General features: G+C 47.8%; 5 protein-coding genes, 1 long non-coding RNA gene and 1 other non-coding gene across 11 annotated transcripts; 4 read left to right on the forward strand and 3 right to left on the reverse strand.

Moving 5' to 3' along the window:
* The first annotated feature begins 712 nt into the window (after window positions 1-712).
* Window positions 713-5,127, forward strand: LOC125714363 (beta-1,4-galactosyltransferase galt-1-like). 3 transcript variants are annotated; one of them, XM_048984918.1, is made up of 4 exons: window positions 713-876; window positions 978-1,121; window positions 3,148-3,230; window positions 3,747-5,127. In XM_048984918.1, exon 4 carries the CDS (start codon window positions 3,774-3,776, stop codon window positions 5,106-5,108), a length of 1,335 nt encoding a protein of 444 aa, XP_048840875.1. In that variant the 5' UTR covers window positions 713-876; window positions 978-1,121; window positions 3,148-3,230; window positions 3,747-3,773; the 3' UTR covers window positions 5,109-5,127. The 3 variants fall into 3 exon arrangements, with proteins under 3 accessions (XP_048840875.1, XP_048840859.1, XP_048840867.1); XM_048984902.1 differs by lacking the exon at window positions 978-1,121; XM_048984910.1 differs by lacking the exons at window positions 978-1,121; window positions 3,148-3,230.
* A 3,015-nt stretch (window positions 5,128-8,142) lies between these two features.
* Window positions 8,143-15,315, forward strand: LOC125714170 (beta-1,4-galactosyltransferase galt-1-like). The gene is made up of 3 exons (XM_048984804.1): window positions 8,143-8,762; window positions 11,785-12,588; window positions 14,636-15,315. Exons 1-3 carry the CDS (start codon window positions 8,747-8,749, stop codon window positions 15,268-15,270), a joined length of 1,455 nt encoding a protein of 484 aa, XP_048840761.1. The 5' UTR covers window positions 8,143-8,746; the 3' UTR covers window positions 15,271-15,315.
* A 2,687-nt stretch (window positions 15,316-18,002) lies between these two features.
* Window positions 18,003-29,014, reverse strand: fbxw2 (F-box and WD repeat domain containing 2). Of its 3 annotated transcripts, none has more exons than XM_048984855.1 (7): window positions 28,940-29,014; window positions 26,378-26,887; window positions 25,051-25,245; window positions 22,646-22,779; window positions 22,257-22,343; window positions 21,913-22,082; window positions 18,003-20,391 (listed from the first exon to the last, which is right to left on the reverse strand). In XM_048984855.1, the coding sequence occupies exons 2-7, from the start codon at window positions 26,865-26,867 to the stop codon at window positions 20,103-20,105; spliced, it is 1,365 nt and encodes a 454-aa protein (XP_048840812.1). In that variant the 5' UTR covers window positions 26,868-26,887; window positions 28,940-29,014; the 3' UTR covers window positions 18,003-20,102. The 3 variants fall into 3 exon arrangements, with proteins under 3 accessions (XP_048840812.1, XP_048840802.1, XP_048840795.1); XM_048984845.1 differs by lacking the exon at window positions 28,940-29,014 and adding an exon at window positions 27,858-28,642; XM_048984838.1 differs by lacking the exon at window positions 28,940-29,014 and adding an exon at window positions 27,300-28,642.
* A 553-nt stretch (window positions 29,015-29,567) lies between these two features.
* trnae-cuc (transfer RNA glutamic acid (anticodon CUC)) lies at window positions 29,568-29,639 on the forward strand. The gene has a single exon. It is a non-coding gene; the product is annotated as a tRNA-Glu (tRNA).
* Window positions 29,640-29,957: 318 nt separating this feature from the next.
* On the reverse strand, window positions 29,958-89,904 carry hmcn2 (hemicentin 2). The gene is made up of 81 exons (XM_048985189.1): window positions 88,538-89,904; window positions 85,752-85,822; window positions 85,002-85,160; window positions 84,230-84,352; window positions 80,228-80,399; window positions 79,975-80,081; window positions 79,707-79,827; window positions 79,244-79,507; window positions 78,990-79,134; window positions 78,608-78,729; window positions 77,735-78,010; window positions 76,470-76,611; window positions 75,739-75,866; window positions 72,991-73,104; window positions 72,747-72,905; window positions 72,124-72,318; window positions 71,046-71,141; window positions 70,755-70,882; window positions 70,522-70,666; window positions 70,133-70,245; window positions 69,117-69,276; window positions 68,862-69,021; window positions 67,814-67,941; window positions 67,349-67,594; window positions 67,164-67,247; window positions 65,288-65,485; window positions 64,780-64,910; window positions 64,288-64,435; window positions 63,269-63,395; window positions 61,677-61,834; window positions 61,287-61,565; window positions 60,427-60,554; window positions 60,004-60,154; window positions 59,467-59,694; window positions 58,950-59,063; window positions 58,104-58,291; window positions 57,927-58,023; window positions 57,426-57,587; window positions 56,841-56,954; window positions 56,373-56,569; window positions 55,920-56,001; window positions 55,642-55,773; window positions 52,806-52,949; window positions 52,516-52,675; window positions 52,314-52,438; window positions 52,024-52,207; window positions 51,831-51,928; window positions 51,110-51,388; window positions 50,387-50,574; window positions 50,128-50,209; window positions 49,920-50,056; window positions 49,368-49,509; window positions 48,510-48,654; window positions 48,072-48,199; window positions 47,813-47,969; window positions 47,572-47,693; window positions 46,917-47,081; window positions 46,717-46,824; window positions 45,859-45,993; window positions 44,886-45,020; window positions 44,398-44,667; window positions 43,892-44,082; window positions 43,262-43,475; window positions 42,093-42,227; window positions 41,499-41,689; window positions 41,237-41,318; window positions 39,481-39,651; window positions 39,077-39,229; window positions 38,868-39,005; window positions 38,233-38,354; window positions 37,686-37,926; window positions 37,537-37,596; window positions 35,870-35,989; window positions 35,286-35,420; window positions 34,840-34,959; window positions 33,819-33,944; window positions 33,085-33,213; window positions 32,657-32,968; window positions 31,555-31,674; window positions 31,333-31,459; window positions 29,958-31,079 (listed from the first exon to the last, which is right to left on the reverse strand). The coding sequence occupies exons 1-81, from the start codon at window positions 88,794-88,796 to the stop codon at window positions 30,680-30,682; spliced, it is 12,642 nt and encodes a 4,213-aa protein (XP_048841146.1). The 5' UTR covers window positions 88,797-89,904; the 3' UTR covers window positions 29,958-30,679.
* Window positions 31,667-32,844, forward strand: LOC125714515 (uncharacterized). The gene is made up of 3 exons (XR_007383767.1): window positions 31,667-32,065; window positions 32,270-32,333; window positions 32,735-32,844. It is a non-coding gene; the product is annotated as an uncharacterized LOC125714515 (long non-coding RNA).
* A 5,611-nt stretch (window positions 89,905-95,515) lies between the features above and the next one.
* ncs1a (neuronal calcium sensor 1a) lies at window positions 95,516-125,576 on the reverse strand. The gene is made up of 8 exons (XM_049002947.1): window positions 125,381-125,576; window positions 120,866-121,631; window positions 107,024-107,048; window positions 101,514-101,652; window positions 100,099-100,177; window positions 98,559-98,725; window positions 97,090-97,208; window positions 95,516-95,804 (listed from the first exon to the last, which is right to left on the reverse strand). The coding sequence occupies exons 2-7, from the start codon at window positions 120,927-120,929 to the stop codon at window positions 97,110-97,112; spliced, it is 573 nt and encodes a 190-aa protein (XP_048858904.1). The 5' UTR covers window positions 120,930-121,631; window positions 125,381-125,576; the 3' UTR covers window positions 95,516-95,804; window positions 97,090-97,109.
* Between the last annotated feature and the right edge of the window lie 17,299 nt (window positions 125,577-142,875).

Raw genomic sequence — 142,875 nt, forward strand, 5'->3', positions numbered from 1 at the left:
GGACTGGGGAGCACAGGACTGGGAAGCACTTATAACAAGGACTAACAAGGGAGCACAACGAAGGAAACAGAAGGATAGGCTAGACAGGGTATGACCGTCCTCCTTTAGATTAAAGGGTCAGGTAAACGAGTGAAATGTAAATAAATTCTGTGTAAATGACAATAAAGTTTGACTTAACCTGACTTTTGAACCCTATAGTTTGAACAAATAATTGTATTTCTCAAAAACATTCCGTTTGATAAAAATTGTCCAAAAAAAGTATATAACTTCTCCAAACAATGAAACCTGTTACCTCCACTCTCCAGGCGCGCGAGCAGCGAGCGAGGGAAACAGATCACGGAACCACATAAGTCCAGCAAACGGGGTTTATTGTAGGCACAGGTACAAGGACACGGTGGACAACGTCGTAAACATTAATGACCGATCTGGGGAACTGCCTCAGACGCAGACCGATATACACAAGACAAAGCCGAAATCAACAGGAAACAGCTGGGCACAATCTGGGAAGTACACGTGGATGATCAGGGGGGCGTCGCACACACGAGGACTGGACGCGCAGGTCATAACAAAATCATTTTGTGCATTGTTTATTTTATAAAAATGAGCTAATATGACTATAAAGTGAGCCAATAATTCTTGAGCTGACTGTAACTGTGTGGAGTGGGTAGGGCTTTAGGACCAGGCAGGTAGCGGGTTTTTCCCGTGAAGTATAACTGCCCATATTAAGGGCAAGTCTTACCTGTAAGGCAGACTCACTGGTGATTCAGCGGTGTTTGTAAGGAAGGGAATTATTGCATATGACCGTGCCGATGTAACTGCTGATCTAAGAACGTTGTAGGGAATAATTCAGTTATTTGGATTCATCCCAGAGCTCAAGTAAGTTGCTTCATGTTTTATTTTAGAGAAACTCAAAGACCAAATAAACGCTTCATGGCTTGATGCTAATACTGATACCACTGGGCTTTGTCTTACGGCAGCTCTGATAGTAACAAGGCTTCCTGCCTCATCTGGAAAACCTTATAAATAAAGGGAGCTGCGCGGGAATGGGGAAAGTTGGACAATCCATGCAAATGGGGAAAAAATGAAAATATTACCGCAGTGGGAATGGAGATGAATAAAATGTATGGTAACACCGTGGTAACAGTAATTGCTGGTATACGCATATTCTTATATGTACTATATTACTTTGTCCTTTTGTTCTGTTAAATTATTTGTTCTTACCCCAACACCACCTGGTAGCAATGTGGTCTGGGCTGTGCAGCGGTACATTAATATTTGATAATAATAATAGACGAGAATACAGATTCGCGCTACAATGCGCACCGCTGTCAAACACGTAAAAAATGAAAATTAAATATTTATTTCACTGCCACCGCATAACACTTATTCAAAATAAGACATTTTATTTAGTTAACGTCAATGGACAATTGATACCCCTAAATGTACGAAGTGCTGGGAGAGTAATTTAATTTCACATTGCACTGTTGTTGTGCGGGTGAATGCAGGGACAGGGTGGGGACGCTTTTCGCGTACCTTTGCAGGGGTAGATGGGGATAGGTATCATCCCCGTGCCGCTCTCTAACACCTAAACTTACTGAGCATATGTGCTACGCAGTGGCATTCCGCCTGTGTCGGCTTGCAAAGAGGGTGTTATTTTATTTTTTAAGCTGTAATGACAAAGGAAGAGATTGTGTTGATTGCATTTAAGCCAAGGCATCGAGTTATACAAAATGTGCCTCGGTTGAGTCATAAACTATTGTTTTCCCTTCTTTTTTAATTTGTAGGAGTGTTTGGTTTATTTACAGACGTGGACATAACTCCATTACTTGAGTCAAAGTATAGATACTCCTGGTCAAGTATTAATGCAATACAAGTGCACTTGTCTGTCTAGTCTAATTTTTACTTGTGTACTGGAGTATTGTATTTTTTAAATACTTAAATATTTAAAAGTACGTTTTCCTTTCAATGCCAATGCATTGTTGTTTTGTTACCGTAATGCATTTTACAGACCCCAATGACTCTGAAACAGCCCACTGAAGGGACTGACTTGTTTATGCTACAATGCCTATAGAAACACAATTGAACTGACTAAAGGACAGCCACTGTTGTTTTTATTTGTTTAATTTTACACCACCCACCCCACCTCCACCCAGTAGCATGAGTGTTCTGACAGCTCAGCCAGTGTGTGTGTGTTGCCAGGTCCGCGGTTTTCCCGCCCATTTAAGCTGTTTTTGAAACGCAGTTACGGGTAAAGTTGCGGGTTTTTGGGCTGCTTTCATAATGTGCAGCGGCAGCGGACTGTAATGGGAAAAGTAAATAAATTGTTATGAATGCCTAGCAGAGGTGGAGATGTCATAAGAGTCACAAGTCTCAGAGTACTCAACTGGTTGGTGGAAACAAAATCCTGGACTGGATTTATACTTTCTGGACCAGAAATCTCCTCCTCTGATCGATAGGCACCGAAAGTCAGAGAGACGCGCACGGAAAGCAGGGTTGCCAGATCTCACGCATCAGGCGTGACACTCCCACTTTTAGACTCTCACGCAAATAATCTTATGGCTTATAAACTGTTTTATTCCATTATAAACCTAACATTAGCTACATCAGAAGCCTTGGGGTAGTTTGAAAACCACACATACTATTTACAAGGTAATAAAACTGTTACATAGATGTGAATGCGTGTGCAGACTTGTCACGAATTGAAAATCTCACTCCAGCAAACTGACTAAAGTTAGCAACCGTAGGAAAAGAGAGTGGGTCCGTCTGTGTGACGTCACTGTGTTTAACTGGTTTTAAAATTTGAATTGAACATTTGAACGTGACCAGCATGCAAAATGCTGTTTTATTCCTTTGAGATACAGTATACTGGGATCTCAAATATTGGGCTAGTTTCAGCTTCCGTTGGACGGATTTTAAACAGACTTTGGGCTGCAGATTCTTGCTGTATCCGTCAACTGGTCTGTGTGTGTGTGTGTGTGTGAGCGCATGCGCGCGTTCATGCACATGCATGCATCAGTAAAAAAAATGATTACTAGCTGCATTATTATCACCAACGTATGACGTCATTATCACCAGCTCGCTGTTGCTGATATGTCAATCACTTCCCACCCGCTCCCGCATTCAAAAATGAAAATTTGTCTTCTGCAGAAGTCTACTGGTCAAAAATAGGGATGGGATGATGTAAGTAGACGAAAAAAGTTGTGAAAAGAACAGAGGATGCAAAATGAAAGGTGAACATGGACTAAAGTATTAAGTCTTCAGTAAGAGGGAGACGGACTCAGCATCTCTCGCATGAACTAGCAGACTGTTCCATAATATAGGGGCACCATCACTAAATGCTTTACGACAAAGTTTTATTTCAATCGTTACATCATAGCAACGATTCTAGCTGCTCTATTGTGAATATGTCATAAGGTGTTTAATGTCTGATGTGTGCTCCCTTAAAATGGAGCATTACGGTAGTCTAACCTGCTGTATAAAATTCAGTTTAGTTTTATACAGCACATTTCACAACACCTTTGCCCCAGGACACAAAAGGGTGCGGCAAGATCACGTTCACAGGGTAAATGGGACCACTGGTATTATTAACATTATGAAGAATGATGATCTCAGTGTATTTCGCTCAGCATATTAATAGATGTTACTTCTGTGCTCTTGAAACTTCCAGACATGTTAAATTAGCCTATAATGGGTATGAGCAGTTAAGATATTATGCATTTATAATTTTATGTGTTTTCCTTCTCCAGATATACTGAACAGCCAATTTCATCTTCATGGAGAAAACGTGTTTTACAAAATATTTTTTTTTGTCATTAATACTTTTTGCAGTGATGTGGATAATCCATAACATAGCCTTAGGGCGAAATCTGACTATATATCCACATTTATGGGGAAATATTTTACATCCAACAGCTGATCTGAGTAATCAGTCTGCAAAGAACTTGACTGAACAAAATATAACGCCGATTAAGGAGACAAAACATTTCCTGGTCTCTGCCTACAAAGATCATAGGATTAATGGAACCATTCGTATCATTAGCATATTTAGGAGGGATGATGTCAGAAGACTGTATTGTATCATTGGTTGTGCTCAACATGGATATTTTGTTACAGCAGCAGAGGTCGACATACACAGTGATCATTTTGGGTTCCCTTACCAGACCACAGACCTGCTGTGTAAAACTGACCCAAAGTGTGATGCTACAAATGTCACCATCAGTAATTCTCCATACACCTCAGACATTCCAGACATGATCTTCCTTCCCATACGAAACAGAGAGAGAAATGAACACAACTTCAAACACAATTTCACTGTCTGCATCTCCAACCTCTTTGGAACTTATAACAATGTACTGCAGTTTGTGCAGACCATAGAAGTGTACAAGCTCCTGGGCATACAGAAGGTGGTCATCTATAACACCAGCTGTGGCCCAGACCTCGATAAGGTTCTGCAGTACTACAGGGAGGAGGGTACACTTGAAATCCACCAATGGCCAATAGATCAGTTCCTCAATCCCTCCAAAGGCTGGAACTTTGAAGAGCATAAAGGTGACCTACATTACTATGGGCAGTTAACTACTCTGAACGACTGTATCTACAGAAACATGTACAGATCCAAGTATCTTCTGCTGAACGACATTGATGAAATAATTGTGCCTTATCAGCACGCTACACTGGAGCTTCTCCTGGAGGACCTGCAAAGGCAAAACCCCACAGTAGGAGTCTTTATAATCCAGAATCGTTTCTTCCCTAAAACCGTTTTTGATGATGAGGGCAGGTTCAGTTTCCCACGATGGAAAATAGTTCCAGGAGTAAACATTTTGGAACACATCTACCGGGAACCTTACAGGAAACATGTTTACAACCCCACCAAGATGATCATAAACCCCAGGCAAGTGGTGCAGACATCAGTGCATTCAGTGCTGAAGAATTACGGAGACACATTGAGAGTTCCGCCTGGTGTGAGCAGAATTGTACATGTCAGAGTTGCTCTACAGGGGAATCTCACCAAAGAGCAACTGATTGTGGACACAAAGCTGTGGGAATATCAGAAGGACCTTCTGCCAAAGGTTGATAGTGTGCTGAATAAATCTGGGATCTATGATTAAAGCATTTTTATTTCCACAACCTTTTTGTTTTCACTTGTCTTTTTTCACAGATGTTTCTCCTGCTCTATCTGTGTCCTCATAATGTTTGTGTTTGTTACAGAACTTAGTTATTTCGCCTTATGTCGCATACTGATTTACAGACAAGGAAGCTGGGAGTACACAGCCCCCCCTGGAGTGACAGTACTGCAGGTCCTGCAGCGTCATTTGGGACCTGCTCTTACTTCCTCGGGGGATGTCAGTAAAGAGCAGCGCATACTGGAAGTCATTCAGCAATCAGTCAATGCAGTCATTTATTATATACTAAGCAACTGTCATGGAGATTTTTAAATTTGATTTATATCACAGAGGGATCATGTGTATTAACACAAGAATGTGGCTGATAGTCGGAGCTGGCAAGCAGGTTATGATGAGGTGATGTTCAGATAAACCTACCATAAGGTGAAAATGCATTTTAATGCAGTATACCTAAACTAACACACATCATAGCGTAGCCTAGTCTACCTTACACATGTTTAGAAAACTTACATTAGCCTACAGTTGGGCAAAATTATTAACACAAAGACAATTTTATAATAAACTTTTGAATATCGTATGTAATTTTTTGAATAATGTACTGAAAGTGAAAATATAACACAGACCATCGTAACCCGGGAAGCGTTACCTTTTTCAGCCAAATGACGGATTTTGAGTGGCTTACTGTTTAGACATAGTATGTGGTACAAGCGTTCTAGGTTTCTTTGCCCCATCTTGCTCTCCATACAGATGAGAGCAAACTTGGGGGTCACAGCGAAGGGGAGCCCCCCCTTAGGAGTTACGGATCTCACTTCTGGGCCCACGGATATGTGGCTATTTACCAAGGTCAGGCTGAAACTATCAACCTTCCGATGACAAGCACAGAGGTTTCGCCTGAGGAGCCATACGCAAACACGATTACCGCAGAACCAAACAAACCCCTCTTATCATATTGCTTTGTGTTCCCTTGATACTAAAAGAAGTTGATAAAATATCACTGCTATGTTTGAAACTGCTAAAAGTACCATAAAGTATTCTTGGCTAAACATGAAGAATATTTGTGCTTTGTTCGTTATATTATTTTAGTGTTGCACAAGAATTCCCCAGCTTTGTATTTTTTTGTATTTGCTTATTTAGCCATGTGACAACCTGGAACTGGAGTAATTACTGTTTAGTCCTTGGTTAAATAGTTTATTGTTCATGACAACAAAATCCCTTAATACTAAGCTTTCAAGAAGAATTCTAGAGCAAAGAGAGGATTATGGTAGCTGTAGTTTCGGTGTAAGATTCATCTGTAGTTGATTGTATTAAAGTATTGGCAATGTAACGAACTGACAAAAGTTACTGTGATTTATTGTAAAATATATACAGGCTGGAACTGTAGCCTGACATGGACTGTATACCAGCTGCAGAAATGATGCTGTTTATTGTAGACGAATAGAATCATACTGTGTGACTATAATAGTTACTGTGTTTTTAATACTGTAAACTTTGATTAAAATGTCACAGCTAAGAGCTGTTTATTTACAACACTCCACTGGCAGTAAACTGTAAATTTTGAAGTAAATTATTGACAGCACAGGTAGCACGGGACATACGACGGTGTACACCTTGGATGAGATGTTAGTCCATTACAGGACGTGCACGCTACCGGCAACTGAGAAGCCCGACTTAGCGTAAGTACATGTGTGAGAACTAATGGAGGATAATCCCTCACGTGACTGCCTTTGTTTTGTTTCCCGATTCTTAAATTGTTGTATGTGCCTTTGCCTTTCAGCTGTACAGATCCAGAGCAAGGTTTTGTTTCAGCCAACCAGCTGAGTGCTCTGTGACTGTGACTCTTTATACTCGACTGGTTGGTTGAACCAAAACCTTGGTCTGGATTTGTACTTTCTGGACCTGAACTTTCCAGCTCCGCGTTTCACTCATTTTTGTTGTATTGTGTATGTAGAACGTTTTACCTTTGTATGTGTCCTTCTCTTAGCAAAGCGAAGAACCCAGGGTCTATAAGTGAAAACTAGCCTTTGGCTAACTGGCACATTCACAGTTATTGATATGCATTGCCCCTGTCAAATAAACCAGTAAACAAACAAAACACATGACTTGACATAAAAACAATCCCGAAATAGAATACACTGAAAATAAATCTGAATATAAAATGTGATGACATTCGGTATATAAACATTCTGACTGGCTTTATTTAAAGGAATAGTTTTGATCAGACTCAAATCTGATAGAAATATCACTGCAATCACCAGTCTTGCAAAATGCAGTACCAATCAGACCAGCTTCTAGTCAGTTTTACCTGCAAAGCAATCTGAACTTCTCAATAATTTTAGAATGAAAACCTAAAGTTATTAGATTAACTGCTTGATGGTTTAGTGTGTGAATCTATACTTAAAAAGGCATTCAAATACAGCACTCTAGCGGAGAGACACATTAATAATGCTCCACATTTTTTTTTGGTATCATCCAAGCTCTACAATGAGGGGACCGAAGCAATCAATTCTGACAGAATAGAATGGAACAGTGTGAACAGACCACTGTAGTTATGGCTGGTTTGACCATTTCCGACATGTTACTGTTGTCATAATGTGTCATGCCCCTGCAGAACCTAAAAGCGGAACAAATGTCAGCGAGCACATGCCCTGCCTCCAGTGGCATTGTAATGCCCATGTCATCGTGGGGTTTCCTCCGGGTACTCCGGTTTTCCCCCACAGTCCAAAAACATGCTGAGGCTGATTGGACTTGCTAAATTGCCCGTAGGTGTGCTTGTGTGAGTGAATGGTGGGTAAGTGTGCTCTGCGATGGGCTGGCCCCCCATCCTGGGTTGTTCCCTGCCTCGTGCCCATTACTTCCGGGATAGGCTCCGGACCCCCTGTGACCCAGTAGGATAAGCGGTTTGGAAAATGGATGGATGGATGGATGTATATAGGTTGTCTGATGCTACATTAATTTCATATGTACATGAATAAAGGACATACATGTCCAATGACATATTAAATTAATATGCATTGTATATTTATTTTGAGTGTCATGAAGAGCTTGTATGACTTGGGGAAAATGCATAACAGTCATGTTACTTTTAAGAAACTTTTCCAATTGGCGTTATTCTGGCAGGCCTGCCTGTGACGAACCAACTGGCCTTCAGTTGCCTATACATTCCTTCACAATCTTGATGATGGCGCCCACATCGGAGCCACTTTGTGACCGTGAAACCTGTCCACAGCAGATCGTCTCTCTCTTATCACTTTGTTTGCACAACAAGGTATGGGGTGTAACTTGAAGCTCTCCTGTGTCTTTAGCTCATGTCAAATTAGAATACCAGTGTTTATGCTCATTGGCTACTGAAGAAGTGGCAGTTTATGCTCATTGGTCCCTGGAGATGTGTTTCCATGCCTTAAAATGAGCCAATGGGCAACGCTTTTCGATTTGTCACACCAGATGCTCACCCACGTGCACAAGTCTGTGTGAATAAAGTCAATGAACTGTTGAGTAAAGACCGTAGTCTGACAGCGAGCTACTGAGGACGTATGATTTCATTGACAGTTTGGTGTCTCAAACGGGTTCCCAGGATCTGGAACAACGGGAGAGACTCAACAACCCAAGACAGCAGGTTGCACTGAATGTGTCCTGGACAAGGTAAGCGGGGCCCAACCGGGGAACATGCTGTGTGAATGTTCCACTGCTGAGATGGATACCTGCTTGTATGTAAATGATGCCCAGTACTCTGGAAAACATGGGCTATCACACTACAGGCTTTTTATTGGGTCACAGTACAACCTTAGAGATTTGTAACCCTGTTAGAGAAGAGGGGAGCTTGGCACTCACTTACACCTGGGTGCCCACTCTGGTACTGGACAGCGGGGGGGGGGTGGATTCAGCTTACCATACACTGGCTGAGACTCAGATTATTGAGGTTGGCATTTGGAATATTGTGATAATAAAATGTATTTATTTTACTACTAGTGTAAGTTAATACAAAAAGATTGACATTTTGAAAGTAATTTACTGTAAGTTTGCTTTAATTTTTCAAGGATATGAAATGTCTCCATTACTGTAAAGTAACTCTTTCAACACACGGTTAAATGTACAATGTGATAGAGATGTACAACGTGATAGAGTACAATGTAAGTATATAAGGCAGGGGTGGGGACCCTGTTCCATGGAGGGCCGGTGTTGGGGCAGGTTTTTGGGATGACATCAGCCAGTAATAAACCAGAGGTTCCCAACTCCAATCCTGGGGACCCACTGTTATTGGCTGACTGAGAGGCCATCCCAAAAACCCGCAGCGGCCCTCCATAGAACAGGTTCCCCACCCCTGATATAAAGAGCAGACACTGGGGAAGCTGTGCTTGTAAGGCAGCTTTGGATCATTTAAAATGTAGCGAATTTGCATACATCATTGTAACCTAAGTTGGATACCTGTTTTTACTATGGCAGTATGAATAGGTGTGGAAGGGAATGTGGTCCAGGGGTTACGGTTTACGGAAGCTCGGGTTGTCTCTCTGTGACAGTGAAAGAATCTCAAAAGAACATTTTAGCACTGATATAATGATCCTATATAGTTCAGGGGGGAAACTTTGTTTTTTTATTTAAACAGAAAACATAAAATACTTGGGTAAAATACATAAAATCTGTATGTAGGGTAAGTAAATAAACGCAGTTCCCATACATACTGTACATACTTATAATATCAGTAGAAAGCCTTGGAAAAACAGAAACAGCTTTGAAATGGCAAAAATGCATTTCAAACAAAACCCAATCAAATTATCATTAATTAAGTATCAAATTACCTGCATGCATAAGTCCAGGAAGGGGTGGGGTACACTCAAGGTCGGGTACGGGGGTCAGAGGTGTGATGTAACGTTGAATTAGGATGATTCTGGACTTTCTGCCATCACTGTTCATGTCCTGAGTGATTCTGAGTTTCTGCTAACTGAGTGACATACTTTACGGCGTTTTCCAAATAAATACCAGGTGTGGCTTGTTTTTGACGGCTTCTTATACAGCAAACACAGTGCAATGAGAATCGTGACTGACGCAATACCTACGTCTGTGTTATCAGCGTTGTTTGCGCTGTTATTAACCTAGCTAGTTGCAATTCGCATAATCAAATATAAAGATAATCTTTACAATAATTTCATAGACCCCTGTGGTTATACAAGGTCTGCAGTGAGTTAGGGTCACTTAGAGAGGCAGATCGAGACTAAACCCTTTTAACGGAGGGTATAGTTTCTCCAGGTGAAAATTGTCAGAAAAAAAACAAAAATTGTGTGATGATAGATATTAATCGTACGTCTTTTTTTTTTTTTTTTTGTTAACCGAGCATTATATTATACATGATATTATTAAGGGGGACGTTCCTCCCCATCTCAACATCTTCTTCTATTAGGGGGGCAGATGCATCTAACTGCAGTATCCTCCAAGCATTAAGGAGCAAAAGACAATTTTGCAATTTATTTGTTATTAATGCTATGCTTTGCAGTCACATTTAACAGTTTTACATATATGTTACTCACTTGTTTGGACTGTCTTCCTTCCACAATCTTGTTCATTTTTCTGTGGTTTACTTCGCTTTTCACCAACTAAAGCGACTCGACGACCATGTTAAAAGTCTATCAAGAAAATGTGCTTATGTTTGTGTCTCATCTGGTCCCAGGCCACAAACTGTTAGCCCACACAAATGTATAATAATAATAATAATAATAATAATAATAATTTAGGGAGGCCACGGGAGAGGCATGCATGTTGTCATTTGGGCACTGCCCCCCTGCCCAAGAACTGCCCCTGGGGATTTGAAACCGCTTTTTGTTCCTTGTTGTTTGAGTTCTGATTGTTATATTCTGTTTCCCAAAAGGAAGGGCATGGAAATTGCAATAGCTGCATGTTTCCAGGTTCTGGAGGTTTTGGAGGTGTAGAACTCCTGGAGAGTGATCAGGCCACAGCCAATGAGAGAGGCTCTGCGGAGCAGATAATGTAGAACGGCTGGTGAGGATGTATCGTGGAGATGGGAAGGTTAGCTGTTCTTCAGCTCGACAATGAAGCTCCTTTATGTCGTCGGTCAGTGGGAGGTTTGCCTCGTTTTGTGATTAGTTGCTCTTTCAGCCTTTCAAAGTATCTCAGTGACGCTGCTGTGATTTCCTGCTCCAGTCCGTGCTCGGCCCTTTCAAACATTTTGTATTTCACTCTTCATTATAAAAGCAGGTTTTTATGTCAACTATGGCTTCGCTGACTAATCACAGCAAAATTGACCCATTAAAATTTTTTCCTACCTGTTGATGAAGTGCACCATTATGAGGCTGGAATTCTCTATACCAGGGCGGCCAATCTGTGTGTGCAGGTTTTTGGGGTAACCTGTAGGTCAACTGTTCAAACACAGGTGTGAAAACTACTCAACCAATCAGTCCTCAAATTAGTATTCAATTAAGGAGTTGTAGTGAAAACCCACATAAGCAGTGGACCTTTCTAGTGACTTGACTGATTGAGCGGTTTGCGGTATCACAAGGATCGAGCATCATCCTTCCTCTGGTGACACACATGATTTGTTGCCCATATTTTGGGAGTTTTTCTGGGACAGGTTCACTTTGTTTCACTTATGACATCCATAAGGAGAATAAATTATAAACTGTGCATTTACAATATTTCTGTGTGTCTTTTCTAGGTTGCTCGTCCATCAGTTGCATCCTCATGGAGAAAACCTCTTTAAAGAAATGTATTTTTCTATCATTAATATTTTTTGTAGTGACAGGGATAAACTTTACAAACTATCCTACTACGAAATGGCATTTTTGGAGAAGTAAGTTGCATCCATCCACCCTTCATCCCACAGCTGATCTGAGTCATCACTCTGCAGCAAACTTGACTGAGCAAAATATAACGCCGATTAAGGACACAAAGCATTTCCTGGTCTCTGCCTACAAAGATCACAGGATTGATGGAACCATTCGTATCATTACCATATTTAGGAGGGATGATGTCAGAAGACTTTATTGCATCATTGGTTGTGCTCAACAAGGATATTTAGTTACAGCAGCAGAGATCGACATACACAGTGATCATTTTGGGTTCCCTTACCAGACCACAGACCTGCTGTGTAAAACTGAACCAAAGTGTGATCCTACAAATGTCACTATCAGTAATTTTCTGTACAGCTTAGACATTCCAGATATGATCTTCCTTCCCATACAAAACAGAGAAAGGAAAGAGCACAACTTCAAACACAATTTCACTGTCTGCATCTCCAACCTCTTTGGAACTTATAACAATGTACTGCAGTTTGTGCAGACCATAGAAGTGTACAAGCTCCTGGGCATAGAGAAAGTGGTCATCTATAACACCAGCTGTGGTCCAGACCTCGATAAGGTTCTGCAGTACTACAGGGAGGAGGGTACACTTGAAATCCACCAATGGCCAATAGATCAGTTCCTCAATCCCTCCAAAGGCTGGAAATTCCAAAGGGACAAAGGTGACCTACATTACTATGGGCAGTTAACTACTCTGAATGACTGTATCTATAGAAACATGTACAGATCCAAGTATCTTCTGCTGAATGACATTGATGAAATAATTATGCCTTATCAGCACGCTACACTGGAGCTTCTCCTGGAGGACCTGCAAAGGCAAAACCCCACAGTAGGAGTCTTTATAATCCAGAATCATTTCTTCCCTAAAACCGTTTTTGATGATGAGGGCAAGTTCAGTTTCCCACGATGGACAATAGTTCCAGGAATAAATATCTTGGAACACATTTATAGGGAACCTGTCATAGAAAATGTTCACAACCCCACCAAGATGATCATAAACCCCAGGCAAGTGGTGCAGACATCAGTGCATTCAGTGCTGAAGAATTACGGAGATACATTGAGAGTTCCACCTGATGTGAGCAGCGTTGTGCATGTCAGGGTTCCCCATCAACGGCATCTCACTAAAGAACAACTGATTGTGGATAAAAAACTATGGGAGTATCAGAAGGACCTTGTGCCAAATGTTGACCGTGTGTTGAATAAATTAGGGATCTACGACTGAATTACTAAGTATGTATATCAAAAGGATTGTTTTCCAACTTATGTGATAAATCACTCAAAAAAAACATGTTATAAAAATGAACAAAAATACATAATAATGTGATCAGACCACAGCCAATGAGAGAGGCTCTGCAGAATAGATAATGTAAAATGGCTGGTGAGGATGTATCGTGGAGATGGGAAGGTTAGCTGTTCTTCAGCTTGACAATGAAGCTCCTTTATGTCGTCGGTCAGAGTGGGAGGTTTGCCTCGTTTTGTGATTAGTTGCTCTTTCAGCCTTTCAAAGTATCTCAGTGACCCTACTGTGATTTCCTGCTCCAGTCCGTGCTCGGCCCTTTCAAATATTTTGCATTTCACTCTTCAGAATAAAAGCAGGTTTTTATGTCAACTACGGCTTCGCCAACTAATCACAGCAAAATTGACCCATTAAAATTTTTTCCTACCTGTTGGGATGAAGTGCACCATTATGAGGCTGGAATGTCCTAGAATGACTGAACAATTGAGTGGCTTGCATGTTTGACTCACAGAGATCGGGCATCATCCTTCCTCTGGTGACACACATGATTTGTTGCCCATGTTTTGGGAGTTTTTCTGGGACAGGTTCACTTTGTTTCACTTATGACATCCATAAGGAGAATAAATTATAAACTGTGCATTTACAATATTTCTGTGTGTCTTTTCTAGGTTGCTCGTCCATCAGTTGCATCCTCATGGAGAAAACCTCTTTAAAGAAATGTATTTTTCTATCATTAATATTTTTTGTAGTGACAGGGATCAACTTTATAAACTATCCTACTACAAAATGGCATTTTTGGAGAAGTAAGTTGCATCCATCCACCCTTCATCCAACAGCTGATCTGAGTCATCACTCTGCAGCAAACTTGACTGAGCAAAATATAACGTCGATTAAGGACACAAAGCATTTCCTGGTTTCTGCCTACAAAGATCACAGGATTAATGGAACCATTCGTATCATTAGCATATTTAGGAGGGATGATGTCAGAACACTTTATTGCATCATTGGTTGTGCTCAACATGGATATTTTGTTACAGCAGCAGAGGTCGACATACACCGTGATCATTTTGGATTCCCTTACCAGACCACAGACCTGCTGTGTAAAACTGACCCAAAGTGTGATGCTACAAATGTCACCATCAGTAATTCTCCATACACCTCAGACATTCCAGATATGATCTTCCTTCCCATACGAAACAGAGAGAGGAAAGAGCACAACTTCACATACAACTTCACTGTCTGCATCTCCACCCTTTATGGAGGTTATAACAATGTACTGCAGTTTGTGCAGACCATAGAAGTATACAAGCTCCTGGGCATACAGAAGGTGGTCATCTATAACACCAGCTGTGGTCCAGACCTCCATAAGGTTCTGCAGTACTACAGGGAGGAGGGTACACTTGAAATCCACCAATGGCCAATAGATCAGTTCCTTAATCCCTCCAAAGGCTGGAAATTCCAAAGGGACAAAGGTGACCTCCATTACTATGGGCAGTTAACTACTCTGAACGACTGTATCTACAGAAACATGTACAGATCCAAGTATCTTCTGCTGAACGACATTGATGAAATAATTATGCCTTATCAGCACGCTACACTGGAGCATCTCCTGGAGGACCTGCAAAGGCAAAACCCCACAGTAGGAGTCTTTATAATCCAGAATCGTTTCTTCCCTAAAACCGTTTTTGGTGATGAGGGCAGGTTCAGTTTCCCACGATGGAAAATAGTTCCAGGAGTAAACATTTTGGAACACATCTACCGGGAACCTGTCAAGAAAGATGTTTACAACCCCAGCAAGATAATCATGAACCCAAGGCAAGTAGTGCAGACATCAGTGCATTCAGTGCTGAAGAATTACGGAGACACATTGAGAGTTCCACCTGATGTGTGCAGCGTTGTGCATGTCAAAGATCGGCTGCAAAGGCGTCTCAGCAAAGAACAACTGATTGTGGATAAAAAGCTATGGGAGTATCAGAAGGACCTTGTGCCAAATGTTGACCATGTGTTAAATACATTAGGGATCTATGAGAGAATCATTAAGTATGCATACCAAAAGGATACGCCCCTGCAAGAAACCAGCCAGCTGATCAAAGTTGGCAAGCCTTAGCTCTACATATGTTTTTAATAAGTTAATTGTATTTATGTTTGAATATTAAATGTTTTGAGTGTGTTTTGCTGTCCACCTTGTCATACTGGGTTACTGCCCTATTAACAAATTAACCTTTGACATCAGTCAAACCCTCACCTTCATGCTGTCCTTCCCTCACTGGAGTGATCACATTTCCTACATGTTAACCGCGCGTTTCTGTGGCTCAGAGGGCTAAGTGTCCGTGCCACTGATCGGAAGATTGCCGGTTTGAGCCCAGCCTAGAGAGAAGGGTCAGATGTTCATGGACCATCCAGCAAAGCCCTTAACCTCCAGCTCCAGGGGCGTTTCATGCTGGATGGCTGACACTGTGCTGCCCCCCCGGCCCCAGTTTGCTGTCACCTGCATATATGTCTCTTGGAGAACAATATAAGGCAAAGAGAGCTTTTCCAAAAAAATAATAAAGTATTGCTATTCTATTAATTTTCACCACATTGTGTCTGTAGTTGACTGTGATTAAACTCAATATGTCCACCCTGCAATAATGAAATGTCCAATTAATTAATTTAATTTTAGAATATTATATTTTTAAAATATAACAATGCCACCTTGAACAATTGCTAATCTTTCTAACTGTGTTCTAATGTGTTCTAACTAAGTCAGTCATATTTATATCTAATGCTGACTTTAGCTAAACCAGAGGTCGGCAACCTTTTTAAAGCAAGGAGAGATTTTCTCCTGTAGTAAATGTCTGACCCAAGATTTACAAAGAACCACAATGGGTAAAGAAGGGGGACTGAAAATGAATATCGTTATACATCATGAAAATCATAATTCAAAAAGGTTTTGGATAAAAAAAACAATTATTGTTCAGAAAGTGACATGATATGCTTGTTAAAATTGCATTTCTGTTAACACAATGCAGTGGAAATATGAATCTTTTTTTGTTTTTGTCCATTCCAGGGTAGATATAACTTGTGGATGAAACTACAAAGTGGTGTGTGTGTGTGTGTCTATATCTATATATATATATAACCCTAACAATAACCCTATATATATATGGATCTATAGCACCCAGCATAAATATGTACAAAAGAATTCTTGGAAAATATTCTGTCCATCTTTTGAATTAATGCTTTCTATGCTATCCTATGTCATAAAGTACTCCAGCAAATCAAGCTTATTGCCTGTAAATGAGATTTTTCCCTACAAAAAACAAAACTGGGATTTCTTACCAAAATGATTTAAGACCATGGTGCAAAAATGAGCATATGCCAGTGAAGGTCTTAGGAATGAAACTCAATGAAATGCTAATTAAGATGGAAGAGACATGTCACAAGACTCGAGAACAAAAGTAATTTCTTTACACAAAAAAAGGGTTAAGGCTATAAGAAAATTAGTAAAGGACTGCGAATCTGTGATGCCCGGCCCGTCCGCTCCTCGTGTGTGCCACGCCCCCTGACTACCCACGTGTTCTTTCCCGATCGTTGCCACCTGTGTCTGATTACTTTGACTAGTCTTGTCCTGTTTTAAGTCCTGGTCTTGCCCGTTACCCTTGTCGGTCATTGATGTTACCTAGTGTACGTCTACGAGCGATGTTTCCTGTGTCCAGTCCGTCCAATAAATCCCCGTTTACCCTTCTTTTGCCTGCTCACCTGTTACCTGCTCGCTTGCCTGCCAGCACAAAATCCCTATGCAAGTTTGTAACAGTCAGCTAAAGCCATACAAAGCCAAACTGGGGTGATTGCTTCCCGCGACGTAATACGACATACACTGTAAAGGAGTGATGTGCAAGGGTGCTCAAGCCAATGCACACAAAAGCCGGTTTAGCTTTTCTCAGGGCCCTGGTCATGAAGGTAAAGACTATTGGCACTCTACAATTGGAGTCATGAGACAAAGGTAAATGTCTTCAGAACGGAACGCATCCAAATTCTATGATGTTACAAGGTTGAGGAGTATGATGAAAAATGCATGGTACTCACAGTAAAGCATGGTGATGGTTCTTCGGTGGGGGGTATATGAGTGTATGAGTGCTGCAGATGTCGGGGAATTGCACTTCACTGATGGCATCGTGAATTCACAGATATGCTGGTACCATCTCTCCGTGCCCTGGGTCGCCAGGCACTCATCCAACATGACAGTGACCCAAAATATACATCCAAGGCCACTGGTGCATCTGAGAGTGATTCAGTGGTCAGGCATATCAGCTGACCTTAACCCAACGGGCACCTGTGGGGAGTTCTGGAAGGACAGGCTGAGCATCATTCTTCACCCAGCATCCAGGTTCTGGAAGGACAGGCTGAGCATCATTCTCCATCCAGCATCCTGGTTCTGGAAGGACAGGCTGAGCATCATTCTTCACCCAGCATCCAGGTTCTGGAAGGACAGGCTGAGCATCATTTTCCATCCAGCATCCAGGTTCTGGAAGGACATGCTGAGCATCATTCTCCATCCAGCATCCAGGTTCTGGAAGGACAGGCTGAGCATCATTCTTCACCCAGCATCCAGGTTCTGGAAGGACATGCTGAGCATCATTCTCCATCCAGCATCCAGGTTCTGGAAGGACAGGCTGAGCATCATTCTCCATCCAGCATCCAGGTTCTGGCAGGACATGCTGAGCATCATTCTTCACCCAGCATCCAGGTTCTGGAAGAGCTCATTCTCCAATATTGGAGAAAGATGTGGCAGCATGTCACCAACATTCCATGTCTAGAAGAGTTGGTGCTTACAAATAATGGAGGCCATACAAAATATTAGATTTGGTAGAATTTCTTGCAGGGTGTATTTGTTTTTTCAATGCTTCCTTTGAATATAGTTTATTTTCTTATCCTAATGATGCTGGTGATCGTTTTTATGTTGTTAATGAAACAAGTTGAATAAAACTCAGTTTTGTTAATCTGCTAATTGTTCTGGTGTTCACAGAAATGGATAAAAAATTGTATTTTCAAAAGGGGTGTACTCATTTATGCTGGGCACTTTAATATATATAGAGTGTGTTGTGTGTGTATATATATATATATATATATACACACACACACACACACACACACACACACACACACACACACACACACACACACACACACTGAACTTCAATGGGCCTATCCATCCATCCATCCATTTTCCAAACCGCTTATCCTACTGGGTCGTGGGGGGTCCAGAGCCTATCCCGGAAGCAATGGGCACGAGGCAGGGAACAACCCAGGATGGGGGGCCAGCCCATCGCAGGGCACACTCACACACCAGTCACTCACACATGCACACCTACGGGCAATTTAGCAAGTCCAATTAGCCTCAGCATGTTTTTGAACTGTGGGGGGAAACCGGAGTACCTGGAGGAAACCCCACGACGACATGGGGAGAACATGCAAACTCCACACATGTGACCCAGGCGGAGACTCGAACCCGGGTCCCAGAGGTGTGAGGCAACAGTGCTAACCACTGCACCACCATGCCACTCCGCTAATAAAAATATTCTTCAAAATGAAAGCAGTTACACTGTTACATGCAGTGCCATGCATTATTATTTTTAAGGCGCATTAGTATTAACTGTATTATTACAAATAATCACAAATAAATTTCATCTAGTGGGTTGAGATTACCCAGCAGTGTTCGTCCATCATATCACCCTACGTGACTGCTGAAGAGTAAAAAAGAAATGAAATTTCTGTTCATTAGTATTATCCATTACCGTGAGCAATGCCACTGTTATTGGATATGCAGCCCACATACAGTATGTCATCGACAGATTACAATGACCATTCGTAACCAGTCAAGTACGCAGGCAGTAGATGGTCACATTACATTAAGCCTGCCACTCCTGCATTTGTAGACACACATCAATTAACAACCATTTATAGACAGACACTAAATCTGGCAACGTTTTGGATATGTCGTAGATGTAAAGCCGTGGATTCACTGGCGGTTGGAACTTTACAGGCACCACCCTGCTCAAATTCAGGCTGCGTGGGTTGGGGAGTGTAACTACGCAACACTGCGCACACCCTAAATTTGCTTCTGCCAGTGATGGACAGCGATACCCAACATACCTTCCTGCTTCTTTCTGGTTAATAACTGCATTCAGTATGAAATTAACTAAAATTCTATATGCTGCATAGATTAAAAAAATTGTTTATACTGAATTGTAAAAATCAAAAGAAAGCAAGCCAACCTTTAAAAAGCAAATCTCATTTGTACAGGAAGCAGCACTTTCTTTCCATTCGAACATCTGCAAAAAACAAAACCACATCCCTTCCGGTCGACTTTTTTCCACAAAATATTCTTTCTTCTTTCAACGGTAACTTAAACACAAAGGTTTGGTGTCTCCCGGGAAAACAATGTGCAGAAATAATTAAAATTACAGTAAGACGTAGTGAATTATTATAATTCGGTCAATATTACATTTTTGTGATATCTCTAGTTTCCCGAGCACCGTGGCAGAAGAAACTGAAGAACATGCGACTATTACCAATATTTATAAACATACTGTACATTTTTTTTTAAACTTCTCACAAGAAAACCATTTGCCCATATTTGTTTAAATACACATGGCACTCTGTGAGTAAATTAACGGACTATTAAAAACAAACAAACGAACAAACAAACAGTCCGGTCACAACAGCAAAATGCAGTACTATAGTGTGTCCTGGAAAGATGCTTTCATCCTGCTGCACAGACATAGCTGGGTGTCTGCCATGTTGGATATGCTTCCTGTAAAAGGGAACAACGTCTGGTGCATGTGTGTGATTGCCAGTGTTGTTCCGTTCCATGCACCTCCACGTTTCTCATGAGTCGCACCGACTGGATGGTCGCGTCACGCATGTCCCCCACACCGCAATCTCTGGCGTGCCTGTCTATCCATTTTCCTTCCACAGTACCAAATGAATGCTATGATCAGGCATGCTTGTAGCAAACACCAGGCCCGAATCGTTCTTCCCATCGAGACCATTCAGCCAGGAGGTAACGCCAGGAAGGAAGCTGGAGCCGCGCTTTGACTTCCTGTATGCAGGAAGAGGCCAGCGACCCATGATGCCCTCTGTCCTCAGGTCCATGACGTACAAGTAGTGGTTGTCAAACAGAAGGGCGAAAACTTCCCCTAAGCTGAGCAAAGACAAGTTTGCACAGTCCTGTGTTTTGATGACCCTGGAAGAGAAACAGTGGTTTGTTTAGGTGCCTGTGGGGATACAAGGGTACACTGACCACAGCTGAACACAGCGCACATGTAATCCAAATTTAAATTTTTGCATAAACCATATTCTGAGTTTGTTGTCTCAGTCCCTGGGGACCCCCAGACAGTCCACGTTTTTGCTTCCTCCCAGCTGTGCCCAATAACACAGTTGGAAGCAATAGACAGCATGATGGAAAGGAAATTACACTTTTCCTTGTTCAAGTTGAAACGGCACCAATGTAGCAACAACAAGGAGGGGGATTTCAATTCTGGACCAGTGACTCTTTGCTTTGAAAGGTGATTGCGTATACACAGTGCTGCAGTCAATCACAAAACACAGTCACGGGCACAAGGGCAGGGCAGGGCAGGGCAAATAACAAGTAAGGGGTCGGGATATTTGAGCCAGCATATCCTAGCACAGACAAATATGCCATAAGGATGTGTAACATCCAAAGTGCACACCTACACACTGCAGTCATCTGGGGAGATTAGCAAGGGCGGCAGAATTCTTACCATTCTGTAACATGCAACCACTCCCATTTGTAAATACTCTCTTGTGCAATTCCTATCACAGGTTTGTTTAGTACATAATATGCATTGTGTATAATGTCCTCAAAACAGACAAAACATATTACAGCTATTATTAACAGTCACTGACATATTATTTTATTTGTTTTGGAAGCAATATACCAACGTTTATGTAATTGTAGTTTCATTTTAATATTATTATTTCAGTTCCTGGAAATGATTTCTTATAGTTTAATTAAATTTTTGTTAATGATAATAAGGCTGCCCTGTGCAATCAGTACACGAGCTGCCGCTCACTGCATCCTCTAAAACACAGAGTCCTGCTGTAAAGGTCCCAATATTTCACACTTGTCTGGGTTGTTCAGAACCACAGAGCATTAAAGCTGGTCCAGCTACTAAAGCTGCAGCCCAAGTTAATGGCTCGTTTCGTTTAAAACTCAGTGCTGCGGTTCTTCCTACTGGATTCGCGCTGATGACTTTAGATAACAGGGCAGCGACACACGATCGATTCGAGGTTATGTCCCTGTGCAATGTACGTGTTAGCTTTCATGGGGATGTACACATTTGTTTCCATAGTTCATAAATAAATGTCTCATTACAGATCAGTAGAGAGATGCATTCCAGAATATTGTTTTATCAACCAATTACTTGTAATACTACTTATGTGGAACACAGCACTGTAAATTTCAGTCCCTTAATTACAGACTTACAACGAAACTGGCATTAGAGGCACCTTAATGGAGACCCTTCATACTGCATGCATGTACACCCCTTGTGCAAATTAAATGTTGTCACACAGACATGCATGCAATGGCCAGGGACCTGCTGGTTTGCACAGCCTCCAGGGCAGAGTGTACGATGTGTGGATGGACAGAGGATGCTTTTAGAGAAATCCTTCCTGGAAGCCAAACCCATGAGACAGATCGTGTGGGTCTTTTTGTGTGTTGAGGTATCAGGTGAGTATGTACCTGAGAATTTCATAGCTGGCAAAGTCCCACTGGTACAGGCCCAGGTCGGAGCTGCACACGATGTGTTTACCATCGAATTGGAGCCGAGGCTGCAAGCACACGCTCCGGTCCTCTGAGACAGACAAGGTCTTCAAGCACTTGCAGTTGATCTCTCGGCCTATAGGCCAGACCTTCAGAAGAGCACAAATATTGCTTAACCACTACTCTGTCCCAAAGTATAGATGATTCAAGACTGACCTCTGTTGGAACTTCTGAAACATTACAACAGGCAAGTATTCAAATGTGAATTAGTCGCATAAAGAACTGAGAATGAAGCAGAATCTAGAAATAACATGAAACTTTACCTTAATTTCGTATTTATCTGCACTTAGTAAAATATAGTCACCAGGACTATGCATGAGTGACTCCACCTGGCTTTTTTGCAAGACAACCTAAAAGGTAAGAGAGAGACGTGAAACAGCATGGACTGGAAATTGACTGGAAGGACTAGTGAACACTGAGCACAGGAAAAAGAGGTGCTGAAACATTTTGAAAGGTGATGGCCAAGAGAACAACTTGAAAGCTCACTGATATGAAAATCAAGTCATGAAAATCAAAGATAGACTTTTTTTTAAAGGCTTGTAGAACTCACTACTAAGACTAAAGCCGTACCAAAGGATCAGAGTCCAAAGTCAGCATGAAGTACCAGGTGACTAATGATCATTTGCAGTCAGCACTCAGCAGAAGAGCCTACCTTGGTCACCCACTCAGTGTGGCCAGTAAGGGTGTTGAGACACATCCCTGCTGATAAGGACCAGACCTTCACGGTGAAGTCTGCGGAGCCGCTGACCAGGGTATCCAGATCGTCGTTGTAGTCTATACTGAACACTGTGTGAACATCAGAAAGGAAGCCACAAGATAAAATTCACCACCCAAGGTTCATCAAGGCTATTCAGGAGCTTAATAGGTAAAAAAACAAACAACTTCTAGCGTAACTTATGCTGTTGTTCTTGCTGTGCCCATATGAGGGATCCACTATGTTACTGATGGCATTAACTATAGGGCTGCCGTGATTAGTCAGCATAGTCGACGATGTCGATGCTGAAAATTGGTCGACATTGATATTTTAAATCGATGCATCTTTTTTAATATTATTTTAATATAAATTACCTTTATGATTTCTAAAACGCTTCAGTTTACTATAACAAATGTTTGCCTTTAATATCACTATGTAATTTTGGTAGTAGTTCAAAATTACCACAAAACAAAAAGGTGGTTTTTACACTGTGCAAAGTTTCGATGGTATAGCACAGCAGCAGCTCTACGCACGAGCACCTGATTGGGAAAGGCACAGGCATTATTCTGGACAATGGACCCCGAGAAAAGGCAAAAGGTATTTAAATAGCTTTTGTCCGTCTAGCTGGAAAGTACATTCAATATTAAAGCCATTTAGTTGTCCACCTGCTACCTTAGAATTTCCATTGAATAAATGTTTGTGGAAATGGCTGAGCCTATTCAACTTTGAATGACGGTGCCAGTGTGCGTGCATTCGTGCCTGGTGGGCTTGTTGGGACTAGCGTTATTAATGTTGTCCTAAGCTAAAATTGAAACAAACGGACACTAAATAAAAGAAAATTTGTGATGTAAAATAAAAATGAACACAATATTTACAAAGAAAAAAAAATGTGACTTTAATCTGCAAAAAGTGCAGTCGTTAGTGGCAGCCCTAATTAACTGCAGAATATTTTTCACAGTAACCTGGTTATTGGCCGTGCTGCTGTGTACTTAAACGCATGCACGTGCATGCGATTCAGGAAGTCGTAGTGCGCATTGGAAAATAGGGCTCCTCCGAAAGCCATTGTGTAAATCAAACCCTGATTGTGCTACTGACACGCCTCTCTCTCAGACTAAAGCAATGGGACAGACATAAATCACATAGACCAAACTATTCAAAATTCCAGACTTAAATTAACCTGGGCACAATACAATGACTGACTCAACCAGAATTAGAGACTAAGGATAACAGTTGGGGTGGCATTCAAAACTCACAAGATAACAAAAAACGTTTGGTAGATTACACTGTCATCATGAAAACATTAAAGTGAAAATACCCTTCTTACACAACAAATGGTATTTTAGATTAACCCTAATAACTACTTTATTGTTAACAGTGACTCAAGCAGACAGTCAAATACTTAATAATTATAATATGGCTAATGGTGTCATTGCATAAAGCAAAGCACATAGCTCAGCCGAGTCAAAAAACATTTAAGATCATTTCAGATTAACAGGCATTCTCCCTTCACCATACTTATACGTTTTTACATGGACAAGTTTGCTGAGTAATTAACACCGAACTAGTGCCAAGGATCACTTCGACACCAATTCATCCTTTGACTTTGTACAATATGGACACAATAACATGTACAGTAAGACTTTCCTATAGAAGAAAGGCAGCGCTTTAAACAACATAGGTTTCACGTTAACGAAGGGCTTGTTATCTTCTGTCCACAAACTCCATTGCCAAAATCTGGTATGCGGAACATTCCTGTCTCCACATTGTGCTCTATCTTGTTAAAAGTGTGAAAAGTCATTTATAATTTACTGTGGGGTTTTCTTTCACTATTCTCAACACACTGTTGAGATAAAAAGTATCAGCGTTCTTTGAGTTATCATGCAAAGTTCATTACTTTTTGCTCAACAAGTTTCATGAATTCTTCACCGTAAAAAATGTTTATTAATATGGGGCTGTTTTCAACCATAAGGCAGATGTATAAAAATATATGTATTTGACGATGTATTTTGTGCCTTACAATAGACCAGTGTTTCCCAATCCAGTCCTCAGGGACCCACAGACAGTCCAGGTTTTTGCTCCCTCCCAGCTCCCTGCCAGACAGTCCGGGCTTTTGCTCCCTCCCAGACAGTCCACATTTTTGCTCCTTCCCAGGTCCCTGCCTGATGGTCCATGGTTTTGCTACCTCCTAGCTCCCTGAGCAAAAATGTGGACTGTCTAGCAGAGAGCTAGGAGGGAGCAAAAACGTGGACCGTCTGTAGATCCTCGAGGACCGGGTTGGGAAACACAGCAATAGAATACTGACATTTCACCAAAATATAAGCTGGGTGAATGTTTGGGGGAAAACAGTGAAATATCACACTTACCAGCACCAGTATGGCCACGGAAATGCTGGATCTTGGCCCCTGAGCTCCACTCCCAGCAGGCAATGGTGTTGTCAAAGGACCCTGTCACCAGCTTCTGCTCGTCGAACTTCACCACTGCACACGTGTGTGTCTGGATGCCATAGATGCACTGTCCGGTGCAAACATCCCAAAGCTTTGCAGAGAGGTCGTCAGAGCCTGCTCCACAACAAAAATGGTGTTACAGTTTAACTATACACTCACAACAAATTTTGCAGCCTTTTCAGACAGAACTGGAAGAATCTATAAAATCCTGTTCTATGTTATCTTCAGCAGGTGTTCCACTTGCCAAACCATATAACAAAGATATAGCCAAATATTTTTGGAAGAACACAAAAAAAAAAAAAAAAAAACTATTTCCAAAAAGAAGTCCCATGCAGGTAATTTAAGTGCCAAGGACAATACTTGTGCAGTAACCTCCTATCACCAAGCATCCACTGTACCCAATTGTTTGATTTGTATTCCTGTTTTTTGATATTAAGTTGCACTGGTAGAAATACATCCATAAGACTCATTTCGTGGTGATGGGTCACATATGTCCATCCTGTTTAAGAATACTGAGAGCAACAAAAACAACCAAATTCCTTGTATAAACATACTTGGCCAATAAAGCTGATTCAGATTTTTTCAGTTTTTATTACTATTTAGTAACTGGTCAATAATCAGACCAATCAAAAATGAACCGGACTAAACGTACAAAGTATCCTTGAACACAGAATTTACAATATTGCTGTTGACTTAGATTAAAAAAATATTGTTCCTGTATTGTGTGATATTTTAATTGTTACTTTTTTTGGTTCATGATCCAAAAAGCCGGTCTGACATGTAAATGTAACAGTATGATAAATGTCGCAGATTAAGTGCTACATATTATGTGAACCAAAACAAACTAAACTATACTAATTTATTTTACTTTAATGTATTTACAAATTACAGAGCCTTAGGCTGAAACTGAGCTGGGCTAACCTGTCATGAGAGCAGTACACAGAGTGTGGCCCTTCCCTATGTTTTACTGTGCCACATTAATAGTCATTTACTGAGGGCGACTAACTCAGTGTTAATTGCAGTATTTGTCCTTGAAGTTAGCAGATCAGTGTGACCAAAGGAAGGTGGCAGAGCAAAAGGAATCTGAAAAGGGAGGAGGGCATGTTCTCGACATGCTTCTGACTAAGCAGAATTCTGCTGAAAAACTGGACGCAAAACACAGTTAACATAAAACTAGTGGGGAGGGAGTTAAAAGGGGCACTGATTTTAGACAGTTCCTCTTCGATGGTAGACTGATAGACCTGACCTGTGCAAAGGAGGCCATCCTTGTAGTACAGGGCATAGACCCGTGCACTGTGACCAATCAGGGATGATGTCTCGAATGCCTCCTGGTCTCGCAGCTGCTTCATCCTCAGCTTGGCCTTCATGTAGACCCTCTTCCAGTAGGTGGCATCCTGGATGGAGTCGTCGATCTGCCAGCCCAGCTCGCGGCATGCGCCCTGCCACACCTCAGTGCAGGCACTGATCACCTTGTTCCACTGCTTGCACACCAGGCAGCAGGTGAGCAGGGTCTTGGGGTCCAGCCAGCGTAACAGGTAGAAGGTAAGCTCCAGCGGCAGCAGCCGGAGGAAGTCACGCTTCAGGAGAGTCTCCAGGCTGTTGGACAGGTGCCGTAGCTGCGCTGCCCCACTCAGGCTGATCAAGTGGTCCAATGATTGGTTCTTCTGCTGGTCCGTCAGCGTGAGAAAGGAGGCGGAGACGGTCTCCAGCCACCCCTCAAAGGCCTTCTTCTCCATGAGCTCATGGGAATGTTTAGCTAAAGAAAACAAGAATATATCACCAAGATGAGCACAACCTCATACTGTGTAATGTACAAATCAGTTCCTTTTACTGCTGCTATATACAATAAGGGAACCATTTTTGAATGCTGTAACATATTTTTGGTACAAAGTACGAATCACCTTCATATATATGCAAGACTAACAGCAGTTCGAACATGAAATTACAATAGAATGTGCAATTCCTTAGGATCCCATTTTCTTAACGGATTCATCAGAGAGAACAGAGGCAAAACTCGAAACAGAAATCAATCTCCTACTATCACATTATGGAAAATCTATTATTTGATTGCTGGGTTTGTCTATTACGGGGGACGAGATGAAAGAGAGCATACAGGCGCCTCCATAAGCAGACCTCCTCAGAGATGGAGACGTCTGAGGTGGACTCACCACGGTCAATGGGATATTAACTGCCCGCTCGTGGAAATGGGACTTGAACGCGGAAGCATACATTTAACGGCGAGGCGAAGAAGCAACTTGAAATTTTCCAGCAGGGGAGGTGGAGGCGTGGGGTTAGGGCTGCTCTGTCCAGGCGGCGAGTGCATACTGACAGCCGGCGTGCTAACTATCTGGTTAGTCATCCGGCTGCCGTGTCATCTTAGTGACCTGGCTTCACTCAGCGTACCTACCCAAAACCGTAATCGATGGATACAATGTATATATAATATATATAACACTTAACCGAGGCGCTATGCAAATAAAATAGTTTAAACAGCGCAAAGACCGTGAGACCGGCTGCAAAGTGATCGTGACAGGTTAGGGTGTCAGAGGGAAGTTAGCGAACTAGCTGAGTCTAGTTCATGACAGGTAAACCGCTAGCTAGCAGAGACTAGTATTAAGCCGGGTAGCGCTGCCTCCTCCCGGGTTACGCAAATATAACCACAGTCGTGCTGGTTTACACCTGTCTGGCGACGGGATAAGTAACCAACCAGTTAAAAACCGTCTTACCATTTCCCGTGGAACCCGTGTCGACGACAGTGGACAACTTGCAGACATAGATCTGAACCGCGGGAAGGTTACAAGAGCAAGACGGCTAACCAGACTCAAACCCCCCCCTTAAATACGAGCCGCGACAGTATCATGGCTGGGCGTTTCTGGGTAAAATACACACATAATGAGATAATTTGCTCAGCAAGCGTAATATCTCCAAAAATAGCCAACCTATTCTAGCTGTCAGGTAAGCGGTCCTGCTAACACTTGTGAAAATGCATAACGGTTAATCGCACGGGGAAAAAAACGCACTGGGCGACAACACAAACCGGAATGCACAGCTAGCTTTCTGCCGGCGGGTCCCAAAATTCCACACCTTGTATTATCCTTATTAATATTAATATAATTACTATTGAAAACCACCTGTCAGCCTGGCTAGCAAGTCGGACGGCTGTCCGAGTGACCCGAAGACAGAAGAGTCGCGCGCGGCTAACAGAAGCGGGACTCGCGAGGACTAGTGGGCGACGCTTAAGTATGCTAGGCTAAGCTAATCTAGGCCGCTTTTGTTTGTTAGCACTAAGGTTAACCCGCCTTTCCGCAAAAATGTACAGCCACCTAGGCGAACAAATAATATTAAGTCTACTTAAAGTCGGCGCGTACGACCGGCTTCGTCGCTTGTGTTTTGCTCTTTTACTTCGCTTGTGTTTAAAGCTACGGAACTGCCCTGCTGCCCGGCGAGCCAACTTCAGGCCTGTCTAATGCCTGCGGAGACAGGAAGTCATCCGGAGGAAGAGGCTGGAGTTGAACGGCGGCAGGGAGGAGCAGGGAATCAGTGTGTCCGCCATCGCGGCGAGATGGTCCAGTCTTGTTGGCCCGCCGTAACGACTAGGTAGGATCCTGTTCCGGTTAAAAGCCTCGGGCCTGGAACTGGATGGATTCGGCGAGTCGTCGCCTAAAACGTCCGACCGGTTCCGGCGGCTGACAGCTGTGAAGTGTCTGGAGTGTCTACCGCCGCGGATGCCGACGGGGGCGGCTTCGACTTCTTGGCATGAGGATGAAAAATGAGAATAATCTGTCGGTCATAAGTAGGCTATACAAACCTCTTAGTGAGGGAAGCTTGCAATCAAATGACAGTGGGAGTTTGACGGGTCGTGCGAGGGAGACAGGCACCGTCCACAGGGGTTTTTCAGAGTCGGGGGGGAGGGGGGGCGATCACTGATTTCGAAATTGAGTTGCTTCTGAAATCGCTACATTTCTGATTAATTTCTTTCATTAATCATATTTGTTAAAATCGGTGGTACCACGTTGTGTACACAAGAACACGTCTACCAAAACACTTGTTTAATAGGATAATGTGTATTTCCAGCAACGGGAAATATGATTACACTTCAAAATGTAGTAGATTGTACCCCACCCAGCAGATGTCGTCACACGAAAATACACAGTTTAACAGTTGCCTCTATTCAAAGAGTCTTCTCCTCAAGCAATGGTGTTGGATTACTTTGGTCGATGATCCAAGTCCTCCTTGGAATTGAACATTAAATGACCAGCTTTTGAATGTGTTTTTCTGCTTTGTTAATTGCCTTCTGTAGAACTACATAATCTCAGTAAATAAGGGTTAAAACTTGGCATTGGAGCGGCAGTAAGTCAATTACGTAAAACCCTATTTATTGACCGGGAATCTTCCACTATTCCACTCTACTGCTTTCAGGGATAATATCAATTATATCCCTGGTGGTCTAGTGGTTAGGATTCGGCGCTCTCACCGCCGCGGCCCGGGTTCGATTCCCGGTCAGGGAATGATCATTTTGCCGTTGTACATTTGAAATATGTTGGCGTTTTATTTTGAAAGGTGTAAGTACTCTGTTTCATCTGTGATGGCGTGAAATTCTAACACTAATTCAAACAGTAAGAAAGTGAATTCAAACTGTAACATCTTATTGTTAGTTTTGTAGTGGTTTACTGGTTAGGATTCAGTCCTCTTGCCAACGTGCCCTTAGTTTGATTCATGCTCAGGGATTTCTGAATTACAAAAAATGGAGCAAACGTGTATTGCATCATTTACACTCATCCAGTACACTCTGTAATGTGGATTTTATGTTAAAATAAATTCCCAAATTGTCAAACATAAAACGTTTTAATGATGCAAAACACATCTGAACATTTTACGTGGTTAACTCCAAGTCGAAGAGGTAGTACCACAGTAATACAACCAAAACACAATTGCAGTTGATTATCCCTTTACATGTCAATCAAGCTCGAATGCTTTAACACAATACAAAGACAAATTCATTAAAAAATACACAATTTGCTTACTGTAATATAAAAAGTAATGCTTTTTAACCCTTAAATATAGTTCCATTTTACTTGTGACAAAATAGCATAATTCAGTGACAATATTAGTCAGCCTGCTCTTTTGAATAAACATAAAACAATTATAATTTCACTGTAGTGTGACACTGCAATACTGATCCCCAAAGAACAAAACAAAGAACTGTAAAAAGGTTTCTCAACTAACGTAAAACATTTTCACATCTTAGTTTGACATCTAGAAATTCCATGGCATTCCCACAAAACGAAAACAATAATATTATGTACTAAGTGAGATGCTCAACTCTACTTAAATAAAATTAGAAAAAAATTCTTCCCACTATTAATTTTTGCTTCGCAATGCCTTGAGATCAGTCCAGTAGAGAATTATTCACCGTTTAGATTCTGCTTGATAGTATCACGCTGCATTTGTTTTTCTGGTTCTGGTTGAAGAAGTGAGCTCTCAGTATCTGGTCTGGTAGCTAGACTCTCAGATGTGTTAGATGTGAAGTCCAACAGTGGGACCAGTCTCAATATGGGTAGCGGGAGATGGAGATGTAGATGATGAACACACTCTGGTAGGTGACGTGGCCCTGCGCAGAAAATGTGGTGGCCTGCACACGCAGGCGGACCAGCCCGGGCAAGTCCAGCGGCCGCGCAGTGAATATGATGCCCCGCCCGGCCTCGTCTCTGATCCCAAACTGCGGCCCCCCCACGGGAATGGCCTCGTCCGCACCTTCGTCACCCCCTCCCTGCTCCAGGATGGTGAACGTCGTGCGCTCCTGTAGCCTCCCGCCCTCTGAGAAGGCGGAGAGGCGTATCACATTGTGATTGGCTGGGATCCCCAGGGGGAGGGTCAGCAGCTTGTACTGCAGCAGGAGTGGGGCGCCCCCCGGGGAGCAGTCCAGTGAACAGGCTCTGTAACAAGTCCTGTCCAAGAAGGAAGGAGGCAGTCAGGTGATTGTGACACCCCCGTAACTGCAGGCTCACAGCAGCAGCATAACAGACAACATGTACTCTGGGAAATAGTATATAATAATCAGTACATATGTAGTGAATTCTGGAAATTTTGGGCATAGTTAGTTTCATTAATCCTCATTGTTCACAGTCTAAGTTATGAACCATGTCATGGTGTGGTTAGAACAGTATTCACAGCACCGAAGAAACGTCTTGCACTACCTACCCTGGGGCCCCTCTTGTTTGGTACGAGGCGGGGCAGGGGGTGTCCAAACACTGGTATGCCCCTCGAGTGTTGAAGCACATCTGACTAGGGCCACACTGAATGCCCTGTACGGTGCATTCGTCGATGTCTGTTAGGGACAAAGAGGGAGAGCTTCAGATGGGCTCAGGGAGCACACCCTTGTCTCCATGCTGCCTCCACCAATAGACAATGCAAGACCTGCACCTTTGCAGCTCCTCCCATTGGGCAGCAGCTGGTAGCCTGGGGGGCACAGGCACTGGAAACTGCCCAGGGTGTTCCGACACTCATGCTGACAAGGCTTCCACAGCTGACATTCGTCTACGTCTGCATAGGGGAAGGGGACACAAGAACGAGGACCAATGAGGACTCAGAGCAAGGTGGCTCACGGGCCAATGAGTGCCCAGGGCAGGGTTGTTTACGGACCAATGAGAATAGGGAGGAGGGAGCTTCATGGACCGATGAGAACAGAGGGCAGAGAGGAGACTTAATTAATTAAGGCTTGATTAAATGCATTTTTCAGTCCAGAATGAAATGCCCTTTTGCCATGTATAAAGCTGTTACAGGACTAGAGGCTGAACTAAATGCATCCCATGACACACATTTCAAAGGCAGGCAACTTGCCAACAGCACACTCAATACAGCAAGCTTGACAAGGATTGATGAATATGTCTGAAGGTGGTGGACTGTCCCCAGGAGACCATGAATAAATGTGAAGGTAAGAGCATTCATTTGAATTTAAAATATGACAGCTCATTATACATTTCTAGTTTTTAGCCTTGAGATTCCATGAGGCTGCACATTGTGCTCTGCTGTGTTTGATAGAGAGACACCTTGTTGAATTACTGGGATAAAACATAAATGTGCAATTTTTATGGAAGATAATAAATAGACAAATTCTTCCTCTTCCTTTTTTCCTCAGACAACTCTCTGCTTATCCTTCTCTTGTCCATGTTCAGCGTGATGCACACAATCACACAAAACAGGTGACTGAGTACTTCTCCCCATTCAAATAGCTGAGTGACCGAATAAATGACTGAAAACATCTGATATACTAACTAAAGAAAATAGTTTGCCTGGGCTATCATTACTTTCCGATAATTTGTTTTAACTTTGATGGGGTGCTTATCATCCTTGTCATTTTCAATCGTTTTATCATAAATCAAATGCACAGTATCTGCTCTGTGGAATATGAAGTACAGAATGATGGACAATTACTTTTGTCAGTTTCAACTAATTTCATAGAAACTTGTGATTCTGTCAAAAAACGAGCAAGGGCAGTGATACATTTGAAGATATGTGTACCCACCCACGCACACCCCCTCCTTGCTGTGGTAGCCCAGCGGGCAGCCACGCCCAGTGACCAAGGTGCCTCCCTGCTGCTCAGGCAGGATGGACAGACGTGTGAGGACGGGATGACCCAGGCCAGACACCAGTTGGGGGCGCAGCCGTGCCAGGACCCGAGTGCCATTACTGGGGACACGCCCCCTTTCCAAGGTAGCGCAGGAACGCCCATCCGCCAGTAGGGCGGCGCCTGGCGGACAGAGGCACCGGAAACTGCCTGGAAGGTTGCGGCACTGGTGGGCGCAAGGGCTGGGAACCTGAAGGCATTCGTTGATGTCTGAGGTGTGAAAACACAAGTTAATAGACAAGTAAAATCGGCAAAATCACCGATGACTGGTTTCCACAAAGGTGGCATGCCTAGGTATGATCAATCGGCTGTGAACGATCTCTCACCCAGACACGGCTGGCCAAGCCCCTGGGACCGGTATCCTCGGGGACACAAGCAGCTGTACCCCCCCACTGTGTTCTGGCAAACCTGGCTGTAGCGACACATGTGGCTGCCATCCTGGCACTCGTCAACATCTGCAGCACAAAGACGGGATGAGGGATCACTAATGATGCTGACGTAGCACACTGCTGGGGGATCCGCTGGCAGTGGCATGCTGGGAAATGTGTGGCTCCGGAGGCCCGAGGAGCCAGGCCTACATCTCCATGACGATATCGAGAATATCCCAAGGAGACTCCATACCGTGTGATGGCACTAAATGTCAGCTTGACTTTGTGTTTTCTACTAGTTTGTTTTGACCATAGGCATCTTAGGATCTTGAGTCAGTCTTGCACAGTGAGGTTTATTGTATAGAGATACTCTTGCTGTAATTCTCAGACTTCTCAACTTCAAATGATCTTCAATGTCTTTTTATTTTGAATGATTTCTTAATTCTCTGGATTCTCTCATTACTTTAACAAATACTTCAAAACAGATATTCTATATTGTAAAACGGTTCGGTGTAGATGTCTTTTATCATGTTAATTTTAGTATACATGATGATTTAACTGTGGAGAACAAGTGTCACTTTTATCAATGTCTTTGTTCAATAAAACCGGTGCTTCCAGTTTGCTTTCTTGATGGTTCCCACCTGAAGAGGTTACAAAACGAGGTTATAAATGGCAGGGTGACGGCCTCTCACCCACACATGCCCCGTCCTCGACTTGTACCATGCCAGTGGGGCAGCCGTCGATGCACTGGTAGCTGCCGTCGGTGTTGCGGCACTGCTGGGGGGCTGGACACACATTGCGGGTGCACTCGTTGATGTCTGACCAGGTGACGGCACATGGGAAGATGCACGATAAAAATGTCAGACATATAAACCCACTAAAAATAATTTGCAGGATATGCAGAAATTAAACGGGAATAAATAATGTCTCACAATGAATGACCAAGATTCAAGTTAAAGATAAAAAAAAAAACAGATCTTAGTTCAGAACTGAAATCCCTCCATTGATGAGAATGGACCACCTGTAGGTACCAGAGGACTGGGTTTGGAATCATGGCTCTAGATGGTTAAAGATCAGAAACATAGGTGCTTCTAGACCCCTATTTTTGGCGTAAGCCACCATGAAAAAAATGTGTAAAACTTTATTGCAATTGGTCCTATATATTCACCCCCGGCAAATTAATGAGGGGCTTCCCATGTTTCTTCAAGGGGATGAGCCCCCGTAAGAGTCAAATCCTGGGTTGGAACACCGGATCTGGGCATGTTTGCTTTGTGTGACTCATTGGGCCTTTAATCAGCTCACTAGAGGATTGAAAGGTATCACTAATAGTACCACAACAAGCTAGTCTGTGGGGAAGAGTGAGCCCAGGACCCATTGCTGTTGTTGAGCTAAATGATTGCTAGCTGCCGGCTTCTTGTGCATTAATCAAGTGCCAACTGGCTGAAATCGTCATCTTCAACTTCTATTCGGCAGTGTAATTAGTGTAATTTTCCTGCTTCTAAACTTCATTTATGTCCTGCCACCCCTTCCTAAAACAGGTAGTAATACTGAGTATATATTATGTTTTCTTTTGTCTCCCAGTTCTCCCAGCAATGCCATTGGAATACTAGCATAGCTACCTTAGGCCAATGCGAATCAAAATATGTTATCTTAATTCCAACCCTGTGACACTAGGCTAATGCTAGCACAATGCGCTAACCCAGTGATGCTAACCTAAGCAGCGCGAACCGGAGACTTGGTAGCCCACGTGGCAGGCACATCGGAAGGAGCCCAAGGTGTTCAGGCACTTATGCTGGCAGGGGGAGATGGAAGACTCCTGGCATTCGTCCACATCTGTAACACGCAGGTCAGAGGTTAGCAACGCTGATTAAGTGCCTAAGTAATTTTCATTTGATTTAACTTTAATGAAAAAAATTAACCAACATCTTCTGTGTATGTATGTGTTTTCAGTTTGCACAGCCATCTTCACCTTTCACAAAGATTTAAATATTTTTTTTTTTTTTATCTCAAACATTCAAGCACCAGAATTTTATAATTTTTAATATGTCAAATGTGATCCACACAGCTGGCCTTACGGTCCACCGGCCCTGAAGGCCCGACAGACCCATAGATCTGACTGAGGAGTAGCTCGCCAGCGTGGCTGCTAGTTGGGCCCTTGCCTTCACAGCTGGTTCCGGCGACACTGGGCTTGAACCCGGGGCCGCACTGGGCTTGGCAGCGATAGCCCCCTTCGGTGTTCACACACTGCTGGTTGTATTGACACATGTGGGAGCCCTGGTCACACTCATCGATGTCTGGGGGGGTTACACCACACAGAATGGTGTCACACACAGGGCAAGGCGAGTGGACACACATAACCGCTTATGTCACACACACGATAACCACTTTCCCTTCAGGAAACTTGTAGACGGTCGCTGGACAAACTGGATAACTTAAGTTTAGTACAAGCTGTCTTCATGTCAACATTAGAATTGAACACAAAGTGTTAATCACACAGCATTTAATGCGCTCTGGCCCATATGACACTTCAGACCCCACTTTCATGACCTGTTACTCTTTCTGATGCATTTCTCTTTTGGTCCAGTTCATTAGTTATTAGTTTTCCGAATGCAATCACAATAAAAAGCAGCATTACTGAAATAAGCGTCTTCTGTATAGTAATGGACCTAACTCAGTCACCCAGGAGCAGCACAGCAGCACAAACGAGGTGTTGCGTGCTGTAGCTCGACGTTCTGCGCCTCACCTTGGCAGGTGTGGGACACGGGGGAGATGGTGAAGCCTGAGGGACAGGCACATGAGAAGCCACCTATGAGATTCTGGCAGGAGTGCTCACAGGGGGCCTGAGAGACACACTCATCCTCATCTGGAAGCAAGACGAGCAGCTCGGTGACGTCATAGTACATCTGGACATTTTACTTATTCAGCAAACACATTTATTGCAAACTGACATACTTTTTATTGCCGCCCCTGGCATTTGGACCAGTGACTTTCCACTCACAGGCACAGCCTCCATATCCAGTTAGCCGCACTCTACTGCCACGGCAAAATGCTATTGGCTTGAGCTGATAGCATCGTAGAGTCACCTGTCCTGCCTTAAGCATGAGCGCTAATGGATGACTATCTCTGTCACGACCTCAGCAAAGCCCAGAGGCTTGTAGAAAGTAGGGCATCGGTGGAGCAGAAATTGCAGCTAAAAAGATGTTTGCCTGCAACAGGGCCGCAGTAAGGGGGCCCTGGCAGACTCAGGAGGCTCCGTATATGACGAGGACCCTTGAATACTGTATGTAAACTGTGCTGGTGCTCAAGGTGACATTTTGCCAGGGGGGGGGGGGCAGACTTTCAAGCTATGCTCCTGCTCTGCACATTGAAAAACGTTTTATTAGTATATTGAAATAAACACCGGTTACAGAAGATGGATGATGGATGGATGGATGGATGGATGAATGGATGGATGGAGGAATGAAATAACATATATTCATAAAACAAAGATATAATTTTTAAAATAACAGGCTTTGGGTTTGAATGTCTTCCTACTGCAGAGTATAGTCATTAGTCAAAATGCATTCATTGAAAATAACACTTTATTGATCCCTGTAGGGAAACTCTCTTTTCACCTACCCCTGTCCCTTCTCCATTACACACATTTAGGGAGAGCAAGCTTTGGCAGTGAAGGGCACCCACCTGTAGCGGCACCCATGGAGCTGAGATAAGGGCCTCGCTCAAGGGCTCGTGGTCAAATAACCATTCTGCCAAAGCCAGGCTTGAACCAGCGACCTTCTGCTCAAACACACAGAGCCACATGCTGCCCCCAAATCGTCCTGCTCAGGCAACCCAACTGCTCATAATCACCTGATGTTGATATTGCCGTTAGTTAGAAGCAGCCACAGACCGTATTACATGAATAACTGATTTAGTTTTTGTTATCTGCCTGTTCTGTATTTGATCCCTCATGGTTCCTTTTGTTTCTTGTTTATTTTTTTATGTTAAAATAAAGTCCCTTGGAGCCGTTATGTGGATTATCTCTTTGTTCTTCGCCATGCCCCTTTATAACATATTTAACATTGTAAAGAATTGTGTAACACTTTACTTAAAGCGCTCATCAAAGTGCGCTATAGATGCCTTCATAATGCATTATAATGGTCAGTATAAGCCTTTATAATGCATTGTGAAGGTATTAATAGTGCATTATATATGAGAGCTTCATAGAGAATTCATAATGCATAATAACAGTGGCTATAATGTGTTATGCCCTTTTATAACATAGTTATAGCTGTGTTTATAATACTTAATGAATGCATTTTGATGGTATGTATAATGCATTACACATGAGTGCTTTAAGTAAAGTGTTACTAAGAACTAGATTGTATTTAAGTTATGTAAATAACACAGAGCTTGGAGCCCTTGGCTTACCTGCACAGAATGAGGCTGCATCCAGGACAAACCCTTTGGGGCAACTGTCTCCTTTGCCATCTGCACAGACACGTTTGAGTTAGGAGTGGGTTCAGCAGGATAAATACTCGCACACACCTTCCGGTCCCGGGAAGCAGGTCGGCACTAACTGGGTAGGATCAGCGAGGCAGTGAGCTGGAAGTCCAGGCTGAGGCTTGTCCAACTGTAAGCCCCACTAATGCCGGACACCCTCAGCAGCTGCAGCAGTGGCCCCTGGTGCTCGGGGCCTTCCTCGTACACCATCGTGTGGTTGCAGCGCAGCAGAAAAGGGGAGCCGCCTTGCAGGTGACTTTGGGAAGACCAGGCATACATCTGCCCCGGCCCCGTGCGCACGTACGACTCGTCAAATTCCTGCAGGGCAAAAAACACCATAAGTTGTTTTACTTTATTCTTGAGTAAAATTTTTATGATTTACATACTCATCTCCATGTTGACATGCACAGGAGAAAGTAATGATTTCTTGTGTTCAACTTTAATACCGATGCTAGAATATTTGGGACTATCTCTTAGTTGGAGTTTTAACAGAGTCCCTCAGAGTATGCAGGACTCTTAAACTCAAGGGAAATTCTAAAAAGAGAAAAAAAAAACTATTGAGTATTTGATGGTGACCCGGGTCGACTTTAGAAAGCAGAACACTGTCTGACACATAGTCCCCACCTGCAGGCTGACAGGCAGATCAGAGAGGATCCGAGGAACAAAGCCATTGATAACAATGTCCACCAGGAGGATTCCCTCAGCATCCAGGCCCCTGGCCACGTGAGTCAGCCTCAGGATCTCCCCTGAACATGGAACACCAACAGTTAGCATCAGAGGCTGCTAGTGACTAGCCATTCTAGGTGGGGTAGAAAAATATCCAAAGAATCATGACAGCAAAGTGGACGATAGTAACCATGTAGTTAAGAGTGTAATCAGCAGTAATCGGTTGGGGGCTGTGGGCTGCTCAGTGGCTTAGCACACTGTACCCCCCCCCCCCCCTCAGTTGTTGCTAAGAGGCACTAACCGAACTACACACTACATTACTCAGACATCCTACATTAAAACATAGACGCTTGGTATGACAGCTATGGTGCAGAGCAAGGGTGGGAAATCTAATCCAGAAAGGGCCGCTGTGTATGAAGGATTTCACTGCAACTCCCTAATTGATTACTAATGAGAGGACTGACTTGCTAAAGAGTCATCACCTGGGTTTGAACAGCTGGCCTAAAGGTTATCTCAAAAACCTGCATACATACTGGCTCTTTGTGGATAAGATTGGCCACCCCTGGTGCAGAGAGGCTGTGGTCTGGGGTCACCTGACTCAAACTCGAGCTGGGACTCCTGCCGGAACAGACCCTGGGTCAGGGAAAAGCCATTCTGGGTAGCAGCCATCTGCAGCACGGTGGTCCAGTAGATTGGGGCGAAGACAGACACCAGCACTCGCAGCAGAGGGCCTGGAATGCAGGCTCAGTGAGAGGAGGCCCTACACCGACGCTGACCCCCTTGCCCCAGGTTATATGCTCACCCACACTGGGAGGCACGTTTTCTATGTGTCCCTCCAAAATGCTGCTGCCCCGTTCCTTATTCTCGCTGATGTTGGCCTCCAGGAAAGCAACGCCGAATTCCTGCTCATTCACCATGCCGATGAGGCTGCCCCGAGCCCTCCTGGGCACATCCCCTACAGGGCATTAGCACCAGAAGGAGATGAGCAACACAAAAAGCCAACTCAAATGAAACCTGAAGACCCTGCTAGTCCGCACAGCATATTAAGGCAACTAAACTATGACTCTACTGATGAAATGACAAACAACTCGGACTGGTTTGCCTCAAACCAGCTATAAACAGAATTTGACTGGAAAGTTGCACTAGTATTTCCCATCAGGAAAGTTATCTGTGGTGTGTGTATGATAAGCAGAACGGCTGAGGTACCAGGGCAAAGCCTAGATTGACAGGTCTTCGTTTCAGTGCTTGCTCCTTGACATGGTGCTCCACCATTGGCTGGTGCTGGATTATTGCACAATCTGATTCGCTCTTGGAGCCCCTGTCCACAGGTGGCGCTGCAAGGACCCCACTGGCCCCAACTGGAGTAGACACCTGGAACTGTAACAGCAGTGACACAAGACAGTGATGTTAAGACTACACCCCTGGCGAACCCCAGAATCAACTGGAAAGAATGTAGAGGTTCTCCCTCCACTCTACACAGCACTCACAGAGCAGGCCGTGATGTTCCGCAACTTCAGGAGGATCCTGCAAAGTCTCAGGATGTCCCACTGGGCAACTCGATCAACTGAGTCGAACGCTTTACAAAAATCAACAAAGGCTGCAAAGCACCTCTGCCGATATTCGTGCTTGCACTTGATTAGAAATGTTAGTGCAAGGATACGGTTGATGGTAGACTTCTTAGGGATAAAACCTGACTGCTCCGGTTGCTGACAATCAAGCAAATGATCATGGATCCTATTCAGGATGACCCTAGCAAGGACCTTACCTGGCACTGAAAGCACTGTTATCCCCTGTAGTTGCTGCAATCCAGGAGATCACCCTTTGCCTTTCCAGATAGAGACTACAAGTCCTGTTTTCCAGTCAGTTGGGATGACGCCATCCTGGAGAAGTTCACCTCGGATACCACAGATCCCTGCTGCCTTCCCTCCCCTCAGCTGATTCACCACCCGTGCAATTTCAGTGAGATTAGGTGGTTCACAGCTGATTTGAACCGTGGACCCAGAGATGTCCAACATCCTAGCTGGAGGGTCAGCTTTAAACACCTGCTCAAAGTAGCCGGCCCAGCGGAGTGCACCCTTCGTAGGAACCGAATGACCCAGCATCTGCACCGATCTGGCTGTCGATCTCCCACTCCCTTCTTCTCTCACTCATGAACAAGACCCTGAGGTACTGAGGTATCCATCCTCCAGAGTGGGCAATCCACCCTTTTCCAGTCGAGAACCATGGCCACAGCTGCACCCAGCACAACTGCAAACCACCCCAGGGCATCTTGTAGGTCACCAGCCAATGATGCCAACAGGACCATATCATCCACAAAAGATCCTCAGTATCTCTCCACCTCCCACACCGGCTCCTTTCCCATTAAAGAGGGCCAGTTTTGGCTGCCAACGATTGGTCCATCAAGACCCCTGCTCACCCGATCTACTCTGTACCTGACCCCCACGACTACCCCTGTAGGTGGTACCCAACTAAGAAGATAACTTGTTGTCTGAATGGAATATACAGATATTGCTTCCTATCTGTGCTGTGTCCTGTCTGTGCTGTATCATGCCTGTACTGCACTCTTCCTGTGCTGTGTCCTGTCCGTGCTGCATCCTGCCTGTACTGCACTCTTCCTGTGCTGTGTCCTGTCTGTGCTGCATCCTGCCTGTGCTGCACTCTTCCTGTGCTGTGGCCTGTCTGTGCTGCATCCTGCCTGTGCTGCACTCTTCCTGTGCTGTGGCCTGTCTGTGCTGCATCCTGCCTGTACTGCACTCTTCCTGTGCTGTGTCCTGTCTGTGCTGCACCCTGTCTGTTCAGAGTCCTGTCTGTGCTGCATCCTGCCTGTGTGCCTAGCATTCTGTCTATGCTGTGTCTTGCTTGATGTCATACAGAAAGACCCCTATATCACCACACCTTGACTGGACCGGAAGCTAACAGAAGCTGACAGATGGATGAGTCGCCAGGCCCATGCATCACTCACCCCGTACTCTGAGTGAGATGCTGCGCTCAGCTGACCCTGCCTCACTCTCTGCCACACACCGGTACTCCCCGGAGTCATCGCTCTGAAAGACAGTGGACATGGCAGCCAGGCCACGTCAGGGCTCAGGGTAAGACAGGCTAAATAGCAAATTGAACGGTGACTGTGTCAGTGCAGGGAGTGATGAGCGTGTCAGTGCAGGGAGTGATGAGCGTGTCAGTCAGGGTATGAGTTTGTACAGAGAGCATGCAAACCAGGCCCGTACCACCACGCCATAAATGGCCAGGGAGCCATTGTGAAGGCTGTGTGAGCGCAGAGTGTTCGGCAGGGGGTGGCCGTCTCGGCTCCAGCGCCAGGTGGGCATGGGGTCACCTCGCATCGGACAGTCCAGCATGGCCAAGCCCCCCAGTACCACGGTCTGGGTGGTGTGTGCCTCCCCTCTCAGCACTGGGGGCTCTGAGGAAATGGAGAAGTATTTTTAAACTACTTCTGGATAAAATGAGGCATCAAAATCCACAGTGGGTGGGGTCATTTGGCATGTTTCTTATTAGATAAATCAGATAAAACCATAATTTCCCTTAATTTCCCTTATTGCTATGACAACCTACTCCCACTGAACAAATGTTAAACAGAAAATTAATAAAATACGCTGGAGATATTATTATTAATAATAATAATAATAATATTCTGTGTTATTTCAAGGTATACTGTCATAATACATAATGTGGTATTTGCAAAAAAATGATCATATTGTCCTGGGAGCATGAGTTTGTTCTGGCAGGGGGCACCTCGTTCATTCCTGCTCATGTCAGCACCATGGCTGAGTGGAAGCGCCTGAACGTTTGGCTTGATGTCTCACCCCTAACCCGCACAAAGGACAGCGCCCGGATGGTGCCCACGCTGTTCTCAGCCATGCACACATAGGTGCCTGCGTCAGTCAGAGTCACGTTCTCGATGAGCAGGGAGCTCCGGCCGGCCTCATCCACACTGGGCCCTGGCGGAGGCAGGCAGACAGCCGTTAGCCACCCCCCAGCTTACCAATCAGGTCCAGCCGCGTAGAGTTCGACGGCGAGCCAGAACCAAGTATGCAAGTCAGTCTGCATCACTTCGGGAAAATATCCCTAGTTAAGGCTAAAACCTGTATAATCCAACTAACTAAATGTAACATCTATCCATCCATCCATCCATCCATCCATCCATTGTCCAGACCGCTTATCCTACTGGGTCGCGGGGGGTCCGGAGTCTATCCCGGAAGCAATGGGCACGAGGCAGGGAACAACCCAGGATGGGGGGCCAGCCCATCACAGGGCACACTCACACACCATTCACTTGCACATGCACTCCTATGGGCAATTTAGCAAGTCCAATTAGCCTCAGCATGTTTTTGGACTGTGGGGGGGAAACCGGAGTACCTGGAGGAAACCCCACAACGACATGGGGAGAACATGCAAACTCCACACACATGTAACCCAGGCGGAGACTCGAACCTGGGTCCCAGAGGTGTGAGGCAACAGTGCTAACCACTGCACCACCATGCCACCCCTAAATGTAACACATTTAGAAATTATTGATTCATTAGTAACAGTTGTGCAGGGAAGCTAAATAAAGCAGAACATTTTTCATTTGTATGTGACAGCATGTAACACACCTGTCACCTCAATCATGAATTGTATCATTTAAAACAAGGTTTTAAAATGGATGGGTGTGTGTTACCATAGCAACCATATATCTAATCATTCAAAAAAAATGTGTCAGTACTAAATGCCAAAGGCTTTCATATTATTTTTACTTTTAAATCAGTTTAAACGTCATCTACCGAGTGTTTACGCATTAACTGTTATAGTTATATTTTGGCAGTTTGTTTTCAGCTTTATCTATTATTTCTGTGCCACTCAAAGGGTAACCCCTCCCCACGGAAGGTTCCACCAACATCGCCACCTGATGGTCTCATACGACCCCCACCCACAAAGCCTGACAGCCAGATGCTTTAGCCCCTGCCCCGGGCTCCATCCCCCAAGTCCGGCCTACCTGGGAAGGGGCTGTTGTTGGCCATCCACGTGACACTGGGTGTGGGAGTTCCCTGGGCGTGGCAGGACAGGCTGAGGCGCTGGCCCACGTTCAGGGTCACATCACCGGGCAGCTCCTTGAAGGCAGGGCGCCGGTTGACGTGTAGACGAGCCTGCTGTCGGGCTGTGCCGGCGGCGTTCACTGCCACGCACGTGTACACGCCCGCGTCAGCCGGCTGTGGGGAGCACAGGAAGAGGGGGGGTCCAACAGAGGCGTGCGAAGGTAAGTCAGGGCACATCATCACTGGCTACTTTTAAATTCATGGCAGGACGAGGAAATAAACGAAAGACGGAGATGACATCGGAGGAGAGGAACCAAAAACTCCCCAGGAAGAAGAAAAATACCTCTGGGGGTCCAAGGTAAACTGGCTGCCCCCCCGGGGCATGCTAACATTATAAAAGAGAAGGAGTGGGGAAAAGCGAAGTGTCAACTGTGATCAAGTCATGCCCATGAAGTCCATCATTGAGTCAGATGGCCTGTGTAGGGTGGGGGGTTGAAGTCTGCACCCCCAACAATAAATGCAACCTTATAGTTCAATGTGAACATATCTGGGTCGTTAACTTATCAGGACCACTAGCTTCTGCCTCTGACCTCTGCCCTTTCGATGATCAGCTCCCCAGAACGCAGCATGGTGAACTTCCCCGGGACGGCCCTCAACGCCACACCGTCCTTCTCCCATGTCACCCTGGGCTCTGGCGAACCCTGGGCAGCACAGGGCAGGAGGGCCTGGAATCCCTGGATGACAGACAGCTCTGCCTGGCCGATTGGAATCATGGGTGGAACTAAGCAAGAGAGAAAGTTGCAGCGGCGATGGTTGAAACCGGTGAAGTGAAACGCGATAGAACATTTCAAAATGAAGTGATTCTTTTTAGCATATCTTTTGGCTTGTCATTGGATGCAAGTAAGCAGAGGCACTGGCCCCAGCTGAAAGTTGATTGGTTCCATCTTTTGTCACTCACCAATACAAAACATCTCATTTGTTAATGATACTGTTGGCCCTTTTACACCCAATACCTTGAAAAAAGTCTAGAATTGCCCCTGAAAGTGAGTCTTGGGATGATGAAGGTTGGGAAATTCGAATCAGTAGTGCAGCTCACCATGGACAATGAGGCGGACATCAGCACTGCCGCGGCCGGCCGGGTTGCTGGCGGAGCAGGTGTAGAGGCCTCCGTCCGCGCGCTGCACGGCGGAGAGCCACAGAGTGCCATTGGCGAACACGCGCAGCCGCCCCCCCTCGGCCACGGGCCGCCGGTCTCGCAGCCATGTGATCTCAGGTGTCGGTTGGCCGTCCACTTGGCATCGCAGGCCAACCGGCTGGCCCAGCACCGCCACCTGCTCTGGGTGTGGCGCGGTGATCACCGGGGGCACTGTGGGGGGCAGCCGCGGTAACAGGGATGGAACGAGGCAGAGACACGTCACCTCGACCTCACGTCGGTGTTAAATGATCATGAGATTTTACATAAATCAGAAACATAAATCCGATGTGTATACGCATTAACTGTTTCTATTTATTATATTTATATTTTGCATACAAAAGGATGACCCCCTCCCAGCCCCGCCCCTTGGCCCTGGGTGCCCACGGTACCTTGTAGGATGAGCCGAGTCCTCCCCGTCGCTGTGCCAGCTTCGTTCTTCGCCAGGCACTCGTACACGCCAGCGTCACCCAGTGTCACGCGAGAGAAGTGCAGCTCGCCGCTGGGAAGGACCGCCAGCCGCGAACCTGTGTGTCCGAAATGGCAGCGTTGTGTATCGCTGGGCCTCAGCCGAGACGACCCGCATCATAGTACCAGACAGCAATACACAAACCAGTTTGCCCATCATAAACAAGGTAAAACTTGCATGTAATAATGATCTCTTTATATGGAAATTTTCAGAATTACCAACCATTCAAATAACTGAATACCGAATGTCCGCTTCAGTGTTGCAATTCATTCCCTTATGAACAGCTTACTAGCAATGCTCATAACGTAATTATAGTTCTTCAGGTTTAGTCTAAAGTTTGTGGTTCTTCCACTATATTTAACTGCCGTATGGCAAGTTTTCCTAACAAAGTGGGACTCCTCTTCTGTAGAGAACCCAAACATTCCCATTGGGCTTAGCAGGGCATTTTGGTCTTTCCCAGATCCCATGGTTTTGTACATTACATGTTTGGAATAAAAGCCACTTACGATTAAGCTACAGCCAAGCTACTCTTTTCATGTACCAGTTCTGCGACACTACATCGATATTTGTAAAAAATAGAAGTTACTGCAAAAGCTAGTGCTTTAAAAGTAGCTGCGTTACTACTAAACTACTGAGAAAAGTAGATATTAGTGTCGCTAAGTGTAGATAGCTACTCCCCAACAATGCACAGAACAGCCCATAAAACCCAGTTTGTGGCCACCTAAAGGCTGTTGGTTCAAATCTCGGCAGTGTTGTGATACACATACATTAATAGAGTGTCCCAGCAGCCCAATGATGATTATCCACTCCTGTAAAAGGAGAACATCTAAGATCGCTAAGCTATTAATACAGTTAATAAAATGTTATGCATATATTTAAGACAATAACTCTCTCACCAGTTGCTATGGGTACGCCCTCCCGTTGCCAAGTAATAGACGGTCTGGGGAAGCCTTGGACATCACAGGGCAGAGCAATCCCACGATGCAACAGCACTTGCACCTCCTCGGCCATGGGTTGTATTTCCGGTGGCTCTGTGTTGGGCACAGAACAAATATAGGCTGCGTTTTTTGTTCTTCATGGACATAAACTAATGATTGCTCAAAGGGTAAAAAAATATATACGGTCAGGTCATAGAGTCTAAATTATTATTTTTTAAAATCAATTTGTAAACTTTAACCAATTGACCATCAAATGGACACTCTTCCCACATAGTGTAAAAAACACATTTTAACATCCTATTAACCAGCCTAATGAACTATGCAGCTGAAAACCCTCACCAGTTCTGGGGATCCGTAATGGTGCTTTTCCACTGCCACTAGGAGCCAAGCCATACCTGACCCGTACTGCGAACTGACAGTTTTCCATTATAAATTATGCAAGTCGTACCTGAGCTGTACCCCGGCTGACATGCTTACTAGCAGGCCGAAAGTGTGTCTAAACCAAGCTGGTTGTGTCACGACCAATTGATTGGTCGAAATACATTGACACTAATGTAACACAGCGATTCTCACAGACGTGCTAGCAGAAATTAGCACATAGTAAATCATGATGTAAACCGTGTGGATGATAAATATGAGCCAATGTTGTTCTCCAAACTTGGCAACGCCTTTACCAACCCAAACCTTCTGCAGTGGAAAACCGAACCAAGCTGGAACTTGCCTGTCTTCGCGGTACGGGTTGGGTACGGCTTAGTTCCTGTATGCCAATGGAAAAGTGCTATAAGTCCGTAATCCCCAGATGGACCCCATACCCACCTTGCACGGTGAGGCTGATATGCTTGTGGGCGGCGCCAGCGGCGTTGCGGGCGGAGCAGGTGTATCTGCCCGCATGGCTGGGGACAACAGCAAGGATCTCCAGAGCCCCTGAATCACAGCAACGCCGTCACTGAGACACTACCTCACCCCATCCCCCCCCATCCCCCCCATACCACCATATCCCACGGCAGCAGCCTTACCTGTTGGCAGGACCCGATAGCTGGCCCCCCGGGAGCTGAGCTGTGCCCCCCCCTTGGTCCAGCTCACACTGGGCTCGGGATTTCCCAGCGCGTGACACGGCAAGACCACCGGTGACATCGTCACCACTGTGACGGAGGTGACATCATCCACAATGGAAGGAGGAACTGCAGCAATGTGAGGTTGATGATGAAAAGGTTAGTGAACTCAAGGTGGAGATCACTGTCATGCCAAAGAACCAGACAGCTCCAGTGCTCAGAGATGACTGGTGTCATCCTGAAGTAGCCGGGTTCAAGTTTGTATCTTGTCCGTAATTTTAGCAGCGTGTGCTTTGGTAGGTTTGGACATGATCGGTAGGTTGTAGGTTCAATTCTCAGGGTTGGATGATTGGTTTCCCTAATGGGCCTCAATCCCCAAATGCCCCAGGGACTGTCTGACCCAGCTTTCTTACAAATGTGCATTGCTTTGGATAAAGGGGCCTGCTAAATAAATGAAATCTAAATGATGCTTAGAGCATAAATCACTAAACTCAGATTTACTGATCTCTAGTTTTGTTAAGTTAGAATAAATAGCACTGCGGGAAAGTGGAATATAGGGACATTACTAAGGGAATTAGAAAAAAATAGATTAAACATATTTTTTAGGCTGATAAAATACCTTGCAGGATGACCTCAATGACCCTTCGCTCCTCCCCAACCTCATTGGCTGCTGTGCATTCAAAATACCCTTCATCCCGATCAGATGGGGCCAGAATGACCAGCGAGCCAGAGGAGAGTAACCTTAAAAGGGAGAATCCCGAGTAAGTCATTACAGGAGCGTTAAAGCAGCGTAAAACCGGCAAAAGCCAGACAGACATTCTGGGTCTTTCTCTCTTCCCATAAGGTGGGACCAAGAATACCTGTAGGCCCCGGACTGATGGGTGAGGTCGAGGGGTGTCCCATTTCTTCTCCAGGACACCTTGGGTGGAGGTACACCCGTGGTCTCACAGCTCAGGACTGCCCTCACGCCGGTCGTCATGGTGACGTTAAAGGGGCCAGGACCAATGGAAGGACCCACTTTGGTGACAGATGAGAGGAATGTTAAGGTGAGAAACGCTGACCCTTTACACATTGTACCCATGTCAAGCAAAGAATATGGACTTTTGGAGTTTTGAGTACCGAACACACGCAGGTCCATTCCACGGTGATCAGAACCAGCAGGGTTGGAGGCCACGCAGTAGTACCGACCGGCATCAGACGCCTGGGTCGACCCGATGCGCAGCGATCCCTCCGCTGACATGGAGAACCTGGAATGTCAGTGGGCAGAAGGGCACAGCGGGTGCCAGCAGACCCGGGTTTTATGCTTCTGGGGTTCTACTCAAAAAGCAGCCCCTATTGTAATGACGATCTGTGGCCAACAGAGGGCCCCGTATAAATGTGTGGTTTGAGTGGGGGGTAAACACTGCCGTCGCACGTTAGCATGCTAATACACATGCTAATACAAGGCTAACATACTACCACAGTCCATGGACTGTTTGAGGGAGTGGTCAGTGTGCATCAGGGTGTTAGGTATTTGGGGGGGCGGCAGGTGGGGGGGGGGGGGGGGTTGAGGCTTACCTGCCCTCTTCCAGCGGCAGTGGGTTTCCATCTTTCCTCCAGGTGACCGAGGGGGTGGGCTCTCCTTCAGCCTCACAGGGTAGCACAGCCGGCTGATTGACATGAGCTGTCACCACTGACAGCCCAGCTTTGACCAGCGGCGGCGCTGTAAGGTAATAAGGTGACTGAGGATGAAACCTTCGAGTATTAGGAAAAGCAGCTTAGCCCAGAGACGGGTTCCTGTCAGGCAGTTTTGACCGGACCAGCTCACTGTTATGTCAGACCTCCTTACAAAGACTGACAGTACCATCTAAAGGCAGCAGGTGGAGCAGTGATTACGGACACGTGACGCTCATCGGATGGCTCCTCTTATAATAAAACAGATATTTGTACAATTGTAAGGGGTTTGGGCTGCTATGTGACCACTGGGGGGGGGGGTTGTGGGTATCCTGGGGTGGGGCTCCTTCATTCACATCACCTGTGCCTTATAGCTCATCATATAAAACTGGCAGCTGATTTTATTCTGCCTCAAAAAACCAGAGCCTGATGCCTGATCCCGCAATGCATTTGGGTCTGATGCCTGATCCCGCAATGCATTGGGGTCTGATGCCTGATCCCGCAATGCATTGGGGCCTGATGCCTCATCCCACAATGCACTGGGGCCCTTTCCTCAAGCCAGCATCAGTTTGACTGTCCCTCATGTCTCCCCTCAAGCTGATTCCAAAATGACTGTCTTGAGTTTTATCCCTGCCCACCATTCTGATAAATCCGTCCCTACTCCGGTCCTGAAGCAAAGGTCCACTTCCTGTGTCATGTGCTCCTTAACATCCTCTGTCCTTTTTGTTGTTAGGAGTAAGGCCCCATTGGTGATGAACTCACAGAGGATCTTCACCACGAAGGACAAGCTGGTGCTCCCCGCCGCGTTGGAAACCACGCAGCTGTAGTGGCCGCCATCCTGGGGCTCTGCATCCTGGATCTCCAGAAACTGCCCCCCTGCCAGGCTCCGGATGCGTCCGGTCACCTGCGGCCCGCGGGAGAGAAACGGTCCCATCCAACCGATCAAGAGGACGGCCGTCAACATGGCACAACATGGAAGACATGTAGGCATACTGACATAGGTACCCCACTGAGGTACCCATGGATCACATGGGGAGATATGGATGGATGGATGGATGGATGGATGGATGGATAGATAAAGGAAAATAGAGGTTTTCCAGTAGTGTAACACAGTTTGAGGGTCAAAAAAACATATTTTGTCAATGATAAACAGTAACAATCAATAATAAACAATAAACCATAACAGTGTAATGTCAGGGAAAGTATTGTATGGAATTCCATAGTAAAACAGCAGAAATAAACACTATTGCGCAGTGTGTTGCATAATATCTACGTGATGCTTTCACTACTCCGCAACGTCCCGCCTCCTCACACCTGCAGCTGGACGTCATCTTTGAGCCACTTGATGTCAGGTGGAGAGTCACTGTCTGGCTGACACTCCAGAGTCAGGTGACCTTTGGTCACCACAGTCACGGTCCTGACGTCACCAGCACCCAGAAGGCTTGGAGGCACTGGGAGAGGGGAGAACATTTCGGTGTGGAACTCTGGGAGGCTAACTGGCCAGCAGCAGGACTTCATTTACCTTGAACATGAACCCAGTGGTTCCTCCCATCCTCTCCAGCAGGACTGCTGGCCAGGCAGGTGTACAGTCCTGCATCCTCCACCTGAGGTTGGTGCATTAAACACATACATTCAGGCTTCCTGTTACACACACGGTGCTTCCAGTGGTAGACAAGGCAACCAAAAAGGACCTGAACCAGGAAGCTTATAAACCGAGTAGCTTGTTGTATCTTTTGGCTAAAGTACTGTGTAGGTTTCATGGGGTTATTTAAGTGACCCACCTGCACCTCGCTGATCCTCAAAAGCACCCCGTCTCTCTGCACAATGCCCACATCCACTAGGGGGAGCCCATCCTTAAGCCAGCTGAGAGTGGGAGGGGGGGTCCCTTCAGTCACACACTCGAGTTCCAGGGGGCTGTTCACAGGGATGGACACTTCCTCTGGAGAACCTGAGCTGATCTTAGGGGGCTCTTTGAGAAATTAAACACAGCACAACTTTGGTCATCACAGACCGAAAAATAATCAGTTATCAGAATGAGTCTGCCTTCACGCACACTTGCGTATCAGAAGCACACGTAGATTCTTTCTCCACTTTCAGGAAATGCCTGCAGACCAAATCTGTTCCAGGAATATCTCTACTAGCTTGATGCCTCTGCATGTTCTTTATTTCTTGCTTCTGCTGGTCACTGAATAGTCTTATTAGGTTCTTGCTTTGTTAGAAGATGCTGTGTAGCACTTGATCCAACACTGCTTACACTTGCAGTGGCGCATCCACTGGAAGCTCAGCCTAACTGCACTTAAGCCCAGTGGAAGCATTAAGTTTGTAATGTGCTATTTACCTTGCTTTGAATAAGAGCATCTGCTAAATAAAAATAAATGTAAAGGTAAATCTATTAGTGTGGTACATATTATTTGTCAAAATCACAGAAGTAGAAATATTGTCATATCCTTCAGTAATATACCTAAACATAACCAATTGGTGAACTGAAGTGGGTCTTTTCTCACCCAGAACCGTCAGGTTGAAGGTCTTGGTGCTGCTGCCAGCCGCATTACTGGCCACACAACTGTAGAGGCCGGCATCATGGGATGCCACAGCAGTGAGATGCAGACGTGTCTCCTGGCCGTCCAGAAGCAGGTTACGGTGCAGCGACAGAGGTTGACCGTCCTTCAACCAGGAGAGGGAGGGCGGAGGCATGCCCCGGGCCTCACAGGCCAGCGTCACCAGTGACCCTCGCACCACCGTCACCTGTTCCACTGGCTCCATGCGAGCCAATAATGGAGGTACTGCAAGTGACGAGAAAAGGCAAAGGGCTGAAGTGTTAGCAGAAAAACATTAGCGGCTATGTGCTAGCATCAAAATGTTAATGCCAATGTATAAACCCAAAAACATTAGTGACAAAGTGTTTGAATCAAAATATTAGCAGCAAAGTGTTACCATCACAATGCACCAAAATATCAGCCTAATGTTATTGAGGGCAGCAGAATTTGTAAGTAAACAAGATTGTCCATGCATCTTGTCTTCCACAGAGGGCTTCATCATTTTTGGAGGAGACATTTGTGAAAAACAGTTTCTCTTTGACCTAAAAATGTTAGACAAAGCATTCACATCAAAATGTTAGCAGCAAAGTGTTAGCAGCGAAGTGTTAGCGCCAAAGAATCAGCATAGAAATTTTAGCCGAAAGATGTTAGCATCAAATGTTAGCACCAAATGTAGCTTAAAACATACCTTGGACCAGAAGGTTGTAGCTAAGCTCAGCCAGACCTGCCTGGCTTCGAGCCACACATGTGTAGATACCAGAGTCGGACAGCTGGACCGGTGAGATCCTGAAAGCAAGTGTTTGGAAGCTCAGTCCTGCATAACCATTCATAATACTGTAGGAAGAGAGTATATGGGAAGCGGGATAAAGGGGTGATCTCACCTAAGGACCTTGTCAGCAGAGAGCAGGCGGGAGCGGGGAGAGAGGAGTAGAGGCCGCCCATTTTTCAACCAGCTGATCTGGGGTAGGGGGCTACCCACTGCCTGGCACTCCAGTGTCACCATGCTGTCCAGGGAGGCCTGCACCTCCTGGGGGGTGTCCGTCATACCCTCTATGGACGGCGGAACTATGACACAGAAACACAACACACAGATTAGTCACGAAGCATGCAGCAATGTGCTGATATGCCAATCAACTCTAACTCAGCTTAGCAAAACGGGATCACAACTGACCTGTCACAGAGAGAGTGAAGATCTTGCTTTCTCGCCCAGCTGCACTGACAGCCAAACAGGTGTATGTCCCAGAGTCCTCTGGCCGCAGAGTCAGCAGGGTAAGAGTGCCCCCATCTGGAGACAAGCTGCAAACAGGCAAATACACCCATGAAAACCCACACTCTAGTGCATCCCTCCATGGAGGTCAAAAAACAAAACCAACCGCAAATGTTGAATGTCGACAGAGTCCAGCGCTTCCCCATCCTTCAACCAGGTCAGCTGGGGTGTCGGGATGCCTGTTGCATGACACTCCAAGGACAGCTTTTCTCCAATTGGTGCACTAATCTCAGATGCATAGCCTGAGTCCAGGATTGTGGGGGCAACTGGACCACAGGTCGGCATGCACAGAAATTAAGGGTTAATACATGTGTATTAGCCTGCTACAAACAATAGAGGTTAACAGGATGAAAATACAGGTAAACATGGAGGCAGTAAGCTGAAGGTCCTCCTTACCTTGCACAGTCAGCCTGTACTCCTTGCGTGACTCTCCCTCGATGTTCTTGGCCACACAGGTATAGATGCCAGCATGGGAAAGCTGGAGAGGACCCAACTCCAGACGACTCCCCCGAATGGCCCACTTCCACTGCACACTGCTCTCTGTGCACCAAATGGAAAGAAATGAGGGGTGCATGAGGACATGTTTGGCATGCGCGAATGAGGCAATCGGCCAATGAAAGTGACCTTTGGAATGTTGTGGGAATGAGGCAATCGGCTAGTGAAAGTGACCTTTGGGATGTTGGGGGAATGAGGCAATTAGCCAATGAAAGTGACCTTTGGGATGTTGGGGGAATGAGGCAATTGGCCAATGAAAGTGACCTTTGTAATGTTGTGGGAATGAGGCAATCGGCCAATGAAAGTGACCTTTGGAATGTTGCGGGAATGAGGCAATCGGCCAATGAAAGTGACCTTTGGGATGTTGGGGGAATGAGGCAATCGGCCAATGAAAGTGACCTTTGGGATGTTGGGGGAATGAGGCAATTGGCCAATGAAAGTGACCTTTGGGATGTTGGGGGAATGAGGCAATTGGCCAATGAAAGTGACCTTTGGAATGTTGGGGGAATGAGGCAATCGGCCAATGAAAGTGACCTTTGGGATGTTGGGGGAATGAGGCAATTGGCCAATGAAAGTGACCTTTGGGATGTTGGGGGAATGAGGCAATTGGCCAATGAAAGTGACCTTTGGAATGTTGGGGGAATGAGGCAATTGGCCAATTAAAGCGTCCCTGGGAATATTGGGGGAATGAGGCAAGCGGCCAATGAAAGTGACCTTTGGGATGTTGGGGGAATGAGGCAATCGGCCAATTAAAGCGTCCCTGGGAATATTGGGGGAATGAGGCAAGCGGCCAATGAAAGTGACCTTTGGGATGTTGGGGGAATGAGGCAATCGGCCAATTAAAGCGTCCCTGGGAATATTGGAGGAATGAGGCAAGCGGCCAATGAAAGTGACCTTTGGGATGTTGGGGGAATGAGGCAATTGGCCAATGAAAGTGACCTTTGTAATGTTGTGGGAATGAGGCAATCGGCCAATGAAAGTGACCTTTGGAATGTTGCGGGAATGAGGCAATCGGCCAATGAAAGTGACCTTTAGGATGTTGGGGGAATGAGGCAATCGGCTAGCGAAAGTGACCTTTGGGATGTTGGGGGAATGAGGCAATTAGCCAATGAAAGTGACCTTTGGGATGTTGGGGGAATGAGGCAATTGGCCAATGAAAGTGACCTTTGTAATGTTGTGGGAATGAGGCAATCGGCCAATGAAAGTGACCTTTGGAATGTTGCGGGAATGAGGCAATCGGCCAATGAAAGTGACCTTTGGGATGTTGGGGGAATGAGGCAATTGGCCAATTAAAGCGTCCCTGGGAATATTGGGGGAATGAGGCAAGCGGCCAATGAAAGTGACCTTTGGGATGTTGGGGGAATGAGGCAATCGGCCAATTAAAGCGTCCCTGGGAATATTGGGGGAATGAGGCAAGCGGCCAATGAAAGTGACCTTTGGGATGTTGGGGGAATGAGGCAATCGGCCAATTAAAGCGTCCCTGGGAATATTGGAGGAATGAGGCAAGCGGCCAATGAAAGTGACCTTTGGGATGTTGGGGGAATGAGGCAATCGGCCAATGAAAGTGACCTTTGGGATGTTGGGGGAATGAGGCAATCGGCCAATTAAAGCGTCCCTGGGAATATTGGGGGAATGAGGCAATCGGCCAATGAAAGTGACCTTTGGGATGTTGGGGGAATGAGGCAATCGGCCAATGAAAGTGACCTTTGGGATGTTGGGGGAATGAGGCAATCGGCCAATTAAAGCGTCCCTGGGAATATTGGGGGAATGAGGCAATTGGCCAATGAAAGTGACCTTTGGGATGTTGGGGGAATGAGGCAATCGGCCAATGAAAGTGACCTTTGGGATGTTGGAGGAATGAGGCAATCGGCCAATGAAAGTGACCTTTGGGATGTTGGAGGAATGAGGCAATCGGCCAATGAAAGTGACCTTTGGGATGTTGGGGGAATGAGGCAATCGGCCAATGAAAGTGACCTTTGGGATGTTGGGGGAATGAGGCAATTGGCCAGTGAAAGTGACCTTTGGAATGTTGGGGGAATGAGGCAATTGGCCAATTAAAGCGTCCCTGGGAATATTGGGGGAATGAGGCAAGCGGCCAATGAAAGTGACCTTTGGGATGTTGGGGGAATGAGGCAATCGGCCAATTAAAGCGTCCCTGGGAATATTGGGGGAATGAGGCAAGCGGCCAATGAAAGTGACCTTTGGGATGTTGGAGGAATGAGGCAATCGGCCAATGAAAGTGACCTTTGGGATGTTGGGGGAATGAGGCAATCGGCCAATGAAAGTGACCTTTGGAATGTTGGGGGAATGAGGCAATCGGCCAATTAAAGCGTCCCTGGGAATATTGGGGGAATGAGGCAAGCGGCCAATGAAAGTGACCTTTGGGATGTTGGGGGAATGAGGCGATCGGCCAATGAAAGTGAGCTTTGGAATGTTGGGGGAATGAGGCAATCGACCAATGAAAGTGACCTTTGGGATGTTGGGGGAATGAGGCAATTAGCCAATGAAAGTGACCTTTAGAATGTTGGGGGAATGAAGCAATCGGCCAATGAAAGTGACCTTTGGAATGTTGGGGCAATGAGACAATCGGCCAATAAAATATGTTGAGTGGAATGTTGGATCAAATTTTAGTTAGACATGTTTAGCAGATATTCAAATTGACATATGTTAAATGATTAATGTTATTTACGATCCCATTTGAGTCAGTTGGCTAAGAATCCCCGAACTCTTTCCTCACCAATAGAAGAGCCATCCTTGAGCCAAGTGATGCTGGGGGCTGGGACCCCCGTGGCCTCGCACAGCAGTGTGACATGGGAGCCCACGGTGTGAGTGAGGGTCTCCTCTAGAGGGAGCTCCAGAACAGGGGGTGCTGAGGACGGCACAAGATCAGAAACGTGTAACATCATGCCTATGAAACATGGTACCAGCAGTATCTAGAGCCTGTTTATAAAATGCTAAAAATGCAGAGAATACAAATTGAAGCAGCGAAATAAAAAGGGGCTCTTCGGGTCTCACCATGGACAGTGAGACGGAAGCTTCGGTCAACCTGCCCAGCGATGTTGGAGACCTTGCAGATGTAGATGCCACTGTCTGACACCTGGAGACACAAGACAAAACTCATCACAGACGCCACACAACATGAAACATACACCCTACCACAGGAACATGAGACCATGCGTGCTAATGGACACAGTAAACATGCACTAAACCATATTTAGGGTAACACAAGTCTTTGTGTATTTCAGGTCAACAGAATGGGAACTACGTAGGATCAAGGAGAGCAGACACATGCCCCCATTTCCATGTAGGTGCACCTGAGAGGTATATTGGGATTTAAGGAGACAGGGAGACACCGTATCTGCATCTCAGTAATCCAGATTTCATCATTTGTATATGTGATTATATTAACACGTTCATGTTGGTGGGTGTGAAGGTTTTCTGTGAGTTTAGCTTAGGGAGACCACGTACCTGCACCCCTTTAATCTGCAGAAGGTGGCCCTCCATCTCCAGCCTGCCCCCTGGCACCATCTGGAGCCCGTTGTGGTACCAGGTGACCTCGGGCTCTGGCGTACCCTGAGCATCGCACCGGAGCACGACGTTCGAGCCGACTTGCGGGGTCACGACCTCTGACTCGAAATTGCTACGTGGCTTCAGCGTAGGTGGAGCTTTGAGGAAAAAGACGGGTTATGTGTGAATGATAGCTAACCGCCTAAAAGAACTGCAATGACCACCTACCCAGTATAACAGGATACAGGATCGCTGTGATAACAACTCAGTTAAACTGACGCTCTCACATACGTATGGCGTTGAAATAGAACAAAAACGGCTCAATACAATGAAATTAAAAGCTTTTTATTATGTGTATTATTATTTTGTTTAGACAGTTATAAACAGACTGCCGGAGGATTCAGTGTTAGCTGTTAGAAAGGACCATACCGTAGACACTGAGCTCGATGCTCTTCTGATCCTGTCCTGCAGTGTTGGTGGCAGTGCAGACATACTGGCCGGCATCCTGGAGCCTGGCTCTGGACAGCTGAAGCATCTGTCCCCCTGAAGACAGGACCGGCAGACATGACAGTGTCTCCCATACATTCCTCACAATGTCACCTTGTGTTTAGCAGGCGAAAGGTCAGTGAAAATCAGGCGGGCTTGAGAAACGTCAACCGTCAGGCGTCATTGGGGTCAGTAATTCAATTCAATTTATTTTTATATAGCGCCTTTCACAAAAGAGTCACCCCATTGCACTTTACATGAGTGTGTTGTGATACATCCAAGGAATCAAAAACTCCCCAGTAGGGAGAAAAAAAAAACTCTGGGGGTCCAAGGCTGGCTGCACCACTGACTCCCCCAGGGCATGCTAACATAATTGAAAAAGAAAGAGTAGGCTTGCTTGTTGAAAGCAAGGTGCAAACTGTAGTCCAGGGCAAAGCCGAAGTCCATCAGTAGTCAGCGGTCAGCTGCATGCACAGGCTAACCCTAACCCTAACCCACTACCACACGGAGAGGGGAGAGGGCCCTCACCTGGCAACACGTGGATCCCCGTGCTAAATGCCAGCAGCTGCCCGTCCCGGGTCCAGGTGATCTCTGCGGGGGGGTACGCCTGCACGTCACAAAGCAGGGACACCATGTGACCCTCGATGACGCTCACCTGCTCCTCCTTCGAGCCAATGACCGTTGGCGGAACTGGAATGAGACGGAGCGGGTCGTGTATGTTTCCCTGACGGGCATTCGGAACATGTATTAACCAGATATGTAGGCTTCAAAAGTGAACCAGTGAAACCCGGGATATAGAGGAATAAATGAAGCCACATATAACATAGCGTCACATGTCACAGCGTCTTATAGCATAAAGATGACATATACAATCAGAGCCAATCAAAACCCATGTGGCATGCTATGGAGGCTTTACCACCGGGGCCCTGGTAGATTCAAGGGGCCCAGCACTTTAAAAATCCATGGTATAAGGCAGACAGGTCTGCAGTGTATGTATCCAGTGGTGTGGTAGCCCTGCACCATCCTCACCCTGAACCGTCAGACTGAAGAGCTTCTCCGCTGTTCCCGCGCTGTTCTCTGCTAGACACAGGTAGCTGGCCATGTCTGCCACCTGCACGGCATGGACCTGCATGGAGACAAGCGGCTCGGTCAACCCCACACGGGGTCCTCGCTCCTCGTCTGGGTGTCACTGGTGCTCTCACTCACCTCCAGCACCCGGCCGGCCTCCAGCAGCTGGAAGCGCGGCCCCTCCTCCACAGGCTCGCCATCCCGCAGCCAGGACACGGATGGGGGCGGAGTCCCCGTGGCTTCGCACTGCAGTGAGACGGAGCTGTTCAGCACTGCCCCAACCTCCTCCACAAACTCCTCACTCTGGCCTGAGATCACAGGGGGCACTGCGGACACAGAGCAGGTGTTTTAGTGCACAATGTGCGCCGATTTACTGAACGTGGACGCACTGAACACAGATATTCTGAACACATATACCCATGTCTCAATACAATATGTTTAAATGCAGGGTCAGGCCTTGGCATAAGTCAGTGGTTCTCAAACCCGGTCCTTGGGCCCCACTGCCCTGCTTGTTTTCCTGCTATCCCTGCCCCACACACAAGTCCCAGCTTCTGATTGACTGAACACACCTGATCCAGGTAATCAGCAGTGTGTAGGGCAGGGATAGCTGGAAAACAAGCAGGGCAGTGGGTCCCAAGGACCAAAATTTGAGAACCACTGGCATAAGTGAACTAAGGGGCTTATTAGTGCCCGGTAGCCACCAGGGGGGCGCCCTTTTCTGGGAAGGAAGATGACAATTGACAGCTAGGCTAATCCAATTTTGCTTAGGGCCCTAAAAAGGGTTGGGCCGGCCCTGTTTGAATACCTTTTGTATTTATATTGCATTCATTATTGTTTCTTTGCGCTTTGCAACCAACAAGATCGAAATTTCATCTCAGTGTATGAGTCATGCAGCTGAAGATGACTCTAAGGATCCTTCGAGTTTGACAATTGTCTCCTGGGTGCCGGACCAAGCCCGGGGGGCATGCGGTGGGGGGCACCTACCCAGCACCTCCAGCTGGAAGTGCATGCGGTCCTCTCCCGCCTCGTTTACTGCCTGGCACGTGTACTTCCCGGCGTGCTCCTTCCGGACCTGCGGGATCTGCAGGACCTGACCGCCTTGGAGGAAAACACACCTGCTTTTCAGCATTTGCCTCTGCTGTTCGTTTGCCTTTCATTTCCACATGTGTATGTTTTTCACATTTGTTTTTATTTACAGGGGTTGCTTTCATGTGAGTATTGGGAAGGACAATAGAAATAAATCATGCTACCTTTGTACTAAAGGCAGATACCTTTATAAATAGCTTTTTCCCACTTCATCCCCTCCCATTACTATTTATAATGTCTATAATGCACTTTCAGCTTCTTGTGGCTTCAGCTGTCACATGACCTTCAATGGCCAATAAAAATGGATCTCTGCGAACCCACGTTTTATGGGGCTGGCAGATTTGACAGAGGACCCAATAGGGTGTAACACATGGATGCCTGTCTAAAATCCCTCATGTAAAAGATGCTCACTCACCAGGTAGCAGAACCACGCCATCCAGGGCAGAGAGCTGGTGTCCCTGGTGGTACCAGGTGAGGTGCGGAGGGGGGATGGCATTGCTCTCGCACGACAGTGTGGCCGGGTGGCCCAGCACCACCTCCTGCCTCTCTGTGATCTCCGCCCCCTCCTCTGCCCATTCTTCTTCCTCCACTCCCAGACCCCAGGCCGCTGGGCCATTGTTAACGCGATGAAAGATAGGGGGCACTGTGGAGATGGGAAAACAACTCAATAATTCCAGCGCTGACAACAGTCGTATTCAGTGTCGGTTTTCTGGTTGAGAACATTCAAAGTAAATTTTCTGTAGACCTTTCATTATAGCTGAACTGGGCTTGATGTAAAATTAACAAGGGTAATATTAACATGCTGCGATGGGCTGGCCCCCCATCCTGGGTTGTTCCCTGCCTCGTGCCCATTGCTTCCAGGATAGGCTCCGGATCCCCCGCAACCCAGTAGGATAAGCGGTTTGGAAGATGGATGGATGGATGGATGGATATTAGCATGGCCCACACTGACCCTGAACGGTGACATGGAAGTCTCTCTTTTCCTCTCCAGCGGCATTGGAGACCACACAGGTATAGCGTCCCTCGTGGCTCCTCACAGCATTCTCAATGTGCAGGAGATGGCCTTCAACCCGGACCCCGGTGGGAGTGTGGCCCCCTAGTGGCTGGAAAACAGAAAGTTTCTTAGAACACCAAATAAAAGTTTATTTTCAATTCAATTCAATTCAATTCAATTCAATGCATGTATATTTAGTGCCGTTCACAACAGAGTTACCCAATGGTTATTGTTAATGGTAAAATTTTGAACTCTAATGCTACTATAAAATTATGCTACTGACATATTCCAGCGTCCAACATGGCCCAGTGACTGAAATGGGTTGGGAACCCATGTCCATAATTAAGCTGAATTGCAGAGAACACAGACCACTGCCCCTACCTGTCCGTCTCGGTACCACTGGGTGGTGGGGTCAGGGAAGCCTCTGGATGAGCAAGACAGGACCAGGGTGCTGCTGACCCTGACTTTGGCTTCGCTGCCGCCGTCGCCTCCTTCGATCTTGGGTGGAACTGAGGGAGATACAAAGCTGCCTTTGCTCCACCATTTATACATGTTACTAATAATTCCATGAACTGAAGGTGAGTATTTCATGTTGTCTTTCTGTGAAAACACCTCTGATCACATTCATCACAGCTTATGGAAAACAATCTGAGTTTGACACTGGAGTTTAACTGAATGTGGCTTTTTTAAATAGAGTGGGAACAGCTTATATTACGTGTGTCCGGGTGAAGTTGATCACTATAAGCAGATGATCGTTATAACCAATTTTTAAATTCTTATTATCGTCTTGGGCAGATTACCATATAATTAACATTTGTATATTTATTACACAAGTATAAGGTAATTAAACAAGGTAATGTATTTGTTATTAAATCACCCCAGGAAGTGTGAATTTACAGCATGGGGTAGATTAACTGATACGGAAGCCCCCGGACTGACATCAGCACGGACATACAGGTGTCGTCCGTCTTTCCCAGGGTGGGTATTTAGTTGAATGACTGATATTTACAGACGCATGTATTGGGGGTAGCGTGTGTTTCAGCAGGCAGGGCCTCTGTGCCTGTTATTGGGAGGTTGCGGGTTTGAGCTCAGCCTCGGCAGAATAGTCTGTCTTAACCCCCAGCTCCAATGGAGTGTCATCATTATTATTTATATTTAAGCATTTTGCTCAAGCAGAAGCCCATCAGGGACTTGAACTCATGACCCTCATGTTTGTGCCCACAGCAAATGCAGGCGCTTACCCAGCACCGTCAGGGTGTAGTGCCGGCTGTCAGTGCCGGCGGGGTTGGTGGCGCGGCAGGTGTAGAGCCCCGCGTCGTCGGCACGCGCCACGCCCAGTTTCAGGCTCTGCCCCTCCTGCTCGTAGGTCAGCCGGGGCCCGGAGACCAGGGGATGGCCGTCCTTCAGCCAGGTGAGGCTGGGAGCAGGGACTCCCTCTGCCTCACACGACAGGACAGCGGAGAAGCCCAGCACCACGGAGATCTCGGAGCGCTCGCTTGAGCCTCGGACAGTAGGGGGCGCTATAGTGTTGCGAGGGACAGCAAAAGCAAGCTAGGCATGAGGCCCATGGACCCTGGGGGACATTTTCTGAAAACAGACACAAAAAGCAGGGGTCTGATAAGGGGTCTTACCCTGAACTCTAACTCGGTACTGGCGGCTTTCAGTCCCAGCGTCGTTGATCGCCAAACACTGGTACTGACCCTGGTCCCTGAGCCTAGCCGACTTTATCCTCATCACTTGGCCCCCCTCGGAAAACAGGACGTGGGGGTCCCCTTTGCGGGAGAGCACCCTGACAAAGACGCAGGAGACAGCGTGGGTCAAGTGGGAAAGGGGAATGTCTGTAATGCACCCCGTGAGGGAGAGCCAGGTGTGTGTGTGTCCTGCGCTGTGTGTCTGTGGCCCGCACTGTGTGGCCTGCACTGTGTGGCCCACGCTGTGTGTCCTGCGCTGTGTGTCTGTGTCCTGCGCTGTGTGTCTGTGGCCTGCACTGTGTGGCCCGCACTGTGTGTCCTGCGCTGTGTGTCCTGCGCTGTGTGGCCCGCACTGTGTGGCCTGCACTGTGTGGCCCACGCTGTGTGTCCTGCGCTGTGTGGCCCGCGCTGTGTGTCCTGCGCTGTGTGTCTGTGTCCTGCGCTGTGTGTCTGTGGCCTGCACTGTGTGGCCCGCACTGTGTGGCCCACGCTGTGTGTCCTGCGCTGTGTGTCTGTGTCCTGCGCTGTGTGTCTGTGGCCCGCACTGTGTGGCCTGCACTGTGTGGCCCACGCTGTGTGTCCTGCGCTGTGTGTCTGTGTCCTGCGCTGTGTGTCTGTGGCCTGCACTGTGTGGCCCGCACTGTGTGTCCTGCGCTGTGTGTCCTGCGCTGTGTGGCCCGCACTGTGTGGCCTGCACTGTGTGGCCCACGCTGTGTGTCCTGCGCTGTGTGGCCCGCGCTGTGTGTCCTGCGCTGTGTGTCTGTGTCCTGCGCTGTGTGTCTGTGGCCTGCACTGTGTGGCCCGCACTGTGTGGCCCACGCTGTGTGTCCTGCGCTGTGTGTCTGTGTCCTGCGCTGTGTGTCTGTGGCCTGCACTGTGTGGCCCGCACTGTGTGTCCTGCGCTGTGTGTCTGTGGCCTGCACTGTGTGGCCCGCACTGTGTGTCCTGCGCTGTGTGGCCCGCGCTGTGTGTCCTGCGCTGTGTGGCCCGCACTGTGTGTCCTGCGCTGTGTGGCCCGCACTGTGTGTCCTGCGCTGTGTGTCCCGCGCTGTGTGTCCTGCGCTGTGTGTCTGTGGCCTGCGCTGTGTGTCCTGTGCTGTGTGGCCCGCACTGTGTGTCCTGCGCTGTGTGTCTGTGGCCTGCGCTGTGTGTCCTGCGCTGTGTGTCCTGCGCTGTGTGTCCTGCGCTGTGTGGCCCGCACTGTGTGTCCTGCGCTGTGTATCCTGCACTGTGTGGCCCGCACTGTGTGTCCTGCGCTGTGTGTCCTGCGCTGTGTGTCCTGCGCTGTGTGTCTGTGGCCTGCACTGTGTGGCCCGCACTGTGTGTCCTGCGCTGTGTGGCCCGCGCTGTGTGTCCTGCGCTGTGTGGCCCGCACTGTGTGTCCTGCGCTGTGTGTCCCGCGCTGTGTGTCCTGCGCTGTGTGTCTGTGGCCTGCGCTGTGTGTCCTGCGCTGTGTGTCCTGCGCTGTGTGTCCTGCGCTGTGTGTCTGTGGCCTGCACTGTGTGGAACGCACTTGTGTGTCATGCACTTACTCCCCATCGCGGCTCCACTCCACCCTGGGCACTGGTCGCCCACTGACTCGACACTGCAGTTCCACCTCCTGGCCTACCACCACCACCAGGTCCTGCACCCCCAAGGAGCCGGAGATCACCGGAGGGGCTACAAACAGACAGCGGAAATAGGGAGAAAAGCGCAGGCTTACATATATTCATTCATCCATTCATTCATATTCATCCATCCAGCCATCCATCAATCCATTCATCCATCCAGCCATCCATCAATCCATTCATCCATCCAGCCATCCATCTATCCATCAATCCATTCATCCATCCAGCCATCCATCTATCCATCAATCCATTTATCCATCCAGCCATCCATCTATCCATCAATTCATCCATCCATCTTTTAGCCGCCTGTCCTGCTAGGGCCTGTGAGCAAAGTGGGTGCATAGATGGATTGATGGATGGATTGATGGATGGATGGATAAATATCATATATCATTTTTAAAAAGTATGTTGCTTTGGCTAAAAGCTCCTAAATAAATGAATAGTGTTATAATTAAATATGAGCAGTGCTGTCTTATCAGTACATAATTCAAGGTAAATGAGCCAAGCTATAAATGATCATTGCCTACAGTCAGTCTACTCAGCTCTCCTAAATGGTCATTGTAACCTTTAATAATCACTGCAAATACAGCTGAAACTACACTCAGCCCTCAACTACACTGCAGCATTTTAAGCAGAATCAATTCTCATCAGATTCATGCGTCGCGTTTTAGCTGCTCGGTTGCTCCTATCCAAAGTGGCCCTTTAACACAGCTGGAGATCCACCTAGAGTAGTTCGGGTCGAGCGTTTTTCTCACTACCACCAGATATGTCCTGTTTATTTTTATAAGGCACCTTTCAAAACCCAAAACTCTTGATAAATAGCAACAGGTTAGAATCACGCTGAGAGGAAACAGATTCGGATCAATGTCAACAGCTATAAAAGTTATATATTATCTGGAAAAACACAAGTGGTAAAATGTGCATGGCTGTCATCTGGATATTACCTTGAACCACAATGTTGTAGGTCTTCCTGGCCTCCCCAGCTGTGTTGACAGCTGTACAGGAGAACTGCCCGGAATGTTCCGCCTGCACACGGAAGATCCTTAGCAGCCGCTTTGCATTCTGGAGGTACACCCCAGGGGTATCCACCACCTGCAAGCAGCCAAAGACGCTGGGATTCAAGAAGGAGCAGCTGCAATGACAAGTCCACCGCTAGGTGCCAGTATTTAGTCATAAAACACAAAAAACCAGCTCGCCCGGGTAGTCTTCCGGTGTCTTACTCATTTGCTGCTTCATGGATGCTGTGTCCCTTTGGGGTGAATTTCTCATGTAATTATGAGATTAATTAAAGCCTGTGAAGGCACGGTAGGGGGTTCTGCCCGTTGAATGGTACACCAAGTATGCATCATTAAAATGGAAATCGGATGCAGACAAATTACCAGTATTTTCCGAGAGCCGGAAACATTAAAACATTCCCCCAGAGAGCCAAGACTCACGGGTCGGCCATCTTTGGCCCAGGTGATGGCAGGTGGGGGAACGGCAAAGGCGTCACAGGCCAGGGTGAGCGGCTGCTGAAGGGTGACAGTGAGGTTTAGGGGCTGCATGTCCTCCTGGATCTCTGGGGGGACTGGTGACGGCACGGTGAGAGAGCGGGGAGAGCGGGGAGAGCGGAGAGAGCGGGGAAAGTGCAACAGTTTTGAAAAACATTTGTTGCTACAGTTAACAAGCTGTGTGGCTTCGTGCATAAGGAGCAGCTTCCCCTATAAGCGCTGCAGCTAAAGATGGCGGGCAGACTGCTGTGGCAGTTACTCACAGACTGGAGGTGCTCTCAACCCATAATTGTGTTAATACATGTTTAGACACTTTGTAAGCTGCTCCATGCTAACACAGCTTTACTTCTTGTTTTGGGGGAAAGTGCAGGAAGCGAGACAGTGAAGTGAGCAGCAAAGGAGCTTGTCTTCCGAGGACGACAAACAGATAAGGTGGAGGAATCGAGGAGCTCACCGTTCACTTTCAGGCGGGTCTTCCTTTCTGAGGAGCCGGCCTCATTGGTGGCCACGCACCGGAAATCTCCACTGTGACCAGCAGAGACGGCAGCGATCACGAGGGAGCCGTTCTGTGACACGGAGACGTCGGCACCGGTCCGGTCAGGCCGGATCTCCAGGCCGTTCTTGAACCAGCGGATCTTTGGTGGCGGAGAACCTGAGATCAGAGGCAATAAGAAAGGGGGTGGGAAAAAACTCCACACACAGCCGGAGAACCCAGAGGGAACCCCAAACCAACATGAGGAGAAAATGCACACTAAACACAGCAGTCACAGCCAGAGAACCCAGAGGGAACCCCTCAATGACACAGGGAGAACATACAAAATCCACGCACATACAGCCTGCTCTCCATTCATGTGAGGCAACCATGCCAGCCACTGCATTATTCATTTTTATTGTACTATTTCATTGCTGCTGTTGTGGGACTAAACACACAAGTATTACAGAATACCAACTGTCAGCTGATGTGACAAATGCAAACACACTCACATCTAAAAACAAATGTTCCAACCCCCTGCTGGTCCAGTAAACCACAACACAACTCCCTCCCTCTTCTCGTTTGAGGAAATTGACTTTAAAACAGATGGGGGCCGTGGAAACCCATCTTCCGTTATAAGGTTCACACGCGCACAACCTGGCAACCGGCGTGCAGACAGAAGGAACACAGGCCCACTTTCGTCCCGGAGTCTCCAGAAGGTGGAGTGGGGGGTGCTGGGTGAAGCCCAGGGGGGGTCTGTTGTTCTGACACAGACGAGGAAAGTGCTTACAGAGTCCCATGGATTTTTAAAATAGATCCAGTCATTGGCTGCCCACTGGCCAAAGTTCACTGAGGCTTCCCCCATCCCCTTCTGCGCAGTGTGCAGTGAAGTGCAGCGCCCTGGGAGCCACGCCACTCTCTAACTGGGGGATAATATCAGGCGCTGTGGGAAGGGCTGACATTCTCTCCTAGATCCCCATCGCAGAGGGTTAGAAATCAAACGGTCATGAAAGCTGGAGTCATCCACTGTGCTCCAACTGCTCGCCTGAGATAAGGCTAAAGCTAGCATGGCTAGAACCTCCAGGGCCCCCGCAGCGGGCTCCCCCCACCTGCCGACGTGAATGCAGTGGAGACAAACACCGTGGACCCCTCTCTGAAAAAGCTAGCTCACTATCTGGCAGCTGCAGCCTTGTAATTAGGATGCTGCTCCCTTCATGCTAAAAAGCAGATGCGCCCACAGACAGCGGGGGAGGGGGATGAGACTATACCAGCTGTTGCAAAGCACCGCCTTCCGATTCCTGAAACATATTCGGTTGCCAGGGTAGTCACCCCCGCCCCCACCATACTCCAACATCCCCAAATGGAAAAATGGGAAGACCGCAGACTTTCGTTGACTCGTCTGACTACACCGATGGGCATGTCCTGCATGGTAGACGTCTGGTATATGCATCTGCACTCCGGACACAGAGTCCCCCCACCCCGCCTAACCCCCTCCCCGGCTACACATGTGCAAATGTGCATTGAAGAACACGAGCTGAGCGGGAAACATGCACCTCCCAGACCCTTCCCACCCTCCGTACAGCTGTGCCTCAGGCAACACGTAAACAGACATGAAACACACGAGAACAACAGGAAGTCATGCCTGAAAATTAAGGGGAGGTAATGGAGCCTGACAGCTGGACAGGGAGCAAAACCAGCACTGGCACAGACTAACAAGCAGGAGGTATAGCCCTGTAAAATGAGAGTGACTCCAGGAAGTGATGTCATTATGACTATGGCCCTACACATGCTCGGTAACCCATGGTACTGGTTAAACTCTCAAAATCTTTATCAAGCAGATTAAACATTGGTCACCTACCTCCTGCGAAGCAAGGAATCTCCACCTTGTTCCCAGCTACCTTCTCCATGACAGCGGCTCCAGTGTCCACAAAGGATGGAGCCTCTGTAAGGACCACAAGGTTAAATGGTGAACCGGGTCACCAGTCCAGACCATGCCTGAAAGAGTTCTGACTGCTTCTGTCCTTTGAGCGAGTGGACACCCACCCAGGACCTGCAGCACCATGTCCTTGGTGTCCCTCCCGGCACTGTTCTCGGCCTCACAGTGGTATGTACCCCCATCTTTGTGTGTCACGCTCTGGATCCAGTGGGCCTCGCCTCGCCCGAGAGCTACGCCATCCCGGGACCAGCTGACCTCTGGGAAGGGTTCACCCTGGGCGGCACATGGCAGGGTGACCGTCTGGCCCAAAAGGGCCTTCACCACCGAAGGCACGGGCTCGATTCTGGGCTTAACTGGAAGATTAAAGACAGACAGTGTCTGCTGCTTGTCACTTCTCTCAAAAAGGAGACATGATGAGGCTGGTGATGTCAGCCATAGCTGTACGATGCACCCTGAGCATTTTCATGAAGTATGAATTAAAAACAGTGATGGCGGCCAACTCTGTATCATTAGCATGTTACTAAGAGAAGTTTAACGGGTATTTCAGTTCAACAGAAAGAAAAACAACAGACCTTGTACACGGAGATTGTAGGTGAGTGACACATTTCCTGCCGGGTTCACTGCGGTGCAGGTGTAGAGCTTGCTGTCGATGAGCCTGACATCAGAGATCTTTAGAGAACCAGAGGGCAGCATCGCGAACCTGAGGTCGAGGGAGAGAAGGTGTTGCTGTTCAGGGGTTCAATCCAGAAGCAAAGCAGGTTTGTCGAGCCATACATCATGGGACAGAACCCTACAGACCTCCTGGTCCTTTGTGTGACCTATCAACAAGCGGCAAGGGGCAGTACAAAAGGTTAGCGGTGTCCATGACAGCTTTTCACCATCCAAAGAGTAACCCAGCTAATGAAATCCACATTGCCTTGCAAGGTCTTTATGTAGTCAACTGCTGGAGGAAGTAAAAGAGTTGTCTTTAAAGAAGCCATGTACGGAGTGGTCTGTCTGTCTGTCTGTCTGTCTGTCTGTCTGTCTATCTATCTATCTATCTATCTATCCATCCATCCATCCATCTCTTGCTTCCAAAACCCCAGATCAGACAAGTATGTGTCCTCCAACAGGGTTCTGCAGACAGGCTAATACCCCCCCCCCCCTCTTATACAGAGGAATGTTATACTCATCATGCCAGCCCGGCAAACAGCTACATGCAGTCCCCCCCGACCTCCCGAGCCCCAGAACATCAATCCAGTACAACCTTTCCCCAGCTTTTTGTCCTCCCGCTTTTTCCAGGTGATCCCCTCTTCGTCTCGCCCTCCTTTCACCCCCCCCCCCACCCAGAGGATGTCAAATACCCCCCCCCCCCGCTCAAGGGTGGCCCAATTCAGAGTGCCTTCAAGCACAACCGAGCAAAGAGACGACAGAGACTTAGCCAGAGCAGATGGCCATGCTCAGCAAAGCGGATGCGCGTCTCACACCAGGATGCGAGGGGACGTCCGAGCAAGAGTCACCCGGGACTCACACTTAGCCACTCTACTGAAAACTCCTGTCTAATCAGAAGGGATCTGACAGCACATGAACATCTGCCCTCCCATTTGTGGCTGGAGAAACACAATGCTACATTCTCCTTACCAAGCTGACACTGGGGGGATGGGCCGTCCGTCCCGGAGCCATGTGACCAGAGGAGTAGGGCTGCCCTGGGCCTCGCATGGAAGGATGACCTCCGACCCGGCTTCGACGGCCATCTTTACTGTGGTTTCGTGGTCACTTCTGCCCACCAGGGTCGGCTTCGCTGTTAACAAGAGAGCCCAGTTCACTGCCAGGAACCAGGAAGAGGTTCTATCATTCCTGCTATCTGCTGGCACCCCTCCCTCACTGCAGCCTTACTGTTGACGCTGAGCTGCGTCTCCCGGCTGGCAAAGCCCGCGGGGCTGCTGGCGGTGCACACGTAGATTCCGGCATCGTCCGCTGTGGGCTTGGGAATGTGAAGCTGCCCTTCTGGTCCCTGATGGAGCGCAGAGGTGTGGCTGGGCAGGGGATCCCGTCCCTGGGGGGGGGGGGGGGGGGGGGGGGGGGGACACATGTGTGAATATACAGGACTGCGCAAAAGTCTTTGGCTGCCTGAGTAAATGATGTTTAAATGATCGTCATCATTGCATACATTGTAGTTTTATTTTATTTTTTTTATGAGCAATTATACACCTACTACCCGGATAAATAGCTTTAAACATTTTCTTTTAAACTTTTTAACATCTATTGTATATTTAATATCTAGCTAATGGACCACATGACTTCAGACTATTAAATGCAATTCGTTATTGCAGGAATTCTCTCAGCAATCATTAAGCATTATAGCAAATGGGGAGGATGTCTATCTAATCGAGGTCTAACAAAGACCTCCTTTGTTTTTTTAGGAATTTTCTAGTCTAAGAAGAGGTCGTAGGGTCAATGTGTCAGCTGCAGGTCACGGTTCCCTGTAACTCATGACCTCTCCTGGGATCACCCTCCTACTGAGCAATAAGATGGCTTTCACAGTCCTGCTTTCATGTGACAAGGGTAGAAATTTACTTCACCCAAGTCGGGTAGGAAGACAACGTAATGAAAACGGTTGGTTGTACATCTCCGGTGAGGAAATTCCATGATACCGCAACCAGACTCAGAATTAAAGCAACATGCCTGTTGAATATCCAAAATTTACATAACGTACCTCGGATTAAACAACTAATCCATCTGTGTTGGAGGAAGCGGCTGGTGAAGTTGAGCTTATGGATCAGAACTATATTGGGACTATAAGACTCAACATCTGCTCACCAATGCCGAAACCCAACAAGAACTCTGTTATGCAACAGTAATGTTCAGCGCCGGTCACCAGGCCAAGGCTTGCGGAACATGGGGCGGTCTACCTTAGTCCAGACCAAGGTTGGCTTCGGCCAGCCGCCAGATTCGCAGGTCAGGGTGATGGCCACGCCCTCATTAGCGATGTAATGCAGGGGACCTGGCCTAATCTCTGGGGGATCTGTGAATTCGAATGAGCATCACATCAACAAGCAGGAGTTTTAATGACACCTAATTTGGTCTTCATCTGTTGCCAACAAAATACTTCTTGTCAGGATTAATCAACATCGAAGTGCCAGTTACTCATGGACACTGGAGAATAAACTTGGATGTCTTCCGTGTAAATGTAAAGCTTGTTGTTAGTCTGAGGAAAGTTTGAGTGCTTTGCTCAGTCAGTCTCCCAAAGGGACTCTCCGACAGATCAGCCAATGGAAAAGCCCTACCCTTCCCACCTTACCGTGCACATCCAGGGTGACAGAAAGGTTCGCTGACCCCACCACGTTGATGGCGGTGCAGACGTAGGTCCCGGCATCCTCAGGGATAACCCTATCAATTTGCAGGCTACCGTCACTCTTTAGGAAGGTCCTGGTGCCGAGTTGGACCTGGCAGGAAGTGGGATTAAAGGTCACAAACCAAGGTGACGTGACAGAGGGGAGTTTGCTGACAACAGGTATGAAATATGAGCCTCACTTGTTTTCCGTTATGTTGCCAGTATCTCTCCGGCAAAGGAATTCCATCCATCAGCATGCAGGGAATTGTCAATGACTGACCAATCACGGTGGTGAGTGATGGGGCCCCACGAGCCAAAACCGGGGGTTCTGTAGACCAGGGGGGCAAAGATTGAGTCACTATGAACCAAATTAAAAACGACTGGCAGATATTCTGACAGGAAGTTGTCAGAAAATCCTGAAGCTACTGGGGTAACAGTCAAGGCGCCTCTTCAGTAGCGACGAAATGTTTTTTTTGGGTGGAGTTACTGACCCAGGCCAGTGATGGTCACTCGAGCTTCGGCACGTATAGATCCAAACTGGTTCTGGGCCTCGCAGATATACAGGCCTTCATCATCAATCCATGCACCTACGGCGACAATATTCACAGCGGCTCAGTGGCGTGAGCCGGGGGGTGGGGGGGCGAGCTTCCTGGGAGCCGTTTTGCATTCGTCAGCAGTTTCTAGCTGAAGCAGAAAAGCAGGTGAGGTAGCAGATGGATCTGGACACAGATTCACTTTCCACCTCGGAGGACCTTCACTCCCATACCGGCAACGTTGGCCTATAAAAGTTTAAGACTCTTAAAACAGGCTTCTGCACGCAGCCGTGACCCACCAGGACCGGCACTGACGTGCGTCCAGGGCACAGAACGATAGCCTCCCTGCCTTAGGGGGAAGCTCTCTGAACTTTGTCGTTCATCCATGAGACACCATCTGCCAAGATGGCCACTGTCTGTAGCACATCCTATGTGTATGGGAGGAAGAGGGCCGACCCCCCCCCCATCACTGCTGGCAACCCAACAGGCCTATAGGATGTGCTAATAATACCCAAATATATCCTATAATACCCTTACTGTTTCTAGCCACTGATGATATCAATTTCTCTGTCATGCTCATGGTACTGAATACTTACTCACTACCAGCACGCTTGCTACACTACTTTATGCTACTCTACTTTATGCTACTCTACTTTATGCTACTCTACTTTATGTTACTCTACTTTCCCCAAACGAGCTTTATGGACCAAATGGCTTCCTCTCATTTTTAAATTTCTTATGTTCTGTACTTTATGTTACTCTAGTCCCAGAAAACCTCTGGAAAAAATTCTGTTACTGTTATTCTGTTACATAACTCAATATTCTCGTTACATACAGGGACGGGTTTGTTCTTGAGGGGGGGCTTATTATAAACACAAAAGCAGGTGGGGTGCAGCCTAATAAAACCTGCTGACCAGAGGGTGGTTAACATTGTCGCTGGGGACATATGACACCAAATAAAGGGTACAACAGATGGCTCTGAATGCGATCCCGTGCCAGAGGTCAAACTGATGAGTGTGGGGGCGCAGGCACTCACTGTGGATGAGGAGGCCCCCCGAGTCGAGCTGCAGGGCCCCAGTGTGCCCATGGGGCCTGCTGAAGACCGGCCGCCCCTCCCCTCGGCTCCACGTCACCGACGGGTTCGGGAAGCCACGAGCGGAGCAGGGCAGGGTAACATTCTCCCCCACATCCACAGAGACGTCATGGGGGATGCTGAAGAGCTGGGGGGCAACTGCACAGCAAGGGGGGAGGGATGTGGAATTGGCGCTATAAAAGTACCAGTACTCACAAACGATTACAAACACAAACACGACATTATGCAGCAAACCAGCATATAATTAATGCATCCATCCAGTGCTCAATCCAGTGCTCAGGGACCTCCAGACAGTTGAGATTTTTGCTCCCTCTCAGCTCCCAGGACACCTGCAGCAGGTATTCGGTGTTCTTGATTGGGTGGGAGCTGGGAGGGAGCAAAGATGTGGACTGTCGGGGGGACACTGATCTATCCATCACAGTGTGACTGGAGCCTGGCAAGACCCTGACTGGGAGGCCAGTCCATCACAGGGCAAGGCATTTATATTTATACTGAAGATGTTTTAAGTTACAAATCTAAAGAACCCTGTACAGTTACACCCTGCCCAGATCTGCCTCGTCTCTGACCTCCGACCTCCAGGGTAACGACTGCAGACGCAGTTCCAGCTGAGCTGCTGGCCACGCAGGTGTACTCCCCCGCATGCTCCTCTTGGACCCTGGGAAGCCGGAGCGTGCCACGCTGCCCGTCCTGCATGGCGAATGGGAGCGACGCCACCTGCTGGTCGCCTGAAGCCACAACAACCGTAGTTAGTTTTCCCGTTTCACATACATGATGATCATTGAATAGGTCCCGCGCTAATACCGCCCTCACCTTTGATCCAGCTGACCAGAGGGGGCGGAGACCCCGTGGCTTGGCACTGTAGAAGGGCGTCCTCGCCAGCAACCACCAGCATCACACGTCTGGCCACGATAATGCTGGGGCGCTCTGCAGATCAGAGCAGGGGGGTGGGGGGTGGGGGACACAGCATGGTCAAAGCACGAGTAGGAGCCCGTTTGCCACTTCAGGCCTCCTGGACTGTCCATTAGGCCTTTGGCGGTTACATGGTAAACCACTGTAAAATTCCCAGTCATTAATATTACAGTTTCAAATTTTAATCATCATTAAAACCGTGGATAATTTCCACGTTGTGAAAATACTGTCCACGAATGCATCCTTATGCATGGTGAGAAAGTTGCAGAACTCAGGATGCAGATCATCATGTAACAATTACTGGTGGCTTGTGATGTTCATCTTGGTAGCTTAACTTCACTGGATAAAACTGGTCCAGCAGAGACCAGCCTTCATTTTAATCTAGCGAAGATGTTTTGAAAAAACACTCTCAAAATAAATTCTAATAGATTGTGCCACAGGGCAGCTAAAAGCAGAGTTCTTAAGATGTCAAAAGGAGAAAAATATAATATGAACATTGAGATTTTAGAGATGAATGGACAGGCGCATGCATGCAAAGCTGTTTCATCAGGTTTACCACTGTGCTTAAAATTCCAGGTGGAAAAAGCAAACTATGTTGTGCTGAAATACTGTAGGCTGCCTAAAATGTAACATTTCTGCTTGATCACAGCTGCAAATGTGAAATATGTAAATGACCTGCTTATCGTGGCTGTATATCTTTGAATAGCTTCACCATGTCTGGACTGCAAGGAGAGACTTTGATTTTCAAGCAAGATTACAAACTTTCATTGATTGGAGAACTTTGGAGTTTAGAAGAAGTGCTACCAGTTTTGTTGCGTCTCAGGAGCTTACAAAACACAGAAAGCTCTTCACTGACGCTGAATATATTAAAGAATGTTTTATCAAAGTAGGGCAGGGGTCTCCAACTGCGGTCCTGGAGGGCTACCGTCCAGCAGGTTTTCTGTCCCACTTGGCTTCTGATGAGCCACACCTGTTCCTGGTGTTTACCTGAGAGCAGGTGTGACTCATCAGAAACCAGGTAGGGTAGAAAACCAACTGGACGGTAGCCCTCCAGGACCGGACTTGAAGACCCCTGAAGTAGCGGAACAGCTGTTTACCAAACTCAGAAATGAATTTAGAAAAGAACTGAAGTGGCATGGTAATTAAGTCCATGAAATACTGAAACTAATTTGTTCACACTTTGTTGTTGGTATTATACAAAACATGTTGCTAAACCGTTAAGTTTCCAGTAAAGTTCTGCGGCTTTGTCTGTCCTACGTCCTTTCTCTGATTTTCCTTCTTTTTGTGACACCGCTGGACCATGATCGCTTCAAGATCGCATAGAAGGTTAACGTTAGCTAGTGAGACCATAGCTAGCAGGTTATCTGAACGTGCTCCCTCATCACCTCCTAATTAAGCAAGCATGTTTAATGTATTTTTAGTTTGATCAACAGGGGCCCTCCCCAAACTCGGGGCCCCACACAAATGCGTGGTGTGAGAGGTGGTACACCCCCGAGTGACCGCCAGGGTCCCTAGCCACACCCACCTCCGTCACGCTAAGTGGGCCAAGCCGAGGGGGCTTTTATAAATAACGAAAGTATTTGATGACTTTTAAAAATAACGAGAGTATTCAGTAACACTGCCAGCCCGACACCCGCAAAAACGACTCTGGCAGTCTGTAATGAGAAGCTGTCATGTTTAATCAGGCTGTCGCTGGCCCTCCCACCGCTCTGCTGATGGGGAGGGATGAAAGATCCAGACGCAGAGAGCAGCATGGGGATACCCTGGTTCGAGGGCGTTAGGGAACTTCCACCCCCCGTCTACCAGAGCTGCTGGGGCAGCCGCACACTCTCTGAATATTATTTCATTTTGTTTATAATGTGCTTTGCTTGCAATCCGTTCTGTTCTGTACTCAAGTTCCTGATTCTATACTTTCTGTTCTTGTTTCCCATTTCCTTCCCAGTTTCTCAACCTGCCACAGCTTTCTCTCCCACCTTATATCACATTGCGATTACAGATCCTGCACCCCTGCATGTACCGCAAAAGTTTGTTTTCCTGTCGCATCACAAAAACTGAGGAACCGTGACGCAGCTTGACAGCAATCTGTCCTGCTCTGTGCCCGAAAGCGGGAGACCAGAGGCAGACTACGACTGGTCCATTATGTCGCTCGCTCCGATTGGTTAAGAAAGGAGCACAGCGCAGAGGAAACTCTATTACGCCCTAGATCTCGCAAACAGGAGCTGTCACTTATAAAAGAAGCCCGCAGTGATATATGCAGCCCCAAAGCTATTCGCATTCAATGCGTTTATACTTATCTCTGCCGTAATTCAGAAATTAAAAATAAGATCCTTTTTTGGTTGAATGAACAGGCCGGTTAGGCTCCTTTTGAAATCTAGCTGCTACTTCTCTGCATTTTCCTTCATTAAGGTTGTTTACTGCTGTTTGTATCTGCCGAGGTTTGGAAGCTATGTACCTAATTACTTTAATTAGATTCACCCTGGGGCTGTCACTTGGTAACAATTTCGGCATCACACAGTATTGCCTTGGTCTTGATTGCAATAAAAATAAATCTGGCACAGTTTGGCCTCCTTTGTCCCAGTTCAGCCTTGGCACAATAGCGGGAGGCTTGGCACTTAATCTCCTTTTTATTGAAGTTTTCATTCTGCCCACCTTCATAGCTCAGGGTAACTGTCTGATTGGCCGTTCCGGCTTCGTTGGACGCCAGGCAGGTGTAGTTCCCAGCATCCTCTGGGAGGGCCGCTCTGATGGTCAGCGTTCCGTGCTTTGATATGGACACTCTGAGCAAATCGAGGTGAACAATCTCAATAAGGACACACATTTATATTTTCTTGTTTGCACACCAGTAAGAAATGGTCCCCATCAGCAGCTAGATTACAGTTGCTTGAAGTAAATAAGTGGTCAAAATGTATCAATAAGTTATAATATTAATACGAAAAGAATTAAGGCAACACGGTGGAACAGGGAGTGTGTGTGTGACAGGGTATACCTTACCTTATGGGGACACAATAATAAAGATCTGTGACTGCAATGAAAAACTAAAAATGCAAAAACTCTTGTATTTTGCTTGGTCACTTATGGTTATGGTTAGGGTATGGTTAGGGTTATGGTTGTCATAGTTAGCATTAGCATTTTTCCCATAGAAATGAATGAGCGGTCCCCATAAACATATGTTTACCCTCCATGTGTGTGTGCCTTTGCAGTGTGATGGATTAGCATCTCATCTAGAGTGTTCCCCCACCCTGTGCCCTGCCTTTCCTTGACCCTTTCCTCTTTATGAAAGAAGGATGGGTGAAAAGGATAAGCCATGTTTGCAAATGCAGTTACCTGAACAGTAGATATGCGACCAGGTGTGGTGGATGTGCACCAAGCTCTCACTGTACCTGCTTCCGCTCATCAGAAACATGTTCTTGTAGGTCCAGAAGACCTGGGGGGTGGGTGACCCCGAGGCCGTGCAAACGAAACGGACATCGCCCCCCTGGGAGAAGGCCAGCCTGCGGGGAGTGACGACCACAGAAGGAACCTCTGCAGAAAAACAGTGAGCGGACAAATACGGTCACCACGACACTGCACACAGCCCCCCCCAACACGCCCCCCCCAACTGCAACAGCAGAGCCCCCCCGCTTTGCGACGCCGACATTATCATGTCATGTAAGAGCCTCGTCGTTTCCTGAAGAGAGAGAAAGAAAGAGAGAGAGAGAGAGAGAGAGAGAGAGAGAGAGAGAGCGCTGTGCTGAATCAGCCACCCTGATAGGGAGCAGATGGTGGACCCAGCGCTGCGTAACAGCAAAGCTCGCTGTCAGATAAGTCGCACGAGAAGCCCGGGGGGAGACCGTGCAATGAAATGCCACCCCGCCAGGCCCAAGGTGGTACTGGGAAAAATGTACTGGGACAGCTGGCCATTACACCCACCCCATACTTCCAACTCTCTGGGAACAGTTTGAGGAAGGTCCCTTTGTGTTCCAGTATGACTGTGCGAAGTCATGGGAAGGTGCATAGACACGTGGTTGGGTGAGTTTGGTGAAGAACTTGACTGGCCTCCAAAAATCCCTGTCCTCAACTAACCATCGAACACCTTTGGATTGAACTAGAATGGAGATTGTGAGCCAGGTCTTCACGTCCAACATCAGTGCCTGACCTCACAAAGGCCCTTCTGGATGAATGGGTAAATATTCCCACAGACACACTCCAAAATCTTGTGGGAAGCCTCCCCAGAAGAGGGGCAGCTGTTGTAGCGGCAAAGGGGGGACCAGCTCCATATTAATACCTATGGATTTATAATGGGATGTTATGCGAGGATTTCGGGTGGAAATAAAATTGTGCTTTATTGTCATTTTGCACACGGACTCCAGAATGATTTTGTTCTCGTATTTCCTATCATGCTGTCCTTTGAGACGAACCCACACATGTGCAGGTGAGAGTGAAGCTTTGATTCAGAGCACAGGCTTTACGTATTTATCTGACACACTGGAGCATTTAGGACCCACCAGCGATGTTACAATCCTGCTGAACACAGGATTCAATCCAGCAGCCTTTTGATCACAGGCCTAACCTGCTGAGTCAGACACTGCCCCCTGCAGGCCAGGAAAGGCAGGTGACACGTTAAGAGTGGAGAGTGTGTGGAGTTTCACCCGTTAGCAAACCTCACCTGGGACTAGCAGCCAGACACTGGCCCTGCTCTGGCCTTGTGTGTTGCTGGCCACACACTGGTACTCCCCCGCATCCTGAGGTCCAACGGGATCGATCTCCAGTGAGGAGTTCCTCAGAATTCTCACTCCGCCAGTGCCGGCTAAGCCTAGGCGCCGCCCGTCCCGACGCCACGTCATGTTGTACCGCATGGAGCCCTCCACCTGGCAGATGAGCACAGCCCGGGCCCCCCGGGGGGACGTCACATTGGTGGGGGGCTTCAGGACCGGCAGGGGGTCTGTGACAGGCAAAGAGCTGGTCAGAAAAGCAGCGCCGTTAGGAGACGACCAATAAAACTCTTTATGTGGGTTTGGAGGAGTCGCTGTTCCTGCTAATTCAGCACTAAACACGACTTAAGCAATGATTCTATTGAATAACCGAGTCAAGCAAAATGAGATGAACAGCTTCCACTTTGCGGAATTACTTCTAATGTGTGTATCAAGATTTGTAAGCTCTTATTATGTTTGTCTAAAGCTAAATAACTGCACTTAGTCCACTTCCATCACTATCAGTCAATTTCCTGTGTATCTATACTTACATTTGCGTCATTTAGCTTTTATCTGAAGTGACACACATCGGAGTAAGTAGGGTTCGGAGGTTCCAGGAGCATTTGGGATTGAGGGCCTTGCCTAGGAGTCCAGCACGAGTGACCTTCTGATCACAGGCCCAGCATCCTAACCCACTGAGCCACATACCATGCCAAGGACATCTGGCCTTTGTGAAATACGTCACCCTCTGACAAAGCACCTGCTTGCATTGAGATGATCCTCCTTCAGTGGTGCAGTGGCAGGAGCTCCAAACCCAGCAGCCCAGCTCCTCCCGCACCCGCACTGACCTTTCACATCCAGCTGCGTCTCGGCCCGACCCCGGCCCACTCTGCTCTCGGCCACACACTCGTACACCCCCTCGTCCTCCCCAGAAACGTTTGGGATTTCCCATGATGCTTTGACAGAGGACCTGGAAGGTGGAGTAGACGGGTGGAAGCCATGATAAGTATATTGCGTTTAACGTTAAATGCCATGTTCTACAAGAATCCCATTACAAATTTCAACATTTCCAAAACTCATCAAAATTAATCAAAACTCCACAGTTGGTTTCAAATTTAGTAGCTGAGGATCATAAATAAAAAAAAAAAAAAAAAACTAAAACTAAAAAAAAAACTAAACTAAAGTAAACTAAATTGGCACATCTATATTGGACCAATAAGAAAAACCCACTGAAAGGTTTTCTCCTCCCCGATCCGGACTCCACTCCTGATGATTCTCAGCCTATAAGGGACTTCGCTTTCCACAGAGCAGCCAATCAGAGTGGGCTGCATGTAGAAGCCTGTGATTCTACTGGGCATGCTCACTGAAGGAGGCCCTAAGGGTACAGAAAAGACAGAGAGTGAGGGGGAGGGGCCATCCTATAGGCCCGGTTGAGCCGCCATTGGTCAGATCCATGTTGGAGAGTCTGGTAAAAGAGTTCCTGCCTGGGATGATGTTGGTATACGAGACGCTGGACAGCCTCTGAAACCTGTAACCGTCAGCATCCTTGCCGGACACTCGTAGGAAGAACCTCTCAGAGGGAGAATGGAACTCGGGGACATTCCAGAGCCCACGGGCACCCTTGTCTGAGGGGAGGGGGACGGGGAGAGTGCGCAGGGAGCGTCCGGAGGCAGAGACCAGCTCTGTGTGGCTGACCAGGCCCGGCGGAGAAAGCCCCGCGCATTTCAGAAGAACATGGGCCGGGACACCTGCGGAAAAACATGGAGGTCATCTGCATCAAGCTGAATGCACAGGTTTGGAAACAGTAACAAATATGGATCCAGCCACCGTACTTATACAGGTAAGATACGGGGAGACAACTGTCTATTGGTCATCAATATTGGACAAAGATTCAACATTGGTGCAGCAGTGACTGTGCTTCATTTTCAAAGTGGGCTTCAAGGAGACCTTGAACTGGCCGTTCCCTTGTGTGGTTGAACTCAGACACTGGTAAGATGGAGAACCCAGCCCGGAAGTCCAGGTTGCTGACGCCAGTGACTCTGAGTGTGTGTCGACCACTGCAGCCCACCTGGAGAAAAGGGAAGGGTTTCCATCTCACAAGAAGGCAACGTCTACCAGAATGATGGCGTTGACAACCAAATTCAACAAGGCAAGGAGCAGACTGGTCATTTCTTAGAGTACATGTTAGATATACAAGAACATAGCTTTAACGGACCTTCAGAGTCCAGATTCCAGGTCTGGGGTTCTTCACGTTCACCACACGGGCAGAGTTTGGGATACTCAAGAGTTCCGTTAGTCCATGAGCTTCTCCAACTTGGCGGCCTGGGTGTGCAATTCAAACAGCATAGAGTCAGACCTTGTGTAGACATGGAAACATTCAACAATGACTGGCAAATCAAAAAGAGGCCTGAATGTTGTACACAATGTGTACCTCAACCTTGACTGCACACACATATCGGAAGACCTACCAAAAGGATCCTTAATTTCTATCTGTGGAGCCGGTCCACTAAGGGACACAGTCACCTCCTTCAGGCTAGGGTCAAAGGGCACATTCCACTCATTCTCCTGGGCAGATTCGTGGTCTGAAGACAGTAGGTGGACCTTCATGGCTTGCACCGTCTCCTCTACCCATTTTAGCACCTGCCAAGGAGACCACAGAACAGTGTCCACTTCTGTATTGCACTCAAAAGAAGGTCGGTAGGCAGAAAGAACGGAGGTGGATTCCCTCTTGGACGTGCTACCAGTTCCCTCAGATCACGGACATGTGTCCTCTCTCGTTGGGAACCCTCCCTTCACGTTGTCCCATGGATCACAAACTGCTTATCATTTTCTGATCACTTGTTCCTCAGCTCCCAACAAGCACATTACCTGTCAAGGGTCACCCATACCATGATTTACTCCGATGTGCTGTGGCACACGAAGAGTGATGCATGATTAACCTCCATTCTCTTTTTGGTTACCCAGTCTTATTCTCCATGAGACATACATACATACATACATACATTCAAGTGAGAGCAAGCTTGGGGGGGCGGGGGGCTCACGGCACAGGGTCAGCCGCAGGTAGCATCCCCAGAGCTGGGGGGTAAGGGCCTTGCTCAAGAGCCCACAAACGTGTGGGTATCCTGTCAAGTCTGGGGGTCTCGACCTTCCAGTCACATACACAGAGGCTTAGCCTGCTCACCACCCCCTACCGTGAAGTTTTCCAGGATTCCGCTCTGCACGAGGTTTCCTCCCTCTCTCCCTCCCATTCCCACTTGTCACAGGATAGATGCCTCCAACCACACCTAGCTAGTCGCAGAAGTGCAGGGTTAAGATATCTTAACAAACGCTGGGAACCATCCCGCACAATTCACCTGCTCAGTATGCAGGATCAGTTACAGCCTACCCTTTCTCTTATGGCCATACGGCAAATGGGCTTCGCTGAAGAACATGGAGCTATGGATGGAGAGAATTGTGTTCGAGGAAGTCTGGATGACAGAGATTTCCTTGAGGAAAACATTATCTCTTCCTCAAATGCCAAAGTGACACACTAAGCTGACCGTAGGGGTGAGGGGTGGTGGGAGTTGAGATTGACTTCAGAAGGGTGTAGAAAGCAAAGCCAATTTTACTGCTGAATGTTTTTCTAATGACCATAAGGGCCCCCTGGCAATTAATGCATAATATTATAAATATTGTACAAACATTATGCAGCTAATTCGGGCACAAATAACATTATATATTATTTTCTAAATGTCAAATGGCTGCATGTTTTTTCCTCAGGACTGTTAACATACTCAAACTGGGTTAAGCCACACGTCAAATTAAATACCACGTACAGGGTTATTGCTGGCTCACACCAGTTACTTGATGCTTTCTTTTTGACGGCCAGTAAAAAGAGATGTGTTAAGTCTTAACTACAAGGGATAAAGAGAACTAGCCAAGGTGGGGGCTTTCCACAGCTCGGAAACTGAAACACACACCGTCCACGTCTGGCTTATGGCCTGAAGCAGCAGCTGTTTCACCTCTGCGTCTACAGCTGCACACAGCTGTAATGCGTGCCACATGTGTGGTGGTCCCCAGGCGAGAGTGGGGGGGGCGGCTTTCTAGCGACCCTGATCTGCCCGCCACTGGGGTCTGTTCCTGCCTCAGTGGGAGGGGAAGGAGCAGGGAAACAAGGGGGCTCCACTGCCAGATGGAGGCTGAGAAACAAAGCAGTGAGATGTTCCTCTGTGACCTGGAAGGATGCCATTCGCCTCTGAAGGAAATCTGTCTTCTGTCCATTACTGAGTACATAGGAGCCACCTCCATGCCCATAATCTGGGGGAACTTAGCAGCTGACAGGCCATCAACTTTGGTTAGAACAATGAGCCAAAAGTGCAGGAAGCAACATCTAAAAGCTTCACAGAACAGTCTGGTCTTTCAGGCTAGCTGTGGGGGGGGGGGGGGGGGTAGGTCCTTGAACAGGCCTCATCCACCAACCCAGCTCCCCCCAAATAGGCACTGAGATACCCAAGTAGGCCCCAGTGATAGATTTACATATGCGCTGACATGCAGTGTCCAGTGCCCTGCAGTGGAGGTTTGAACATGACCACCACCGGGGTCAGTAGACTGACAGGGTTTGCCAGGAACCCAGCCATTACTCATTATCGTATCCAGATGTGGCCCTTTCACCGATTTCTTTGAGAACCTCTAATCTAAACACCTGGCCAGATTCTTTCTATGACAGCAGTTAAGGAGTTTCAGCCTGTGAGGACCTAGACAAGCCAACAGAGCCTGTCTTTGTTCATCCACTCCAGGGTCCTCGCAGTGTGCCTGTCACTGTCACCAACAGTCCTCCGAGCTGCTTTCAAAGCCATCTGAATGTGCATGATGAAAGAGGCACCTTGGCTGTCATGGGGCTGCTCTCCTGGAGAGACTCACTCACGGTAATGGGAGCAAAGAGAGGAGAAGGAGCTGGGTGGAGATGAGGCAGCATTATGGTTGTTCAGGGATCTGATAAATGGAGCACAGCGGGGTAATACCGCAGATTCATGATGGTCTATTGGGGAATCATAAACAAAGACTGGTGACCATGAGGTGAACATCAGACAAAGGCCACAAAGGTTTGGCTGAATACCAAATTTGACTGGTTGTGTGTGGATGGCCAAAGACCTTCTTGCCCGGATGTTTGTGGGAATCTTACTCGTAAACAACAGCTCACAAAAGCAATAAGTAGACACGGCTCAACTCGCTCCGCGGCAAGCGGAGCCCAATGTGCAAACTCAAACAGTCACATAGGCTTCGCCGCATCTGTAATTTAAAGCCACGGGAAGAGGGGCCACAATCAGCCGCTGCGAACATGTTGGCTCAAGACAGACATTCTGAAGCAAGGGGCGGCTGTGCAGGGGAGGGGAGCTGTAATTGATGATATCTGGGGTTTATACAATAAAATAAGCACAAAGCCTTCTCTGGAACACCCCTCGGCCCCCCTTGAGCTGTTAATGTCTTTTGTATATTTGATGTGCCTGGAGTTTATTCATTCCATATTAGAAAAAAGGAGGATTAAGTGCATTATTAGTGTCCAAAAAGAGGATAAACCCAGTTGTCCAGGACCTAAGCTGCCTCGGCTCTAACGAACTGCTGAGGGACAGAAATCGCACTGTACTGCGGGGGCTGACTCACATGTCACTGAGCGATGTGTTTTTCTGAGTAATCTAGGTCAGTGGGACTCATGTCTCTGATGTTCCACCCAGCCCCAGAGCTCGTCAGCACGGCCATGTCTCTGCAGAACGTCCAGACGTTTCTGGTCGACACCGATAGCATTCCGCCCCCCCCCCCGCCCCCCCGGGACACGCTACGTGAAAATTGCCGCACATCAGACGTGAGAAAGCAGGGGTCCACAGCTCTCTGGACGCTGTAGATGAGCTACTTTCAAAGGCCAGTTTGGACACTGAGCTGTTTCCTAAAGCTTCAAGGAGTCACATTCGAGTCATTCCCACATCTCAGTCTGGGAGCGTTGAAGGAAACACACCAACACAAGGAGTCACACACCTATAACATGTGATGGATCTGACTCGCCTGTCTATCTCCCCCAAATTCAATCCCCTGACTGCATCGTCTGTGGTCTGGTGTTGACAGGCAGATGACCACTCTCCCTCACTGGAAAATCTGACCTCTTTCACGTCTGAACTATGAAGCTTGGAATTAAGATCTCCTCCCCAATAAAAAGCGAAAACACCAACCCATTCCCAATAAAATGTTTTTTTTTCTCATAGCATTTTATTTTGCTTTAAAAAATAGTTTGAACTGAACATCTCCTTCCTTTTATTGGACTCTCTACTAGAGATAAAGTTCGACTATAACCTTAAAATCTTTATTGCAGCAGCATAGCCATGACTGAATGATTTAACTCAGAAGCTGCAGCAGTCATGCTTTTAGGTCAGGAAAAGGGGTGATACTGTCACTCTAGCTACCCCAAATTGTTACCTGTACTTGAGCCCTTGGCCTCTTACCTCGTTGACCTGCTGTTTGTCCAGGTGGAAGATCTGCCCAGAGCTGGTGGCGGCGATCTCTTCGTACACGCGATAACCGGGGTGTGAGCGGTCGCCGCAGTCTCCCGTCAACACGAAGACTACCTGAGAGGGGGCGGGGGACATATGGAGACCAGTGAGATTAACCATTGGAAAATTATCCCACATCTGCTCTGATATTTACATACAGTACCCATAGAAATGTTTTTTTTTTTTACTATTTTCTACAGACACCAAAATTTTTAAATAACATACATTCATTAATACTATTTGAACAGTGTATGAACAAAAAATATATATTTGTTGGGAGGTGATTCAACTCTGTGGTTTGGGACTCAGAAGGTTGAAATGCTGTGGTCAGCAGAGTGGTGCCACCATCGGGCCCTTGAGCGAGGCCCTTAACCCCAGTTGCTCCAGGGACAGGCTGACCCTACTGTCTCCTCTACACCAGTTCCATGAGGTGGCCTCCTGAGATGCTTTTCCAGGTGTCCTGAAGGAGGTCCCACATATGCTGAGCGCTCATTGGCCGCTATTCCTTCACTCTCTGGTCAAACTCCTCCAAGCCATTTCGACTGTGTTTAGGTCAGGTGGCCAGGTCATGTGATGTAACAGTATCACTCTCCGTTGTAGGCGGCTTAGCGTGTCCAAACTTTTGACTGGCACCGTACATGCATACACTGCACACGTCACACGTAACCTTAACCCTGTTCTATAATCCGAGGGGAACTAATCAGATGGGCACTGGCTACTGTACCTGGGACTGTCGAAGCTGCACCAGCTGAAGAACATCACGTTTGAGGCGGTGGTCCTTAGCTCGGGCGTCTGTGAAGACGTAAATGAAGGAACCGGGCAGGGACACCTCCAGTGCCCGCTTGATGGCACCCACGCTCATTTCAGGGCAATCCCCTCCTCCCTGCAAGAAGGAGGCTCAGGTCATTCATGCAGTAGAACCAACACGAGTCACGTCAACGGCGGCCACCGCATGCATAGGTCAGTCTGGTGAGGTCACTGCACTGACCCCCGCGTCACATTCATGAGCTTCCAGGGAAGTGGACGGAGAAAGATGGGAGTCCTGGAGGACTCTGCGAAAAGCATTACCCCAAAGTCGAGTCACAGGAAAGGAGGAAAAAACAGAACCCCCCCTCTTCCCTCACCCCCCCAGGAGAATTCAAGTAGCTGCAGGCCTTGCAGTCTATAAACACCCGGCAGCGTTTTGAGATTTATGTTGCCGGCATCGTTGTGAGCTGGAAACGGACACATAAGAAGATTTGAGGGCTTCCAACGTAGAGTGGACACTATGGAAATTTGCCCCCTCCCCACCTCACAGTGAGTCAGGTGACACCCCCCACCCTGACACACACCAAGCTTCCAAATTCCTCAAGCAGAAAATCTACACACACAAGAATCATCTGCTGAATGGAACATCTGGACCTTGATTTGGAATGTCAAGAAAGACCTGAACCACGGTGAAGATGATGGAAAATTGTGAATTCAGGCACCATACCTGCACAAAGAGCTCGCGAAGGTCATGCTGAAACTGCCTTGGGTCAGTGGTGATGGACACCGGCCCGATATCTGAAAAAGAGAGCGCCATTAGTGTTAGGTGACCAGCAGACCCGGCTCAGTTCGGCGCACCAACAGTATACGCTTCCAGCTGGAAGTTTCCGGAGCCTCAGGATCTAGATCATCTGGAGAAACATAAACGCATCACACACTTTGCTGGATCACATACACAAGAACCGCAGCTGAGCGCAATGACCCGGATCGCACCTAAAACCGGTGTTGTTTAGCGTAGCCTAGCATGTGCTCAACCTCACATGCAACATTCTGCCTTTAAAGGTGAAGGGCGCCAAAAAATCCATAAGACTCCAGCTCGTCCCAAATACCGCCGTTAAAATGTTAACTGGGACAGAGAAGAGCAAACACATCACTCCACACGTTAATCCAGTCCGTCACTCCTTGCCTGAAGAATCCACTTGAAGGTGCTGGTGCTTGTTTACCAGTCACTGAATGGTCTAAGCCCAGTTTACATCACAGACCTCCTGATTGATTATGAACCTAACAGGCACTCAGCTGCTCTGCCGCTCAGAACCGCAACTGAATCCCTGAGGAGGATCCAACGCTGCCACCTTCAAAACGTCTTTATTCCACAGTGCTTTGGATTAGCGCCGTTAATCAATGGTGTTGCTTTTACTTTCTCTTTTAGTGCGTTCTATTTATGATTTTTAATTAGTGTTATTTAAATTTGTCTTTTACTTGTCTTTAATTCTCATTTAATGATTGCTTTTATTTGATCTTATTCTTTGAAAAGCACTCTGAAAGTCCTCTGTGTTTGAAGATGTGCTATATAAATAAACTTTCCTGTTATCTCTGTTTCTCAATTAAAGCCACTTTCTGAGCCCAGGCCTTCAGCTCACCTTTCGAAAACACTGCCGGCTCTCAGGCTCTGTGCTCTAATTGTCCGTCTCAGTCTTGTATGTCCTGTATAATTCCACTAACTGCGCTCACAGATATTTTACAGTGCTACACGCCCATCATTTCAGATCTTGCAGATCTTTTCTCAAAAAGCAGCTCGGCGAGAAGCTTAGATGTATCCAGGAAATCACCTGTCCTGAAGTGTTAAATTTTCAGCGGCTAATTTCATTATGCTATATCTATTCTGAAGGGCCCTGATTATGCTCTACGACAAAATGAAATGACTTCGGGAATTGAGGCCTACTGTAAATTCAAAGGCGCTCGGTCATTTAACTAAGCAAAGATGAACTAGCTCGAGCTTTGATTTGCCCGCAGCTGAGTCCCCGAGTGCGGTGCTGACGTCTGTTTCTTGCCGATAGCTTGCAGAGTCAAAGCAAACACCTGGCAGACGCCCGGTCCATCGTGCCGCTGCCAGCCACCATCAGGTCTTCCAGCCTCCAGCACATGCTCCATCCAACCAACACGCTCCCCGTAAGATGATGAGTGGTTAACCGTAGTCTTTGCGTCCCCCAGTGAAGAGGATTGTGAGGGGTTAACTCTGAGTTGGAGGGGAGTGTTGAGGGGGCACCTGAGTCAAGCTTGTCTCATTGGCATTGAAAGTGTTGTGTCTTGAACAAGCTGTCAGCAGGAGATGGATCACAGGCACCCCCCAGGCCCAAAATGCACTTGAACAGTGCATGGACACAGTGGTTTTTGGCACCGTCCCACTGCACCATGTAATCTTTCCACAGTCCTAACTGCCTTGATAATTCCTCAGCTCATCACCCAAACAGCTGATGGACAGCCAGCATTCTGCTGCAAAAAAACTGCCCTGCATCCCATGGGGCATTCGTGCCGGCTGGGGTGAGTTTCCCCCCAAAATAGACAAGTTATTTGTTCTTGGTATAAGGAGAGTGTGGCCGAAGAAAGCCAATAATCTGTGACTGTTTGGTCTCTCTTCCGTTATCTTTTCCCTCTGCTGGTCACATGTTCCAGTGGGTTCCCAAATATCCCAGAATTCCGTGCGAGACGTCTGAGGGCTGATACATGTGGCACCACCCCCTTCCAGACCGAAGCCTCGCCATTGCTGTGGACTTAATGGCTTTTGGGGGTGGGGGTGGAGGTAATTATACCATAGCAGACACCATGTGCTTCCACTCATGCCTTGGACACTCTTCCCCAGTAAAGCCGGACGTCCCCCGCTGCGCTAATAAAGCTTCCTGACCTACCTGACTCCCCCGCGAAGCTTTAGCTGTCTGTCCGCCCCCTGCGCTTCCTTTATTTAAAATTCAAATATTCGCAAAGTAAACTTACCAACTTAAAGTACGCAGATTATTTATGTATACACAATAAATCAGTCTGGAAATAGCTTGGCGATTTAATACTGCGGAAAATATGTGAACGACGCATTACAATAGAGTTTAAATGTTTTTGTCTGGAAGAAAATGCTGTGCCACTTGAGTAAACCTGGTCTGTCATATCACCTAAACCTATTTTTAAGCATTCAAAATAAAGGTATTACATTAATTCGCGTCATCTATCTCTGGGGCAATTCAATGTCCATCAAGGACTATAAATAAAGATGGTGATTTATTTCGCCAAGAATGGCGATGGGGATTCTTGTTTTTTGTTTAAATTACGAGTTATACAGATCGATTGAATTGTTAATTGGTTAATTATTAGAAACTGCACAATTAAACATTTTTACCGGTTGAAGATCAATCAATCAATGAACGGGAAATTTTAGATGCAATAAAACCATATGATATGTAAAAATATTTTTAGCGGGGTAATGAAAAATTCTGGGTCCATCCACGGCGGTGGCTTCACTTTTACCTGGATCGTGAAAGGGGACGAGCACGAAGTTCCTGATGGGTCTTGCTCTCCGGCTGAGGGTTTTCTCCAGGATCCGGGAGGCTCCGTCTATCACCTGCTTGAGGTCGTCGTACATTGAGCCGGTAACGTCGAAGACGAAGGCCAAGGTGGAGGCGCTGTCAGAGGGGAGCGGGTGCTCCTCTGCCCGGGGAGCGCCGGTCACTTGGTTTGTCCATATCCACAACGCAAAGACGCAACACTTTATCCAAGCGCTAATCATTTTATTTTTTCATCACACCATTAGCATGTATCGATTTAATTTCAAATTTTATTTATTTATTTTTTTGTAAAACACGAAAAGAATCGTCAATTAACTGTAGTATCCTTTGGGTAAAGATCAAAAATGTTTTTAACCCTCTTTAACGCGATTCGAAGCGATAGGATACAACGTTTCTTTTAAAACAAGCGTCTATGGTTTCAATGACTGTCCATTAACATCGGAAAAATGATGCCAGCTACTCAAAATCCTTTAAAAAAAACAAGGAATAAGTCCCTTTAAGTTCCCATTTGCGGGACAAGAAATTTGCAACGCAGAGACTGGATCTTGTACTGTATGTCCGCAGCCTTTAAGAAAAAGTTAAGTGAAATTTCAAAACGGGGGCGGAGATGAGTGTTCAAAGGGGTCCTGTAGAGTTTCGACTGCTTCTTTGTGTGTGTCTCTCTGTGTATGTGTGTGTAACTTGACCCGGCTGTCTTCAAGTTAACTCACCATCTCTCTCATCTTATCACGGTACGACCTTTTAAACCCGTCACTTACGGACGCCTAATGCAAACTCCTCCATAAAGTCCGTAAAATGTACGGAGGTGAGGGACGCCGCTCATTAAGACTCGGGTCCTCACCAAGTTAGAATGTTTATTAATAGGAAGCGTCCAAACTCAGCTGGCATATTGCTAATTATATCCAGATATTATATGGAATAGGATACTCTTCGGAGCAAGAATGGGATAAAGAGTGGACAGCGTTCAGAGTCGTAAAATTTGGTTTCGGAAAGCAAGCGCCCTAGAAGGACATCCCATCTGTTTTATTTAAACAAAATGAGCTATGGCCCCCCACCGATGCATAACTAACAGCGCATGCAAATGCAATCTCTTTTGTAACAGTACTTGCTTTGTATTCGTTTTACTTTCTGCCTTTGTTCGTGTTATTTGCACAAGTGACACATCCTAAAAAAGCAACACTGCCATGCAACTCCAGCCGGGACGGGACATATCGGACACTCGACAAGAAAGCTGATAGCGCTTACAGGAAAAGGGAAGGGGCTGCTCCCCAATGCAAACATGCCGGCGACCCCACACCCAGCCCCCGCCCCAAATGATGCACTTAAGCACCGACAAAGTTTGCAGTCTTTGCAAAAGGCACAACGTTGCAAAATTGCGCATTTGGCGAGATTAGGACGTCGGGACTAAGTTGGCACTTATATGTAAAATGAGGAATCGGCGGAATACAGGGGGGTTTCTAGCTATTGAAAAGATCAGGGACTAAGTCGAATTTACCTGGGGCCTTTTTTGAAGGAAGTTCGGCATCGGGGCTAAAATGCACGGGGCTAAAGCGGACCTAAGGCGCCTATAGGGGAGCCGTCCCGAATAAGGGCGCGCAGGTGTGTGCCGCATTTGCAAACACTGTGTCGCATTCAAACTGCAGTTTCCGCATGGGTGCATTATAAACGATGCAGTGTTTGCTTCATGAGGACACAAGTCTCATATGCAATCCTGACAGCTGTCTCTCACACCCACTTTATTTCTGTTACAAGAAGCGCTGCCAAATGCCGCCGCTCCTCTGCTTATTCTGGCACAAAACGCAAAGCGCTTCGCGTAGGGGGGCGACACAGCGCCGCATCGAGCGCCGGATATCTTATTCATCCCTGATGCGCCTAGAAGCTTGCGGACCATCATAATATGTCATCCAATTTCTTATCCTTTGCAGTGGTCGTTTAGTGGCGGATTTCGACGCTATTTAATCTCTTCTGCAATTACACAGTGATTCTTATGGACGTGCCTGATCAAACCGCGTAATGATAGTGATGAGACAGTCTTACAAACCAAAGCCTCTTTGGCCGTTCTTGAGCGCCAAACACACACACACACAGACACACACACACACACACACACACACACACATTATATATAACCGGACAGGTGCTAGAAGGACAATGCAAGTCGTTCAGATGAGTTTGCTGTGTTTTGTGTACTTGTATTAATAAATACTGGGCATGGTAACAGCGGCTGTTTGATTTGGATTACGTGTTCAGGGCCACCTGTATCGTAGGGAAGAGGCTGCTTACGATACTGAGCACACTGGGGTTAACTCAGAAGTGTGTGGTAATGGTAGCATTTGGACATGCTCGGTACAGACAGCGACGCACACGCCTGTTTTCAACCTCAGATGTTTACACTTGGTATAAATAAATCGCACATGGACATTCATCTCCCGGACGGCGGTGTGAGTGGCTGTGATTTAATCCGCATGGCAAACACACGGTGTTCTACCCCAGAATCAGACCCAGCTGCCACACACCGAACAAGAGAACAGTTGAAGTCATAACCAGGACGAAACCGCAACCGCGCACGACCGAACCCGACAATAATGACACATCGTTTGGGGTTTTGATTCGGTTGTTTGACTCTGTTGGTTTGCGAGCCGCAGTAAAATTGGCTGACAGCACAGCAACGAGGGGCTTTCTGGATGCCGTTTAACATGCTACAATACGGTTTTCTTGCGGGGGGTCACAGGCTGCTGGAAACACTCAGGGGTGAATTCTATGACCAAACCATGTGGGAAGCTAGAAATTCCACACAGCAGACCTGGAAGGGGGATATGGGTCCTCAATACTATATCACTAGTGATGGACAAAATAATGCATCATGAACCATTTACCGTATTTTCTAAGCCCACTAGATGGCGCTCTCTGTTAAAAAAAGGGCACAAAGCATGCCCGAAAGCAAACCAAGAGCACCATCCAGTGGGGTCAAAAAATAAAGGAATTGGCTCAGGAAGTGTCATTTTGCCCACTACTACACAGCACACTCGTTCAAGTTACTCGTGCTGGCCGCCTCCTACACACAAAGACAGCTGGGTGACCTGGACTTCAGCTGTGTGATCCTGCATCAGACAATGCACTGGGACCAGAGCCGGATTACTGCATAGGCGGAATGGTCAGATAAATGAGCGACACCCAAGTGTCCATGCTAACATCAGCCTGGAGGCCCCAGGTCAGTTAATCCACCCCTGGATGTTACGTTGAGGTGGGTCTTATGGAAAGAGAAGCTTCACACACATGGATGGTTAGTATCTTCAAGGTCTCAAAAGCACCACCACCTGGCACAGGCTCTCATTGCGGACACTGGGTGCCTGATTCTGAAAAGGAACTGGGCTTGTTACCATTGACTCAGCGACTCAACATATTAAGCCAGAAAATGATGCAGCCAAGGGGCAATTCGCTTATTCAGAATAAGCATGAAAACAGCCCTTTATTTATAGGATGCAGGAAACCCAACTACAGCGTGAAACAGCGAAGATATAGCGTGACAACCTTATCCATGCGGAAAATGATGACACCTTCAAAAATAGTACGGTGAGGAAGAAATCTGTACTCATTCTGAGCTGAACTGAGAGCCCTCACAAATACATGATTTGATTAAAACGTCAGACAAAACCCTTCCATACATTTTTTTGAGCACTGTAATGCTAAACTTACTGTTTGTGAGGAGAAGTGTGTGATCCTCTATGACAGGGATTCAACAAGTGCGGACGGTAGCCTGGATGCGGATCGAACCCCAAGTTAATCCAGACTCAGTTGATAATGCACCTTATGAATAAATATGGTTCATTTAAAAAAGGTTAATGTGGGTTGAAGTACAAAAACTATCAGCAAGCGTTAAATACTTCCCACTTTTGTTATATATTAATGTCTATATCGAAGGCTAATGTTAATTCATTAAAGTTCATGAAATGCCGTTTGGTTACTGAAAATTGTTACGGAATCTTGATCAAAAGATTTTAGATCCCCTGTTGTAGGATATACCTCTATTAGGAGAAATTTCAATCGGAAATGCTGATCACCAGAGGTGGAAAGTTCAGGTACAGAAAGTACTATTGTTTTCGATCAACAAAAACCACGTCTAAAGTAAGTGGCGCATTATTAGCCGGTATTTACTGTATATGCTGCGCGTTACAGAAACGTGCGGGTGCATGACGCTCGTTATTGACACAGATACGCGCTGGAAAGTGTACTAATGGTATTTTATTTCATTTATATAAGTTTCATTATATATTGAGTACAACTGGCCCATTCACGTAATTGTACTGTTTAATAAAACACCAACAAAAAAAAAACAATATAATACAGAAAAACCGTATAATTGCGCCGCTGCATTAAGCGAAGTGACGTGCTATTCGGATTGGTTTATTGCATGTTACACCCTAAACAAGTCAAGTAAAGAGAATTAGGATAACACTCTCGCGCCTTGCGCTGGCGCAAAGTACCGTTTTCATGCCGTCAAAATAGCGAAATGGATTTAGACACGCCAATTGATCGTCTAAATATAGCCCTGTGACTCTTTAGGCGCAGCTGATTGGTTGGAACAAAATCTTGGTTCGGATTTGAACTTTCTGGACCTTAACTTTCCACCGAGATAATGATCAGGTCTGAGACTGAGGAAGCCTTTGCAGAAATATATATATACATAAAAAAGCACAGTCTTTGGCTGTCACCTTCAAACAGCACTTCACAGCAAAGGCTTGTGAGCACGAGTCAGTTCTAAACAAGCTCAGAATCCTGTAGGACCTGAAATGGAAATGGTCATAAAAGCACTTCTGAAGATTTCCATTGATCCTCGGACAGGCAGCTCGTGTACAAACGGAGAAAACGCAATACCACTTTCGCTCTTCTTGGGTGTGGCGTACCAACAAATATTGCTCGCACAGCAGGATAGTTAACACTCCCGAAGGTCAGATGGAACCCCAGGCAGAGAGCTAGACGACGGCCAGCCACTCCAGCACTGGCTACTCTCAGGTTCATGAATCCGCCGTCCATGAGAGCGGGTCTCCAGGACATCTCTCCAAAAAAAAACACACACATTTCACATTTTGCTTAATTGCACATGGATGATCTGGGAGTAAACTGGCCAAAGGTTCTGTGGGCAGACAGAACATGAACATTCTGGCCTGAATGGGAAACATGTTTGGACAAAACAACAACAGTACATTCCACCAAGAAGACCTCATGCCAATCACGAAGCACAAAGCATGGCGGTCAGTGCACCGCTGCGTGCGGCTGATCTGTAGCCTGCGGACCTGGAAAGCTTGTAATCATTGAGGGAACATTGGTCTCCGGACCATACCGACAGGAGAAGGTCAGGGAATAAGGGCTGAAGCTCAAACAGAAATCAGGTGATGTGACAAGCGACAACACACACAAGCCAGATGTAAGCACCCCCTCACCCGAAACATCATGGTATGATCCAAAAGTATCAACACAAGCTACCCTGCATTCTGCCAAATGGAAAGCTCCAATAACCCCCCCCCCCCCCGAAACCTCCAAGCTGACTCATGTGACTGACAAACAGGTACAGGAGACGTGTGGCTGAGGTCACCGCTGTGACAAGAAAATCCGCCAATGATGGGTCACATGCTTTTTTTTTTAAGACGGTGAATGTATTCAACTAACACAGAGGAGACGACAGCGTCTTTGTGTGTTTAATCAGATTCTCTTCATCCAGAACTGGGACTTGCATGAAGATAAAGATTACATCTCGGGTGAAAATAATGCAGGAACACAGAGCTTAAAATGCTTCCCAGAGGTTCTGATACTATTGTCAGTGGCAGTTCAGATATTTAAAATACATTCATAATGGTTTTGGTGTCCGGGAAATAAGAGGATTATGGATGTGCAGGTTTTATGGAGCTTTTCCTCAACGCACAACACGAGTCTAACATCATTAGGAAATTTCAGGCCATACAGGCTTAAAATTTTAATTTTGCTGATCAGAGTAATGAAATTAATTATCAGCCTTGGGATCTGATTAGGGATCCGGAAATGCTGCTTTTACGGCTTGTCGTCACAGAGAGCGACGCCTTTTCACTGCCTTTGCGTATCTCTTCAAAGCCTTGTCACGCCCTCCTTTGGGTTTACAACTAAGATTAACAGTTACAAAGATAGTTAGACTTCAGAAAGACTGAGGTAAGCAAGTCTACAGGAAGCCCCATATTTCTGTGGTGTGTTTAGTGATTAAACAGGGAAGGGAAACAGATTCATAAGCAAAGTTCTCTCCAGCACAGAAACGGTGCAAACGGACACACCGGTCGGCCTCGTCTCTGCCGCATCCAGAAGGAGAAAGGGGGAAGTCACAAGCAAGCGGCAGAATTCACATCCACGCCACAAACGTGGGTCGCGAGAAGAAATGCGACCAATACAGGGGACAGAAGCACTGACAGCGCGGTAGAATCGGTGCTCAGGTAAATGCACACAGAGGACATGCAGCACAATTGCTTTGAAGCAAGAGGCTTTTATTTGAGGCCTATTTAAGCGGCAGGATTTTCCGGAAGGTGCTGTATTGGGTTCCAGTGATGCGAGCCGGCCGTACGAGGACCGAACGAGTAACACACACAGAATACTAAATGAGGACACACACGACAAAGGACATGACGCACACACAAGCTCCGCCCCTTTTACAGTGTGTTCTCTAAGATGGGATCAGTTTTGCTTTTCTGTTTGCAGTTATCTAGGAAAGAGGTCACTGTACCAAACATTTGACGCACTGCATTTGGTCAAAATAAAAAAACGGAATAAGTTACAATGGACGTTTCCGCGTGTATGATACACAGGGCAGCAGCCGGCGGAGATTCGGACTTCGGAGTCGAGTCGGACGGAGCTCCTTAAACTGCCTTCGCTGCTCCTTGATCAGGTGCTCATGCATTATTCCACCCCCCCCCACCCCCACTCCAGCCCCGCACCCCCAATTTCACAGCTGCAAACCAAGGTCCTCGTGTCAATTTTGTCATCTTCGGAGTACGTCCCTGTGCCCCCTCCCCCCTCGTCATCATTAGGGGGTGTAGTCAGTTACAAGAGGGTTTTTTTTAAGGTGACGATGGAGGGGGACAAAGTGAAGGATCAGGGTGCGTGCCCCCCCACAGCCCCGATCTCTTCCAGCTCCTTGCAGGTTTCAGAGTGATGAGTAGCTTCTTGTGAGGACGTGGGTGACGGCTATAGATGGGACGCTTCGGCACACCCTGGTGGCGGGGAGAGAAACGACGGCACAAAATCAGGACTCTTTAAAGGCACAGCACAGCTTCTCACCCCTGACTTGCCGGAGCTTGGAGACCCAGGGCCCTGCAAGCGACAGGGGGGGTTCAGGGCCAACAGCGGCACCTGGTTAGTCGCCAGGAAGACCCAGGGGCCCGACAATGTCACCAGGTCTCATTCTGACAGCTCGCCATCCACAGGAAGCGCTGAAACGAGCAGCAAAGGAGCTGGAGAAGCTCCGAGGGATTTTAAGAAAATAATTTTCCTCATTTACAAACTCCTGCAGACATCAGCCTCTTTCTGACACACAGTATCAGTGTGAGAATCTTATGGGAGCAAAAACAACGCATTTAACCAAGTAAAACTGGTTTAAGATTTGAACACGGCAACTATTTTTTCTTCCATGTTGTCAGACGAGGTGGAGGGACAGACGCGTAACGCAGGTGTGAGTAATTACAGGTGTGACCCTTTCGGTCGGCGGGCAGGTATACATTAGCCACACGCAGGCTAATCACGGGGGGGGGGGAATTGCCATGGACAGTGGCACTCGGGGGGGGCTGCTGCTTGGATCAGAAGTCTGAACATTGGAGGGGGGGGGGTCAGCATGGGGTCAGCTGACAGGCCACAGTGTACGTAAACACATCTGCTGTTTAGTTTCCCCCGCAGCCAGCTGAACGCCGCAGAACGACTGGGGGGGGGGGGGGCCTGACCCTGCAGAGGCCACAGAAGATTGATGCATGTTTCTCAGTACTGAAATTTACTGAGGAACACGACAGGACTGAGCAGGCCTGAGACCTTTACAGATCTCTGTGTAGGACAGAATACTCTACAGCATTTGCATGCTTGCTTGGCTGAGTGTAAATCGCAAAGCACACGATGCACATATTTAAAAGATTGATGAATAAACAGATTCCGCCTGTCCTGCTCTGTGTGAAACAATTTGGCTGCATTTTCAGGAAACAAAAGTAAATGTTTTCTCCATTATCCAAAGGAAAAAATAATGACAGGAAAGAGGGAGGGGGGCAAAAGATCTGTTAACATAATTAAATCTGAATGTTTTGGGACTTTTTTAAACTCTAATTAGCAGAACTATTTAAATTGGCTTTGATGGATGTTTTAATTGATTACTGTCCATATCTATTACACAAGCTCAGGGGCTAAATGCTCGATGCATGGTATTTTAACAGTTTTCCTGAAGCCTCCCAAACACATTTACTGCTCCTGTCCCACCCTCAGTGACACCCCTGTCACCCAGAATACAGCACACCTCACCTGTCACACGCTCCAGGCCCCTATACCAGGCCGTCGTACAGCGACAGCGCCTGAACGATGGAGGGGTCCGCCTTGGAGCCCTCCTGGAACTCCTGCAGCGTCAGCTTCCCGTCGGCGTTCTGGAAAAAGATCAATAAAAGCTGAAACAGCAGCGGAAGCGATTGCACGGGACCTTTAGCACTCTGGAGATTGCACTTCCCCTTCGCACCAGCAGGTGGCAGCATTTCACAACAGCATTGCCACGTTCCTTTAACGGCAGTAGCCTAAGTTGTCAGTTTCATTTAAATCAATGCACTTGACATGAAAGTGGAATGCCAATGACCCACTACCCTTTAATACATTTGTTCTCTGAACAGGACTTCTGACAAAAACCATTCCACCCCAAAGATAATTCCCAGACAAGCTCTCTCCACGCAAAGTGTCACTCAGCCAGGGAACACCCATCCTCCAGAGAGCAGAGGGTAACTGAGGTGAAGCATCAGGTTTAATCGGTAGCTTTCAGTGGCTTCCTCCAGCGAGGGGGTGTGCCCAGCCTCGTGGTCCGTAACTACACTGCCGTAAAACACTTCAGAGGCAGCTCAGCTACTTGGCTGTGCTGGTGATTTATAAGTCAGATATAATTTAACAGATTTAACAGGCATCGCTGGAGATTGGGGGGGGGGGGGGGGGGGGGGGGTTGGTGCAGTTTGAGCAGCTGTGAGGCAGCAGCTACAGCAAAGTCAGCATGAAGCTGGATGTGTAAATGGCGGTGAGACTGCCGACTGCGGTGGGCTTTGGAATGGCAGATTGTAGACCATGGTGGCGGTAAAGGGGCGGGACAAAGTAAAGGGGCGGGACAAAGTGAAAGGAGCGGGACAAAGTGAAAGGGGCGGGACAAAGTGAAAGGAGCGGGACAAAGTGAAAGGGGTGGGACAAAGTGAAAGGGGCGGGACAAAGTGAAAGGGGCGGGACAAAGTGAAAGGGGCGGGACAAAGCGAAAGGGGCAGGGCAAGGTGAAAGGGGCGGGACAAAGTGAAAGGGGCGGGACAAAGTGAAAGGGGCAGGGCAAGGTGAAAGGGGCGGGACAAAGTGAAAGGGGCGGGACAAAGTGAAAGGGGCAGGGCAAGGTGAAAGGGGCGGGACAAAGTGAAAGGGGCGGGACAAAGTGAAAGGGGCGGGACAAAGTGAAAGGGGCAGGACTGTGACAATGGGGTGGGGGATGGTGGGGGCACCCTCAACCACAGAGCTATATGAAGTAAGGGTCGATTCTCAGTGGGGGGTGTGTGTTTTGAGGGTGGGTTAAAATATGACATTTATTTATCTTTTATCCAGCAGGATCAGACAGTCCCTGGAGCAGTTGGGGTTTAACCTGGTCAACTTCCTGGAGACGTCCCGCCCCCAATGTGACTAGCTGGTGATGTGAGCCATATTATCCTGTCTACATCTCCTGATGTGGGCTAGTAGTGTGGGGGCAAGTGGGAGGGGCTTACCTTGTCCATCATGGAGAAAATGCGGTCGACACGCTTCTCCGGTGTGTTTTCCTCCTCCGGCAGCTCAACGGTGTTTCCCACCATCTGGTAAATAGCATCTACGATGTTAAGCATCTCGTCCCGGGTTATGTAGCCATCATTATCGAGATCGTACAGCTTAAAGGCCCCTGCAAACACACAAGGGGGAGGGGCAGGTCCATCAGACCAGGAGGCACCAAAAAGACAGAGAACACGGTACCGGTAAGAGCTGCAGTACAGTCAGGTGACATGGTACTAGTAAGGGCTCCAGTGCAGTCAGGCGGCACAGTATAGATAAGGGCTTCAGTGCGGTCAGGCGGTACAGTATAGATAAGGGCTCCAGTGCGGTCAGGCGGCACAGTATAGATAAGGGGCATCAGTGCAGTCAGGTGGTACAGTATAGATAAGGGCTCCAGTGCAGTCAGGTGGCACAGTATAGATAAGGGCTCCAGTGCAGTCAAGTGGTACAGTATAGATAAGGGCTCCAGTGCAGTCAGGTTGCACAGTATAGATAAGGGCTCCAGTGCAGTCAGACGATACAGTACAGATAAGGGCTCCAGTGCGGTCAGGTGGCACAATATAGATAAGGGCTCCAGTGCAGTCTGCTGGCACAGTATAGATAAGGGCTCCAGTGCAGTCAGGTGGCACAGTATAGATAAGGGCTCCAGTGCAGTCAGACGATACAGTATAGATAAGGGCTCCAGTGCGGTCAGGTGGCACAGTATAGATAAGGGCCCCAGTGCAGTCAGGTGGCACAGTATAGATAAGGGCTCCAGTGCAGTCAGACGATACAGTATAGATAAGGGCTCCAGTGCGGTCAGGGTGGCACAATATAGATAAGGGCTCCAGTGCAGTCTGCTGGCACAGTATAGATAAGGGCTCCAGTGTGGAGTCTGCTTGACCGACTCGACCTTCAAGACGTGAGATGGGGTGAAGGGGAGGGGGTAGGGGGGACAGACCACACAGATCAATGTATGAAATTGATGTGGGAATCCCCTGTGTGTGTGTGTGTCCGTATGTGTGTGTGTCACTGTGCCAGTGTGTGTCTGTCACTGTGTGTGTGTGTGTGTGTGTCACTGTGCCTGTGTTGTGTATGTCACACTGTGCCGGTGTGTGTCTGTTACTCTGTGTGTGTGTGTGTGTGTGTGTGTGTGTGTGTGTGTGTGTGTGTGTGTGTGTGTGTGTGTGTGTGTGTGTGTGTGTGTGTCAGTGTGCCTGTATGTCACTGTGCCTGTGTATGTCACAGTGCGTGTGTGTGTATGTATGTCAGTGTGACTGTGTGTCACTGTGCCTGTGTGTGTGTGTCACTGTGCCTGTGTCATTCTGCCTGTGTCACTGTGCCTGTGTGTGTGTCACTGTGCCCGTGTGTCACTGTGCCTGTGTGTGTGTGTCACTGTGCCTGTGTCACTGTGCCTGTGTGTGTGTGTCACTCTGCCTGTGTCACTCTGCCTGTGTGTGTGTGTCACTCTGCCTGTGTCACTCTGCCTGTGTGTGTGGTGTGTGTCACTGCGTGTGCACTTACAGCGGAGCTTCTCGTCCAGGGTTCCCCGTGAGGTGACGGAAAGCGCCTGGATGAACTCGGAGAACTCAATGCGTCCGTCCTGCGGAGGGGGGGTAGAGAGATGGAGACTGAGTGGGAGGATACAGGGTAGAACCCTGGTCTCACCTGGACCAGAAAGTGGGGCAGTTTTTTGGGGACGAGCCTGCTGCTATTTCGGCTGCATGCCCCCGGAGGCGGCCGGGCGCCACTGAGGCTCATTAGGAAGATGTATTCTTCTGACAGGCAGCGGCCCCCACAATACCCAACCCCCCCCTCCCCAAAAACATGGCCTACATACCACTCCCACACCCTCACTCACATTCCCAAATCTGAGCATGGGGTGGGTACATGGTCTCTGAGTGATGTCTCCCCCCCATTAAAAACCGGAGCACAGCTGAGAAACTAAAGGGGACTGAGATCATCCAGCAACCAGAAAGTCCCCCCCCCCCCCCCCACATTAACATCCAGTGTGGTCTGAGGATAATAATTTGCATGTCAGAACGCTCAAGCACAAATAAGGCAAACACAGAAAACCATCACAAAGCCATAAACACCCTCATAAACGCTCAGAAATAAACACGAACAAGGAGATTCACACACAGACACACATGCACAAGACTGAGGTACACTCCATCCATCCATCCATCCATCCACCCAGGGGAACACTATGGATGGGGTGCCAGATCATTCAGAATTCTTTACACCCAAATCACGTGGACTAGGCAGGCAACTGGGCTTGCCCAGATACGAGAGTAATTACGGTAACACTGGGGGTAGCAGGCCTGTGAGGAATGCCTCTGTTTCGACTTTAGGGGTGATTCCTCTTATTTTCAAAAAGAATGCGGGGTCGCAGTGGCGCCCATGACCGGGGGTGGCAGGAGAAGCCCTGCCACGGCATGCGAGGAGCGGCAGTGCGTGCGGCTTGCGGATTATTCACCATGGTAACGGCAATTATGAGCTGATGGGGCACGTGTCACTGGAGCTGCCTGGGGGTAAAAGGCCTGCTTACTGGGGGCACAGTGGGGCGGCAATGAACTCACAGTAAGGGTGGTGGTGGGGGGGGGGGGGGTAGGGGTTCTCCTCTGTGAACATGCCCTGAAGCCTGCCACCCCCCTGCCACCCCCCTGCCGCCCCCCCTGCCACCCCCCCTGCCGCCCCCCTGCCACCCCCCTGGGCTCTCCAAACGCAAGTTCCCACCCCCCTGATTTTGGCACGATTCTACGTACCTGGGAGCCTTTTCAGGAAAATAAGAAGGTATTTTAGCTAACAAGCCAGTGAAGGTGTGAGCGTTTGGCCGCAAAACTCTTCATGGTATGTGGCCAAAGACTCACAGATACCCAGAACCCTTTTCAGGCATCCGGGACGCCTTGCTGAATCCGCTCCCACTTCCCAGTTACCTTGTTCTCGTCAAAGACGTTGAAGACGAAGGTGGCAAACTTGGTGGGATCGCCGAAGGGGAAGAACTGCTTGTAGATCTTTTGGAAGCCGACGGCATCTAGCTGGCCACTGGGACAGTCCTTGATGAAGCCCTTATACCTGGGATGGGGGGTGGGGGGGGGGGGGGGGCGCAAGGGGGTGATGGGGAGACAGAGAGTGAAAACAGTGGGATGTGTACGCTGTGTCACTGTAGGAAGGTAATAGGGGGGTGTTGATGAGTTGATGAATTTCAGTGATAAATATTCGATTCATTGTGGCAGTACAGTGTAGCAACCCAGGAGTACAAGGCCAGAACTGATGCAATTAGCCCACATGTCCAATAGGTGGCCCCCAACCGCAGCCCATGGCAACTACACTGCAGGATAAATGCTAATTCAGATTCAACTCTCTATTCTCCCTCTTCCCACTGACTAAATGGAGCACTCAGAAGATGGAGCGTTGAAGGGCTTAGCCGGCTCCTCGACAGACGCGGAATGACAACGCACACGTGGCCGGCATGAACCGCCGGCTCGAAGTCAAGTGCCTGCAGGCTGCCCGTGGATGGGAGTCAGCCTAACTCCACGAGGGCCTGGTGCCCACAGAGGGTCACTTCTGAGAAGCACATGGGCGGGGACCGAGGTGAGACTGCAACAGCGATTTCCGGAAGGTTCCGGCGTCAGGAGGTCTCGCCAGGAATAACGAGAGCCAGGATTCTCCATTACTCAGCTCTGGATATTTATACTGGGAACTCTGGGGGACACAAAACATCCATCCTGGCGGGAGACTGGGGCAGTGCCGATCGAGGTCCATATGGAGCCCCCCAGTGCACACAAAGGCACCAGGGGGCAGCGGTGGTGAGGTTGGCCAGGTGGTGCCCGCGCTTTACTAAGGTGGCACACTGGGTGGTGCTAGCGCTTTGCTAAGGTGGTGCCCTGGGTGGTGCCCACGCTTTGCAAAGGTGGCACACTGGTTGGTGCTTGCGCTTTGTAAGGTGGCACCCTCTCAGACGATCCCAGCCTGGCAAACGCCATCTCGCTCCCTGCATCTTTCTGCGATTTTAATCCATCTTTTTTTTTCCAAAAAAAACTCTCCAGGACGTAAAACCCACAGAGCTCTGTGTTGACGGCCTACACAGCCATCTTTGAGTTTAACCTGCTGTGGTTGGTGCACCAACTGCTATTTAAACAGCTATTTCACTGTCAGAGACTGTAATTATTTAACTGTTCTTAGCCACATCAGCTCTCCTTCTTTTGTGCGATGTACTCTCACCGCTCTGCTTTGACTGTGAAGAAAATACCCCCGAAATAACATTACGGGTGACAGTGATTCTGTGAATGCTATCTTGGAGGGAAATTACTCTTAAAATTTTTATGCAAATGCATTGGGGTGAATTTTCTGTATAAGTATGGCTCATAAAATCTGTAACACCGGCAGAGTTCAGCCCTTTCCCCAGAGGGTGGGGGGGGGGGGGGGACAGGGGATGTTATCTCATCAGGAAGCGAGGCGAGGAGATCTTTAAATGAAGCACAGAACAGCCACATCCAGGGACTGCATCCAGTGACTGCATCCAGGGACTGCCAACATGACGTTAGGGTGATAATACATTTCACTTCTACATTTTATATATTTAGGAGACACTTTTATTCAGCAGTGTCAGACAGTCCCAGCAGCAACTGGGGGTTAAGGGCCTCGCTCAGGGGCCCAACATTTAAATCACAATGTCGACCGTGGGATTTTAACTGCTGACCACATGATCACAGGCACCGCCTGCAAACTCGCTGATCCACACACCGCCCCCCAAGCAGAGCATCCCGCTGGCAACCAATAAAAACAGGATTAATTTTCCTGCCTTCTGGTGGCCGGTGGGGCCCCCTCCTGAATTGTTAGTGACTAACTGGTGATTCCAGTTATATTCTTGTCCCTGAAGTGCAGCTCCGTTCATCTACCATCGTCTCGCTGAGTCCTAGAAACACGTACACCCTAACTCTTCATGGTTCGTCTCTGGAGACCTTGGCCAAGGAACTCCGCCCCCCCTCCCCCATCAATCCTATCCCACAGCACAGGGAGGCCCGCTATTCAGTGGGGGTTGGGGGGCAGGGGACGTACATTTCTCCTGTGACCATCTGTCCACGATCCCTGCGATGCGGCCCTCGTTCCACGAGGCTCCGCTGAGGGTACCGTTCCCGGTGGTCCGTCAACCACACGATGCCTGTGATGAGGCCCCCGTTCTAGAAGCTCCGCAGAGGTTACTGATCCCAGTGGTCCCTCAGCCGCACAATCCCTGCCATGTGGCCCCCATTCTACAAAGTTCCGCAGAGGTTACTGATCCCAGTGGTCCCTCAGCTGCACAATCCCTGCCATGTGGCCCCCATTCTACAAAGTTCCGCAGAGGTTACTGTTCCCAGTGGTCCCTCAGCTGCGCAGTCCCTGTGATGCAGCCCCTGTCCTGCAAGATCCCACTGAGATTACTTTTTCCAGTGGTCTCTCAGTCACGCAATCCCTGCGATGTGGCCTCCCATGCTGCAAGACCCCGCTGAGGGATACTGTTCCCAGTGATCCCTCAGCTGCGCGATCCCTGTGATGTGGTCCCCCGTGCTGCAAGACCCCGCAGAGGTTACTGTTCCCAGTGGTTCCTCATCTGCGCAATCCCTGCGATGCGGACCCCATTCTATGAAGCTCCGCAGAGGTTACTGTTCCCAGTGGTCCCTCAGCCGCGTAATCCCTGTGATGCGGCCCCCGTTCTGCGAGGCCCCACTGAGGTTACTGTTCCCAGAGGTTCCCAGAGCTCCTCAGCTGAGCGATGCCCGCATTTACATTCTCATTACTTTAGAGACCAAAGAGACAGAAATATACAGGTAAAACACTAAATCGTTTTGAGGAGTGCCAGTTACCCAGCTCGATGCCCCCACCCACCCAACAGGACAGCACACGGAAGGTCACCGTGTGGCCAATCAGAGGTACCTGGGACAGTGGGGGGGAAAGAGGGGGGATTACTTCACTCACCTCCACACGTTCCTCAGGTTAGCATTATTCCCCACCTACCCCCTCAAGACTACCCTGAGGACCCCCACACCCACACTGAGCAGGCACAGACTGATCCTAAGGTATGGGGAACACAAACCAGGGTGACCAGCTTCTATATGAAGCACAGATGATGGAAAAAAGCTGTCAGGTACCCCAGCAGTAATTTCCAGTTCAAGAAGGGCTCAGAAACAATGTTCTTTCAGTCAGTCGAAGCTGTAGGGCCTCTCTCCCAGCCCGCACTGTATAAGCGGATGGATGGATGGATGGATGGATGGATGATGGATGGAGTGTTTGCTCAAAGCTCATACAAACGTCCTCTGAAAAGTTCATGAACAATTCATTCACACCAAGCGAAACTAAATTAAAAAGACATTTCACACGCAGAAAAAGTCTGATGTGAGACATGCCTCTAAGTTGAAGGCAGGAGAGTTGGGATTTTTACTTAAAAAATAAATAAATAAGAACCTGACCATTTTCCTTGTGGCGACGATCATCTCAGGACTCAAAGGCACGTTTTCTGTAAAGAAAAGCCTGTGTAGCACCTGGCCAGAGGCGAGCAGCCCCACGCTGGCCAGTGTCTCTCACCTTCGTGGCGGTAACTGCAGGCTTTCGATGCAGGTGCTCCTTTAAGGAGAGAAGGCGGGGGGGCGAGGTGGGATGGGGGAGGGCGTCTGTTCTGGTTAGGATTCGGGGCTGCATATGACCTCGGCTCACCGCGTCTGCTGCCGCGTCGGACCCTCTTTGTTAACGAACAGACGGCTTTTGGTAAATAAATGATTCAATTTGCGGCTCCTCTCCGCCAGATGCTTTCTGTGTCGCCGACGCTTAACAGCATTCGATTAACATAATAATGACTCCAATTGGACTGCTGGACTCCCTGCTCACATTCTGCCCCAAAAGAACCAAGAGTGATGCTCGAAGCCGTAAACATGGCAAACATGACCCGCAGGTAGCCAGACGCGATGACCAGCAGGCGGCACAGTTGTTTAGGAGGCTGCTGGTTCCAGTCGTGGAAGGTAGGAGAACATAGGAATCGAACCTGAACTCTTTCAGTAACTTATACAGTTGTACAAATAAAAATGAAATGATGTTTCATTAACCAGTGGTACAACGACACGGAAATGCTTTCGTGTTCGCATACCCCCATCATCAGAGCGCTGGCTCAGCCATTTATCCGGGCTCCCTGAGGCATTTTTTGGGGATTTGAGCTGACAACCTTCTGATCGCAGACACAGGTGCCACACACTGCCCATCAAACAGGCAGATATAAAATCTATATTAAAATGACTAAGTCAAAAAAAGTGTAAAAGATAACGAATCACGGCAAGAACCAGGGTGCTGCACACACATATTTCCTCTAAGCAGCATGTTTCCATGTGGCAGGGCACAGTCAACAGAGACTGTGTACCGCATGGGGACGCAATGGGCCGCAAACCCAGCCCGCCCTCCAGGATGCGAGTGGCTGATACCCAAGGCTTTCCTCCAAACCAACCAAGCAATTCAGGTTAAATATCTCCCTCGAGGAAACAAAAGCATGTCCCACATTCATCCTGATACTTGCAACGTCAAACCTTCACTGTACCTGAACAACTGCAGTGCTACAGCAAGCCTGACGGGACTCAAACCTATAACCCATTGGCACCACAAAGCAGGAACGGCAACAGGGGCAACAGTAGCCGCATCGCTGGCCGATAGCAGGGACTCTGTACTCTCCTTCCCTGCCCTTCAGCTTGACAGGGCACTCACTCCCTTGACCAGCGCCAGGACAGAGTGGTCCACTTGAAACCCTATAACATGAGCCACTGGCACAAGGGATTATGGGAATGGGCCAAGACAATTGTATATTCCTCCAAGAATGATACGGCTACCTGCCTCAGGACAGTGCCATTATTTAATATTATCACCTTGGCTCATGAGAAAATAAGTACGGTGTAAGTGTAGAGGGACTGAGTGAAAGGAGTGAGACCCCCAGGCCATCAGGGGTTAGTGGAGTACAGTAAGGTGTAGGTAAGCAGATCAGTTTAGGTCAACATCACAGTCAAACCAATTCAAATCAACATCAAATCAGAATGTATTTGCATAGCATGTGTAAATCAGCCACAGGCTAATCAAAGCACAGCACAGGCATTACAATTAATTAACAAAGTCGGGTAGAATTTAAGGCGCAATAAAACGGGAGCACTAACGCAGAAAAGGATGAAACAAGAGACATGCAAAAATGAAATACTCAATAAAGAGCATGTATGCGTGTATCTGTGAATGCTGGCTTGTCTGTGTGTTTTCTAAGCCTGTGTGTATATGCAGGGGGGTGTGTCTGTGACAGCCCTGACGTCTGGTGGGAACATCCAGGAGGAGAGGAAGACGGCTAAGCTCCGCCCTGGGGGCGTGGCGAGCAGACAGGGGTAGGGAAAAGGGGAGGGGTCACATAAAAGATGCAATGCATGGTGACGGAGGGGGTGTCACTTACCACTGCTGTACCTCCTTCTCTGTAACTGTTACGGAACAAAAAACAAAATGGCAATCGGGTTAGTTGGGCTGTTTACTATCCCCTCAAATAAATAAAAAATTGTCAAGATTACGCAACCTGACACACATCGCATGCACCTTTACTGCAGTATCACCTCTGATTACACCTCTGTGCGCTGCAGTCTTAATCTACTTTATCTGTCATGAATTTTTCATTACCTATATAATTATATATTTCTGTATAATTAAAACTATAAAGCATTTTCTTTGTTCTGCATTGTCACTGGAATCACAGATGGCCTCAATGAGAGGCCACGCCCATCCGAGGGAGTCCCATTGGCTGACCACGCCCATCCAGGGGAGTCCCATTGGCTGACCACGCCCATCCAGGGGAGTCCCATTGGTTGACCACGCCCATCCATGGGAGTCCCATTGACTGGCCACGCCCATCCAGGGGGAGGCCCACTGACTGGCCACGCCCATCCAGGGGGAGGCCCACTGACTGACCACGCCCCATCCATGGGGAGGCCCACTGACTGACCACGCCCATCCATGGGTAGCCCCATTGACTGACCACGCCCATCCAGGGGAGTCCCATTGACTGGCCACGCCCATCCAGGGGAGGCCCATTGACTGGTCACGCCCATCCAGGGGAAGCCCCATTGACTGACCACGCCCATCCAGGGGAGGCCCACTGACTGACCACGCCCATCCAGGGGAGGCCCACTGACTGGCCACGCCCATCCAGGGGAGGCCCACTGGCTGGCCACGCCCATCCAGGGGAGTCCCATTGGCTGGCCACGCCCATCCAGGGGAGTCCCACTGGCTGGCCACGCCCATCCAGGGGAGTCCCATTGGCTGGCCACGCCCATCCAGGGGAGTCCCATTGGCTGGCCAACGCCCATCCAGGGGAGTCCCATTGGCTGGCCACGCCATCCAGGGGAGTCCCATTGGCTGGTCACGCCCATCCAGGGGAGTCCCATTGGCTGGCCACGCCCATCCGAGGGAGTCTCATTGACTGGTCACGCCCATCCAGGGGAGTCCCATTGGCTGGTCACGCCCATCCAGGGGAGTCCCATTGGCTGGCCACGCCCATCCGAGGGAGTCTCATTGACTGGTCACGCCTTTCCAGGGCAGTGTCATATGCTGACTACATCCATTTCCACCCTGGAAGGATTTCAGGTCAGTTGTGCTCGACAGCATTAAAGGACCAGGCTGCCACATAACCCCATGGGAGAAACAGTCTTCCGTACAGAACCCGTGGGGCAACCTTTAGCATGTGGTGGGGGGGGCGGGAGGGCAGCGTTTAAACACAGACCCAAATTACAGGTTACTTTCCCCTTTTCAGGTTAATTACTGGCTAAGCAGTGTACATACCATTGCTGTGGGGTTGGGTACTAATTAACTATCAGGTTACATTGTGGTGGCAGCCAACAGAACACCAGCAGGGGGGTAATCTCACAGAGAGGACCTCATACTCCTCTTCAGAGACCCCATCTCTGCACTCCCTCTGTCTCTACAGCCCTGGCAGCTACTCACAATTATTCATTTTTTAATCAAATAAAAGCCTGCATGTGGGGGCATAGCCAGAAATTCTGTGTCCCCTGCAGAGTGGGGGTGGAGGAGGGGGGGTCCCTCACAGGGAGGCTGACACTCCTGTTCTTACGCGTGACACAGAATTTGACAGGTGACATTAACAAACTGGCTAATATAATTCAACATTTCCTTCACTGTCTGTATCAGCAGGATTTGTAACAAACCATGCTTAAGAACATACGAAATTTACAAACGAGGCCATTCGGCCCATCAAGCTCATTTGGGGAGAACTTAACTAATAGCTCAGAGTTGTTAAAATCTTATCTAGCTCTGATTTAAAGGAACCCAGGGTTTTAGTTTGCGCTATTAGTGTGTGTACCTGAGACTAATTTCCTACTGAACCAATAGCTTGAAAAAGCAGAAAGAGTGGCTGCTGTTTAAATGGAGACACCACGTTGCAAGAACATTGTTCTGATACAGTGAACACATCACTTAACAGTCCATTTTCTAACTAAATCAGGCATTCACCTATTGAGCTATTTCAACCAAAACTCCTGGTGACATCAGAGAAGCTTAAGGAGAAAAACCTAGTGACAGGTAAACATAGATAAATGGACTGTTACCTCAAAAGGTGATTTAAACTTCCCAGGAGATAAATGGGATTTAAATGGGAGTTGCCATTTAAACATGCATCATATGATAAGCAGGCCCTGAGGCCTCATTGAAATGCTAATTAAGTGCTGTCACCTCTGCACTCATCATGCGGTACGAGCAGCCATCACATTAGCTAGCCATCCCACCCCCAACATTTCACGATAACCCAGAGGTCGCTGTCCGAAACCCCTCCCCCCCCCATAAGAGTAACTCAGGATTGTGTGAAAGTCAGAGCTGAGAGACCGAGAGCAAGAGAGAAAGAGTAAGAGAGAAAGCGAGAGGAAGAGGAGAACAGAAAAGGGCGAGAAAGGGTGAGTGAGAGAGAGAGGAAGAGGGAGAGAGAGAGAACGTGAGAGAGCAATAGATTAAGAGAGGCAGAAAAAAAAGAGGTAGAGAATGAGAGAGTGAAAGAGAGAGAAAGAGTGCAAGAGAGATAAGAGACCTAAAGGAAGAGAGGGAGAGAAAGAGAGAGAATGAAAGAATTTGTGAGAGAGTGAGAGATGAATCATTGAAATTCATTGACTACTGATGACCTAGAGCCTAGACTGGAGTGAGTGAAGATGCCTGGCCAAACAAAACCCATCCACTGATTCATTGCCTTTTTATACCCTTTAATAACTCATAAGAATATATGGGGGGCACCTGTCTTCACTGGGTAAAGGATTCTCATCCATCGACCAGTCAGCTGGGGGAACAGGGCCTAAATGGAGCAGAACTGAACTACCGGCATTTTAGGGAAGAGGTCTGGAAATGACTTGCTGCTTTACCATATGGAGAAGAGGAATAATCAAGCCTGGGCCGAGAAGATGGGACCAAAAGGAAGCTTAGTGTTGAGGAATAATCAAGCGTGGGCCGAGGGGATGGGACCGAAAGGAAGCCTAGTGTTGAGGAAAAAACAAGCGTGGGCCAAGGGGATGGGACCGAAAGGAAGCCTAGTGTTGAGGAATAATCAAGCCTGGGCCGAGGGGATGGGACCAAAAGGAAGCTTAGTGTTGAGGAATAATCAAGCGTGGGCCGAGGGATGGGACCGAAAGGAAGCCTAGTGTTGAGGAAAAAACAAGCGTGGGCCAAGGGGATGGGACCGAAAGGAAGCCTAGTGTTGAGGAATAATCAAGCCTGGGCCGAGGGGATGGGACCAAAAGGAAGCTTAGTGTTGAGGAATAATCAAGCCTGGGCCAAGGGGATGGGACCGAAATGAAGCCTAGTGTTGAGGAATAATCAAGCGTGGGCCAAGGGGATGGGACCGAAATGAAGCCTAGTGTTGAGGAATAATCAAGCGTGGGCCAAGGGGATGGGACCGAAAGGAAGCCTAGTGTTGAGGAATAAACAAGCGTGGGCCGAGGGGATGGGACCGAAAGGAAGCCTAGTGTTGAGGAATAAACAAGCCTGGGCCAAGGGGATGGGACCGAAAGGAAGCCTAGTGTTGAGGAATAAACAAGCGTGGGCCAAGGGGATGGGACCGAAAGGAAGCCTAGTGTTGAGGAATAAACAAGCGTGGGCCAAGGGGATGGGACCGAAAGGAAGCCTAGTGTTGAGGAATAAACAAGCGTGGGCCGAGGGGATGGGACCGAAAGGAAGCCTAGTGTTGAGGAATAAACAAGCCTGGGCCAAGGGGATAGGACCGAAAGGAAGCCTAGTGTTGAGGAATAAACAAGCGTGGGCCGAGGGGATGGGACCGAAAGGAAGCCTAGTGTTGAGGAATAAACAAGCGTGGGCCAAGGGGATGGGACCGAAAGGAAGCCTAGTGTTGAGGAATAATCAAGCCTGGGCCAAGGGGATGGGACCGAAAGGAAGCTTAGTGTTGAGGAATAATCAAGCCTGGGCCAAGGGGATGGGACCAAAAGGAAGCTTAGTGTTGAGGAATAAACAAGCCTGGGCCGAGGGATGGGACCGAAAGGAAGCCTAGTGTTGAGGAATAATCAAGCCTGGGCCAAGGGGATGGGACCGAAAGGAAGCTTAGTGTTGAGGAATAATCAAGCCTGGGCCGAGGGGATGGGACCGAAAGGAAGCTTAGTGTTGAGGAATAATCAAGCCTGGGCCAAGGGGATGGGACCGAAAGGAAGCCTAGTGTTGAGGAATAATCAAGCGTGGGCCAAGGGGATGGGACCGAAAGGAAGCTTAGTGTTGAGGAATAATCAAGCGTGGGCCAAGGGGATGGGACCGAAAGGAAGCTTAGTGTTGAGGAATAAACAAGCGTGGGCCAAGGGGATGGGACCGAAAGGAAGCCTAGTGTTGAGGAATAATCAAGCGTGGGCCAAGGGGATGGGACCGAAAGGAAGCTTAGTGTTGAGGAATAATCAAGCGTGGGCCAAGGGGATGGGACCGAAAGGAAGCTTAGTGTTGAGGAATAATCAAGCGTGGGCCAAGGGGATGGGACCGAAAGGAAGCCTAGTGTTGAGGAATAATCAAGCGTGGGCCGAGGGGATGGGACCGAAAGGAAGCCTAGTGTTGAGGAAAAAACAAGCGTGGGCCAAGGGGATGGGACCGAAAGGAAGCTTAGTGTTGAGGAATAAACAAGCCTGGGCCAAGGGGATGGGACCGAAAGGAAGCTTAGTGTTGAGGAATAATCAAGCGTGGGCCAAGGGGATGGGACCGAAAGGAAGCCTAGTGTTGAGGAATAATCAAGCGTGGGCCGAGGGGATGGGACCGAAAGGAAGCCTAGTGTTGAGGAAAAAACAAGCCTGGGCCAAGGGGATAGGACCGAAAGGAAGCCTAGTGTTGAGGAATAAACAAGCGTGGGCCGAGGGGATGGGACCGAAAGGAAGCCTAGTGTTGAGGAATAAACAAGCGTGGGCCAAGGGGATGGGACCGAAAGGAAGCCTAGTGTTGAGGAATAATCAAGCCTGGGCCAAGGGGATGGGACCGAAAGGAAGCTTAGTGTTGAGGAATAATCAAGCCTGGGCCAAGGGGATGGGACCAAAAGGAAGCTTAGTGTTGAGGAATAAACAAGCCTGGGCCGAGGGGATGGGACCGAAAGGAAGCCTAGTGTTGAGGAATAATCAAGCCTGGGCCAAGGGGATGGGACCGAAAGGAAGCTTAGTGTTGAGGAATAATCAAGCCTGGGCCGAGGGGATGGGACCGAAAGGAAGCTTAGTGTTGAGGAATAATCAAGCCTGGGCCAAGGGGATGGGACCGAAAGGAAGCCTAGTGTTGAGGAATAATCAAGCGTGGGCCAAGGGGATGGGACCGAAAGGAAGCTTAGTGTTGAGGAATAATCAAGCGTGGGCCAAGGGGATGGGACCGAAAGGAAGCTTAGTGTTGAGGAATAAACAAGCGTGGGCCAAGGGGATGGGACCGAAAGGAAGCCTAGTGTTGAGGAATAATCAAGCGTGGGCCAAGGGGATGGGACCGAAAGGAAGCTTAGTGTTGAGGAATAATCAAGCGTGGGCCAAGGGATGGGACCGAAAGGAAGCTTAGTGTTGAGGAATAATCAAGCGTGGGCCAAGGGGATGGGACCGAAAGGAAGCCTAGTGTTGAGGAATAATCAAGCGTGGGCCGAGGGGATGGGACCGAAAGGAAGCCTAGTGTTGAGGAAAAAACAAGCGTGGGCCAAGGGGATGGGACCGAAAGGAAGCTTAGTGTTGAGGAATAAACAAGCCTGGGCCAAGGGATGGGACCGAAAGGAAGCTTAGTGTTGAGGAATAATCAAGCGTGGGCCAAGGGGATGGGACCGAAAGGAAGCCTAGTGTTGAGGAATAATCAAGCGTGGGCCGAGGGGATGGGACCGAAAGGAAGCCTAGTGTTGAGGAAAAAACAAGCGTGGGCCGAGGACATGGGACCGAAAGGAAGCTTAGTGTTGAGGAATAATCAAGCGTGGGCCGAGGAGATGGGACCGAAAGGAAGCCTAGTGTTGAGGAATAATCAAGCCTGGGCCGAGGGGATGGGACCAAAAGGAAGCCTAGTGTTGAGGAATAATCAAGCCTGGGCCAAGGGGATGGGACCGAAAGGAAGCCTAGTGTTGAGGAATAATCAAGCGTGGGCCGAGGGGATGGGACCGAAAGGAAGCCTAGTGTTGAGGAATAATCAAGCGTGGGCCAAGGGGATGGGACCGAAAGGAAGCCTAGTGTTGAGGAATAAACAAGCGTGGGCCGAGGGGATGGGACCAAAAGGAAGCCTAGTGTTGAGGAATAAACAAGCCTGGGCCAAGGGATGGGACCGAAAGGAAGCCTAGTGTTGAGGAATAAACAAGCGTGGGCCGAGGGGATGGGACGGAAAGGAAGGTTAGTGTTGAGGAATAATCAAGCGTGGGCCGAGGGGATGGGACCGAAAGGAAGCCTAGTGTTGAGGAATAAACAAGCGTGGGCCGAGGGATGGGACCGAAAGGAAGCCTAGTGTTGAGGAATAAACAAGCCTGGGCCGAGGGGATGGGACCAAAAGGAAGCTTAGTGTTGAGGAATAATCAAGCGTGGGCCGAGGGGATGGGACCGAAAGGAAGCTTAGTGTTGAGGAATAAACAAGCGTGGGCAGAGGGGATGGGACCGAAAGGAAGCCTAATGTTGAGGAATAAACAAGCGTGGGCCAAGGGGATGGGACCGAAAGGAAGCCTAGTGTTGAGGAATAAACAAGCGTGGGCCGAGGGGATGGGACCGAAAGGAAGCCTAATGTTGAGGAATAAACAAGCGTGGGCCAAGGGGATGGGACCGAAAGGAAGCTTAGTGTTGAGGAATAAACAAGCGTGGGCCAAGGGGATGGGACCGAAAGGAAGCTTAGTGTTGAGGAATAAACAAGCCTGGGCCAAGGGGATGGGACCGAAAGGAAGCCTAGTGTTGAGGAATAATCAAGCGTGGGCCAAGGGGATGGGACCGAAAGGAAGCTTAGTGTTGAGGAATAAACAAGCCTGGGCCAAGGGGATGGGACCGAAAGGAAGCTTAGTGTTGAGGAATAATCAAGCCTGGGCCGAGGGGATGGGACCGAAAGGAAGCTTAGTGTTGAGGAATAAACAAGCCTGGGCCAAGGGGATGGGACCGAAAGGAAGCCTAGTGTTGAGGAATAATCAAGCGTGGGCCAAGGGGATGGGACCGAAAGGAAGCCTAGTGTTGAGGAATAAACAAGCGTAGGCCAAGGGGATGGGACCGAAAGGAAGCCTAGTGTTGAGGAATAAACAAGCGTGGGCCGAGGGGATGGGACCGAAAGGAAGCTTAGTGTTGAGGAATAATCAAGCGTGGGCCAAGGGGATGGGACCGAAAGGAAGCCTAGTGTTGAGGAATAAACAAGCGTGGGCCGAGGGGATGGGACCGAAAGGAAGCTTAGTGTTGAGGAATAATCAAGCCTGGGCCAAGGGGATGGGACCAAAAGGAAGCTTAGTGTTGAGGAATAAACAAGCGTGGGCCGAGGGGATGGGACCGAAAGGAAGCTTAGTGTTGAGGAATAAACAAGCCTGGGCCAAGGGGATGGGACCGAAAGGAAGCTTAGTGTTGAGGAATAATCAAGCGTGGGCCAAGGGGATGGGACCAAAAGGAAGCTTAGTGTTGAGGAATAAACAAGCGTGGGCCGAGGGGATGGGACCGAAAGGAAGCCTAGTGTTGAGGAATAATCAAGCCTGGGCCAAGGGGATGGGACCGAAATGAAGCCTAGTGTTGAGGAATAATCAAGCGTGGGCCAAGGGGATGGGACCGAAAGGAAGCTTAGTGTTGAGGAATAATCAAGCCTGGGCCAAGGGGATGGGACCGAAATGAAGCCTAGTGTTGAGGAATAATCAAGCCTGGGCCAAGGGGATGGGACCGAAAGGAAGCTTAGTGTTGAGGAATAATCAAGCCTGGGCCGAGGGGATGGGACCGAAAGGAAGCTTAGTGTTGAGGAATAATCAAGCCTGGGCCAAGGGGATGGGACCGAAATGAAGCCTAGTGTTGAGGAATAATCAAGCCTGGGCCAAGGGGATGGGACCGAAAGGAAGCTTAGTGTTGAGGAATAATCAAGCCTGGGCCGAGGAGATGGGACCGAAAGGAAGCTTAGTGTTGAGGAATAATCAAGCCTGGGCCGAGGGGATGGGACCAAAAGGAAGCTTAGTGTTGAGGAATAATCAAGCCTGGGCCGAGGGGATGGGACCGAAAGGAAGCCTAGTGTTGAGGAATAATCAAGCCTGGGCCAAGGGGATGGGACCGAAATGAAGCCTAGTGTTGAGGAATAATCAAGCCTGGGCCAAGGGGATGGGACCGAAAGGAAGCTTAGTGTTGAGGAATAATCAAGCCTGGGCCGAGGGGATGGGACCGAAAGGAAGCCTAGTGTTGAGGAATAATCAAGCCTGGGCCGAGGGGATGGGACCGAAAGGAAGCTTAGTGTTGAGGAATAATCAAGCCTGGGCCGAGGGGATGGGACCGAAAGGAAGCCTAGTGTTGAGGAATAAACAAGCCTGGGCCAAGGGGATGGGACCGAAAGGAAGCTTAGTGTTGAGGAATAATCAAGCCTGGGCCGAGGGGATGGGACCGAAAGGAAGCCTAGTGTTGAGGAATAATCAAGCCTGGGCCGAGGGGATGGGACCGAAAGGAAGCTTAGTGTTGAGGAATAATCAAGCCTGGGCCGAGGGGATGGGACCGAAAGGAAGCCTAGTGTTGAGGAATAAACAAGCCTGGGCCAAGGGGATGGGACCGAAAGGAAGCTTAGTGTTGAGAAATAATACAGATACAAATTTTAAAAAAAATAACATGCAATAATTATTATATTTAGTGGAGTACCAATGAGAAAATCTTGCCCAACACCAATAACTCACATATTTCAAATATTACCAATAACCAGCTAAACCCTCAGCTCCACAAAGCTGTAGTGAGACTGATGCTGGTGACGTACTCATTAAGATCCTGTGAAGCAGCACTGAATTGGGAGACTGTAGCGAGGCTAAGTGGCAAATGAACTGCGAACTCGGAAAATGGTTGTTCATCCAATGAATCATCTCTGTTATTTTAGTTATTCCGTCTTTAGCTCTGGGGCTGCTAACGTTGAATATTGACTAAAGTATGAATATTGGCCAGCAATACTGACTAAGATTCACACATTGCACCACTGTTGCTATCTTGCTTTTTAACGCACATTAGCTGATACCAGTATGTAACCCGATAAATTGTGCATCTCTGAAATAAACTTAATGGGCGTATTGACGTGTAGATAATTATCTCAGCCAAAGGCGGAGCTTGCAGTGCCCCCCGCCCAGTCATAGGCTTGCGCCGATGAGAGGCCTGCCAAAGCGTCCTAATAACGACCAATGAAAGCAGCCATTAAAACACACTCTCCTCTCATCTAGTGACTATTCCTTCACTGCCGTGACCCGACTGTGACACAGACCCAGTGACATCAATGGCATTAATGAAATACGCTAAAAATGGGTTTGGGACGCATCCCATCCAAGAGAGAGAGGGGTCGTCCTGCTTCTTCCGTGGGGTGGAGGGTAATTGGGTCTTTGGCACGCTCTGGTTTGGAGCAAGGCGCTGACCAAGCGGGGGGCAGGCCGGACAGACTCGTCCGGTCCGGTCTCATCTCGCAGCGTGGGTCACCCTGGTGACACGCTGGCACTGATGTGTACAGACATGAGGGCCCTTACATGCAGACCACGACAGACAGGAAGAGCCGGGGGTGGAGGTGGGGGGGGGGCTGTCCTCCTCCATTATCCTTCACTTAATACTCCGGGGCTTGAATGGCCCATTTTCCGGACAGAAAAAGAATCGGCTCGTTCTCCTTTCTTTTGGATCTTCGGGGGCCTGGTCCGTGGAGTGTACACCACCACTTAATGGCAGTCAGTCTGCAGAGTGTGTGAACAGAAACCTACCCCCCGACCCCAACCAGCGGACTTTACTCCTGCATTTATAAAACTAGCGGATGGTCAACCTCATGTTGATGCGGCGCTCAGGTCTGAGTTTAAGGGGAAATGACTAACTGATTATCCAGTGCCATTCCCCTGCAGAGCTAAACGGATTAACAGCAGGCCTGGGTTTCAGGATTAAAATATGACTAATAGAAAACATTAACATGACTAATGTAATAATAGATATACAATATATATCAATTTCTAGAGTAATAAACCAACTTCAGTGGTCAGATAATTTACATTTCCACAAACTGCTACATTGTAAAAACTTCATTAACCGTCGACACTTCGTAGTAAGTAATTATTTTCAAGTGGGCATTTGATGTAAAGGGTCGGTCAAACATATTTGATATAATATTCTTAATATCCCATCATTTCAGCCCACAGTAAAACTGCAGCAGTTATGCATTTGGTTCCAGAACCCCTGGGGGGACTAGAGATAAGAGGTAACACACTGTTAACAGCATAACTACCCATGTGAGAGAAAAAAGCCAAATAATAATATGAGGTGATATGTAGCATATAGTAAACAGCAATCTGTGTCTCTTAAAGAGCAAAAGGTTTTTGTTTAAGCAGGGAGTATAGGAGTATAGATACAGAGGGAGTATAGATGGAGTTCAGATATAGAGGGAGTATTGCAGGAGTATAGATATAGAGGGAGTATTGCAGGAGTATAGATATAGAGGGAGTATTGCAGGAGTATAGATATAGAGGGAGTATTGCAGGAGTATAGATATAGAGGGAGTACAGAAACCATTTTTCAAATAATATTTTTAGTGCTTTATGTGTATTAGTATAATGTCAATATAGCATCCAAATAGTTCAAATCGGGCAAAGAAAGATGCTAAAAATGCAGTTTTGGTTTAATAATATCTGACGCAGGTCAGGAACAATTCGTTTGACAACTAAGTAGTAACAGTGACAAGCGAACGAGTGAATTTCCGGTCTCTTTAAAAAATGTGCTTGACATTTGGGTGAAGCGGTTTGCTCCACTACATTTCACACTCCATTTAGCGGATTAATTGAAAAAGGCACAGCTCTTCGCTGTTCCCCTCCACTAATTTGCCCCCCGACCCCCCCTTTCCAATAAAGAGACATCGTGCTGGGGTGCAAAGAGGTGGTCCATTTTCACAGGCAGTTGTTTCGGGAGATTAATGATGCAGGAGAGAGTCACATGCGGTCGAGTGGCCGAATGCGGGAGAGTAGAAGAGCAGAAGAAGAGCGCTGGCCGCAGACCACAGGGCTGTTTAATGTTTACGCTGAGCAGTCTGCATGGCTTAGCCTTGGATCAGCTCCTGGCCCAATCGAGTCAATCGCGGGAGGCTGCAACGATCAGACTTCAAATAAACTGTGTACTCTGAGTTATACGCATTTGGTTTAGTTAGGGCCCAGCTTAAGGGCCCAACAGTGACATCACTCTGCCGACCCTGAGGTTTGAACCAACAACCTTCTGATTGTGGGCACAGTTTCGTAACCTGCTGAGAGACACACCACCCCTGAATGGTAACGATATAAACCTGCCACCAAAAAAGTGTCAGCCTGACAACGGAGAGCTTCAGAAGACAGGTGTCACCTCGGGGGGGGGGGGGGGGGGGGTGTCAGGTTCTCTTCATCATCATCATCATTAGCTGCTGCTTAGACAATCACAGAAGCTTAGTTTTATAAATTCAAGAAGTAGCTTTGGGGAGGGGGTGAGGGGGGTGGGTGGAGCCTCCACCCTCAAGAGTGCTGACTGGCCGATACAGTACGTCAGACATCAAGCTGGAGTATGGAATAATGAGGTAGGGGGGTAGGGAAAGGAAATATAACAGGAGGGGGACTGGAAAGTGATTGGGGGGGGTTGGTGAGAGAGGAGGCCTACATGAGCAGTCATGATGGGTGAGACAGAGCACAGCAGATTTGCAGAGTCATGATGGGGGGGGGGTGGCGTTGGGGGGGGCTGACACTGAGTGAGGAGACCGTCCTGAGCAGTCAGGGTGGGTGAGCACAGCACAAAGGATTCATGGCATTTAGTCACAGAGCAAAAGCAAGGAGACTGGCTTCCTAATGCATTTGACAGCCGGCCACCCCTGACACAAGCCAATCAACCCCACCCTGCGGGCAGATGCCAGCCGCCTCCCCCTCCCCCAGGGAAAAACAGACGGTGTCCCATAACTGCTCCCGACTGCTGATTACTGCTCTCACTGCAGCCAGCTCTCACTGCAGCCAGCTCTCACTGCAGCCAGCTCTCACTGCCTAACTAGTATTTGATGCTTTGCCAACCTTCCTAAAGTCCATCGATTGACTAAAAAGTTTCCCAACCATGTTCTTCAACGGTACAACAGCAAAAGCCTTCTGACTCTAGGAGGGAAAACCGCCACGTCCTTAACTGTTAGCTAGCAAGTCGGCAAGCTCTGCAAGAGTGTTAAGCAAAAAAAACAATATTTGCAAAAAAAGTATACAAGTCAGGATTCAGGTACACACAGACAGACAGACACACACACACACACACACACACACACACACACACACACACACATACCCCATCTGGGCAATGCTGGGTAGGCTACCATTGTGCGATGTTAGCAGACTTTCTCCACACTGGGAGGGCCCCCCATATAGCGGCCGCTTTAGCATTCTCTCGAGTAACGGGAGGCCTGATTACCGATCTCATCTGCAGGCCGGCTAATCTGCATATTCATGAGGCCAGCTAATCCTGTGGCCTGATTTTAAACATGCAGATTAGGCTCCTTGCAGGCTCCGCCTAATCATCTACGGTGAATCCGCATGCGTGAGCCACACACCCACATCCGCAGCCAGCAGCTGCACATCCGATTATTTTAATTTTACTCCCCCTGCCATATTGGGGGGGGGGGAGTAAAGGGCAGGCAGAATTCAAATCCAACTTATAATCAGCCACTAATTTACCAAGATGAAGGCAGCACATTCTTCAAATAACAAGCGCAGTTGAACAGCTACGATTCCAGGTGGATCAATAACCATGGGCTCACCCACGCTCGGTCTAGAATGCACCACACACCGCCGACCTGCAGGGGGCAGCCTCACGTTTTCTTTTCCCCCCACACAGCGAGAGGATCACTGGGACACCCAAGACGCCGCGACCGCGCCAAAGCAGCACGGCCGTCCTTCAGCAGGAAACCACGGGGTGAGACCTTTCAGTCACGCCCAATCAGAGGCCTTCTTAAACACCGCTGTCGCCATGGATACCATGTCCGCCACTGGCGGTAACGTAATTGAGTTCTTGGGAAACGGGCGCAGTGACACTTTAGACAAACAGTAATCTGTGTGGTGTAATGGCAGCTTCTCTCTGGCCAGGCGGGAAATGGTCAACGAATCAAATGACACGCGACGCGTTAAGTACCGTAAAAACGGCAGCCATTCATGTCTGGGAGGAACAGAAAACACAAGTGTTTTGTTTAAACTTTTTCTTGATGTTTTATTAGTCATTTTAATTTCGCTTTAAATGTGGCACCCGGTCTAGAATAAGCAAGATGACATCATAGCGATCCAAAAACAACCCCAGATCGTAAACAGAAGTCAGCAATAAATCAAGATCTGCACAAAACCCACGTAGCCCCCCCCGTTCCATACAGACAAAGCAAGCCCAAGGTGGGCGGGATCAACCTGCTGCCAATCAGATTGCTGTAACCCACTTCTCATTCATTAGGTCGCATGGTTCCTATTAGGTCAAAGTGGGTGGAGTCCCACCTACTGCATGTTTGTAAACTGTGTACCAAAGAGGAGGGAGAACAACAGAAAATGAGGGGGGGGGGGGTGAGAGACAGAGAGGGAGTGAGAGAGAGAAGGAAAGAGAGGGATCGAGAGGGGAGGAGATTGAGAGATGGGCTGGATACTCACAGTACGTTTTCCTGGTCAGCTCCTCCACAACCTCAGGCTTCAGCTTGCTGTTGGATTTCCCCATGGTGACGGAGTGCCCCCCCCCCCTTCCCGGGGTAGCTCCAGACACCACTGCTCAGCACACTGGACTTTGATCCGGCCCCAGCCTTTCAGTGCCAGGAAGCCAGAGAGCTCCCCACTTCGCCGCCCTGCTGGTTGGTCACAGGAGTCGGTGCTGCAGCAATGCTCTCCTCAGCGCCCCCCCCCCCCCCCCCCGGCTCTGGGTGGTCCTTAACCAAAATGTGTTCAGAGGCCCAGATTAGATGTGCTGAGGGGCTGAGCCCGGCACCGGAGCTCAGCTTTTCTAGGATCTGGCCTGTCTTCTGCAACACCTGCTCCTCCACTCAGCTGGTATCCGCCACCGTAAACGGAAAAGCCCCAGTGGTGAGGAAGATCCCAAGCGGTCCTCCCTCCTCCGGATGGGGGGGGGGGGGGGGGGAGGGGGTGCTTTCAGTGTTTGAGTTTCGCCTTCTCAGTAAATCCCCCGTAAGGGCCGAAAATCAGCCGGCCTGACCAGTCAATGACGTCAGGCTTTTGCGGAAGACTGGGGGAGAGGGGCACAGGGGGGCGGAGCCATCAGTCACAGGCATGAAGCGCAGCCAGGGGGCTCTCCGAAGTCTGCCCCGAAGGGGGGCCTCGCTCCCGGTCTTCCTGGTGAGTTCCCCTTTGGCCTCCCGTGTTCCTATACAAGTCCAGGTCCCCCGTATATTTTACAGCACGGCCACCACTGTGAAAACAAACGGAGGTGAGGTTACGACCGACACAGCTGATCGCTGGGACTCGACCCCAGGATGCTTACCTGGGCTACAGAAGGGGGTGGGGGGGGGTGACACTGGTTCGTCTGGGTAGGTTTTTAAATAGTGTGTCCCAGGGTACTGAGCTTAAACCCTCATTTCCCTCACTGCTTCCGGCACTGCAATGGCATTTGTTTGCACCGGCTGTCCACAGTTTTGTTTGACTGAATGTTAAACAATGTTTCATTAAGGCAAACAAACATGGAGCAGAGACAGGAGAGGAGTGACATGCTGTCTGAGGTGGCGGTGTGAGATGACGTGCTAGCTAGCATGTGCGCTGCCATTCAGCATTTTCCATTTTAATTATCGCCGCCATTTAATGGTGCTGTTTTTTAATGTTTTTTTTTTTTTTTTTTTTAAACGAATAATCAATATTTATTTTTCTCGGCCACAAGACCCCATGTAGGGATTAAATCTCCCAGCTGGCTTGGAGCTCCCAGAGAACAAGCAAGTGTTCTACTGTCTTACAGAAAAAAAATTTAATTGTTAGGTAAAAACAAATCCTCTGATATCCCTATTATTACCACAACTAACCCACTGTGTTTATCCCATCATTTATAATTTTACACTCACTGTTGTCCAAATCCATTGACGTCAAAACCAAAGACACACATTCCTTATGGAACCTTCCAGAAAAAAATAGCAGCAACGATTTATTTCATTAACAGCAAGTATGGTCGCTGTAACTCTGTATACGGACAGAATACCAAAGAGGATTTCTAACCTATTATTACAAAAAGAAAATGCTCAGATTTATAACTGAAAGCTTATTTAAATATTATCTTGGTGGATTATAATCGGTAATGAAAAGAAATCGTGGAATAACAATTTCCCCAGAACACAGGAATGAGCAAGAATATTCAATTCAATTTATTTTTATATAGCGCCTTTCACAACAGAGTCGCCCCAAGGCGCTTTACATGGCTGTGTTGATGCATTACAACATCATTACAACTTCATTTAATATATATCATTACATATTTTAAAATGCGATTCCCTTGGTATGGGATCCTCTTGTCCAGTTATGGAGGACAGCAGAAGATCATGGAAAAAAACTCATTTGGGGGCGTCCCGGCCCACTGGGCCTCCAGCTTCAGCCGAGCCCACGCTTCCATCTTTAAGTGACTCAGGACTTCTTAAACGAAGCGGCCCATTTTCTAGGGCAGGACTGCAGCTCGGAGATCTAAACCACCCCCTGACACCTCCAGGGGTCGAGTGTGCAGTGCCCATGTTCTGACCCACACGGCCCAGAGGACATGCCATCTGTCCAAAGTGGCCTTCTGGGACAACTGCTCAAATAAACAGCTGCTGCTATACTGGAGGCAACTCCAGGGTGACCCCAATATGGGCAACCACATCGTATGTCACTGCTCTCATTCAATGGGTGACCATATGTGTCCAGGACCTCTTACAGCACCCCCTTGAGGAAGGGCAGCTCATTTCCAAAATAAAAGTCTTCTCCATGATGACACATAACGCTGCCACTGACCTCACCACCCACACACTTCCCTGTTAACCTACAAATGACCTCTCTTCCCCTCCCCCCCAAAGGCAATTACGGTTTCAAAACAGGCCGACGAGATCATCGTTGACCGGGGCCCTCACCTGTCAGCTCCCACTTCCCAAGGGTGGCGAGAGAACCCAGTCTTAAATGCGGCAGGCTGAAACCGGTTTGCTGTGAGACGTTGTGGGCCAGTGGTGGGGGGGGGGCAGACAGCAGGAGATGGCGGCTGCGAGATCAGCCCCCGCAAGCTCATTAGAGACGAGATGCTCCTGTCTGGGGAGGGTGGGGGGGCAGCGCCTCCCAGACTCACGGAAATGAGGTGAGCCCACAGACTCGGCAGAGCGGGGAATCTGCCAGGACCGATCAGTCTACACTGGCCGGGACGGATCATCAGAAATCTGTGTACAACACCGATTGTTTTATGTGCATCAGTCCCCAAAATTCACCCAGAGTGAATTTACACATAAATCCAGCAGCCGACGGCTAGATGGGGTTTCAGCTCAAAGGGACGTTCTCTAAAAGTCGACACTATATTCTATTCCTGGATCTAGAGACCAGCTGGATTATACATTTAGATTAGGAGGCCAAGACAGACATCTCAATAAGCCAATGTCTAACTTAGTATGCTTCGAGCAGTTGGGGAAGCTGTAAAATCAATCAAGGTTACCGCAACGGTAAGAGCTTTAAACCCTAATTTCAGACACATGTGATGGTGGTTGGTACCTCGTCAGAGAAACTCCAGTTTCATTTCTGCATGTATGTCAGAAGTGTAAGAAAGCATCATCGTTAAATATAAGATTCTAAATAACTCAGCTGGCAGTGCTGAATGGTCCGAGTGCTGCCAGAACAGTTTAAATAGGCCTACATTTAATTAAATTTAACGAGGTCTGGTTGTACCTCGAATACAGGAAACAAGTTTGGGTGCAGAGGCTGATTATACAGGTTTGATTTGGGAATGTGTTTCAGTAATCATTATACAATACTCAACGGTGCCAGTCCTACGGAGTTAAAATATGATATGGCCCCAGGATCTTCGAATATGCACTGCATATCCCGGGGTTCATTAATAATAACAATACATAATAATAAATAATAACAACAGCAAAACCAATAATAATAACTATTATTATTATTATTATTATTATTATTGTTGTTGTTGTTGTTATTATTATTATTATTGTTATTATTATTATTATTATTGTTATTATTATTATTATTGTTATTATTATTATATTCTGGAGGCGTGGCTGATAAACAAAAGTGATCTTTTAAGCAAAGGACGCGATTCCCCAAAGGTCCAGTTGCGAATCGAACTGCGTGTGGTATTTTCCAGCCCTCGATCATTTAATGACACTCGGCAATGGGGGGAAAGAGCGATTTGCTTCGCCCACCTCGTAAAAAGCCCATGAGCGGGGTGCAGCGGGAGGGAGCAGACAGGCTGCGCATCGCCGGGCAGCCGGATCACCGGGTGACAGACCGCTTCGGCTTCATACGGGCGCCTCTATTTACGGCTATATTTCTGGAGTAAAACGCATGTGCGGGATCTTTGATATCATGTTATATTGACTTTTCAAGATAGACAAGATTTCCGGTTGCATGTCAAAACTTCAAACTTCAAAGTCACGTTAGATTTTTTTTTTCCATTTGTGTGCAAATTCCACTTTGTGAATAAGCAAAACTAGCAGCCCGGAGCCGGAGCGGCGAACTGCGTCAGACAAACCGGGACAGGCGGCGCCGCCACGCAGACACGGGTCGTGCTCGGGGTCGGTCGCAGTCCCGCCGGCTCGGTTCGACCCGGCAGCGGCCCGATCGCAGGTATGGGCTTTGTTAGAGCTGCTTGTTCCGAGTCCCAGACGTGCTGGCGACCACTCGCTTCGGAAAGGTCTCGGTGAACTAATACGCATGGTTAACGTGTGGCACACTGACAACAATGCCATACCCGCCGTAGCAGAACGTAACGCCGGTCCGGACCTGTGTGTGCAACTCAGCATCTGCGCTTCACCTACCGGCTAATTAAGCAGCAAAAGTGTCTCATTGATTTAATCTGACATGCAATGAAACGCCACATTATTCTTCTTTTACCGCATGCAAACTAATAAGGTCTGTTAATCGCATAACTCGGATTTATACACTAAGCAACTTTAGTTAGACAGCGACCGGTGTCTCCGATTCACTCACCTCCGCTTAGAGTGATGCAAGCCGTCCGGGCGGAGGACATAAACGCTGGACTGTTTGCCCGGTCGCAGCCCCTTGATCGCAGCCCGCTCGTCTTTCGGAAGTGGAGCCGCGACTCCCGCTCCGCAGCCACCTCTCCCCTCGCCTCAGTAGCGGACTCACAGCACGCCCCGGGCGGCACGTCGTGCTGACTTCACACGCCGCCCTCACAGCGCCCCCCGCAGGACAGAGCTGGCGTTAACCCCTTCGACCCCTCGCTAGAAGCGTGTACGTGTGTTCGCATGTGGTGACTAATCGCATGTTAAAAACAAATAAGGTTTATCGCGTGATTAAAACCGACGTGTTGGACTGTTACTTACTATTCAGATTGTTGTGGAAATACTACACGCATATGTGAAAGTGAGGCTCATGGTGTAACTTTCCAGATCTCGGACCGTTTATAGTTTCATTTTTTAAAATAATATTTACGCTTATTTAATAACGCGCGTATTGCCAAATTGGTCGAAATATCATATCTCCGCGAAATCAATACTGCGGTAAACTGAGTAAACCTAGATGTTAATGGTTACTTCCCAAATTCAGCTGGTGAAATATATCGAAAAATTAGGATACAATTATAATCTTAGATGTGTCAATAAGACGCCGAAGAAAACGAAGTATAAGATTTTCCAGTAATTATATCTGCTACACTTCTACTCGTCATTTTACTCTAAGCTGCAACACATCGCGTACAGCGCTATGATTTTTTATGTACTTTATTTATTATTTGTTTTTATTATTTCTTATTGTTTTTCGTAATACTGTGTTCCATGCTTTATATAACATGTTCTGCTAACATTAAACATTTTCAAGTCGTCCCACCCACAAGCAGCCGGAGCTCAGCTCGTCCCACACGGCTCCCCTCCCACCAGGAGCCCGAGAAATAAAATTCAGATCCCCGGCCAAACGGAGAGTCCGCAGGGAGACGGAAAATGTCCCAAACCATCCGTCCACTGTATGTTTAAAGCTGCCATCTGTCTAAGACAAATCACGACAATAGGCTTTTCTGAGAAACATGAGGTACTAGAAGGCTCTGGTTTTTCTGCGCTTTAGTTTGCCAAAAACACAGAGACCTAATTAGGCATTTTATAGAGACATGCTGACAGAACCCGGTGCTTCTGAGATTACGCGATTCTCAAAAACGTGGCTCCAAAAAACAACAACAAAAAAAAAAAACAATTATTTTCCTTTGCTGCAATGACTTCTGTCCCGGTGATGAACAGTAAAATAATAATTGATTTTAATGGACAGCGAACCAAAAGAGATGACTCACGAGCATGCACGTGGATAAAGGGGCCTGCAATTTGCTTTAAAAAAGGAAAGAGGGTTTTCAGAAAGCAGATCCTCAGAAGCAATAGCCTCCTAAATTAATAAAGAGGCAACAAGGTCACAGATGTGTAACTGGATGGACAAATTGTTCGTCTGGCACTCTGACATGGCGAAGACTTAATTATTACAACCCAGCTGCCTGTGCATGCAGACTTCCCTCAATGTCCAGGCTCAGAAAGACAGGTGGGGAATATTAAGATGGTGTCAAAGTTACTGCAATGGAATCAGGGCGAGAGGCTCACAGCGCAGCACTGCAGCCTTTAATGCACAGGGGTGTGGGTTTCAATCCCATATGTGATTCCCGGTGTGTGATGTTTCCATGCTCTCTGTGCCTGTCCAGTCCAAAATCAAGTGGTTATAGGAACTGGTGCCTCTAAATGCCCTCTGGCGCCATCTTGTCCCTGCCATCTTTTCTGGGCTCTGGGTGAGACTCCTGGACCCCCAGTACCAGATGGGTGGATGGAAAGCCGGCCACTCTGGGGTGAAGTTATTTGCGTAGCATGACACCATTTTCTCCAGCCCTGGAAACACCCAGGAGAGTGATGCATTTCTGCCTGCTGGCGTTAGCAGACTCGCCCCTTGTTGTTAAAGTCCCAAACATCGCTTGCAGTCCCTTTGAACCCCATCAGCATGCCTGCACGAGGTACTGCATGTGTGTCCCTGTTAGGCCTTGATCGTCCTCTTTCTCTGTGGGTCCGTGCTCTCCTGCTTCCTCTCAGAATAGATCTATGCTTTGGAAAACTCCTCACTGGCCAGCTCCTCCTCGGGCAGAAGACCTTGGGGTGTCAGAATCAGGCACAGGGATGATTGGGAATAGAGCAAAAACAAAAAAAAAAATAATAAACCACCCGCCCCGCAGGCTGCTGAGGAGGAGGAGGGTGAAGCAGGCCAGCACTGCCTTCCCTGTGCTCGGCCCGGGCCAGGAGAGAAGCAGGTGACAAACGGCTGCTCTTCCGAATGCTGATCCACAGCTGCGAGATCCCCCTGGAGGGTCCCCCGCAGATTAGCAGATCGCGTGGCTGAGTGGCCTTCGCCTTTCACTGTCTACAGCAGGATGGTTCCCCCACCGATTCGTGTTTTTGTCTCGCTCCGCGGCATCTGCAGGGTCTCACCGAGGACGTCGACTGCTGACCTTCTTTGGGTATTAAAATACCCAGAGCTTATTCCCGAACACTCTGCCTGGCTGGTCTTGCCTGATGTTTGTCATGGGTTGGGTTGGATTGGGTGTGTGTGTGGGGGGGGGGGGGGGGTGTAATGGAACTGAGGTACAACTACAGTTGAAGGATTTTTTGAAGCAGAACATAGGACAGTGACCCCCCCTCCCCCCCACCCCACCCCACATAACTGCTTCAAAGCAGTCAGAACATCAAATAGTGATACTTTATTCATTTCCATGGGAAAATTCTCTCTTCTTATACTCCATGTTATACAGATACATACACCTGTATACACATATACAGGTGAGAGCAAGTTCGGGGGTCACAGCACAGGGTCAGCCAGTGTGCAGTGCCCCTGGAGCTGGGGGTTAAGGACCTTGAACAGGGGCCCCTCAGCGGCATCAGTCTGCTGACCCCAGGATTCGAACCGACAGCCTTCCGATTGCTGAGTCCTAACTTCCTGAGCTGCACACTACCCCCCCCCCCCCCCGGTCCCTCTCTCTGCAGAGCAAACACATGACCATGTGGGACATATTTACTGCAGTCCTGTTTCCAGTTGCTGTCTCATGCACACATTACTGATGTATTTCTCGACATTTTGGTGCAGTTATTTCCTCACTGTTAGCTAAACAGGATTATTTCAAAATAGCTTCTGATTTCAGCGGCAGACAGGCAGAACTATACGCTGACTAATCAGGTCATCTGTACTACTCGCAAAATAAGGCTGTTAGCTGTTTTTTAAACCATTTTCTGGTTCGTGGGAGTAGTGGTTTTGCTGGTTTGATGCTTTGTAAAGTCATCACAGGACCAAGGCTTTAGCATTTCAGGGGCGGTTTAAATCCATATTTCACAGTAATCGTGTCAAACTGCATTGCAGCTGCTACAAACATGCATTTGCACTTAACCGCAGCAATTCAGTAATTGTAATCTCGTTATAATGCTCACGGTTTGAAAAGGGATGGATTCTCACTGATTCTGCACAAGGTTTTAGACCTTTTTGCAGTCCAAAGAGGCGTTGATCAGCAGCTGATACCACTGTCAGGGTTAACGTCCATCGACTGCCCCCCCATGCTGCAGAAAGTTTGACTCAATATTGTACAACACTGACACTCTACAAAAGACACTCAAGCACAAAAGATACAAGGACCTTGTTTTGGTGCTGGTGGTCCCATGAGATGTCCAGTGAGATGTCCAGTGAGCTGTCCAGTGAGGTGTCCAGTGAAATGTCCAGTGAGATGTCTAGTGAGATGTCCAGTGAGGTGTCCAGTGAAATGTCCAGTGAGATGTCTAGTGAGATGTCTAGTGGGATGTCTAGTGAGGTATCCAGTGAAATGTCCAGTGAGATGTCTATAGTGAGATGTCCGGTGAGGTGTCCAGTGAGGTGTCCAGTGAAATGTCCAGTAAGATGTCTAGTGAGGTATCTAGTGAGATGTCTAGTGAGGTATCCAGTAAAATGTCCAGTGAGATGTCTAGTGAGGTGTCCAGTGAGGTGTCCAGTAATGTGCCCAATTAAGTGCACAATCAAGACAAAAGGACAAAAAAATAAATAAATTGAATAAAAATAATGTACAAATGAACAATCATGAACAAACATGTAGACATATTAATAATGGTGAGACACCCATATGTTAGGTACAGACAACTTTGGGTTATGTGCAAATAAGCTTATGATGTAGGGTATAAGCTTCATGCAGTGGGTGATTAAATCTGAGAAGGACTCATAAGCATCAGTGTGCCCCTCATGGGTTTATGGCCTACTGTCCTATTTGGTGGTTCTGGAATGTTCCGGCGTTGGGGTGCCAAGGGTAAATGGGACCAGTCTGCGAAAGGTAATGAGGGACAGGAAGAAAATAATCTGCCACCTTCCTGCTGCCCACCGCACGCTTACAGCTTCCTCCTCTGCCTGGCACCGTGAGCGGGGGGGGCGGCCCCCACCCTGACGGGCATCCTGCCTGGCACCGTGTCCCAGAGACATGAAGATAATAACCCACAAAACAAGGCTAGTTAAGGGGAAGCTGGTGCACTGCACTGAGCACTGCACTGAGCACTGTACTGAGCACTGCACTGAGCACTGCACTGAGCACTGCACTGAGCACTGCACTGAGCAGCTAATGGGAAAAGCTGCTCAGGGTTAGAATCGCCCACTAAACTCTTCTCTGCTGGAGGAGGACGTTTTATAAAGGTCAGCAAACCAGAAAAAATGTTTGAAAAGTGACACCAGTTTTCTCATATTTTCTGTGGTTTTATAACCCCTCCTCCCCCCCATCCAAGACAAACGGTCTCAGAATGGCTAAGACCGCTGGTGTTTAATCACCAAGGCCGCTAATGACAGCAGCTCACATCAGCCGCCCCAATTCTGCTCAAACAATAACAGCTCTTGTTTTCTTTCCCCGTCGTCATTTTCAAACAGCTCTAAGTCGTCTAGAAACTGGGATTTACAAGTGAGTTTTGGGAAGTGCTGTCCAAGCATTAGACTACTGAGCATGGTGAAGGAATCCAGGTCTGTGTGTATGCTGGGCTCTATTTGCGTGGTTAACTATATGCAAATCAGCCAATGACCACTAATGCTGCCTGTCATGGAAGTCAGACTTTGCAACTGAGGTGTAGTAGACCTTACAGTGGTGTAAATATCGGGTATTTCTACTTTTTGCATCCTCAGTGGATCTTTCTAAAACCCCAGACGGTCCACGTCTTTGCTCCCTGCCAGCTCCCAGCCAATTAAAAACACCCAGATTGCTGAAGAAGGTTCACGGTGAGCTGGGAGGGAGCAAAACTGTGGACTGACTGGGGCTCCGCGAGGACTGGGTTGAGAGACAGCATTCTGAAAGGACATGTGTGCGTGTTTGTGTGAGCGTGCGCATGCGTGCGCATGCGTGCATGTGCAGGCCTGGCTGTGTAACTGCACTGTATGGCGCAAAGGCGAGACCACATCTCACCGGGCAGCAGAACAAGCCCTGAAATTTGAAAGCTCCTAGTTTCTTTGCTGACAGATGTTCTACGGGTCCCTGACGGACCACAGAAGTCACTATCACCCCCCCCTCCAGCCTCGTCACAAGCACATTGATTCTCTAGTGACACCTTCCTCACTCCCTCCTGTCACTCCAGGGGAGACCTCAGGGTGTGTGTGTGTGTGTGAGTGAGTATACCTTTCCCTATGACAACACAATGTCCCCACAACGTGATGAATACCCATTTTTTCCCTCAATTTAATAAAAATTAAAAAAATTAAAAATGCAAAAACTCCTGTATTTTGCTTGGTTACTTATGGTTATGGTTAGGGCAGGGTGGGGGTTAAGGTTGTCATAGTTAGCATTAGCATTTTCCCCATAGAAATGAATGAGCCATCCCCATAAAGGTATGTTTACCCGACATACATACACACACACACACACACACACACACACACATTACAGTGCCCAGTCCTCACGGATTGCCCTTTAATTTATTAATTTACCCCCTCCCCCATTCCCGTAGAACCTGCAGCTGGGAGCAGGGGACTGCAAGGTAGCCTGCGCTGAATACTAACAGGCAGCTAAAGTCTGGCTCAGGTCCTCAGCAGGATGGCGACAGAGGAGTCCCTGCCTGTGCTGGATGCAAAGGTCTGAGTGAGATCGTATGGAACCCGCGCTGGGCAGATCCATCACCTCTGCAGAACATTGGGATTGGTGGCTCACGTGTGTGTGTGTGTGTGTGTCAATTAGATTTATATTATTTTGTGGGGACCATTTTTCAAGTCCTCACAAAGATCTGTGAATACAATCAAAAAACAAAAAATGGCCAAAGTCTCGTATTGTGTTTGGTTACTTATGGTTAAGGTTAGGGCTGGGTAGGGGTTAAGGTCGTCACGATTTGAGTTTTCCCCATAGGAATGAATGGAGAGTCCCCACAAAGATATGATTACAAACCTGTGTGTGTGCGAGTGTCTGTGTGCCAAGGTTGGTTGTCTGTTGTCGTTAACAACGTTATCTTACTTGGCAGTAAATGGGAGCCAAACAGCAAGGGAGGGAGGGAGGGAGCCCACCGCCTCCACACTGACACACACACACACACACACACACACACACACACACACACACACACAGACCTGTACCCATATCTTTGTGGGAGCTGTCTATTCCTTTCTATAGGTAAAAGCCCTAATCCCAACGATGGCAACCATAAGTACCCAAACAAAATACAAGTCTATTGGCATGTTTAGTTTATTGTTTGCAGTCACAGATTTTTATTAAATTAAATCTCCCCTTGTGGGGACCACAAAAATTGTCCCCACAACATCAAAATATCAGGTTGGTGCCCACAATGTAACATTTGGAGCCCACAATGCAATGTATATCTGCACCACACACACACACACACACACAGACACACACAACGCAGCACCCTTCCACCAAGAGTGGGAGGGGCTGAATGCCAGGCGATAGTGTGCAGGCAGTGAATAGACTTCAAGGGGGTGTAGAGAGCTGGAGAAAGTTGAGTGGGCGCTGAATGAGGCCGGCCTGGTTAAACACTCCCAGGCAGAGCCGGTGGCCGGCTGTCAGGGGCTCTGATGGAGGCTGCCAAGAGCTCCACGCGCAGCCCATCTGTCACCGGGCAGCCGGCCACAGGCAGCTCCAGAATGGCCCCCGTCAGCAGCCCAGCCTCATCTCTCAGCAGCAGTTGCCTGGAGTGGCCTGTAGGGGGCTGACAGACAAATGAGTTCATCATGTGTCACAAACAGAGAACCTTCCTCAGAAATTCAAAGCTCGCAAACTCATTTCAAAGTCACTGCATAGAACTGCTTCTTGTTTTCTTTTCCTGTTCACTGTTTCACAGTCTATCATGTGGTACACAAGCACTTATTTTCGCGAACCGAAATTAATCCAAAAATGTTCAGATCTTCACTTTCATGAAAAAAGGAGAAAAGCAAAAATAGCGTCTGTTTATTAGTGAGCGAATTAGAGATATACAGTCGTGTACCAGCTAACGGGGCGTCGGTCAACAGTGAACTGCATATATGATCGTGGTCCCATGAGATTATTACGGAGCTCAAGAAAACTCCTACTGCCTAATGAGGTCAAAGGGTGCGGAATTACTCACGCGTTTGTGGGGATGCTGGTGTAAGCAAACGTACTGCACTGCCAGGCGCATGAAAGAAAAGCACATATAATTATGTACAGTACATATTACTTGATAATGGTAACTAATTCACTGTTTTATACTGTATTCTTTCGTTACTTAGGCTATACCATATAGCTGAGGTGTGTAGAAGGCTGTACCATCTAGGTTAGTGTAAGTACACTCTATGATGTTCTCACAATGGTGAAATCGCCTAATGGCACATTGCTCAGAATGCATCCCTGTCGATAAACGATGCATGATTGTAATAGGCTGTATGTATCATATTCCTGCTGTTACTGTATGTAAGTGTTAATTTAGGCTTTTCGTTTCATTTTGTGTGATGGTAGGTCTGGGAACACGCACAAATGTTTCCCATATAAATGAACAGTAATTGCTTTTTCGCTTTGCGTCATTTCGATTTCTGAATGGTTTCATAAGCAATTCTGTTTCCGTAAGGATGAGGGGTACCTGTGTGTGGGTTTCTAACAACATCCCCCATATCTCCCCCTCCCCCGGAAGCTAAGCTCTGCAGCTCATAGCAGCCTCTTGTGCTCTGTGGAATCTAGGTTAATGTGCATCGTGGGGGTGTGGTAATGTTCATGGTCATGGGGGGCGTGGTAATGTTCATGGTCATGGGGGGCGTGGTAATGTTCATGGTCATGGGGGGCGTGGTAATGTTCATGGTCATGGGGGGCGTGGTAATGTTCATGGTCATGGGAGGCACTGTCCTGGGCAGCTTGTGAAAGTCCACAGCCTGCATGGGGAATGCGATGGACTGCGACTTGACCGGAGAGGAGCTGCAGGCCTTTAAGAACAATCAGACAAACTACAGTCCACCCCCCACCCCCCACCCCCCACCCCCCCAGAAAAAGGGAAGCTGAAATTTTAGATTTGATGTAGTACGATATTAAGGTCTTTTATTTTTATCCAACAGACGCTTTTGTCCAAAGCGACATGAAAGTGAGGCAAACTGCATATTACAGACATACGGCTGTCAGAGTGCAGCTCGGCTGAGCTTCCAGTGAGTGACCAGCTACAAATGTAAGCAGGACTGGAGCAGGAGCTACAGAAACACATCTAACAAAGACTGAACTCAATAAGACAACTATTCAAATGAGGTGTAACATTAAGAACATCCAGGGAACATGCAGTGGTGTCAGACGGGTGGAGGAATTCCTGGATCAGACCGATCATGAGGCGTTTATTGAAGGTGGAGAGAGAATCTGATGACTAGATGTGGTTCTGCAACTTGTTCATCCATCGGGGAACCACACATGAGAACCATCTGGAGTGGTGCTTTGAATGGCCTTGAGGAAAGGTACAACAGGAGTATCTCCTCCAGAACCCAGGATTGCAGGATGTTTGACACGCATTCTACATGCTGATCCTCAAAAAACCTCACACGGAACTCAGAGAACCGAATAACACAAGCCAGCTTCAGCTGTTTCCATTATCATTGGCAAATCACAAGCATTCAGAAGGTCAGGCTACATGTACATCAGTGTACATGGTTACTGCACCATTCAATCCAGTCAACTCTCATAGCATAGAAGCCAGAACCAATTAACCAACTGATACAGTCATGGCCAAGAATACTACCATCCTGCACCGCCTTCAGAAAATGTACCACTTCTCCCAGAAAACCGTTCTAATTACAAATGTTCTGTGTACATTGGGACAACACAAAAATGTAGAGAAAAAAAGTCTGATCTATTATCATTCTACAAAGAACTCCAAAAATGGACTGGACGAAACACTTGGGAACATTCCAGAAGTGTAACTAAAGTCTATAGTAAAACAATTTCTTGGACTATATAATTATGCCCATATTTGGTCATTCTGGTCATTGTAGTGCCCACTCTATGAATATTAAAATCATGAGTCAATGTAAAAATCTGCAGGGTGCCAGTATTTTTGCCCATGTCAGTAATTGCCGTATCTAACATCATACTGCCTGTTTCACACAACAAAAGCAATCTGCAGGATGCCAGTATTTTTGCCCATGTCAGTAATTGCCGTATCTAACATCATACTGCCTGTTTCACACAACAAAAGCAATTCTGGAAGCAAATTCCTATTTTTCTACATTAATGTGGTTGTGTGCATTTTTCACAAATTCTTATTAAGGAGATTAATCACAGACAGCTGCTGCTGATCTTACTGGCCCCAAGACCCCTGATCTGAACCTAATAATGGCATCTTTTCAATGTTACATTTGCTCTTGGTGGTGCGCGAGTGGGCCAGGCTGGAGCGAATAGAGCCGCGCAGCCCTGACATCCTTCCCCTTTTCTACTCGTCGGTGCCAAATAGCAAAGCTGGCAACCCAACTGAGAGGGAGCTGCAGCCCAGCAGTGTCATGGACGCCTCAGGCGGGGGCCGAGGCCTAGGGGGTGGGCATGTATAGTGTGCCCATTTCCAAGATCCTGCGGGTAGCCTCCAGTGCTTGACTATGACGGTACCCCCCTGTGGTCCCTTCGCCCTCTTTTCGAGCCCCCCCAACTCTCACACCCACCCCCACTTTCCAACAAACAAGACACAATAACTTTTTATTAACTCAGTTATGTTATCACTGGTCATCTCAGAGAGAAGGTAGGAATTCTGTCAAAACATATATATATATATACACACACACACACACACACACACACACACACACAAATGACACAGCCCTGGTTGCAGCAGCTAATTGGCTATAAAGCTTTGCTTTCCGGAACATTCCTCAATTTTCATTAGCCTGGGCTGCTCAGCATGCGAGGGGGGTCCGTGCCTTCCGAGTGCATCGCTGACTCATATGGAGCAACTGTCTAAAGGTAAATTAGATTCTAAGAGGCAAAATCATGAAAAGTAAAAAAAAAAAATGCTCAGATTCTTGACCGAGGAGGAAGAATAAGGACGGGTGCTACTGCTGGCAGAGTTTATTTCTGGATGTTTCCGGAATGAAAAGCTGCAAGAGTCTGGCCTTTAGGATGGAGCGGCGCTGAGTGACGGAGGAGAAACCGCGTAGGATGGGGCGACCACATGGACGGTTCCGGATGGGGAGTCGAGCTCCTTTGCAAAAATGGTCCCAAATGAGGGAGATGATGGAACAGTGTCTTCCTGGGTGGCTTTGGATATTCCAAAGCCTCCTCTTTTGCGTAGAGTTTGACTCTTAGTAGATGCAGACATGGCTTTCAGCCAACACAGATGTTACCTCAGCTGGGGGCTGATGTCGGAGTGGAAGTGCTGCTGCAGAACTGTTGGAGGTTCCTTCAGAAGCCGAAGTTTTGAAGAAGCACCCCTTGAAGCCCAGAGTATTTCCGAGAAGTCTTTCCCAACATTTCTGAAGTGGAATTTCAACTTCCACGGAAGTCACCATGAAAGACTATGCTGGTGGTTATGTAATTCCACAGCCATGGTAGATTCTAGAAGAATCTTCCATGTTTGTTTATAAGACTGCCAGAGGCTTGGAAGCCAAAGGGAAATACTCAGGGTATAAGAAGACAGGCAGAAGAAGAGAAAGTGGAAAGAAGAACAGATACAGCAGTGTGCTGCTGACACACTTCAATGTGTGTTTCAGTCCATTACGCCCCGGATGGGATGGGATGCCAGTCCATGACAGGGCAGGGGACGCCCAGGATGGGATGTCGGTCCATGACAGGGCAGGGGACGCCCAGGATGGGATGCCGGTCCATGACAGGGCAGGGGACGCCCAGGATGGGATGCCGGTCCATGACAGGGCAGGGGACGCCCAGGATGGGATGTCGGTCCATGACAGGGCAGGGGACGCCCAGGATGGGATGCCGGTCCATGACAGGGCAGGGGACGCCCAGGATGGGATGCCGGTCCATGACAGGGCAGGGGACGCCCAGGATGGGATGCCGGTCCATGACAGGGCAGGGGACGCCCAGGATGGGATGTCGGTCCATGACAGGGCAGGGGACGCCCAGGATGGGATGTCGGTCCATGACAGGGCAGGGGACGCCCAGGATGGGATGCCGGTCCATGACAGGGCAGGGGACGCCCAGGATGGGATGCCGGTCCATGACAGGGCAGGGGACGCCCAGGATGGGATGCTGGTCCATTACAGAGCACTCTCACCCACCATGGGCAAATCAGAGTCACTAGAGAATGTCGAGAGGAGACTTACATAATGGAAGGAGATCTAGGTCCCTTGAGCAGAACTGTGATTCAAACCCACAACCTAGAGGTGTGTGGCTACAGATCTGCCCATTGAGCCAAAATTCTGCCCTTAAAAGGCCTTCAAAATAACAGAATACATTTTTAGCCAGAAACGTCCAAAACAATCCAGGAAATGGAGGACATGCCTTCCTCTAATCACAACAGGGCCTGATTCAGGCTCCATTTCCCAAAGCTCATTTAAATAGGTAAGACGGACATGGACAAAATGAGGGAAAACCTGTTCAAAACTAAATTTCTGGAAGCTTCCATTCGAGACGCCCCCCTACCTGAGATTTTTGCCCTTCAGTGTGATTAAAAGCGTGACTCCTCTCATCTCCGAGCACCAGGCGCTTACATAAAACAGCACAGCATGATTGGCTCCCATTTTACCGGCATCTACTGCCCTCATTTAGTTTCCGGAAAAATCCTCCCATTCGCATTTTGTTCATAGATTTTCGTAGATTTTGAGAGATTTTAGTTTTGCGGTGCTCAGCGACCGCCACCAGGGGCAGCCTGTTAATTAGCTGCATGAGGCTTGTAGGGGGAGACATACATATAAATATAAAAGTGTCATCAAAGTCGACATAGTTAGTAAGGGCACGGCCCAAAGTTCCATGTGCCGACCCACAGAGGCTCACTGAGTATGCAAATGTGGAGGAGAGAGACCCCCCCATCAAAGGAGACAATGGCCAGCTGGGACCAGGGGGCCTGTTGTCAAGGAACAGCAGGGATTGGGGGTGGTGTTTGCAGACTGTGCATCTGTCATGATTTCTCAGCCTCCCTCCTGTACCAGCGCCTCCTGCAGACCTGCCAGAGAACAGCAGGTTTAGGTGGGAACCTGCAGCGAGAACCACGGAAGCCAAGTCTGAGATGGATGAGGGAACATTCTCTGCCTCTGATTCCCTGCGGATACCAGAACACGAGACACCTACGATTACCGTAAACAGGGCGTATGCGGGCCTGTGCCGGAACTGCCGGAAATATCCCCTAATATCTGACGAGAAGAGTTAAAGTACAAGAGAAATGAGATTCAAACAAGGAGGGAGACTGAAAAAGAAAGTGATTGAACGTTATATCGCCATAATAGGAAAACAGGATTAGTTCCATCACGCCAGCTCTGTAAAACTGATCACACCTCTACATCCTCCGTCTCCCGCTTCTTATTGCTCCTCAGATCTAAAGCTGATTGCACAATATTTCACCCTGTTCACCCGTGAGCAAACTGTTAAATTGGGACGCGGAGCTCAGTGAGTGTAATATCTATAAAACAAACATATTGATTCACATCAGGTCAAACGTGGGGGTCAATGACAGCATGGCTATGGATTAGCATGTTCTCACGCAGGTCTGTCGCTCCCCACAGAGTATGAAATCCCTTCGGCGATGGTATGCACCTGATATGCTCTACAAGTGTAATGCAATCTGGCCCTCATTGGCCAGATTGCATCAAACAGTCCAACTGCATCAGCCAATCAGAAGCGCCTCACTGGCAAAACATTATTATTACAGCTCGAGGGAAGTTATAAGCCTTTTTAGCTCAATCTCAGCATCCCCTGCATCTGTCCTGATACATCCCAGCCCCGTAGAGGATAATCCAGAGAGATCAGAATTTCAGTGTCTGTTAAGGCAGAGATGGCAAAAGGCTGGTCCAGTTCTGTGCACAGGTCTTGTGCCGCATGTGGAAATTGAGCTCATTTGTTCTATCACTACGGCAAACACATCACCAGTTAGGGTGGTACTGAACTGCCTCAGTGAGAAGGGAGGTGGCTGGAGGGGGTCCAGCACTGATGGGTTTCCCTCAGGGGGAGTGGTCTGTCACCTCAGGATGAGTGGTCTCTCTTCAAGGGGGGTGGTCTTTCACCAAAGGGGGCGTGGTCTGTCACTTCAAGGTGGCGGGGGGGATCCATCATCTCAAGAGGAGTGGTCTGTCTCCAAAGGGGGGGGGGGGGTGGTTTGTCACTTCAGGGGCATGGTCTGTAATCACAGTGGGAGAGGTCTGTCACACGACAGTGTCATTGTTCATTTTTTTTGACAGACAAAATAAGACCCGATTTTCCCTATCATCATACCAAAAGAATGGGTTGACATGACCCCCCAGGACAAGCCGATGCCTTAAAAGAAGCTGAACATTTACTCTAATGAAGACAAGCCCACCAACAAATGGCCACTGTGATAAGCACAGTGTTTTCTTCCATTTTTCCCTTGATAACTGCCTGCACTAGTCACAGCAGTTCTAACGGCATTGTCTCCAAACATGAGCATTTGCCAAATAAATAAATAAATGAGTACTAATATGAAATGGAAGGCAGAGACAGTGGATGAAAGGAAGTAGGAGATTAGATCCTGTCAGAAGGAAATGGCTTTATTATTAAAAAGGAAGTGGAAGATAATTAACATGCCCACAATGCAGATGCTAAGAATAGAAAGAAATCTATAGGAATGCTAACGACAGGAATGCTAACGACAGGAATGCTAACAATACGCGCCGCTGGTGTTACCATGGTGATGGAAGCAGCTGCTGTGCGAGTAAATCCAGGAGAATGATCAATTAAGGAACAGGCAAATATTTCGAGAACTAAGTTAAGGTAGAACTTGTCATGAAATAAACATAGGGGACTTCAGGAACCTGCAGATCAGGCAGAGCTATGGTAATCAGGCCCCCCCCCCCCCCCCAAGATACAGCTCGAGAGAGACAGAGGAAACGCTCAGCGTCTCACAGCATGTTAGGAAAACACTGTGAAGTCAGAAGATGTTCACGTTTCTATGGTTTCAACAGGTCAGGGTGTAGCCGGCTAAAAACAAACCAAGCAGGCGCTAATTATAGGCCTGTCAGCTGTCAGCTAAACCACTGTTATCCATCCGCAGACCTCCCTCACGGGGTATTATATTAAAGCCCACGGGAAAGAGGCCTACTGATTTATTCTTCAGGCTTGCTCTTCCATTGAGAAAAGCTGTGTTATGAAACAATTTATATAAGTTCCACGCTGAAAAACACTACAGCATTGTAAACTCTTTGCAAGGACATGAATCTTGTCATTTCAGTTGCTTGTGTTTCTTACTATTGCCACAATTCTAGTCAAACATGACCTAGACCTCAAATAAATGTAGACGAAGTCAGAGGAGTGAGTCCCGTTTTCATCACGCAGTCAGTGTATAATAGGTGCCGTCAAACGTCTGCTGATGGACGTGAACCTCTGACACTGGAGTGGTGCTGGACCCTGAGTCTGAGCAGGGGGTCATGTGACGAGTCATGTGACCTGTGGAAACACACACTCATCAGAGGTAAAAAAAAATACAGGTGTCTGTCATCATATTCTGGAGGCACCATGTCCACAATGTGGCTCTGCAGCTTCTCCGCTCCCTCACTCGCTGAATCGCTGCTTGTAGGGAGAGGAAAGCCTTTCAGGCTGCAGTGTGGGGCCAGCCAAAAGCACAGCCTGTTCCACTGCCCTGTCAGTCACCTCAGCGTCCCAAGGGCGGGCTCCCCCACTGCAGCACACCACGGAACAACAGGCGGAGGACAGTTGGATTAGCATAAACGGCAGCTAAGAAAAACAGGCTGGGGTCTATCCGCTAAAGAATGCACACGTCACCATGGCCTGAATGCCCATAAGCATAAATATCCAAGCTTTCCTATTGGTGTTGGCCTGCGATGTGCGGACTTGGGGGCAGGGCACTCTGGCGTCATGTGACGGCCATGTCCATGCAGGGGCCTTCGTCTCTGCTCGCCAGATAATTGAAGGCTATGTTCCCAGCGGGGAGGGGGGCACTGGACCATCGGGGAGCTGTCAAATTAAAGGCTTCAAAAGAGGAGGCATGACTCTCCGCAGCGCACTGGGAATGTGGGAATTTTGACCCGGCCCCTAAATCTTCATGTTTCTCAGAGCTTCTTGGGGCAAATGTTCCTTGATTATTGAGTTTATTTTCCTCTGAGAAATCAATAGACATGGATGCCGGGAAACACTGTCATTGGTGGAAACCCACAGCAACCAGCAGGAGGCCAGTCATTTGTCCCTGTAAAAGTCAACCCAACAGGAAATACTGACAGAAGTTTTACGTCATCTTCCATTGGTGAAGCCCAGTTCCAATGCTAAGAGCAAAAGTATGGTAAAAAATTCCTGGATGTTGAAAGATACTTCGTTTGAATCCTTGCTAAACGAGACCAATCCCATGATTCATTGCATCCCAAGTCCGATCTTGGGAGGCAAGTTAGCAAGACTGCTCTTACCAAGATTGCATGTACGATCTTTGTGTTCTTGGTATTGAGAAACACCCTGTATGTGATACTGAGACCATTTTAAAAAACAATCTGTCCACTGCAAAAGGCACTTGGATCCCAGTTGCATTCATCCCAGTGGCTCTGGGTCATTTCAGGCAGTGCTGCATTATAGATTGACTAGTTCCAATGCCTCCTCTCCAGGTATTAACTGAAGGGGAAATCCAGATATGCAGCAGGCTAATGAAAGATGGGGGCTGTACTCGGGCTTTTCAAGGATCACGGAGACCCGGTTTAGAGAGAGGACTTGGCAGCGGGAGGTGCAGAATATCCTGGGGCGATCTGGAGAACCTGGCACGGCAAACCTGCGACTCACCACGGCACCAATTTCCATTTTAGTAAAACCGAGAACGTGCAGAACAGCGGCCAAGGTGCATTTCAGCTGCGGCTGCATTTACCAGCCGGCGACGTCTGGCCCGGAGGGAAGGCAGCCGCTGGCGACAAGCTAATGAAATATTTGCACTTCTCCATTTCCATCCAGCAGCTAACCCTCGACTTTAATTAAAACCGCGTATTTTTAGTTAATGGACTATTAACCTCGAATGTTTCTTAATTACTCTGGGCATCGGGAAGCGCAAGCGAGGTCTAAAGACAAGTCCAGGGCATCGATTCAAAGTGCCCGAAAACGAAAAGCTGCTCTGCTCTCAGCCTTAACGAGCTCATTTGCACAATTAGGCAGAAGCAAAACAGGGAGGTTTTAAAGACAAACTCCCAGGCTGATAATTAGCCTGAAAAAAGCAAAACACTGAAGAATGAAAACGTAAACCTATAGTTTGCATCCATCCACACTCCATTAATACAGTGGAATATCCAAGTTTACAAAACTCCATGTAATTTTATATATATATATATACACACACACACACACACACACACACACACACTCTATGAACAGCACTGCTAGACTTTCCGTCCTCCAGATGGCGTCCTTGCAGAAAGCAGCCTTCTAGGGCCTGGTTCCAATAACCATAAGGAGCTGGGGAGGGAAATCATCTGGAAATTTGGATGTGCTCCCATCCTTTGGCTGCCCGCAACTGGAGGTTTGTTTGTTTGTTTTGTGCATATATCTGACGGACAGCTGTGAAGATATGCTGATCCGTGTAGAATTACACATCTCCTGACAGCCTCTGTGATTGGCTAGGAATCTCGAATCGCACACGTGGACGAAAGGAAGGGGCTGATGCTTAGAAAAAGACCGTTAATGCGTTCCAAAGACCAACGTCAGTGGCTGCCACACATCCATCCGTCTTCTATAACCACTTATAACACCTGGGATGACATACCAGTCAATCGCAGGGCACAGGGCAGCGGTACACCCTGGACAGGATGCCAGTCCATCATAGGGCACATACACGAAAACACACACACACACACACACCGTGGGCAGTTTAGAGACACTGATTCACCTAAAGCACATGTCCATGGACTGCAAGAGAAAACCC

This window comes from Brienomyrus brachyistius, chromosome 2, assembly GCF_023856365.1.
Source record: "Brienomyrus brachyistius isolate T26 chromosome 2, BBRACH_0.4, whole genome shotgun sequence".
Lineage (NCBI taxonomy): Eukaryota > Metazoa > Chordata > Actinopteri > Osteoglossiformes > Mormyridae > Brienomyrus > Brienomyrus brachyistius.

Bases quoted from the DNA above. Each gene is read 5' to 3' on its own strand.
- LOC125714363 (XM_048984918.1), top strand. From the start codon at position 3,774: ATGGAGAAAACGTGTTTTACAAAATATTTTTTTTTGTCATTAATACTT.
- LOC125714170 (XM_048984804.1), top strand. The intron at 12,589-14,635 runs GTGACCTACATT...AAAGGGACAAAG, and splicing joins GAAATTCCAAAGGGACAAAG to GTGACCTCCATTACTATGGG.
- fbxw2 (XM_048984855.1), bottom strand. From the start codon at position 26,867: ATGGAGAAGAAGGCCTTTGAGGGGTGGCTGGAGACCGTCTCCGCCTCC. The intron at 22,083-22,256 runs GTAAAGTTTCAT...GCTCTTCTGAAG, and splicing joins CAGATAAATACGAAATTAAG to GTCTGGCCTATAGGCCGAGA. The intron at 20,392-21,912 runs GTACATACTCAC...TTTCTCTTCCAG, and splicing joins GCCAGCTATGAAATTCTCAG to GGTCATCAAAACACAGGACT.
- hmcn2 (XM_048985189.1), bottom strand. From the start codon at position 88,796: ATGATTAGCGCTTGGATAAAGTGTTGCGTCTTTGCGTTGTGGATATGG. The intron at 55,774-55,919 runs GTGAGACCCGAA...TGCCGTCCTCAG, and splicing joins CTTCCGTCTCACTGTCCATG to CACCCCCTGTTCTGGAGCTC. The intron at 51,389-51,830 runs GTATGTTTTAAG...CGTCACTTGCAG, and splicing joins CTACAACCTTCTGGTCCAAG to TACCTCCATTATTGGCTCGC.
- ncs1a (XM_049002947.1), bottom strand. From the start codon at position 120,929: ATGGGGAAATCCAACAGCAAGCTGAAGCCTGAGGTTGTGGAGGAGCTG. The intron at 98,726-100,098 runs GTAAGTGCACAC...GTGTGTTTGCAG, and splicing joins CCTGGACGAGAAGCTCCGCT to GGGCCTTTAAGCTGTACGAT. The intron at 97,209-98,558 runs GTAAGCCCCTCC...ATCTTTTTCCAG, and splicing joins TTTTCTCCATGATGGACAAG to AACGCCGACGGGAAGCTGAC.